Source organism: Cetorhinus maximus, chromosome 3 (genome assembly GCF_964194155.1).
Source record: "Cetorhinus maximus chromosome 3, sCetMax3.hap1.1, whole genome shotgun sequence".
NCBI lineage: Eukaryota > Metazoa > Chordata > Chondrichthyes > Lamniformes > Cetorhinidae > Cetorhinus > Cetorhinus maximus.
In genome coordinates, this window is record NC_135881.1 from 2,455,266 (window position 1) to 2,586,169 (window position 130,904).

Here is a 130,904-nt window from a genome sequence, read left to right on the forward strand (position 1 = left end):
CAGGTAGAATCCACTGGAGACGGAGATACAGTTACCAGGTAGAATCCACTGGAGACAGAGATACAGCTACAGGGTAGAGTTCCACTGGAGACAGAGGTACAGTTACCAGGTAGAATCCACTGGAAACAGAGATACAGCTACAGGGTAGAGTTCCACTGGAGACAGAGGTACAGTTACCAGGTAGAATCCACTGGAAACAGAGATACAGCTACAGGGTAGAGTTCCACTGGAGACAGAGATACAGTTACCAGGTAGAATCCACTGGAGACAGAGATACAGCTACAGGGTAGAGCTCCACTGGAGACGGAGGTAGAGTTACCAGGTAGAATCCACTGGAGACGAGGTAGAGTTACGCAGTAGAATCCACTGGAGACAGAGGTAGAGTTACGCAGTAGAATCCACTGGAGACAGAGGTAGAGTTACCCAGTAGAATCCACTGGAGACAGAGGTACAGTTACCAGGTAGATTTCACTGGAGACGGAGGTAGAGTTACCAGGTAGAATCCACTGGAGACAGGTGTACAGTTACCAGGTAGAATCCACTGGAGACAGAGATGGAGTTTACTGAGTAGAATCCACTGGAGACACAGGCAGAGTTACCAGGTAGAATCCACTGGAGACAGAGGTACAGTTTACCAGGTAGAATCCACTGGAGACAGAGGTACAGTTACCAGGTAGAATCCACTGGAGACACAGGTACAGTTACCAGGTAGAATCCACTGGAGACACAGGTACAGTTACCAGGTAGAATCCACTGGAGACACAGGTACAGTTACCAGGTAGAATCCACTGGAGACACAGGTACAGTTACCAGGTAGAATCCACTGGAGACACAGGTACAGTTACCAGGTAGAATCCACCGGAGACAGAGGTAGAGTTTACCCAGTAGAATTCACTCGAGACACAGGTACAGTTACCAGGTAGAATCCACCGGAGGCAGGGGTACAGTTACCAGGTAGAATCCACTGGAGACAGAGGTTCAGTCACCAGACAGTCAGGGTCATGTTGCGTCTCTCTAGCTGTTACCAGGCCATTGACATCCTATAGTGTGCATTGCCCCATCCATTGCACAGACTGGCACCATCATCATCGGTCACTGGATGATTACCATGGCAACTGGCAGGAACGCTAACGTCCCAGCCCAACCCACCAAGGGGTTCAGGCTCTCCTGGTGCAGGGTGCTGGAGGGGAGGCCGGAGAGAGTTCAGTAAATCCGCATTTTTTGTCTTTTGATTCTCGTTGTCCAATCTCCTCAGTGGTGGGAGATTTTCGTGCTTTTGTAAAAGGGAAATCATGTTTAACCAATTTATTGGGGTTTTTTGAAGGAGTCACGTGTGCTGTGGATAAAGGGGAACTGGTAGATGTACTGTACTTAGATTTCCAGAAGGCATTTGATAAAGTGCCACATCAAAGATTATGGCAGAAAGTAAAAGCTCATGGTGTAGAAGGTAACATATTGGCAAGGATAGAAGATTGGCCAGCTAACAGGAAACAGAGACTTGGCATATATGGGCCATTTTCTGGTTGGCAGGATGTGAAGAGTGGAGTGCCACAGGGATCAGCGCTGGGCCTCAAATTTTTACAATTTATATAAATGACTTGGATGAAGGAGCTGAAGGAATGGTGGCTAAATTTGCGGACATTTTACAGGATAGGTGATGTGTTGCTGCTGCAGCATGTGGGAGCTGCTGGACATCAGGGTGATCCAGAGTGAACACATCTGTAGTAAGTGTTTGCAGCTTGAGAAACTTCGGATCCCCAGTTAAGGAGCTGGAGTCCAAGCTGCAGACATTGCGCCACATCAGGGAGGGGGAAGGTTACCTGGACACTTTGCTCTAGGAGTTGCCTCACCCCTCAGGTTAGGTAATTCAAATTTGGTCAGTGATCAGGGACAGGAGGGGGTGACTGTAGGTGAGGCAGGTTTGGGGATCCAGGGGGTAGCGTTTGAGGAGCCGAGGCTCCTACAATTCCCCAACAGGTAAGAGGTTCTTGCGAGCTGTGTGGATGAGAGTGGGGACTGCAGGGAGGATGAGCAAACTGACCACAGCACCCTGGTACAGGGAGACATTCAAGTGGGGGAGGAAATAGGAATGTGGTAGTGGGAGGGGACAGTATAATTAGGGGGATAGATACTGTTCTCTGCAGCCGTGAGCGGGAGTCCCGAAGGCTGTGTTGCCTGCCCGGTGCCAGGGTTAAGGACATCTCCTCAGGGCTGGAGAGGGACTTGGAATGGGAGGGGAGGGATCCAGTTGTCTTTGTCCATGTTGGTACCAACAACATTGATAGGACTAGAAAGGAGGCTCTGCTGAAAGAATGTGAACAGTTAGGCGCTAAATTAAAAAGCAGAACCTCCAAGGTAATAATCTCAGGATTGCAACCTGAGCCACAGGAAAACTGGCTTAGGGTAAATTATGTCAAGAAGTTACATGTGTGTAAGATTGTTGTGGGAGGAATGGGTTTCAGTTCATGGGGCACCGGCACCAGTACTGGGGTAGAAGGGAGCTGTTCCGGTGGCCGGGCTTCACTTGAACCAGTGTCCTGGTGAATCGAATAACTAGGGCTGTAGAGAGGGCTTTAAACTAAATAGAGGGGGAGAGGGTTCTGGAGAGGGGATACGTAGGCTCACAAAGCAAAAGGACATGGCAGCATTGCAGAGCAGCTATTTAGGTAATTAAACTCAGAGTGTGACAGGAAGGGACAGAGTGTACAAACATAAAAAACAGAAACAAATAGGGTCAAAGGGGGAAAAAAATGGTTAAAAGGCAAAATTAATGGCTCTTTACTTAAATGCTCTTAGTATTCAGAACAAAATAAATGAATTAACGGCACAAATAGGGGTTTATGGGTATGATCTTATAGCCATTACAGAGACATGGTTACAAGGAGAACAAAACTGGGAACTAAATATTCAGGGGTATGTGACTTTGTGAAAGACACACTGGAAGGAAAGGGTGGTGGGGTAGCTTTGTTAGTATGAGATGGAACAAGTACGATCGCAAGAAATGATCTTGGATTGGAAAATGTAGAATCCATCTGGGTGGAGATAAGAAATAACAAAGGGAAGAAGACATTGATGAGAGTAGTCTATAGGCCCCGTAACAGTAGCTATACTGCAGGAAAGAGAATCAAGTTGGCAGAGGTAGACACAAGCAAGAACTCATAGTGCATTCGGAACAGTTTCTTAGAACAATGTGTTGTGAATCCAACCAGGGGTCAGGCTATTTTGGATCTGGTAATGCGTAATGAGGCAGGTTTAATAAACGATCTCAGAATAAAGGATCCCCAAGGAAACAGTGACCATAACATGGTATAATTTAACATTCAGTGTAAGTGAGAGAAACTTGGGTTGGAAACAACTGTGCTAAACTTAAATAAGGGTCATTACAATGGAATGAGGGCAGAGTTGGCTGGAGTGGACTGGGAAAGGAGTTTAGCAGAAAAGATGGTTGATGAACAATGGTAGACGTTTAAGAAAATAGTTCACGACTCACAACAAAGATTTATCCCAGTGAGAAAGGAGGATTCTAGGAAGGGGATAAACCAGCCATAGTTAACCAAGGAAGTTAAGGACAATATCAAATTGAAAGAAAAAACATACAATGTGGTAAAGATTAATGGTAAGTCAGAGAATTGGGAAAGTTTTAAAAACCAACAAAAGATGACCAAAAATAAATAAAGAGGGAGAAAATAAACTTTGAGGATAAACCGGCAAAATAATATAAAAACAGACAGTAATAGCTTCTTTAAATATATAAAAAGGAAGAGAGAGACCAAAGTGAACATAGGCCCCTTACAGAATGAGGCTGGGGAAATAATAATGGGGAACCAGGAAATGGCAGAGGAGTTGAATAAATACTTTGCTTCACTCCTCACAGTAGAAAACACTAATAGCATTCCAAAAATACTAAATGTGCATGAATCCCAAAAAGCTAACATACAAGTTCAACAGGTAATAGGGAAGGCAAATGGAATGTTGGCCTTTATTTCAAAGGGAATGGAGTATAAAAATAGGGACATCTTGCTAAAACTATACAAGGCACTAGTTAGACCACACCTAGAATATTGTGAACAGTTTTGGCTCCCTTATCTAAGGAAAGATATACTGGCATTTACTGCAGAGGGCTGTAGAGGCTGGGTTGTTAAGTATATTCAAGGCTGAGATAGATTTTTAATCAGTAAGGGAATCAAGGGTTATGGGGAAAAGGCAGGAAAGTGGAGTTGAGGATTATCAGATCATCCACGATCTCATTGAATGGCAGAGCAGACTCGATGGGCCGAATGGGCTACTTCTGCTCCTATGTCTTATGGTCTTACAATACAAAGATAGGTAGGAAAGTAAATTGTGAAGAGGATATAAGGAGGCTACAAAGAGATTTAGATAGGTTAAGTGAGTGAGCAAAGTTCTGGCAAATGGAGTATAATGTGGGCAAGTGTGAAATTGTCCATTTTGGCAGGAAGAATGGAAAAGAAGCTTATTATCTAAATGGTGAGAGATTGCAGAGCTCTGAGATTCAGAGGGATCTGGGTGTCCTAGAGCATGAATCACAAAAGGTTAGTATGCAGGTACAGCAGGTAATTAGGAAATCTAATAGAACATTATCATTTATTGTGAGGGGAATTTATTACAACAGGAGGGAGGTTATGCTTCAGTTGTACAGGGCACTGGTGAGACCACATCTGGAGTATTGTGTACAGTACTGGTCTCCTTATTTAAAGAAAGATGTAAATGCGTTGGAAGCAGTTCAGAGAAGGTTTACCAGACTAATACCTGGAATGGGTGGATTGTCTTATGAGGAAAGGCTGGACAGGTTAGGCTTGTATCCACTGGAATTTAGAAGAGTAAGAGGTGACTCGATCGAAACCTTTAAGATCCTGAGGGGTCTGGACAGGGTGGATGTGGAGAGGATGTTTCCTCTTGTGGGAGAATCTAGAACTAGAGGTCACTGTTTAAAAATAAGGGGGCTCTCATTTAGGACAGAGATGAGAAATGTTTTCTCTCGGACGGTAGTGAGTCTTTCAGTGGAAGCAGAGTCTTTGAATATTTTTAAGGCAGAGCTAGGTAGATTCTTGATAAATGGCGGCGGGGGTGAAATGTTATCGGGGGTAGGCAGGAATGTGGGGTTGAGGTTACAGTCAGATCAGCCATGATCTTATTGAATGGCAGAGCAGGCTCGAGGGGCCGAGTGGCCTCCTCCTGCTCCTAATTCAGATGTTCAATGTTTTAGTAACCCTAAAATGTTTTCCTATGATCCAGGATGGCTGCGTTTTGACTCATCTTAATCTTTCCAGAAACTCATTGACAGATGATTCGATCGGAGACTTTGCCAGGTAAATCCTATTGATCGTCATTAATTTGGCATAAGTGCATTTTTGTAAAATTGCTCTAACAGTGAAGCCATTTCCTTCATGCACTTTTGCACTGACCCAAACAACCATACTGACAGACTATATCATCCTGTACTCCCACACTGTCCAGCGAGATACCTGTACACTGACTGAGGTCTCTCAGTCCCCCTCTCTCTCAGGGAGATATCTGTACACTGACTGGTGTCTCTCAGTCCCCTCTCTCTCAGGGAGATATCTACACACTGACTGGTGTCTCTCAGTCCCCTCTCTCTCAGGGAGATATCTGCACACTGACTGGTGTCTCTCAGTCCCCTCTCTCTCAGGGAGATATCTGTACACTGACTGGTGTCTCTCAGTCCCCTCTCTCTCAGGGAGATATCTGTACACTGACTGGTGTCTCTCTGTCCCCTCTCTCCCTGGGAGATATCTGTACACTGACTGGTGTCTCTCAGTCCCCTCTCTCTCAGGGAGATATCTGTACACTGACTGGTGTCTCTCAGTCCCTCTCTCTCTCTCAGGGAGATATCTGTACACTGACTGGTGTCTCTCAGTCCCCTCTTACTCAGGGAGATATCTGTACACTGACTGGTGTCTCTCAGTCCCTCTCTCTCAGGGAGATATCTGCACACTGACTGGTGTCTCTCAGTCCCCTCTCTCTCTCTCAGGGAGATATCTGCACACTGACTGGTGTCTCTCAGTCCCCTCTCTCTCTCTCTCAAGGAGATATCTGCACACTGACTGGTGTCTCTCAGTCCCCTCTCTCTCTCAGGGAGATATCTGTACACTGACTGGGGTCTCTCAGTCCCCTCTCTCTCAGGGAGATATCTGTACACTGACTGGTGTCTCTCAGTCCCCTCTCTCTCAGGGAGAAATCTGTACACTGACTGGTGTCTCTCAGTCTTCTCTCTCAGGGAGATATCTGTACACTGACTGGTGTCTCTCAGTCCCCTCTCTCTCTCAGGGAGATATCTGTACACTGACTAGTGTCTCTCAGTCCCCTCTCTCTCAGGGAGATATCTGCACACTGACTGGTGTCGCTCAGTCCCCTCTCACTCAGGGAGATATCTGTACAGACTGGTGTCTCTCAGTCCCTCTCTCTCTCAGGGAGATATCTGTACACTGACTGGTGTCTCTCTGTCCCCTCTCTCCCTGGGAGATATCTGTACACTGACTGGTGTCTCTCAGTCCCCTCTCTCTCAGGGCGATATCTGTACACTGACTGGTGTCTCTCAGTCCCTCTCTCACTCTCAGGGAGATATCTGTACACTGACTGGTGTCTCTCAGTCCCCTCTCTCAGGGAGATATCTGTACACTGACTGGTGTATCTCAGTCCCCTCTCACTCAGGGAGATATCTGTACACTGACTGGTATTTCTCAGTCCCCTCTCTCTCTCAGGTAGATATCTGTACCCTGACTGGGGTCTCTCAGTCCCCTATCATTCTCAGGGAATTTTCTTTGTCAATGATTGGGTTCTTTCTATAGCCAATGAAGTACTTTTGAAAGATAATAACTGTTGTCCTGTGGAAAAGGCCGGGGCCATTTTGATGGTAGCAAGCTCCCACAGTTTTTGTCCACTTGTCCAAATATCTCCTCTCTGGCCAACTTTCCTTGCTAACCCTTTCTGTGAAGTGGCTCAAGGGGCGTTTTAACAGCTGCTAGAAAAATACAAGTTGTTGTCGTTGTTGTTGATATTGGGTGTTGCTGGATCTACCCGGGATGTTGTTCACTATCTCGGGGAGAAACCCACATCCTTGGAACCGTACGCGGCAGCTCGTGTGGTCATCCCGTCACCCGGCGAGGAAGGGAAATATTCCTACCCACACAGGTTGTTGGATGTCCAGGGACTGAGCTGAACCGAGGAACTCACGGCGCGTATCCCCCTCTCTCCCTGTAGGTGTTTGGCCTCAGCCCCATCGCTGATGTCCCTTGACCTGTCGGAGAACTCAGGAATCAGTTCCAGTGGGCTGGAGATGCTTCTGACAGCACTTGCCGAGAGGGATTCTTGGATGGAAGTCCTTGATTTAACAGGTCAGTGGGCAGTGCCAGTCCGTTAGTCTCGGGCAGTTTTAAATCAAGAGAAGGGATGGGTGCCAGGCAGGCTGAGGGCGCCTAACCCTGACTGGATGTAACTCTGGAGGTTCCCTCACATGACCTCCCATCCCGGCCATTGGTCACCTGACATGCCCGCCCTCGACTTCCTGAGCCAATTGGAAAGTGACAAACTGATTGGTACCAGATTAAAATTAAAATGTATTCATTTTCTTTGTTCCAAACACATTCAGAAGTGAAGGGGATGGTGTCGCTCCCTCTCCTACCGCTGCTGTGTCATTCTCAAAGGGCTGCAAGCAGAGCCTAGAATATCTTTGGGGAAATCCTGCCCATTTTGAGTAGTGTATGAAGGTTTCCACACTGCCCAGGGGATTAGTGCCAAACCAGGCAAGAATTCCTGTCTCCATAGCAATCCTCTGGGCTGCCGGTGAGACATAGGCAGTGGCATATACCTTTTTAAAATTCATTCACGGGATGTGGGCATCGCTGGCTGGGCCAGCATTTTATGCCTGTCCCTAATTGCCCTTGTTCAGAGGGCATTTAAGAGTGAACCACATGTAGGCCAGACCAGGTAAGGACGACAGATTTCCTTCCCTAAAGGACGTTAGTGAACCAGGTGGGTTTTTACAACAATCGACAATGGTTTCATGGTCATCATCAGACTCTTAATTCCAGATTTTTCTTTTCTTTGAATTTTTATTGAATTCAAACTCCACCATCTGCCCTGGCAGGATTCGAACCCAGGGCATTACCCTGGGTCTCCGGAATACCTTCCCAGTGACCATACCACCACCTCCCCATATACCTGTAGCTTCCTCAACTCTAAAACTGGGGACTCTTGGTAAAATCAAGCCTAAAGAGGTCTGTGAAAATGCAGGAATTCTCAAAAATGCAGCTAAGATTAAAATGACATGATCTTTCTTGTCACAATAAGGGAAGGGAGGTAAAGCAAGAGGAGTTTGATTCCTCCATGAGGCTTCTCCATCAGGTGCAGAGCAGGAATTCACCAAGGCTCCTTAGGCAGCACCTTCCAAACCCACGACCACTACCATCTAGAAGGACAAGGGCAGCAGATAGATGGGGACACCACCACCTGGAAGTTCCCCTCCAAGTCACTCACCGTCCTGACTTGGAAATATATCGGCCGTTCCTTCACTGTCGCTGGGTCAAAATCCTGGAACTCCCTCCCTAACAGCACTGTGGGTGTACCTACACCACATGGACTGCAGCGGTTCAAGAAGGCAGCTCACCACCACCTTCTCAAGGGGCAATTAGGGGTGGGCAATAAACTTGCCAGCAATGCCCCAATTCCTTGAAAGAATACATCTTTAAAAAAGATGCTCAGGCTGCAGAGAGGCTGCAGAGAGTTGGAGGGGCTGGTTTGGGTGATGGGTTAGGCTCTGGTTGCTTTGGAAACCGGTCTTGACGCCGGCTGAGACACATTGACTGGTCTTGGTGCCACCCGGGGCCACACTGCCCAGTTGAGCTGGACACACATCCCAACCCTGGCGTTGATTGGCAGTCTAACTCCATTGGGCTTGTGTGGGGAACGCCTGTGGGGAGAAGAGGTTGAATGTTTTCAAAGGGTTTTTGTGAAGCGTTTCCAGAAGGCAAGGATAAGAGTTCTTGTCAGAGATTAAACAAATCACCAAGTGAGGTCTATAAACCAACTGCCAATCGAGATTGATTTATGTTTGAAAAACTATAGCAACTCAGGATTTTCATGTCAAACCTCTTAATCTTTAAGAGTTTACCTCCATTTGCAGCTGTGGTTTTGGAGCCAGTGTTCAGTTGACTTTATTTAGGGGCTGAATAGAGACGAATAGAAAAAGGTAGAGAGAGATGGGGCGGAGAGCAGGAAGAGGAGAGTGGGGGGAGAATGTGGAGTGGGGGGAGCAGAGAGGAAGGGTGGAGAGAGAGGAACGAGAGGGGCGAGGGAAAAGAGAGAGACAGCGTAGAGGTGGACAGCTAGAGACAGAGGAAAGAGAGAAAAGGGGGAAAGAATTGCATGGAGTTAGTGTGGAAGGGAGCAGAGAGAGAGGAAAAGGAGGGAGAGTAGGGGTTGAGAGAGCTATAGCGAGAGTGACTGACTTTATATATGTTACAGGCTGCTCTGTACATCATAACAATATCGAACCTGAGACTGCGAGGTGGAACTTGGGAGATCTGCGTCTGTGAGTCCCGATGGAATAGGACAGGAAAAGCGTCGAATTCCGAAGAACTCTCCAGAATGTAACGCCAGCAGGATGGCCAGAAACCGGGACTAACGTGGAATCATTTAATCATCAGGAAGGAGGGTTGACATTTTACTCCACAATCCATTCGCGACTCCCGGACTTAAAAGGTGTCACAGGAGCAGGAGGAGGCCCTTCAGCCCCTCGAGCCTGTTTCACCAACCAGCTAGACGATAGCAGATCTGCATCTTAACTCTGCTCACCCGCCTTCCCTCTGTACTCTCTTACATTTCCACCTAGTTTGACTTATCATGACATCTAGAGAGAATTAACGTGCAGAGGTCAAGAGAACAAAACGTCTCTGTGTATTTAAAGGGTCTGATGGGTCAAGGGTGACCACCACTGCCCTCTCTGCCCACCTGTAGTATGGTTCTGCTGTTAATCCTCCTCACCTCCGCCCTTTTCCAGTGGAGAAGGGATCCCTGAGCACTGGCTGCCCTCCCGATGCCGCAGTCTCCATCCAGACCATGAGTGCCAACTGGAGAGGGGTTGTTCTTGAAATCTTACCCTGTTCTCACCCAGTGTGCACAGCCATTGTCCTACAGACAGTGATCACTGAGGAAGCTCAGGCTGTCTATCGTCTGACTAAACCCAGGGGCGCTGGGGCTGGCTGTAGCATCTCGGTGTCATTGGCTGTGGTTCCGTAGTGGTGCTCTCATTACTGAATCAAAAGATCATGGGTTCAATCTTCACTCTAGTGTCTGGAACGCAAAATCCTAGCTGACACTCCCATTGGGAGCCCATCTATTTATTACTGCTGAACCTTCCGACTCTCTGGCTGTGTTCCCAGCCTTGACTCCTCCTTAGATAAGTCTACAGTGTCTCTGTTGGCGTCTTCCAAAGGGCTTAGTGAGGAACTTGTCACTACTTCATGAGCAGCAACCCCAACTGTCTGATCCTACTCTCTGTCTGACCAAGTTTCTAACCAGTGTATCTGCTGAAGGATATTTCCCTCCAAAATGGCCAAACGAGACACTCAGTTCAGGGGCAATTAGGGGAGGTCAACAAATGCCAGGCTTGCCAGCAACGCCCACATCCTAGAAAGAATAAAGAAAAAAACATTGTCTTCATCTTGCTAATCTCCTTCCTGTCTAACTCACCTCTCTTGGTGCTGACCCTGTGCATTCTGCCTGTGGATCAGCTCTCCTCACTTGGTATCTCCCACCAAGTGTCTGTTCACTGTGAATGAAGCTCTTGTCACCCATTACCTTATTGTGAAGGATTGTATTGACATCATGACCCTGACAGAAACCTGGCTGAGGGGTGATGACACCTTCCCTGCCTGTCTGTACCTTTCACCACTTGCCCCGTCAAGACTGTCCCGTTTGTGGTATAGGGCTTATCACGAGACCACACCTTGGCTTGAACCCCTATTCCTCTGGCACTTTCCCTCCTCTGATCCTTTCACCTTGTTCCATTCCTCTCACCTCCCAGTAAAATACTTACTCTCCGCCATCCTGCCAAGTACCAACTTTCTCACTGCTTTCCATAAGACCATAAGATGTAGGAGCAGAAGTAGGCCATTCAGCCCATCAAGTCTGCTCTGCCATTCAATGAGATCATGGCTGATCTGATAATCCTTAATTCCACTTTCCTGCCTTTTCTCCATAACCCTTGATTCCCTTACTGATTAAAAATCTGTCTATCTCAGTCTTGAACATACTTAATGACCCAGCCTCTACAGCCCTCTGCAGTAAAGAATTCCACAGATTGACTACCCTCTGAGAGAAGAAATTCCTCCTCATCTCGGTCTTAAATGGGTGACCACTTACTCTGAGATTATGTCCTCTGGTCCTAGACTCTCCCACAAGGGAAAACAAACTCTCAGCATCTAACCTGTCAAGCCCCCTAAGAATCTTGTATGTTTCAATAAGGTCACCTCTTATTCTTCTAAACTCCAATGAGTACAGGCCCAACCTACTCAACCTCTCCTCATAAAATCCCTCCATACCCAGGATCAACCTAGTGAACCTTCTCTGGACTGCCTCCAATGCCAGTATATCTTTCCTTAGATAAGGGGACCAAAACTGTTCACAGTATTCTAGGTGTGGCCTAACTAGTGCCTTGTATAGTTTTAGCAAGACTTCCCTTTCTTTATACTCCATTCCCTTTGAAATAAAGGCCAACATTCCATTTGCCTTCCCTATTACCTGTTGAACTTGTTTGTATCCTCGACATTGGAGAGACTAAACGCAGACTGGGCGACCGCTTTGCAGAACACCTTCGGTCTGTCCGCAAGCATGACCCAAACCTCCCTGTCGCTTGCCATTTCAACACTCCACCCTGCTCTCATGCCCACATGTCCATCCTTGGCTTGCTGCATTGTTCCAGTGAAGCTCAACGCAAACTGGAGGAACAGCACCTCATCTTCCGACTAGGCACTTTACAGCCTTCCGGACTGAATATTGAATTCAACAATTTTAAATCGTGAACTCTCTCCTCCAACCCCACCCCCTTTCCGATCCCCTCCTTTTTTTTCCAATAATTAATATAGATTTTTCTTTCCCCACCTATTTCCATTATTTTTAAATGTATTTCCATCCATTGTTTTATCTCTACCTTTTAGCCTATTTCGATTCCTTCACCCCACCCCCACTAGGGCTATCTGTACCTTGCTTGTCCTGCTTTCTACCCTTAATTAGCACATTCCTTAGATAATATCACCACCTTCAACACCTCTTTGTCCTTTTGTCTGTGACATCTTTTGGTTATCTCCACCTATCACTGGCCCAAACACTCCTTTGAGTACTGAGGGAGTGCCGCACTGTCAGAGGGTCAGTACTGAGGGAGCGCTGCACTGGTCAGAGGGTCAGTACTGAGGGAGTGCCGCACTGTCAGAGGGTCAGTACTGAGGGAGCGCCGCACTGTCAGAGGGTCAGTACTGAGGGAGTGCTGCACTGTCAGAGGGTCAGTGCTGAGGCAGTGCCGCACTGTCAGAGGGTCAGTACTGAGGGAGTGCCGCACTGTCAGAGGGTCAGTGCTGAGGGAGTGCTGCACTGGCCAGTGAGATTCCCACTACGCCACCTCTCCCCAATATTGTCACATGTGGTTTGTGCAATTTTCCTATGTACAAATTAGTTGAAGCATTTCCTACACTGCAAGAGTATTCTGATCGAAATGTTAAAGACTGACATTTGTTTCACACTCCATATATAATTCACCTGGAAGGGATGATTCAACACAGAACTTACAAGTCCCAGATAATTTCAATATTCATTGCTTGTCCATTTTACAGACATTAAAAGTTACATGGCGAATGGTCCTTTTCATCCAGACATGTTCTATTAGTTTTGTTATATTGCATAGTTTTTATCAGAATTTATAAATGGCACCTGTGTGCATGTTTTTAAATAAAGAGCTAAAGTCACCAGTAAAGCCTGTTGTCTAAAGTTTCAAATTGCCTATCCTCTACATCACACATATGTGTACACAAATGTGTACATAAAGAAGTGTGCAAACACACACACACTCACTCACACAAACACACACACACACACACACAGACCCAGGATAATGCTCTGGGACCCGTGTTCAAATCCCACTGCGGCATACTTAATAAAAACCTGGAATGACTGTGAAACCATTGTCGATTGTCATAAAAACCCATCTGGTTCACTAATGCCCTTTAGGGAAGGAAATCTACCGTGTGACTCCAGACCCACAGCAATGTGGTTGACTCTTAAGTGCCCTCTGAACTGAAAGGTCAATTAGGGATGGGCAATAAATACTGGCCTAGCCAGCGACACCCACATCCCTTCAACGAATAAAAAACACACATTAACATACACATTGAGTGACTCAGTTCCATGTGGAGCCAGCATGGGCTGAATGGCCTCCTTCTGTTTGTAAATGACTTTAATGTAGGTGAATGGGGAATGGCCTGTTCACTGCTGGGTAGGGCGATGCTTGCTCAGGGTTTTGGAGGAGGGATTTGGGAGTGAGGAGTTGGGTATGCAGGCAATTTCAGAGGAAATGAGTTGGGGGTTTCAGGGTGAGGTATAGACTTGTCCCAGAGGGGATGGGGGATGCTGGGTTGGGGGCGAGGGATGCCATCCCAATTGGAGGAGTTCAGGGGTCATGGAGTTGGGGGGGGGGGGGGTCATGGGGGAGTGATATTGAGGTTTTTGTTTTATTTGTTCATGGGATGTGGGCTTCGCTGGCTGGGCCAGCATTTATTGCCCATCCCTAATTGCCCTTGAGAAGGTGGTGGTGAACTGGGTGGGGCAGGGCTACTGAAGAAGGTATTCCCTCCAATCCTGCGACTACCACATAGGCCAGTTGAAGAGGAGAAATTACAATCCCCGATCACACAGCGAACACAGAGACTCAGGCTTCCTTTCACCGGTTTTATTCCAGCATGTGCAAGGGAGCCACAATCATTCCTAAGAACAAAGACCTGGCTCCCAGACTGATTACATTTCATCACTCTCGTACTTTTTCTTATCACAATACATTTGAGTACATTTGAAGACATCCAATCGGTAACCGACACACAGGTACCACGTTAAAACTATCCTATTGAGTACATAAATATGTGATTTTGCTAACCAATTATTCTAAAGGATGTATACATAATTATATTATCCAATCAAAATTCAAACACGTACGCAAAGACCTTGGTTCTCACAGCTCAAGACTGTGTGTGTTTCATCAAAGCCCCCTCTTTGTCCATTGTATGTCTTCCCATATCCAAGCTAACAGTGCCCCCTTTTGGCCCTTGGCAAAGCCCAAGTTGGCCACACCTTAAGTTGAGAATTCCTCTTCTGGTCCTTCGGGTGGCCAGTCGTCCAGACCGCCAGAGGAATCCTAAACCACCTGGTGGTACAACCTAACTTCCCCCTCGGAGTATGCACAGGTTGGGGAATTGATGCGCACCTTTGGTGTGTTGCTGTCTGTGCCTGGAGAGCCCCTTTCCCAGGGTTTATGTTGGTAGCACAGAGTAAGTCCCCAGAAAGGAACTCAGCCGTTGAGTTGAGGAAGCACCATTGCCTTAAATGCTTCCTGTGTCGGTAAAGCGGTGAATATAACTTTGCTGGTGTTTGTAAATACCTCCAGTGTTTGACATGAGCACACAATGTAATTTCTTGATTCTGAACAACCGTCTCTAGTACTTATCAGTACGTCTTTTACACAGGATATATATCCACATAGCCCCACGCGGAATACCATCCCCCCCTTTAGCTACTCCTAGGGACTCGAACCTAGAGCTGTTCAGGAACGCCCCATTTGGATGATGTTCTTAGGGAATGGCCATGATGAATTTTATCACTCCATCCTCTCCTCCACCTTGAGGTTGTGGTAATTACCAATTCCTGCCGCTCCCTGTGTAAATTTGTGAGGTTTAATTGAGGTAAACTGACTCGAACATGTGTTTGGGAATTTTTCTGAACCTGATATCTTCAATGTCAGTTTTTACCCCATCAATTAGATCTCGTGCTGGCATATCGCACGCCCTCCCTGTGGTTTGTGATTCGGCTGTGTCTATTATTCCGTCTGCGGTCTGCCTAAGGATCCGTAGCAGACCCTCTCCTTGTAGCTCCCCGGATGTCAGGGTATATCCTGTCCCGCGCTCACCGTAGTGTAACCCTCGGGCAGTCTCAGCAGCCACCCAGGAGGCATCATCATTTAACACATAGATCTAACCGGAATCAAGCCTGGAATTGGCACTCCCACATCGCCCTCCAATGTCTCCCAGTATACTTCTTTTTAACTACAGCTTTTGCTCTAATTCCCGGAACGATTTGAAATTTATAGCCATTGACTATCCTCTTCAGTTGGTTTCTAGCCCATTTTATGGAATCCTGGTGGCTGTGACACTGACAGGAGTCCCGAGATATTGTATGTCACTTCCAGAGAGACCATAGGTACATCATGTAATAGTGGTTTTGACTTCCCTATCCTGACTATCCCATCCTGGGGGTTGGGGGGGCGGGGAACTTACTACATCTGGACATTGAGTGGGTCTTTGATATCCACACATGGTCAAATTGTAACATCGAACATCTCTACATCCATGTCTTTCAATAACATACATACAAGATTCTTGGCAATACCGTCTGTCCAGCCTTGGCTCCCATACAAACGGGGGCAGGTCCCACCAGCCGGCGATCAAATAAACACTTGATGCATCCAAATGGCTTGTTGATGAAAAACTGGTACCTTCTCCACCCCCCATACCACCAACCCCAGTCCAGTTCTCGTCGTTACACTCCAGTGGTGTTAGCTGGACCGGCAGCCCTGGTGCTGTTAAAGGTTAAGTACTCTTACAACTCTTTGTGTGATCACACGTGGGGGTTCCTGTTCCCAATTGTTCGTTTGATGTGTCCGCGCGGTGACTTGATCCGTAATCCGGGTGTTGGGATTTCTTATCCGTTCCCCACTTCCTCCCTGGGGGAGTTTGGACATGCTGCCCAGGGTGAAGGCAGGTGTCATTATTCACTTTGACCGTTGGTGGTTCCTGTGCCAGCGCTGTCAGGCCCAAGGCCAGGATCACGGACCTGTGGAAACATTAACATCGGCTCCCGGTGTTCGGGTAACCGCTCGGTGATTCGTCATATATCTGTAACTATGTGGAATGCCTCCGTTTATTCCCATTTTCATATCTACAAGGACACATGTATCACCTGTCATACTTACCTCATATGGTCCATGCCCAACTGGGGTTGGGGGAGAGGGAGACTGGCGGGGGAGAGAGAAGGGGACTGGGGGGGGAGAGAGAGAGGGACTGCGGGGGGAGAGAGAGAGGGACTGGCGGGGAGAGAGAGGGACTGTGGAGGAGAGAGAGGGGGACTGCGGGGGGAGAGAGGGGGACTTGGTGGGGAGAGAGGGGGACTGCGGGGGAGAGAGGGGGACTGCGGGGGGAGAGAGGGGGACTGCGGGGGAGAGAGGGGGACTGGGGGGGAGAGAGGGGGACTGCGGGGGGAGAGAGGGGGACTGGGGGGGGGAGAGAGAGGGACTGGCGGGGGAGAGAGAGGGACTGCGGGGGGAGAGAGGGGGACTGCGGGGGGAGAGAGGGGACTGGGGGGGGAGAGAGAGGGACTGTGGGAGGAGAGAGAGGGGGACTGCGGGGGGAGAGAGGGGGACTGCGGGGGAGAGAGAGGGGGACTGCGAGGGGAGAGAGGGGGACTGCGGGGGAGAGAGGGGGACTGGGGGGGAGAGAGAGGGACTGTGGGAGGAGAGAGAGGGGACTGCGGGGGGAGAGAGGGGGACTTGGGGGGAGAGAGGGGGACTGCGGGGGGAGAGAGGGGGACTTGGGGGGAGAGAGGGGGACTGCGGGGGGAAGAGAGGGGGACTGCGGGGGGAGAGAGGGAGACTGGCGGGGGAGAGAGAGGGGGACTGGGGTGGGAGAGAGAGGGGGACTGGCGGGGGAGAGAGAGGGACTGTGGGAGGAGAGAGAGGGGGACTGCGGGGGGAGAGAGGGGGACTTGGGGGGGAGAGAGGGGGACTGCGGGGGGAGAGAGGGGGACTGGGGGGGGGAGAGAGAGGGGGACTTGGGGGGGAGAGAGGGGGACTGCGGGGGGAGAGAGGGGGACTGGGGGGGGGAGAGAGAGGGACTTGGGAGAGAGAGAGGGGGACTGCGGGGGGAGAGAGGGGGACTGCGGGGGGAGAGAGGGGACTTGGGGGGAGAGAGGGGGACTTGGGGGGGGGAGAGAGGGGGACTGAGGGGGGAGAGAGGGGGACTGGCGGGGGAGAGAGGGGGACTGGGGGGAGAGAGGGGGACTCGGTGGGGTGGAGAGGGGGGACTGAGGGGGAGAGAGAGGGGGACTGCGGGGGGAGAGAGGGGGACTGCGGGGGGAGAGAGGGGGACTGGGGGGGAGAGAGGGGGACTGGGGGGAGAGAGAGGGGGACTGGGGGGGGGAGAGAGGGGGACTGGGGGTGGGAGGGTCTGCAGGGTGGGGGAGGGGACTAGGGGGGAGAGGGGGACTAGTGGGGGAGAGGGGGTGCAGGGTGGGGAGAGAGGGATTGGGGGGTGCAGAGGGCGACTTGGGGGGAGTGCAACTGGGGGGGAGGGGAACTGGGGGAGGGAGGGGAGGGGGACTGGGGGGAGGGGGACTGGGGAGGGGAGGGGGACTGGGGGGGCAGAGGGGGACTGGGGGGGCAGAGGGGGACCGGGGCACTTGGGGAGATAGTGGGAGGGAGACCAGGTGTGGGTGGGGGAGGGGGTGCAGGGTGGGAGCTGGGATTTTGGGGAAGGATTGCAGGGTGAGGGAGGGGGTTTTGGGGGAGGGGTGCAGGGCGGGGGTTGGGGTTTTGGGGGAGGGGTACAGGGTGGGGGAGGGGGTGTAGAGTGGGGGAGGAGTACAGGGTGGGGTTTGGGCCAGGGTTTTGGGGGAGGGGCACAGGGTGGGCGAAGGGGATTTTGGGGGTGGGGGTACAGGGTGGGATAGGGGGTTTTGGGGGAGGGGATGCAGAGTGGGCGAGGGGGTTTTGGAGGTGGGTTGCAGGGTGGGGGAGCAGGTGCAGGGTGGGGGAAATGGTTTTGGGGAGGGGGTGCAGAGTGGGGAGGGGGTTTTGGAGGTGGGTTGCAGGGTGGGGGAGCAGGTGCAGGGTGGGGGAAATGGTTTGGGGGAGGGGGTGCAGAGTGGGGGAGGGGGTTATGGTGTGGGGTGGAGGAAGGGTTTTTGATAGAGCGGGTGCAGTTTGGGGAGGGGGATTTGGGGGAGGGGTGCAGGTTGGGGGAGGGGGATTTGGGGGAGGGGGTGCAGGTGAGAGAGGGGTTTTGGGAGTGGGGGAGAGGGTTTTGGGGGTGGACGATTTGGGGAGGGGGTGCAGGGTGAGAGAGGGGGTTTTGGGAGTGGGGGAGAGGGTTTTGGGGGTGGACGATTTGGGGGAGGGGGTGCAAGGTGGGGAGGGGATTTGGGGGAGGGGGTGCAGAATGGGGGAGGGGGTTTGGGAGTGGGGGAGGGGTTTTGGGGGTGGGGAGGGGGATATGTGGGAGGGGGTACAAGGTGGGGGAGGGGGATTTGGGGGAGGGGGTGCAGGGTGGAGGTGGGGGATTTGGGGGAGGGGGTGCAAGGTGGGGGAAGGGGTTTTGGGAGTGGGGGAGGGGGTTTTGGGGGTGGGGGGAGGGGATTTTGGGGGAGGGAGTGCAGGGTGGGGGAGGGGAATTTGGGGGAGGGGGTGCAGGGTGGGGGAGGAGGATTTGGGGGAGGGGGTGCAAGGTGGGGGAAGGGGTTTGGGAGTGGGGGAGGGGGTTTTGGGGGTGGGGGAGGGGATTTTGGGGGAGGGAGTGCAGGGTGGGGGAGGGGAATTTGGGGGAGGGGGTGCAGGGCGGGGGAGGGGGTTTGGGGGAGGGGGTGCAGGGTGGGGGAGGGGGATTTGGGGAGGGGGTGCAGGGTGGGGAGGGGGATTGGGGGAGGGGGTGCAGGGTGGGGGAGGGGGATTTGGGGGAGGGGGGTTTGGGGGAGGGGTGTACTGTGGGGGAGGGGGTGCGGGGTGGGGGAGGTGGATTTTGGGGAGGGGGTGCAGGGGGGAGGGGGATTTGGGGGATGGGTGCAGGGTGGGGGAGGGGTGCAGGGTGGGGGAGGTGGTGGGGTAGGAGATGTGGGGTGGGTGAGGGGGTGCAGGGTGGGGGAGGGGGATTTTGGGGAGGGGGTGCAGGGTGGAGGAGGGGGATTTTGGGGAGGGGGTGCAGGGTGGAGGAGGGGGATTTTGGGGAGGGGGTGCAGGGTGGGGGAGGGGGATTTTGGGGAGGGGTGCAAGGTGGGGGAGGGGGATTTGGGGGAGGGGGTGCAGAGTGCAGGTGGGGGATTGGGGGAGGGATGCAGGGTGGGGGAGGGGGATTTTGGGGAGGGGGTGCAGGGTGGGGAGGGGGTTTTGGGGGAAGGGTAGCAGGGTGGGGGAGGGGGTTTTGGGGGTGCATGAGGGGGTTTTGGGGGAGGGGTGCAGGGTGGGGGAGGGGTGCACGGTGGGGGAGGGGGTTTTGGGGGTGGAGGAGGGGGTTTTGGCGGAGGGAGTGCATGGTAGGGGAGGGGGATTTGGGGGAGGGGGTGCAGGGTGGGGGAAGGGGATTTGGGGGAGGGGTTGCAGGGTGGGGGAGGGGATTTGGGGGAGGGGGTGCAGGGTGGGGGAGTGGGATTTGGGGGAAGGGGTGCAGGGTGGGAGAGGGGGATTTGTGGGAGGGGGTGCAGTGTGGGGAAGGGAGATTTGGGGGAGGGGTGCAGGGTAGGGGAGAGGTATTTGGGGGAGGGGTGTAGGGTGGAGGAGGGGGATTTTGGGGAGGGGTGCACTGTGGGTGATGGGGTGCAGGGTGGGGGAAGGGGATTTTGGGGAGGGGTGCAGGGGGAGGGGATTTGGAGAGATGGGTGTAGGGTGGGGGAGGGGGGATTTGGGGGAGGGGTGTAGGGAAGGGGAGGGGAAGGGGGTGGGGAGAGGGTGCAGGGTGGGAGAGAGGGTGCAGGGTGGGGGGAGGGGGATTTCGGGGAGTGGATGCAGGGTGGGGGAGGGGGATTTTGGGGAGGGGGTGCAGGGTGGGGGAGGGGGATTTTGGGGAGGGGGTGCAAGGTGGGGGAGGAGGATTTGAGGGCGGGGGTGCAAGATGGAGGTGTGGGATTTGGGGGAGGGGGTGCAGGGTGGGGGAGGGGTGCAGGGTGGGGGAGGGGGTTTTGTGGAGGGTGTGCAGGCTGAGGGAGTAGGTGCAGGGTGGGGAAGGGGCTTTTGGGGCAGGGGGTGCAGGGAGGGGGTTTGGGGAAGGGGGTGCAGGGAGGGGGTTTTGGGGAGGGGGTGCAGGGGAGGGGGTTTTGGGGAGGGGGTGCAGGGAGGGGGTTTTTGGGGCGAGGGTGCAGGGAGGGGGTTTTGGGGAGGGGGTGCAGGGAGGGGGTTTTGGGGCGAGGGTGCAGGGAGGGGGTTTTGGGGAGGGGGTGCAGGGAGGGGGTTTTGGGGCGAGGGTGCAGGGAGGGGGTTTTGGGGAGGGGGTGCAGGGAGGGGGTTTTGGGGCGAGGGTGCAGGGAGGGGGTTTTGGGGAGGGGGTGCAGGGAGGGGGTTTTGGGGCGAGGGTGCAGGGAGGGGGTTTTGGGGAGGGGGTGCAGGGAGGGGGTTTTGGGGCGAGGGTGCAGGGAGGGGGTTTTGGGGAGGGGGTGCAGGGAGGGGGTTTTGGGGAGGGGGTGCAGGGAGGGGGTTTTGGGGAGGGGGTGCAGGGAGGGGGTTTTGGGGCGAGGGTGCAGGGAGGGGGTTTTGGGGAGGGGTGCAGGAGGGGGTTTTGGGGAGGGGGTGCAGGGAGGGGGTTTGGGGAGGGGTGCAGGGAGGGGGTTTTGGGGAGGGGGTGCAGGGAGGGGGTTTTGGGGCGAGGGTGCAGGGAGGGGGTTTTGGGGCGAGGGTGCAGGGAGGGAGTTTTGGGGAAGGGGTGCAGGGAGGGGGTTTTGGGGAGGGGGTGCAGGGAGGGGGTTTTGGGGAGGGGGTGCAGGGAGGGGGTTTTGGGGCGAGGGTGCAGGGAGGGGGTTTTGGGGAGGGGGTGCAGGGAGGGGGTTTTGGGGAGGGGTGCAGGGAGGGGGTTTTGGGGAGGGGGTGCAGGGAGGGGGTTTTGGGGAGGGGGTGCAGGGAGGGGGTTTTGGGGAGGGGGTGCAGGGAGGGGGTTTTGGGGAGGGGGTGCAGGGAGGGGGTTTTGGGGAGGGGGTGCAGGGAGGGGGTTTTGGGGAGGGGGTGCAGGGAGGGGGTTTTGGGGAGGGGGTGCAGGTTGGGGGAGAGGGTTTTGGGGAGGGGGTGCAGGGTGGGGGAGAGGGTTTTGGGGAGGGGGTGCAGGTTGGGGGAGAGGGTTTTGGGGAGGGGGTGCAGGTTGGGGGAGAGGGTTTTGGGGAGGGGGTGCAGGGTGGGGGAGAGGGTTTTGGGGAGGGGGTGCAGGTTGGGGGAGAGGGTTTTGGGGAGGGGGTGCAGGGTGGGAGAGGGGCACAAGGTAAGGGAGGGGGTTTTGGGGAGGGGTCACAGGATGGGGGGGGTCGCCGGGTGGGGGAGGGGTCGCCGGGTGGGAGGAGGGGCCGCAGGGTGGCGGAGGGGCCGCAGGGTGGGGGGAGGGGCGGCAGGGTGGGGGGAGGGGCCGCAGGATGGGGGGAGGGGCCGCAGGGTGGGGGGAGGGGCCGCAGGGTGGGGGGAGGGGCCACAGGGTGGGGGGAGGGGGAGCAGGGTGGGGGGAGGGGCCGCAGGGTGGGGGGAGGGGGAGCAGCGCCGTCCCGCCGGTTTCTGTCTCCGGGACCCGCCCAAACCGTCACCAAGATGGCGGCAGAGTCCCGCCTCCCATGCTCCAGTAGCCAATCGGAACCGCGCATCCATAATAACCAATGGGAACGGAGTAAATGCGAGAACACCAGCCAATCGGAAAGGGGAAGCTGTCATCCTCAAACCAATCGGAATCTCAGCCAATAAAAAGACCGGGATTGGCCGGGCGCCGCTAGGCGCCACGCCGACCAATGGAAGCGCGCGTCCGCTGACACAGAAGCCAATGGGAGGAGGCGCTGGGTGAGGCGGCGACCAATGGGAGCGGAGCGGACGGTAGAGCGCGGGGTTTGGGCCGGAGACCGAGACGGAGAATGAGCGGCACTCGGGAGGCGAAATGTGAGTGAGGGATGAGGGTGTGAGGGGGAGCGATGGGGGAGGGATGAGGGGGGAATGGAGGTTGAGTGAGGGGGGGGAGGGGGGAATGGGGGTTGAGTGAGGGGGGGGAGGGGGGAATGGGGGTTGAGTGAGGGGGGTGAGGGGGGGGAGGGGGGAATGGGGGTTGAGTGAGGGGGGGGAGGGGGGAATGGGGGTTGAGTGAGGGGGGGGAGGGGGGAATGGGGGTTGAGTGAGGGGGGGAGGGGGGAATGGGGGTTGAGTGAGGGGGGGAGGGGGGAATGGGGGTTGAGTGAGGGGGGGGAGGGGGAATGGGGGTTGAGTGAGGGGGGGAGGGGGGAATGGGGGTTGAGTGAGGGGGGGGAGGGGGGAATGGGGGTTGAGTGAGGGGGGGGAGGGGGGAATGGGGGTTGAGTGAGGGGGGGGAGGGGGGAATGGGGGTTGAGTGAGGGGGGGGAGGGGGGAATGGGGGTTGAGTGAGGGGGGGAGGGGGGAATGGGGGTTGAGTGAAGGGGGAGGAGGGGGGAATGGGGGTTGAGTGAAGGGGGAGGAGGGGGGAATGGGGGTTGAGTGAGGGGGGGGAGGGGGGGGAGGGGGCAATGGGGGTTGAGTGAGGGGGGGAATGGGGGTTGAGTGAGGGGGGGAATGGGGGTTGAGTGAGGGGGGGAATGGGGGTTGAGTGAGGGGGGGAATGGGGGTTGAGTGAGGGGGGGAGGGGGGAATGGGGGTTGAGTGAGGGGGGGGAGGGGGGAATGGGGTTGAGTGAGGGGGGGAATGGGGGTTGAGTGAGGGGGGGAATGGGGGTTGAGTGAGGGGGGGAATGGGGGTTGAGTGAGGGGGGGAATGGGGGTTGAGTGAGGGGGTCAAAATCCTGGAAGATGAGTTTGACGTAGATGATCAGCCATAATTCGGTTAAATAGTGGAGCAGGCTCGGAGGGGCTGAATGGCCTACTTCTGTTCCTATGTTTCTTCCTAAGTCAGGATGGTGAGTGACTTGGAGGGAAAGTTCCAGGTGCTGGCGTCCCATGCATCTGCTACCCTTGTCTTTCAAGGTGTTGAGGCCATGGGTTTGGGCAGTGCTGTCAAAGGAGCCTGGGTGAATTCCTGCAGTGCATCTTGTAGAAGGTACACACACTGCTACTGTGCGTCTGGTGGAGGGAGTGAATGTTTGTGGATGGGGTACCAATCAAGCGGCTGCTTTGTCCTGGACGGTGTTGAGCTTCTTGAGTGTTGTGGGAGCTGCACTCACCCAGGCAAGTGGGGAGTATTCCATCACATTCCTGACTTGTGCCTTGTAGATGTTGGACAGGCTTTGGGGAGTCAAGAGGTGAGTTACTCATCGCAGGATCCCCAGCCTCTGACCTGCTCTTGTAGCCACAGTATTTATATGGCTAGTCCAGTTCAGTTTCTGGTCAATGGTAACCCCCAGGATGTTGATGGTGGGGGATTCAGTGATGGTAATGCCATTGAATGTCAAGGGGCGGTGGTTAGATTCTCTCTTGTTGGAGATGGTCATTGCCTGACACTTGTGTGGCGTGAATGTTACTTGTCAACCCAAGCCTGGATATCGTCCAGGCCTTGCTTCATAGGGACACGGACTTGATGGTTGGGCCGAGGGCACTACCCAGAGGAACTCCTGCAGCGATGTCCTGAAGCTGAGATGATTGACCTCCGACAACCACCAGCAAACAGTTAGATTAGGAGTGAAGTATGTTCAGAATTGGATGTGGAGGACTCGGACACGAAAAAGGGATTGACCCTCCTATTACAGTGTTTGGATAAGTATATAAAAAAACAGGATGATTTGTTGGAAGCATATGGAGTGTGGTCAACTTTTGATAGTTTTAAGAAAACCGATGATCAGGCCACGGAGGAGTACGTAATGGACTTTGATAAGTGATATAAGGGACTGAAAAAATTTAACCTTGAAACCCCGGAGTCTGAATTGGCTTTCAGATTACTGGACGGTGTGCGCGTTTCACCTTGATAGACTTTTGGTTTTGACGGGTGTTCGTTTTCCTGGAAAAGACTTGCTACTGGACCAAATAGCTGCGGTGTTCTGGGTGTTCTAGTGCATGTGTCATAAAAAAATTAATTTTCAGGTACAGCAAGTAATTAAGGCTAATAGAATGCTATCCTTAATTATGAGAAGAATTCAGCATAAAAGTAAGGATGTTATGTTTCAGTTATACAGGGTATTGGTGAGACCGCATCTCGAATACTGTGTGCAGCTTTGGTCTCCTTATTTAAGGAAGAATATAAATGCATTGGAGGTGGTTCAGAGGAGCTTTACTAGATTGATATCTGGAATCAGTGGGTTGCCTTGTGAGGAAAGGTTGGACAGACTGGGCTTGTTTCCACTGGAGTTTAGAAGAGTGAGGGGTGATTTGATTGAAGTTTACAAGATCCCGAATGGCCTTGACAAGGTGGATGTGGAAAGGATGTTGCCTCTTGTGGGCGAGTCCAGAACTAGGGGGCATTGTTTTAAAATTAGGACAGGGATGAGGAGAAATATTGTCTCTGCGGGTTTTGAGACTTTGGAACTCTCTGCCTCAGAAGGTGGTGGAGACAGGGTCATTGAGTACTTTTAAGGCAGAGGTAGATAGGTTCTTGTTAGGCAAGGGAATCAAAGGTTATTGGGGTCAGATGGGAATGTGGAAATCAGAACATGAGAAGATCAGCCATGATCTTATTGAATGGCGGAGCAGGCTCGAGGGGCCGAATGGTCGTTTCCTCTTCCTATTTCATATGTTCTTGTGTTGAATCCGGCAAGTATCGTTACGCAATGACTTGACCGCAGTGAAAGATAGTTCCCCTGAGAGCCTGGAACTAAAAGGCTGATGACCATGAAACCATTGTCGATTGTTGTAAAAACCCACCTGGTTCACTAATGTCCTTTAGGGAAGGAAATCTGCCGTCCTTACCCGGTCTGGCCTACATGTGACTCCAGACCCACAGCAATGCGGTTGACTCTTAAATGCCCTCTGAACAAGGGCGATTTAGAGATGGGCAATAAATGCTGGCCCAGCCAGCGATGCCCGCATCCCATGAAAGAATAATAAGAAGAAATGGAGGAGAATTTGCAAGTGATGAATTGTGGAATGTGTGGAAATCTGAATATCACAGTCATGAATGCTACGGCTGAGGGGCTGTTCAGCAATGGTTTGTGTGAGAGGAACTGTTCGGTAATTGGTGAAATGTTGCAAAAGATACCGACCAACTGAACCATAGAACACTACAGCACAGAAAACAGGCCATTCGGCCCTTCTAGTCTGTGCTGAAATATTATTCCTCTAGACCCATTGACCTGCACCTAGTCCATAACCCTCAAGACCTCTCCCATCCATGTATCTATCTAATTTATTCTTAAACCTTAAGAGTGAGCCCGCATTTACCACGTCAGATGGTAGCTCGTTCCACACTCTCACCACTCTCTGAGTGAAGAAGTTCCCCCTAAACCTTTCCCCTTTCACCCTAAAGCCATGTCCTCTTGTGTTTATTTCTCCTAATCTAAGTGGAAAGAGCCTACTCACATTTACTCTGTCTATACCCCTCACAATTTTGTAAACTTCTATCAAATCTCTCCTCATTCTTCTACGCTCCAAGGAATAAAGTCCTAACCTGTTTAATCTTTCCCTGTAACTCAACTCCTTAAGACTCGGCAACATCCTAGTAAATCTTCTCTGCACTCTCTCAATCTTACTGATATCCTTAACTGGATTGCAAGTTGCAAATGGGACTGGCATGGGCAGGGCATGCAAAAAAAAAACCTTTGCAAGTGGTTGGTGGGGACATAGTCGGTACCAGTTGGTATACGGTAGGAATCCAAAGTTGCCTCCAGTGCTATTAGGTGCTCCCCCTGCTCTTGAAGGAACTGCCATTGGCTCTGTTTTTTCTGCTGTCATAAATGCCTTGCGTGCAGGCAGGAAAACCTTCATCAAGGTGGAGGTTTCAGGAAGAATTAGGAGGACATTGCAACTCTGCATAAGACCGTGTGAGGTCGAATTTATTATGAGAGAGAGAGAGAAGAAGGGAATGGAAAAGCCCAGGAAAAGTTATAGGATGTGAAGGGAAAACTGTGATTATTCAACATGGGAATCGAACAATAAAAGCCCATTCCTCAACGGTCATCGGAATGAATTATGAATTTGCGAATAACGACAATGTGATAGAAAATGACGAAGCACCACGCCCCTGCCATACCCCTATATCTGGCAGGCTAGAGCCAGAGGAGCAAGATATGTTGGATCAGGAATTAGATATCAGTAGAAATCAGATTGCGATACACAGGAGGGGGCTATTTTGTCCAGAGGTCAGCTGCCCAAAGTGGGTTCCCAGGTATCGGATCGTCCAGAAGGATCGGATGACGGGAGGAATGCAAGACTAGTGGCGTGGACAGGAAAATCTACTGGAAAATAAAAGAATTGGCTAAATGCCCAGGATGATGGCCAAGCAATGGAGGCCGTGGAGTGGGAAAACGGAGTATGAGAATGGAAAATAAGGAAGCGCAGTTCAAGTTACAGTGTTGGGTGAGGTGATGAGTCCCGGGTGAGGGAGTGTTCCCGTACAGTGGATAGGGCCTCTGACGGGGTAAGCAGGGGGTCTGAGAGTAAAAGTCCAGAAAGACTTCAAAAGACAAGTAGGGGTCACAGCGTGTCTCGATGACAGGAGAATGGAGAATGCTGAACCCTTATGATAACATAGCAGAACCAGGAGCCCTCATGACCGAGAGGATTTTGTAACAGCTAACTAGCTAGGGGGTAAAGCTATACGGCAAGCTAAACACAGGAAGTTGGAGGGTGTGCGATGTGTATTCAAAAGCCCCAAGTAGAGGTCAGCCAGTGTTCTTACATAAGTGGGTCTGCACGGAAGATGTCCGACTCGTAAGGCCAAGGTGAAGTTAGTGGCCTGGAGATTTGCAGCGATTGAAGAAAGCAGCTCATTGCCACCTTCCCAAGGGCAATTAGGGATGGGCAATAAATGCTGGCCCAGCCAGTGATGCCCACATCCCGTAAATGAAATTAAAAAATAGCCACCTGCCGCAGACCCAGTCTAGCAGCTATGTCCTTTAGGGCTTGGTCAGTAGTGGTGCTACCGAGCCACTCTTGGTGATGGACATTGAAGTCCCCCACTCAGAGTACATTCTGCACCCTTACCACCCTCAGTGCTTCCTCCAAGTGATGTTCAATATGGAGGAGCACTGATTCCTCAGCTGAGGGAGGGCGGTATGTGGTAATCAGCAGGAGGTTTCCTTGCCCGTGTTTGACCTGATACCATGAGACTTCATGGGATTTGGAGTCGATGTTGAGGACCCCCAGGACAACTCCATCCCGACTGTATACCACTGTGTCGCCACCTCTGCTGGGTCTGTCCTGCCTGTGGGACAGGACATACCCAGGAATAGTGATGGTGGAGTATGGGACATTATCTGTAAGGTATGATTCTGTGAGGATGACTATGTCAGGCTGTTGCTGGACTAGTCTATGAGACAGCTCTCCCAATTTTGGCACAAGCCCCAGATGTTAGTAAGGAGGACTTTGCAGGTTTGACAGGGCTGAGTTTGCTGTTGTCGTTTCCAGTGCCTCGGTCAATGCTGATGGTCTTAACACATCTTCCCTTCACCCCCCCTGACGGCATTCCATAGGGATCGTTCCCTCCGGGACACCCTGGTCCACTCCTCCATCACCCCCTACTCCTCAACCCCCACTTATGGCACCTCCCCATGCCCACGCAGAAGATGCAACACCTGCCCCTTCACTTCCTCTCTCCTCACTGTCCAAGGGCCCAAACACTCCTCTCAAGTGAAGCAGCATTTCACTTGCATTTCCCCTAACTTAGTCTACTGCATTCGTTGCTCCCAATGCGGTCTCCTCTACATTGGAGAGACCAAACGCAAACTGGGCGACCGTTTTGCGGAACACCTGCGGTCTGTCCGCAAGAAAGACCCAAACCTCCCTGTCGCTTGCCATTTTAACACTCCACCCTGTTCTCTTGCCCACATGTCTGTCCTTGGCTTGCTGCATTGTTCCAGTGAAGCCCAACGCAAACTGGAGGAACAGCACCTCATCTTCCGACTAGGCACTTTACAACCTTCTGGGCTGAATATTGAATTCAACAACTTTAGATCTTAAACTCCCCCTCCCCCCATCCCCACCCCGTTTCTTTCCCCTCCCCCTTTTTTCAATAATTTATATAGATTCTTCTTTCCCCACCTATTTCCATTATTTTTAAAGCTAAACTAAAACCTTGTTAGTCTTTCCACCCCACCCCCACTAGAGCTGTACTTTGAATATCCTGTCTTCCATTCTTAATTAGCACTTTTCTCAGACAAATGTCACCACCTTCGACACCTCTTTGACCCTTTTGTCTGTGACATCTTTTGATTATCTGCTCATCTCCACAATCACCACACCCTCAATGTGTCTCTCTCCCCCCACCCACCCCCACCCACCTTAAACCAGTTTATATTTCTCCCTTCTCCTAACTATGCTTCAGTTCTGCCGAAGGGCCATGAAGGCTCGAAACGTTAACTGATTTCTTCTCCGCCGATGCTGCCAGACCTGCTGAGTTTTTCCAGGTAATTCTGTTTTTGTTTTGGATTTCCAGCATCCGCAGTAGCTTTTAGCTTTTTGTTTTTATATTAATGCTGATGGTCTGTCTGGTTTCATTCCGTTTAGACTTCATAGCAGTTTGATTTCAGGCCATTTAGTGGGCAGTTAAGAGTCAGCCACATTGCTGTGCATCTGGAGCTGCATGTAGGCCAGACCAGGTAAGGACGGCAGATTTCCTTCCCTAAAGGACATTAGTGAACCAGATGGGTTTTCACAACAATCGACAATGGCTTCATGGTCACCATTACTGAGACTAACTGCTTTTTTAAATTCCAGATTTGTTAATTGAATTTAAATTCATCCCGTGTCTGCCAGAGCATTAGCCTGGGACTTCTGCATTACTGGTCCAGTGACCTTACCACGCCACCACCGACTGCTGCTCCTGTGTGTCGGTGGTGGAGGGAGTGAATGTTTGTGGATGTGGTGCTAATCAAGCGGGGCTGCTTTGTCCTGGACAGTGTCAAGCTTCTTGAGTGTTGTGGGAGCTGCACTCATCCAGGCAAGTGGAGAGTATTCCATCACACTCCTGACTTGTGCCTTGTGGATGGTGGGCAGGCTTTGGGGAGTCAGGAGGTGAGTTACTCATCGCAGGATTCCCGGCCTCTGACCTGATGGTTGATTCTCTCTAGCTGGTGATGGTCACTGCCCGGCACTTGCGCGGTGCGAACGTTACTTCAGCTCGACAATTTTGGCACAAGACCCCAGACGATAGTCAAGAGCATTTTGCAGGGTGGACTGGGCAGGATTTGCCATTGTGGTTTCTGGTGCCTCACTCGATGTCAAGTGGTCTGTTGGTTGTTTCTTATTTGTCTTTTCTGTAGTGGTCTTGCTAGGCCATTGTCCAGGGCAGTGAATTGGGTTTTCCAGGCTGCACACACACAGAGACAAGTTGGGTTGCATGGGGGTGTTGGGTTGGAGGGCGGGGTGTGTGGAGGAGAGTGATGGAAGGAAGTGATCAGAGAGAGCCTTTCCCAGTGAGGTCAACGGAGAGAGAGAGAGAGGTCCCGATGAATCGAGATGACGGTTGAATGCTGAATCTAACTCCCTGGCTCCTCTGTTTTTAATGGTTTTTTTTTAGGAATTGATATTTAATTTTTCTTATGTCTGCAGACCTGGAGAAAGCCAAATTAAAGGCTCAGAAAAGTCATGACCTGAGGCAGGAGGCGAGTCTCTGTAACCAGCTTGGAGAGGTCCTGGCGAAACATGGTAAGTCAGGCTGAGCCCTCACTCCCAGCCTAGGGATGGATTCATTGACTCGGTAACATGGGCACTGTGTAAACCTTTTGTTGATTTACTTTCTCTCCTCACAGTAAAAGCCCCCAGCGCCAGAGCACATTTAAACCTCAGAGCTGTAAAAACCCTCAAAGTCAGTGCACTGCCACATGACCTAGTGATGACCTGGGATGGTAGTGGCTCAGTCTCGAGAGGGATATTGATGGAAAGGTTAGGAGTGTTAGTAATAATGCCTGACGCTCAAAGGGTCTGTACAATCTGCTGCCTGTGTTTGCTGTGTGACCATACGGTTTGTGTGGAGGAGAGAGAGAGAAAGCATCACTGGTACACGGTCAAAACTCTCAGCTTTTTCCTAACCTGTGGAGCGTACAGTTAATAAACTGGCTTTTGCAATGTTTTATCAATAACTGATTCCTAAAGTGAAATTAAAACCAATGTGTTTGTTGACTGAATTAATTCCTCTACTCCTCATTCCTTTTCCCTGTCTCTCTCCCTCTTCCCTCTGTGTGTGTGTGTGTGTGTGTGTGTGTGTGTGTGTGTGTGTGTGTGTGTGTGTGTGTGTGTGTGTGTGTGTGTCTCTCTCTCTCTCTCTCTCCCTCTTCCCTCTCTGTGTGTGTCTCTCTCTCCCTCTTTCCCCCTGTGTCTCTTTCTCTCCCTCTTCCCTCTCTGTCTGTCTCTCTACCCCAGGTCAGTTTCAGGAGGCCATCAGAGAGCACAGGCTGGAGCTGCAGTTGTCGGAGGTGCTCGGTGACGTGATTGGCAGTGCTGTTGCTAACCGCAAGATTGGGGAATGCCTGGCTGAGATTGGGAACTACACAGGTGCTCTGGAGGTAAGGGAGCAGTGCGGCCAGTTATAGGAAGTTCTCAGAGACCTCGCTCTGAAATGGGGCTCTGGCTATGGGGATGGAGTGTTTGAACCCAGCTCGTGTCAAGGTGCTGAGCCCCGCTATTTATCCGGTATCGGTTGTCCTGCAGTCACCCACGCCAGTGATCAGTCTCCTAGACTGTTTGTACCCAGTATCGGAGCTTGGCCAAATAGGCAGGATTCACACAAGGAGCGGTTGAGAGGAAGAGAGAGAGAGAGGCTTAGGGAGATGAGCACTTCTTGCTCGCCCCCTCTCCTTGCTGACAGCACCCCTAACCGGCCTGGCTCTATTTGTAAGATTGTGCCCCCTTAGAACCACAGAAAAGTTCCGGTGCAGAATGAGGCCATTCAGTCCATTGTGTCTGCTAGCCGAAAAAAGAAACTAGCCGCTCATTTTAATCCCACTTCCCTGCACCTGGTCCGTAGCCTTGCAGGTTACGGCACCTCAGATTCAGATCTAGGTACCTTCTAAATGAGCATTTCGGGCTCAACCACCAACTTGGCTGTGAATTCCAGATGCCCACCACCCTCTGGGTGAAAAAGTTTTTCCTCATGTCCCCTCTAACCCTTGTACCAATCACCTTAAATCTATGCCCCCCATAACTGACCCCTCAACTGTCTACCCCATAATACCCCTCATAATTTTGTACACCTCAATTAGGTCACCCTTTAACCCCCTCTGTTCTAAGGAAAACAACCCTAGCCTATCCAGTCTCTCCTCAAGGTTGCAATTTTCAAGCCCTGGCAACATTCTTGTAAATCTCCTCCGCATTCTCTCCAGAGCAATTATGTCCTTGCTGTAATGCGGTGACCAGAGCTGTGCACAAAATTCCAGCTGTGGCCTAACCAGTGTTTTATACAGTTCCAGCATTACATCCCTGCTTTTGTATTCAACACCTCACCCAATAAAGGAAAGCATTCCATACGCTTTCCTGACCACCTTATCCAGCTGCCCTGCCACCTTCAGGGACCTGTGGTCCAAGGTCTCTTCACTTCCTCAACCCTTCTCCGTATCTTCCCGTTTATTGAGTTGCTTTGTTTGCCCTCCCCAAATTCGTCACCTCGGACTTTTCCGGATTGAGTCCCATTTGCCACTTCTCCACCCGCTCAACCAAACCTTGTTCTGGGCTCCCCCACCACCCCCCCCCCCGACCAGAGGGAATGGAGTAGATGGAGGGAAATGATCAATGCACTGAGTAATTTTGAACACCTTGATGGGATCGCCCATCAGTCTCCTCGGCTCTAGGGAAGCAGGATCATGTGATTTGATATCATCACAATCCTCATGGGGACAGGTTTGCCGTTGTCGGTGATGCTGCTACGGGCTCCCTGGCCTTATAGAAGAAAGCTGCGTTTGCTGCCAGCAGTGCACAGGCGCAGCCGCCATCTTTATAGGGGACAGTGGACAGCAGGGCACAGGCATGGTCATCACTGGGCCTGGAACTGGCATCAGGCCATCGCTTTTAACCGTCCCCTCCGTCCACCGCTCACCCCCAATCTCACCGGCAGGGCTGGAAAGAGCAAGTGGGACACCACAACACATTGGTGCCTTTTCAGAAATGTATTAAAAGGTGAAATATCGAAAGGAATGGCTGCTGAGATAGAGAGAGGAAGCAGGAGGGACAGGCAGGGAAATGGCTGTGCCCTTACTGCCTGCCCGCGGGGCCCAGGAAGTGTGGAATTGGTTGAAATTTCAGACCAGCCCTTTAATTAGTTCAGAGATGGTCCACCCGGTTGCGTTTTTTTTTGTGTGTGGGGTATAAATTAATTTAGGGATACATGGGCGACGAGATAAGATTATTATTGACAGTTTGAAGACTGCGGAAACACACGTTTGTGAGGATGGATTTTGTGTGTCCTGTAAATGGCGTTACTGGATTCTGCGCCTGGGCAGGCGGGGATTGGTGGCCCTCTTGCATTGACGGGAGATAATGTGGGAGAAAATGGGGTCTGTGTTTCCTCTGCAGCACCAGCGCAGACACCTGCAACTGGCCCGTTCAGTGGCCAATGACATCGAGGAGCAGCGCGCCTGGGCTACCATCGGTCGGACGTACCTGTACATCTTCGAAACAGACCAGTCGTGTGAGTCGTTGAAGGAAGCGGAGAACGCGTTCAGGAAGAGCCTGAACGTTGTGGATGAGAGGCTGGAAGGTAGGGGTGCAATGGGTTGCCGATTCTCTTGCCGCTCATTCTCTCTCACACACGCTTCTTCTGCACTTCAGGAGATACAAACTCCCATTCCGTCAGCACCATTCACTCCCTCGGGACAGCCCAAAACACGTCCCAGCCAATGAAGCATCGTCACTGCTGTAGTAAAAGGAACACGGCAGATAAGTTGTGCATGGTCAGATCCCACAAACAGCAGTGTGGTAATGACCAAAAGGTCTATTTTAGTGATGTTGGTTGAGGAAGCAATATTGACCAGGATATTGGGGCAAAGAACTTATAACATTAAATCAAGTGGGCCATTCAGCCCAACCAGTTCATGCTGGTATTTACGCTCCATTTGAGCCTACTCCCATCGCTCATCACCTAAATCAACCATCGCAACCACCTTTTCCCTCATACTCTTGTCTAGCTTCCCCTTAACTGCATCTATACTATTTGCTTCAACCACTCCCTGTGGTAACTCATTGGCAAATGGGTAAAGAGGTTTCTTCGGAATTCCCTATTGGGTTTCTTGGTGACTATATTATATTGACGGCCTCTAGTTACGCTCTTCCCTGCAAGAGGAAACATTCTCTTTGTATCTGTGCACCCTCAGCACCGGCGCTCCGAGGGGGCGGCGCTCCCCGGCGCTCTGAGGGGGCGGCGCTCCCCGGGTGCTGTACTGTGACTGTCCGTCTGAATTCGGACTCAATGGGCTAATTGAGCCACAGCAAGATGGCAGCCGGACCTCTGCTCTGCTTCCCTGGTGGCCCTGTTTCCTTTACACAGTCTAACCCACTCCTGGGATTGCTGCATGGCCACACTTTGCATTTGGAGTCGCTGGACAGTGATCACGAGGAGACACCCCTCCCCTCCCTGCAAAACCATCAGGACAATCCCAGACAGCAAACATTGGATCAACTTGGCATTGCCCTGGCCTGTGTAGCTCATTCCAACACACACAGAGGAGGGAAGAGCTTCATAGAATAATACAGCACAGGTGCAGGCCATTCAGCCAGTTGTGCCCGTGCTGGCTCTTTGAAAGAGTTATTGCGTCAGGCCCACTCTGCGATTCTTTCCCCATAGACCTGCAGTTTTTCTCGGTTAAAGGGATTGTCTCTGGAATCTGTCAGTTTCTGTCTTTTCTATCTCCCAGGTAAGGTTTTCCGGCATGAGTTAAGTGAGATGCGAGCCAGACTGTATCTCAACCTGGGCTTCCTGTATGACAGCCTGAAAGATCCGGTCAGATGCAACCACTACATTCGCAAGAGCGTCTTTATTGCTGAGTAAGTATTAACCGCGATGTTGCCTGGCACCCCCGCGCAGACCCCAAAGCTGCCCAGACCCCCACGCAGACCATGATGCTGTTTTCCCCCCACCCCCTGCGTGGACTGCAATGTCACCCAGGTCCCCCTCCACCCCCAGTGGCCTGCGATGCCGCAGATCAGGAGCGTGGGGCTGAAATACAAACAAAACAAAAGCGAAAGGTTTTTTTCAAGTAACTAAGAAGGGAGTGCAGCCTAGAACGATTAACGTGTACATGGTCCACGGACCCCACAAGGCCGCAAAAAACGCAGGCGTCTTGGGAGTCCGTGAACCGACACATCCTGCGGTTGTAGGGGACTGCTGCATACAACACCCTCCACCCCCCAGGCCCCGATGGAAAGGGGGAGGACTCCCGTGTCGAGGGCCCCCCCTCCCCCAACGGGGACGTCCGCCGCCAGACGGCAACAAGGCACCGGGCAGCAGCGCTAAAAGGTACGGATGGCATTTCCGTGAGGTGACTCAGGTTGCGGGGGCTCCGGCTGCCGAGGGAGGGTTTGGGGCTTGGGGCCAATGTGGAATTCCGTCCGAGCAGGGGAACGTTCAGAGGGAAGACCACCGCGCACCTGGGCCACCTCGAGTCCCAGTATAACGTCGGGTCCAAGCACGACCGTCCTTAGGTCTCGGATGGCATCGGCCGCGAGCCGGACACTCAGATGCACGATGCACCAACTCCTGCGGGAGCATCCAGCCCACCGCACCACCACCCAGCACGTCCCCGATCCTGGTCACCCCAGCAGCCACAGCCCTCCTCTCCGCCAGCCACTGAAAAGAGCGGATTCCTGAGCAGCGGCTCTCTGACCATAGCCGCTACTCCTGACGGGGGGAGAGCTGCGTCGCGAGGCGACCATGGTCCAGACTTTGATCAGGTCCTGGTAAAAGATGGGCAACGCCTGCAAGGAGCCACAAAGGCCCCTCAGGTCTACAAACAGGAGCTGCACATCATAATTCGGGCTATGCACCTGGCGGAAGAAATACATCGCCAGGGCAGCCAGTGTTGTAGCTGCACTGGAACAGCTTGGCTCGGGGCTCTGCAAGTTCTGGAGCACAAGTCTTCAGCACTATTGCTGGGATATTGTCAGGGCCCATAGCCTTTGCAGTATCCAGTGCCTTCATCCATTCCTTGATATCATGTGGAGTGAATCGAATTGGCTGAAGACTGGCATCTGTGATGCTGGGGACCTCCAGAGGAGGCCAAGATGGATCATCCACTCGGCACTTATGGCTGAAGATTGTTGCAAATGCTTCACCCTTATCTTTTCTTTATTTGTATATGGATGATACAAAATTTTGCAACATAGTAAATAGCGAGGAGGAAGAACACAGAAATGGGCAGAGATATGGCAGATGCTGTTTAATGTGGATAAGTGTGAAGTGATGCACTTGGGAGAAACAACATGGAGAGGCAGTATAATGTAAATGGTACTATTTTAAGGACATAGGACTTGAGAGCAGGAGTAGACCATTCAGCCCATCAAGCCTGCTTCACCCTTGAATAAGATCATGGCTGATCTGGTTCTGACTCAACTCCACTTTCCTGTCTGCCCCCAGGAACCCTTGAGTCCCTTGTCTATCAAAAATCCATCTAACTGAGCCTTGAATAAATTCAGGGACCCAGCCTCCACTGCTCTCTGGGCAAGAGAATTCCACAGACTATCAACCCTTTGAGAGAAAAAAAATTCTCCTCATCTCCATCTTAAACGGGTAGACCACTTGTCCTCAAACTATCTCTCCTGGTTCCAGTCTCTCCCACAGGAGGAAGCACCCTCTCAGTATCCACCCTATCAAGTCCCCTCAGGATCTTATATATTTCAGTAAGATCACCTCTCAATCTTCTAAACTCCAATGGATATAGGCCCAACCTGTTCAACCTTTCTCCTTATGATAAGCCCCTCATCCTAGGAATGAGTTGAGTGAGCTTCCTCTAACTGCTTCTAACACCGTTCTATCTTTTTTCAAATGAGGAGACCAAAGCTCTATTCCAGATGTGGTCTCACCGAGGCCCTGTACAGCTGCAGTGAAACCTCCCTGCTTTTATCTTCCTTTCCCCTTGCAATAAATGGCAACTTTCCATTTGCTTTCCTAATCACTTGCTGTGCCTACATACTAAATTTTTGAGATTCGTGGACTGCAGCGGTTCAAGAAGGCAGCTCACCACCACCTTCTTCTTGGGCAATTAGGGATGGGCAATAAATGCTGATCCAGCCAGCGACGCCCGCATCCCGTGAATGAATAAAAAATAAATTTACCAGGACACCCAGATCCCTCCGTACCACTGGGGGTAGACAGGAAAGTTGAGTTCTGCAATCTCTCTCCATTTAAATAGTGTACTGTTTCTCTATTCTTCCTGCCAAAGTGGACCAGTTCACATTTTCTCACATTATGTTCCATCTGCCAAATTTTTCCCCACCCACTTAACCTGCCTTTGCAGACACTCTTCCTCCTCTTAACAACTTATTTTCCAATCTATTTTGATGTCATTGGGAAAATTAGCTCCCAAACATTTGGTCCCTTCATCAAATCATTGATATAGATTGTAAGTAGTTGAGGCCCCAGCACTGACCCCTGTGGCACTCCACTTGTCACAGCTTGCCAATCTGAAAAAGACCCATTTATCCCTACTCCCTGCTTCCTGGTAGCTAACCAATCCTCTATCCGTGCTAATATGTTACTCCCTACACCATGTAATCTTATCTTGTGTAGTAACCTTTGATTTGGCACCTTATCAAATTCCTTCTGGAAACCTAAGTACACCACATCGACAGGTTCCCCTTTGTCCACCTTGCTTGTTACTTCCTCAAAAAACTCTCTAATAAATTAGTTAAACGCGATTTCCCTTTGACAAAGCCATGTTGGCTCTGCCTGATCACGTTTGATTTTCTAGGTGTCCTGCTATAACCTCCTCAATAATGGATTCTGGCAATTTCCCTATGACGGACGTTAGACTAACTGGCTTTAGTTTTCTGCAAAAAGAAGAGGACCTAGGGATGCATGTTTAAAAATCCTTGAAGGTGGCAGGTCAAGTTGATAAGGTTGTTTACAAAACGTATATGATGCGTGGCTTTGTAAATAGGGACATCGAATACAAAAACAAGGAAGTCACGCGAAACCTTTATAGGTCACTGGGTTAGTCCCCAGCTGGGGCGTTCTCTTCAATTCTAGAAGGATGTCGAGGCCTGGGGAAGGTACTGGGAGGTTTACCGGGATAATACCAGAGATGAGGGAGTTCAGTGGAGAGATTTGAGAAGCTGGGATCATTGTTTGAGCAAGCAGGGCTACAGGGAGAGCTGATAGAGGGGTTTACATTATATTGAGTTTTGATAGAGCAAGCAGGGAGAAGCTGCTCAGTACGTTGATCAGTAAGCTAGGGCCATAGATTTAAAATAATTGGCCAAAGAGCTACAGTGGAATTAGAAACTTAGAATGGTTACAGCAGAGACAGAGGCCATTCAGCCCATTTTTCTGTGCTGACTCTCTACAAGGATGATTTAGTCAGTCCCATTCCCGTGGCCTTTTCCTGTAGCCCTGCAATTTTTTTCCCTTCTGGTGTTTATCCAATTCCCTTTCGAAAGCCATGATTGACCCTGCCTCCATCACCGTCACAGGCAGTGCATTCCAGATCCTCGCTCTGTGAAAAAGTTTTTCCTTGTGTCACCTTCGGTTCTTTTGTCATTGACTTCAAACCTTCCACCAATGGGAGCAGTTTCTCCTGTCTACTCTGTACAGACCCCTCACGATTTTGAATATCTCTGTCAAATCTCCCTCAGCCTTCTCTGCAAGGAGAACAGTCCCCACTTCCCCAATATGTCTATGAACCATTCTCGTGAATCTTCTCTGGCCACGATATTCCATGAAGCCAAACCAGTGCCTGTAAACTTCTTAATAAAATAAATAATGAGGAGAGATGCTTTCATATGGAGTGTTGTTAAAATCTGAAGGGGAGGTGAAACCAGTTTCCATGGGACAGTATGAAAGACAATTGGGTTTAGACTTGGAAGAATCAATTTGCAAGGTTATGGGGAGAAAGCTGAAGGGTAGGACTAATTGGACAGCTCTTTGAAAGAGCCAGTACAGGTACAATGGGCTGAAAGGTATTTTATTTTATTAGTTCTTTCATGGGAGCCAGGTGTCACTGGCTGGGCCAGCATTTTTTTATTGCCCATCCCTAATTGCCCTTGAGAAGGTGGTGGTGAGCTGCCATCTTGAACCGCTGCAGTTCATGTGGTGTAGGTACACCCACAGTGCTGTAAGGGAGGGAGTTCCAGGATTTTGACCTGGCAATGTAGTTCTAAGGCAGGATGGTGAGTGGCTTGGAGGGGAACTTGCAGGGGGTGATGTTCCCATCTATCTGCTGCCCTTGCCCTTCTAGATGGTAGAGCTCTTGGGTTTGGAAGGTGCTGTCTAAGGAGCCTTGGTGAGTTCCCGCAATGCATCTTGTAGATGGTGTACACACTGCTGCTACTGTGTGTCGGTGGTGGAGGGAGTGAATGTTTGTGGATGTGGTGTCAATCAAGCGGGGCTGCTTTGTCCTGGACGGTGTCAAGCTTCTTGAGTGTTGTGGGAGCTGCACTCATCCAGGCAAGTGGGGAGTATTCCATCACAATCCTGACTTGTGCCTTGTAGATGGTAGACAGGCTTTGGGGAGTCGGGAGGTGAGTTGCTCGCCGCACGATTCCTAGCCTCTAACCTGCTCTTGTAGCCACAGTATTTATATGGCTGGTCCAGTTCAGTTTCTGGTCAATGGCAACCCCCAGGATGTTGGTGGGGATTCAGTGATGGTAATGGCATTGAACGTCAAGGGGCGATGGTTAGATTCTCTCTTGTTGGAGATGGTCACTGTAGAAACATGTTCTGGGAGGCTTCTTAGTCAAATAAAATATTTACACGAGCGCTTCCATGGCTGCTTGAGAGCCAGCCCCTCCTAACCCATTTTTTCATAGGAAGCCCCTCCCTAGAATTTATTCCCCCCGTTCTAGCCACACGTTGGTTGAACAAATAACATGACTTCTACTCAGTTGAACTGATCTTAAAGTGACAGTCATCACAGTCGGTGCCTGGCACTTGTGTGGTACCAATGTCACTTGTCAGCCCAAGCCTGGATATTATCCAGGTCTTGTTACACATTGCATTCTGTGAGATAAGATTCTATGATTCAAACACAATCCCAATTTTCAAGCCTCTTTCTGTTTTTCTCAAATGACCGTGCATCTATGCTGTAGCTTGTCTTAAATTTCAGCAATAAATACAGAAAATGCTGGAAAAACTCAGCAGGTCTGTCAGTCTCTGTGGAGAGGGAAACCGAGTTAATGCTTCAGTAACCTCCCAGGAGTGTGGAGCCCAGAATTGCACAGATTCTCAGCTGGTTGTAACTCCTCACGAGGGGAGATTGAGTTATGGCTAAACCCTGTTCATCCTGCCCCTCAGAATGACCATCATTAAAGACGTGTCCTGCTCTCTCTCTCTCAGGCAGAACCATCTGTACGAGGATCTGTACCGAGCTAACTTCAACCTGGGGAGTATCCACTGGCGCAATGGCGAGCACTCCAAGGCTGTCCGCTGTTTGGAAGCTGCCAAGGAGTGTGCCAAGAAGATGAAGGAGAAGTACATGGAGAGCGAGTGCTTCAGCAGCATCGGGCAGGTGGGTCACAGGAGGGGGGAGGAGAACGTGAGGGAAGAGCGCAGCAGCGCTTCAGCATTAAGCAGGTGGCTGAGCGATGTGGGAAGCGGGGAGAGACAGCGTGAGTGCCTGAACAGAATGGGGGGCAGCTTAGGTAGGGGGGGTGGTGGGGAGGGAAAAGGTGGGAGAGTCCGTGATCAAGACGGTGCACGTGAGTACCCCCACAGCGTAGGGCAGGTGGGTGGAGGCGAGCGAGAGACTGGCGGTGAGGAAGCACATTGGAGAATTTGAATTCAGTCTAAATCTTAATGAAACAAAAAGCTGAGATCAGTAAAAAGAATCGCGAAGCTGTTGGATTTTTATAAAAACCCAACATGTTCGCTGCTGTCCCACAGGAAAGGAAACCAGCTCTCTCCCCTCACCTGACCCACATGCGACTCCAGCCTTACACCAACTAGGTTGACTTTTAACTCTGAGCCAGCCATTCAGTTATCGAACCTATAAATACCAACCTTGCCAATGGCACCCACATCCCAGGGATCTCCATCACCAAGTTTACTAGCAACTTGGACTCCCTCATGTATAGAAGACTGGGGCGGAGGGGGGTGGAGGTGGTGATTAAAGGATTCCCTGTGTGTGAGAGAGAGAGAGAAACAATTTCCTCCAGTTGACGGGGAGTCGAGGACAAGGAGGCATCATCTTCAAAATTTGAGCCAGGCCACTCAGGGTTCAATCCAGGTAGCTCAGCTCATCTTCAGGCAAGTAGCAAATCCCCATCCCTCGGGCTGAGAATCAGGTTAAATATTCAAAACTGAGAATGATGGAGTTCTGTTGGGTAAGAGGATTAAGGATTACAGAAACAAGGCAGGTAGGTGGAATTAAAATACATGTCAGCCATGACCTAAGTGAACGATGGAACGTGCTGGTGGAGCTGAAGGTTCTCCCCGTTAACGCGTGTTAAGAGGGAGTGAATTATGTGCTTGGATATCAGTGCAAAGTGTGAAAGGCACAGATGTTCCCCAGTTGCTACAGCATGTAGCAGCTGAATGCTCATGAGTTTTAACCTCACCCCCACTCCCGCTTTGTGCCCCTCTCAGGTCTTCCTCAACCTCGGAGATTTCGTGGCTGCCAAGCGATCACTGAAGAAGGCGTTTACACTGGGCTCACTGCAGCAATCAGAGCACGACTCAGTGAGGAAGAACCTCAAGAACGGTGAGTGTCTCCTACACTCTGTAACAGCAAAGTACACAGGGAAATTGGGAAGGCTTTCGAGGGCCAGACAGTATCTGAGCTCTGGTGAAAGATGCTCAAGGATTCAAACACTAAACACCATGTTTCGCTTTCTATAGATGTTGCCTGACCAGCTGACTGCTTCCAGCACCTCCTATCGTCAGTTTTGTAATGTGAGAGGTTTCTTGTCCAGGTGTTAGCACTGTCTTAATAGATAGGACTTTCCAGACTGAGTCAGTAGATTATAGATTTGACCTCCACTTCAGGATTCAAACTCTTAATCCAGGCTGATGTTCCAGCGCAGCCCTGAGGGAGCGCCGCACTGTCGGAGGGTCAGCCCTGAGGGAGCGCCGCACTGTCGGAGGGTCAGCCCTGAGGGAGCGCCGCACTGTCGGAGGGTCAGCCCTGAGGGAGCGCCGCACTGTCGGAGGGTCAGCCCTGAGGGAGCGCCGCACTGTCGGAGGGTCAGCCCTGAGGGAGCGCCGCACTGTCGGAGGGTCAGCCCTGAGGGAGCGCCGCACTGTCGGAGGGTCAGCCCTGAGGGAGCGCCGCACTGTCGCAGGGTCAGCCCTGAGGGAGCGCCGCACTGTCGCAGGGTCAGCCCTGAGGGAGCGCCGCACTGTCGCAGGGTCAGCCCTGAGGGAGCGCCGCACTGTCGCAGGGTCAGCCCTGAGGGAGCGCCGCACTGTCGCAGGGTCAGCCCTGAGGGAGCGCCGCACTGTCGCAGGGTCAGCCCTGAGGGAGCGCCGCACTGTCGCAGGGTCAGCCCTGAGGGAGCGCCGCACTGTCGCAGGGTCAGCCCTGAGGGAGCGCCGCACTGTCGCAGGGTCAGCCCTGAGGGAGCGCCGCACTGTCGCAGGGTCAGCCCTGAGGGAGCGCCGCACTGTCGCAGGGTCAGCCCTGAGGGAGCGCCGCACTGTCGCAGGGTCAGCCCTGAGGGAGCGCCGCACTGTCGCAGGGTCAGCCCTGAGGGAGCGCCGCACTGTCGCAGGGTCAGCCCTGAGGGAGCGCCGCACTGTCGCAGGGTCAGCCCTGAGGGAGCGCCGCACTGTCGCAGGGTCAGCCCTGAGGGAGCGCCGCACTGTCGCAGGGTCAGCCCTGAGGGAGCGCCGCACTGTCGCAGGGTCAGCCCTGAGGGAGCGCCGCACTGTCGCAGGGTCAGCCCTGAGGAAGTACTACATTTTTTTAAAATTCCTTCACGGAATGTGGGCTTCACTGGCTGGGCCAGCATTTATTGCCCATCCCTAATTGCCCTTGAGAAGGTGGTGGTGATCTGCCTTCTTGAACCACTGCAGTCCATGTGGTGTAGGTACTCCCACAGTGCTGTTAGGGAGGGATTTTGACCCAGTGACAGTGAAGGAGTGGTGATATATTTCCAAGTCAGGACGGTGAGTGACTTAGAGGGGAACTTCCAGGTGGTGGTGTTCCCATCTATCTGCTGCCCTTGTCTTTCCAGAGGGTAGTGGTCATAGGTTTGGAAGGTGCTGCCTAAGGAGCCTTGGTGAGATGCTGCAATGCATCTTGTAAACAGTACACTGCTGCCACTCTCCGTCGGTGGTGGAGAGAGTGAATGTTTGTGGATGGGGTGCCAGTCCAGTGGGCTGCTTTGTCCTGGATGGTGTCAAGCTTCTTGAGTGTTGTGGGAGCTGCACTCATCCAGGCAAGTGGGAAGTATTCCATCACACTCCTGACTTGTGCCTTGTATATGGTAGACAGGCTGTGGGGTGTCAGGAGGTGAGTTACTCGCTGCAGGATTCCTAGCCTCTGACTTGCTCTTGTAGCCACAGTATTTATATGGCTAGTCCAGTTCAGTTTCTGGTCAAAGGAAGATGGTTGTGATTGTTGGAGATGAGTCTTCTCAGTTCTAGGACATCATTTTGGAGTTCCTCAGGGTAGTGTCCTCGGCCCAACCATCTTCAGCTGTTTCATCAATGACCTTCCTTCCATCATAAGGTCAGAAGTGAGGATGTTCGCTGATGATTGCACAATGTTCAGCACCATTCGCGACTCCTCAGATACTGAAGCAGTCCATGTCTAAATGCAGCAAGACCTGGACAATATCCAGGCTTGGGCTGACAAATGGCAAGTAACATTCGCACCACACAAGTGTCAGAAAATGACCATCTCCAACAAGAGAGAATCTAACCATCGTCCCTTGATGTTCAGTGTCATTATCATCACTGAATCCCCCACTCTCAACATCCTGGGGGTGACCAGAAACTGAACTGGACTCGCCACATAAATACTGTGGCTACAAGAGCAGGTCAGAGGAGTATTCAAGACCATGAGGGGTCCAAACCCCTCATGATCTTGAAATCCTCCACCAAATCTCCCTCAGCCTTCTCTTCTCCAAGGAAAACAGTCCCAACTTCTCCAATCTTTCCTCATAATTGAAATTCCTCATCCCTGGAACCATTCTTGTGAATCTTTGCTGTGCACTCTCTAGTGCCCTCACAGGTGTTAGAGAAAGGCAGGTCTTTAAGAACGGAAAGGGATGTTGGTGTATGCGAAGGATAGGTCTTGTTCATTCGTTTAACTTTTATTCCAAATCTGCTGGTGTGTGTTTTAATTTATTCAGCCCAAAGCTATCATATCTGAGCTTTGGCAACAGAACCCCTGACTGGTCTTGATGCTATTAAATCTGATGGTGCCTGTTAATCAGTGTTGTGTTTGAGACTCTTCACTAGCCGGTATGTTAACAAGGAGGGTACACTGTGCTCTGCATTCTTTCTACGCAGTACTGTTAAGTGACTGCAAACAGGAGTTGCAATAATAACTTCAACTGATTCCAACTAGAGAGAACGTAACTGTCACTGTATTCCTCAGCATCAACATCCTGGGGTGGGGGTTACCATTGACCAGGAACATAACTGGACCAGCTATATAAATACTGTGGCTACAAAAGCAGGTCAGAGGCACATAGGAACAAGAGTAGGCCATTTGGCCCCTTGAGCCTGCTCTACCATTCAATTAGAATGCCTGAAAGGGTGAGAGAGGCAGAAACCCTCACAACATTTAAGAAGTATTTGGATGTGCACTTGTGATGCCATGGCAAACAAGGCTATGGGCCTAGTGCTGGAAAATGGGATTAGAATAGTTAGGTACTTGCTTGACCGGCACAGACTCGATGGGCCGAAGGGCCTTTTTCTGTGCTGTAGACCTCTATGGCTCTAGATCATGGCTGATCATCTACTTCATTGTCATTTTCCTACTCTACTCACATGTCCCTTGATGTCATTATCGAGAAATCTGTCGATTTCTGCTTTGAGCGTACTCGATGACTGAGCTTCCACAGCCCTTTGGGGTAGAGAATTTCAAAGATTCACCACCCTTTGAGTGAAGAAAGCCCTCCTCATCTCAGTCTTAATGGCCTGCCCCTTTATTCTGAGGTTGTGACCCCTGGTTCTAGACCCGCTCCAGCCAGGGAACATTCTTTCTGCATCTACCCTGTCACGTCCCTTAAGTATTTTTAAGTTTCAGTGAGATCACCCCTCACTCTTTGAAACTCTAGCGAATACAGGCCCAGTTTCCTCAGTCTCTTCTCAGGACAACGTCACCATCCCAAGGATCAGTCTGGTGAGCCTCCATTGCACTCCCTCAATGGCAAGTATATCCTTCCTTCAATAGGTGGACCAAAACTCTACACAATTCTACCGGTAAGACCCCAGGTCAGGAGCTGGGAATTCTGTGATGAGTAACAGTTCATCGCTGAGAAGGTCGAGGGCATCAAGCGTCTGGGCAATATCACCTCCTCCAAGATTGACATCGTTCGCTGGTATGAACTGAAGGCCCATCTGCCCTCCTGAGGAGGGTGTAAAAGATCTCATGGTCACTATTTGAAAAGCAGCAGGTATTCACCCTGGAGACCCGGAAAATATTTAACACTCAGATCAACATCACAAAAACACATCATTGGGTCATCTCTCACGTTGCTGTTTGTGGGAGCTTACTGTGCACAGATCGACTGCCATTTTCCTACATTGAAATAGTGACTGCACTTTACAGTACCGCCTTGTCCCCTGACAGTCTCTGACTCTCTCTCTCTCTCTCTCTCTCTCTCTCCCTCTCCCCTCTCCCTCTCCTCTCTCTCTCTCTCTCTCTCTCTCTCCCCTCTCCTCCCTCTCTCTCCTCTCCTCCCTCTCTCTCCTCTCCTCCCGCTCTCTCTCTCTCTCTCCCTCTCCCTCTCCTCTCTCCTCTCTCCTCTCTCTGTCCCTCACCCCTCTCTCTCTCCCTCTCCTCCCTCTCTCTCTCCCTCTCCTCCCTCTCTCTCCCTCTCTCTCTCTCTGTCCCTCTCCTCTCTCTCTCCCTCTCCTCTCCTCTCTCTCTCTCCCTCTCTCTCCCTCTTCTCTCTCCCTCTCCTCTCTCTCTCTCCCTCTCCTCTCTCTCCCTCTCCTCTCTCTCTCTCCCTCTCCTCTCTCCCTCTCTCTGTTCCTCTCCCCCCTCTCTCTCTCTCCCTTTTTCTCTCTCTCTCTCTGCCTGTCTCTCTCTCTCCCTCTCCTCTCTCTCTCCCTGCCTGCCCTCGCATGCTGCCCCACCCCTCTTTTCGCTCCTTCCTTTCTGCATGTAGTGGAGGGATGGGGGTTGATTTTTGCCTCGCACTGGGTACTCAAGGTTCCTCTATGCATGTCCTCATTAGCAATTAATGTTCCTTTCCACCCCTCCCAGCTGTGAAAGGGTCTCGATTGGAGGAGGCCTTATCCGAACTACCTGAGAAGGAGCAACAGCAAGATGCGTTGGGACTTTGCGAGCAGTTAGGGGATCTCTGCTGTAAGGTGGGATCCTACCGGAAAGCCATCGATTACTACAAGATGCAGGTGAGCAGGCGACAGTGAGAGATACTGCTCCCCACACAGGCCGGGATCCAGGCCGGTCAAAACCCCTTAACACTGAATCTCTCCGCACCAAATGCTCAGAGATTCACTAAGTGCAGAAGGAGGCCATTCAGCCCATTGTGCCTGTGACAGCTCTTTTGAAAGTGCTATCCAATTAATTCCACTCCCTTGCTCTTTATCCATGGCCCCGTGAGTGTTTCCTCCTTAGAATATTGATGCAATTGTTGGATCATTATGAGCGACAGATGCAGAATCAATTCCGGTCCATGGGACAGGAGGGGAATCGGGATTGAGACATTATTTATTTGTCAGTGTGATGACGGTAAATCGAGTGGTTCTGTCACCAGACTAATAATCCAGAGATTGAGCGTTCATGTCCCACTATTTTGAGAATCTGATCGTCTGAAAATAAAAAGTAAAAGTGATCATGCGGTTGTCAGATTGTTGTCCAACTCCAAGCAGTTCACTCATGTCCATTAAGGAGGGAAATTAGCTGTTTTTAGGCAGACCTGGCGTGTAGGTGACTCCACGCCCACAGTGTGGTTGATCCTGAGCCGCCCTCTGCAGATGTATGGCCAGTAACTGCCGGCCTTTCAGGCAGCGCCACATCCCTGGAATGCAGGCTTCCCGGTTTAGAAAACCAGGATTGTGAGAACTGGCATTCTGTTAGCTAAAGTTATCTCGAACCAAGCTTTGGAGCGGGTTTTTTTTCAATTTTGCAGCTATCCTTCGAGAAGTTTGAATTTCACTCCCTCCGTCTCCGGTCCATTCCCACCAGAATGTAGGGATGTGGTTCTATTCTTTTTTTTAATATTCATTGGAGGTGGGTGTCGGTGGCTAGGTCAGCATTTGTTGTCCAGGAGGCATTTAAGAGTCAACATGTAGGCCAGACCAGGTAAGGACAGCAGATTTCCTTCCCTAAAGGACATTAGTGAACCAGATCGGTTTTTACAACAATCGACAATGGTTTCATGGTCATCATCAGGCTTTTAATTCCAGATTTTTACTGAATTCATATTTCACCATTTGCCGTGGTGGCATTCGAACCCAGGTCCCCAGAGCCGGGTCCCTGGATTACTAGTCCAGTGACAATACCACTACCCTATGCATTCTCTGCATTAAGAAGCACCAACTATACTGGGTGGAGCACATGCTATCCAAGTCGCTCAGTGGGTAACACTGTTGCCTCTGAGGAAGCGATTGTGGGTTCAAATCTTTAACCCAAGCAGACACTCCCTGTGCATTGGTCAGCGAGTCAGTCCCGAGGGAGCGCCGCACTGTCGGAGGGTCCGCCCCGAGGGAGCGCCGCACTGTCGGAGGGTCCGCGCTGAGGGGGCGCCGCACTGTCGGAGGGTCAGCACCAAGGGGGCGCTGCACTGTCGGAGGGTCGGCGCTGAGGGAGCGCCGCACTGTCGGAGGGTCAGCGCTGAGGGAGCGCCGCGCTGTCGGAGGGTCAGCGCTGAGGGAGCGCCGCGCTGTCGGAGGGTCCGTGCCGAGGGGGCGCCGCGCTGTTAGAGGGTCCGCGCCGAGGGGGCGCCGCACTGTCGGAGGGTCAGCACCAAGGGGGCGCTGCACTGTCGGAGGGTCAGCGCTGAGGGAGCGCCGCACTGTCGGAGGGTCAGCGCTGAGGGAGCGCCGCGCTGTCGGAGGGTCAGCGCTGAGGGAGCGCCGCGCTGTCGGAGGGTCAGCGCTGAGGGAGCGCCGCGCTGTCGGAGGGTCCGTGCCGAGGGAGCGCCGCACTGTCGGAGGGTCAGCGCTGAGGGAGTGCTGCACTGTCAGAGGGTCAGTGCCGAGGGAGCGCTGCACTGTCGGAGGGTCGGTGCTGAGGGAGCGCTGAGGGAGTGCCGCACTGTCGGAGGTGTTGTCTTTCAGGCGAGATTTTGAACCGAGGCCCCCGACCTGTTGAACTCATTCCTTCCTTAAATAGCCCCAAGCAGATCACATGATGATTTATGTTGCTAGTAGTTGTGGGATGCTCCTGTGCAGTCCTATTGTCTGCTGCATTTCTCTAGAGTGACTCCACTTCAAATACTAATCATTGGATTTGAGGAGTTATGGTGCGAAAGGCTCGAGATCTTCCCTGGATTGTGTAACTGAATCCAAACTGGGCCTGTCCCTGATTCCATACATTTCCAAGATTCCAGGGGGTGGGGGTGGGGGGTGGGGAGGGGGAAGCACAGGTATCACTTCCTTCAAAATTCTCTGTCTCAATCAGTGTTTGTCTCCCTCCCCCCACCCACACTCACTCTCCCCTCCCCCTGCCCCCACGTTCCCTCTCTCCCCCTCCCCACCGCCCCCACTCTCAGTTGAAGTATGCGGAGGTGTTGAGGAAGCCTGACCGAGAGCTGGCCGTTATTCACGTTTCACTGGCCACCACGTTCGCTGACCTGAAGGATTATGAACATTCTATCGAGCACTATGAAGCTGAGCTGACTCTGCGCAAGGGAAACCCCAAGGAGGTGAGATCATAGACCCTCTCAGCGCTGTCTCTACACTCTTAGTACTTCCAGTCAGAAAGGCAGCAACAACTTGTATTTACATCGAGTTTGAACACAATGGAATGTCCCGGAGGGCTTCACGGCCGCGTTAGAAATCAAAATTTAAAATCAAACCAAATGAGGCCATTAGGGCAGGCGACCCAAAGCTTGGCCAAAGAAGTAGGTTTTAAGGAGCATCTCAAAAAACAAAAATAGTGGGGGGGTGGGGTGGGTGCGTGGTTAGGGAGGGAATTCAAGGGTTTGGCACAGAGGCAGCTGAAGGCACAGCTGCTAAAAGTGGAGTGAATAAAATCGCGGATACTCAAGAAGCCAGCTATGGAGTAGTGCAGTTATCTCGGACTGGAGGAGATGACAGAGTTAGAGAGGAACGAGGGTGCAGAGGCATTGGAGAATAAGGATGAGACTTTTATAATCGAGGCATTGCTTAACCGGGAGCCAGTGTAGGACAACGTAGTCTACTTGGACTTCAGCAAGGCTTTTGATAAGGTCCCGCATGGGAGACTGATAATGAAGGTAAGAGCCCATGGGATCCAAGGCAATTTGGCAAATTGGATCCAGAATTGGCTGAGTGGCAGGAAGCAGAGGGTGATGATCGCGGGATGTTTTTGTGACTGGATGCCTGTGTCCAGTGGGGTTCCACAGGGATCGGTGTTGGGTCCCTTGCTGTTTGTGGTATATATAAACGATTTAGACTTGAATGTAGGATGGTTGATCAGTAAGTTTGCGGATGACATGAAAATTGGTGACGGGTGGTAAATAGTGAGGAGGATAGCCTTAGATTACAGGAAGATATAGATGGGCTGGTCAGATGGGCTGATCAGTGGCAAATGGAATTTAATCCAGATAAGTGTGAGGTGATGCACTTGGGCAGGACAAACAAGGCACGGGAATACACAATGAATGGTAGGACCCTGGGAAGTACCGAGGATCAGAGGGACCTTGGTGTGCATGTCTACCGGACCCTTAAGGTAGCGGGACAGATTTATAAGGTGGTTAAGAAGGCATATGGGATACTTGCCTTTATTAGCCGAGGCATAGAATATAAGAGCAAGGAGGTTATGCTGGAACTGTATAAAACACTGGTTAGGCCACAGCTAGAGTATTGAGTGCAGTTCTGGAATCCGCATTATCGGAAGGATGTGATTGCACTAGAGAGAGTGCAGAGGAGATTTACCAGGATGTTGCCTGGGCTGGAGAGTTTTAGTTATGAGGAGAGATTGGATAGACTGGGGTTATTTTCCCTGGAGCAGAGGAGATTGAGGGGGGACATGATTGAGGTGTATAAAATTATGAGGGGCACAGATAGGACAGACAGGAAGAAACTTTTCCCCTTGGTGGAGGGATCAATAACCAGGGGACATAGATTTATGGTAAGGGGCAGGAGGTTTAGAGGGGACGTGAGGAAGAATTATTTCACCCAGAGGGTGGTGGGAATCTGGAACTCACTGCCTGAAAGGGTGGTAGAGGCAGAAACCCGCATAACATTTAAGAAGTATTTGGATGTGCACTTGCGATGCCATGGCATACAAGGCTATGGGCCTAGTGCTGGAAAATGGGATTAGAATAGTTAGGTACTCGTTTGACTGGCGCAGACTCGATGGGCCGAAGGGCCTTTTTTTGTGCTGTAGACCTCTATGACAATGAGCAGAGGGGAGATGGGGGAATGGGATTTGGTGTTGGTCAGGGCACAGACAGCAGAATTTCAGGCAAGCTGATGTTAACGGAGAGACGGATATGGGAGGTTGGTCAGGAGCGCATTGCAATGGTTAAGTATCGGGGTAACCAAGACACCAACGAGGGTTTCGGGTGCAGTAGGATGAAGTTGAGCGGTGTAACAGAGATAGAAATCGGCTGTCTTAGTGATACGAATGTGTGGTCGGAAGTTCACCTCAGGATCAAATGTAACACTGAAGTTATGAATGGTTTGGTTCAGCCTCTCAGTTGCCAGGGAGAGGGATGAGTACCTACTTTTTTACCTAAAAGGGGAACAGAGTTTGGACTGGGGACTGGAAACAATGGCTTCGGGCTTCTCTTTATTTAATTGGAAGAAATTTCTGCTCATCTACTACTCGATGTCCGATAAACTGTTTGATAATTTTGAGACAGCGGAGGGATGGTTAACCTTTGTTACAGCGAGACAGGATGCCATTTGTGACTGTGATAAGAGTTGCTTCAGTACTGTGGCAGGGGTAGAAACCTGACTGGAGGGGCTCAAACATGGAGTTTGCTGTCGGGCAGTATGTAGATGAGAAAGAGGAGGGGGCCAAGGTAATGGTGTGGGCACAGGACCAGTGATTCTCTGGCTATGATTAGACCAGGTGGGAGCAGCCCCATCAGCTGGATGACAGCAGAGAGGCATTGGAGAAGGACGGTGTGGTCAAAACCATGTCAAAGGCTGCAGACAGGATGAGGAGGGAAAGTTTACTCCTGTCAAAGTCATAGAGGATGTTCCAGGATTTTGACCCAGCGACAGTAAAGGAACGGTGATATAATTCCAAGTCAGGATGGTGTGTGGCTTGGAGGGGAACTTCCAGATGGTGGTGTTCCCATCAATCTGCTACCATTCTAGATGGTAATGGTCGAGGGTTTGGAAGGTGCTGTCTAAGGAGCCTTGGTGAGTTGCTGCATTGCATCTTGTAAATGGTACTGTATATATAATTTGAGGATGATAGCCTCAGCATCCTGAGGCTGGGCTTATTCCAAGATGCTACTTCATTGAATAAAACTGCACAGAGGAGGTCATTTGGCCCATTGTGCTATCCAGTGAGTCCCACTCCTTACTCTTTCCCCACAGGCCTGCAGATGTTTCCCCCATCAAGTGTTTATCTAATTCAGTTTACATCATGTGTGAACGCAATTATTTATCAGCAACCCAAACTGGTGTTCCCTCACAGACAGAGGGGTCGTGCTTCCCAAACCCCATTCGTGAGGAGCTGCTACTGGGGCGATTGGTGGGGGCGGGGTTGGGGGGTGGATAGGGTGGTGGTTCAGGCAGAGGGACCGAGCTTCAGCTGGCCACTAGCAGCTACTGAATACTGTCTGTTTATTACAGGAGTGCAAGACCTGGCTAAACATGGCATTGGCCAAAGAAGAGGGCGGACAAACCTATGGTGAGCTGGAGGAGTGTTACCGGAACGCACTGCGGTGTGCTCAACAGGCTCAGCTACCCAGACTGCAGGTAAATCCCAACACTGATCTATCGGGGGTTTGTTCTATATAGGAGGGAGGAGAGAACCCCTCCAACACCCTCACTGTATTTCCCCTCTATCCCTTACCCAAGCGATTCTTGAGAGTTATACACTGCAGCGGCTCACCATCACCTTCTCGAGGGCAATTAGGCATAGGGGATAAAAGTGCTGGCCCAGCCAGCGATGCCCACTTCCCATGAAAGAATAAATGAAACAAAAAAAGGGATTAGTGGGGGTAGTTAGGGAGAGGCTGTTTCTCCAGGCTGGAGAATCTAGAACTAAATAAAGTCTTGGAATAAGATAATAATTTAGGACTGAGATGAGGAGAAATTTCTTCAATTAGAGGGTTGTGAATCTTTGAATTTCTCTAACCCAGAGAGCTGTGGATGCTCATTCGCTGAGTATATTCGCAACAGAGATCGATAAATCTTTTGGCACTAAGCGAATTAAGGAATATGAGGAGAGTGTGGGAAGGTGGAGTTGAGATGGAAGTTCAAAGCCGTGGTGTGCTCCTCGTGCTCCATGTGGGAAGCCGGGGACAATTCCAGTGCCCGGGACCAGCATGTGTGCAGGAAGTGTGTCCAGCTACAGCTCCTGGAAGCTCGGGTTTCAGAGCTGGAACGGCGGCTGGGGACACTGTGGAGCATCCATGAATCTGAGAGCATCGTGGATAGCACGTTTAGAGAGGTGGTCACTCCGCAGATACAGGGACTTGAGGAAGGAAGAGAATGGGTGACCACCAGGCAGTCTGAGCGAAACAGGCAGGTAGTTCAGGAGTCCCCTGGGGTCCCGCTCTCAAATCGGTATTCCATTTTGGAGGCTGATGAGGGCGCTGGTTCCTCCAGGGAGTGCGGACAGAGCCAAGCTTCTGGCACCATAAACAGCCTGTCTGTACAGGAGGGGAGGAAGGGAGGAAGAGCAATAGTAATAGGGGATTCTGTAGTCAGGGGAACAGATAGGCGCTACTGTGGCCATCAATGTGACTCCAGGATAGTGTGTTGCCTCCCTGGTGCCAAGGTCCGGGATGTCACTGAATGGCTGCAGGGCATCCTGAAGGGGGAGGGTGATAAGGCAGAGGTCATGGTACATGTTGGTACCAATGACATAGGTAGAAAGAGGGATGAGGTCTTGCATCAAGAATTCAGGGAGTTTGGCAGTAGACTGAAAAGCAAGACCTCTCAGGTTGTAATCTCTGGATTACTCCCAATGCCACGTGCTAGCGAGCTCAGAAACAAGAGAATAGCGTGGATAAATACGTGGCTTAAGAGTTGGTGCAGGAGGGAGGGTTTTAGATTCCTGGATCATTGGGATCTGGGGAAGGTGGGACCTGTACAAGCGGGACGGTCTACATCTGAACCAGAGCGGGACTAACATCCTTTCAGGCGGGTTTGCTAGTGCTGTTGGGAGGAGTTTAAACTAATTCGGCAGGGGGAGGGGACACAGAAGGTTAGCAGAATAGGGACACATCATAATACAGTAAAACAATCAAGTCAGAGGGAGTACAGCTACAATAAGCTTCAAGGGAGTAAGGCAAGGCTGGATGGCCTCTACTTTAATGCCAGGGGTGTTACAGGAAAAACGGATGAGTTAAGGGTAAGAATTGACACCTGGAATTGTGATATAGTAGCCATCACTGAGGCGTGGTTGAGGGAAGGGCAGGATTGGCAGCTCAACATTCCGGGATATAGAATCTTCGGGCGAGACAGGGGAGGGGGTAAAAGAGGAGGAGGTGTTGTATTTTTAGTTAAGGAGACAGTTACTGCAGTAAGGAGAGATGATATCTTGGAGGGGGCCTCGAATGAAGCTTTGTGGGTAGATCTTAGGAATAAAAAAGGGGCAGCCACATTGTTAGGTATTTATTATAGACCCCCAGATAGTCAGCAGGAAATTGAGGAGCAAATATGTGCACAATTTGTGGAGGTGTGTAAAAACAATAACAATAGGGTAATTATATTAGGTGATTTCAACTTTCCCAACATTAATTGGGATAGACATAGTTTTAAGGGCTTGGATGGAGTGGATTTCTTGAAATGTGTACAGGAGAACTTTTTAGGTCAATATGTAGAGGGTCCAACAAGGGACGGTACATTGCTGGACCTAATTCTGGGGAATGAAGCCGGACAGGTGGCTGAGGTGGTGGTGGGGGAGCATTTTTGCGATAGCGACCACGACATGGTACAGTTTAAGTTTGTTATGGACAAAGAAATAGACAAGTTGCAAAAAAATGTTTTGGATTAGGGGAGAGTGGATTTTAGTAAAATAAGGCAGGATCTGGCCAAGTTAGACTGAGAACAGTTACTTGTGGGGAAATCTACAGAGGAGCAGTGGGGGATGTTCAAAAAGGAAATGGGGAGGGTACAAGCTCAACACGTTCACTCTAGGGTGATAGGAAGGAGTAACAAGCCCAGAGAACCATGGATGACCAGAGATATTCAGGTTACGATGAGAAGGAAAAGAGAGGCTTTTAGCAGGTACAAGGGAAGCAAATCAGCAGAGGCATTAGTGGACTACAGACAATGCAGGGTGGAGCTTAAGAAAGCAATTAGGAGAGCAAAGAGGGGATATGAGAAAGCTCTGGCTGGTAAAAGTAGGGGAAATGCCAAGATATTCTATAAGTATACCAATGGGAAGAGGATAACCAGGGAAAGAATAGGGCCCAAAAGGGACCAAGGGGGCAATCTATGGGTGGAGCCATAGGACATCACTAGAATGTTGAATGAGTACATCACGTCCGTCTTCACCCAAGAGAATGAGGATGAAGGTATTGAACTCGTGGAGAGAGACTGCGAGGTTCTTAAGCAAATTGATATAGGGAGTGACAAGGTATTGGAGGTGTTGGCAGGCTTAAAAGTGGACAAATCTCCAGGTTCCGATGATGTGTGTCCCAGACTGCTGAGGGAGGCAAGGGAGGAGATCGCAGGGGCTCTGACCCAAATTTTTAATTCCTCTCTGGCCACGGGGGAGGTGCCAGAGGACTGGAGAACAGCTAATGTGGTTCCGCTATTTAAGAAGGGTTGTAGAGATAAGCCAGGGAACTACAGGCCAGTGAGTCTCACGTCAGTGGTAGGGAAACTATTGGAGAAATTTCTGAAGGAGAGTATCTATCTCCGCTTGGAGAGGCAAGGTTTGATCAGGGATAATCAGCATGGCTTTGTCAGAGGGAGGTCATGTCTAACAAATTTGATTGAATTTTTTGAGGAGGTGACCAGGTGTGTAGATGAGGGTAGTGCAGGTGTGTAGATGAGGGTAGTGCAGGTGTGTAGATGAGGGTAGTGTAGTTGATGTAGTTTATATGGATTTCAGCAAAGCCTTTGACAAGGTCCCACATGGGAGACTTATAAAGAAGGCAAATGCACATGGGATACAGGGTCATTTGATAATGTGGATTCAAAATTGACTTAGTTGTAGGAGGCAGAGGGTGATGACAGAAGGATGCTTTAGTCACTGGAAGCCAGTGTCCAGTGGCGTACCACAGGGATCTGTGCTGGGTCCCCTATTATTCGTCATTTATATAAACGACATAGATGACTGTGGGGGGTAGGATTAGTAAGTTTGCGGATGACACAAAGATTGGCCGGGTGGTTAACACTGAGGTTGTGTGTCTTGGGCTACAGGAAGATATAGACGGGATAGTCAAATGGGCAGATAAGTGGCAGATGGAATTTAACCCTGAAAAGTGTGAGGTGATACACTTTGGAAGGAGTAATTTGACAAGGAAGTATTCAATGAACGGCATGACACTAGGAAGTTCTGAGGAACAAAGGGACCTTGGCGTGTGTGTCCATAGATCTCTGAAGGTGGAGACATAGATTACAAAAGTAGGGAGGTCATGTTGGAGTTGTATTGAACCTTGGTGATATCACAGCTGGAGTACTGTGTGCAGTTCTGGTCGCCACATTATAGGAAGGATGTGATTGCACTGGAGGGGGTGCAGAGGAGATTCACCAGGATGTTGCCTGGGATGAAACATTTAAGTTATGAAGAGAGGTTGGATAGACTTGGGTTGTTTTTGTTGGAGCAGGGAAGACTGAGGGGTGACCTGATCGAGGTGTACAAGATTGAGGGGCATGGACAGGGTGGATAGGGAGCAGCTGTTCCCCTTAGTTGAAGGGTCACTCACAAGGGGGCATAAGTTCAAGGTGAGGGGCAGGAGGTTATGGGGTGATGTGAGGAAAACCTTTTTATCCAGAGGGTGGTGACGGTCTGGAATGCGCTGCCTGGGAGGGTGGTGGAGGCGGGTTGCCTCACATCCTTTAAAAAGTACCTGGATGAGCACTTGGCACGTCATAACATTAAAGGTTATGGGCCAAGTAAATGGGATTAGGTAGGCAGGTCAGGTGTTTCTCACGTGTCGGTGCAGACTCGATGGGCTGAAGGGCCTCTTCTGCACTGTGATTCAGCCGAATGACCTCCTCCTGTTCTATTGCTTATGTTCCTGTATTGTGTCGATAGTTAGGAAGGCAAATGCAATGTTGGCATTATTTCGAGAGGACTAGAATATAAAAGGAGGGATGTGCTGCTGAGGCTTAATAAGGCTCTGGTCAGACCACATTTAGAATATTGTGAGCAATTTTGGGCCCTGTATCTCAGGAAGGATGTTCTGACCCTGGAGAGGGTCCAGAGGAGGTTCACGAGAATGATCCCAGGAATGAAAGGCTTAACATATGAGGAACATTTGAGGACTCTGGGTCTATACTCGATGGAGTTTAGAAGGATGAGGGGGGATCTGATTGAAACTTACAGAATACTGAAAGGCCTGGATAGAGTGGACATGGGGAAGATGTTTCCATTAGTAGGAGAGACTAGGACCCAAGGACACAGCCTCAGAGTAAAGGGAAGACTTTTTAGAACAGAGATGAGGAGAAACTTCTTTAGCCAGAGAGTGGTGAATCTATGGAATTCATTGCCACAGAAGGCTGTGGAGGCCAGGTCATTGAGTGTATTTAAGACCGAGATAGATAGGTTCTTGACTGCTAAGGGGATCAAAGGTTACAGGGAGAAGACGGGAGAATGGGGTTGAGAAACTTATCAGCCATGATTGAATGGCGGAGCAGACTCGATGGGCCAAATGGCCTAATTTCTGCTCCTATGTCTTATGGTCTTATGGTATTCCCTCTGGCAATGTTACTGAGGGATTGGCTGCTACAATTTACACAATTAGGACTGTGTGGTCTCCCTGCTGCCCTGGGTTTAATTTTAGGTGGCATGTGGTGCCGCTGTAAGTCGCTCACCCCACCCCTTATAAACTGACACAGTCGTGCCTCGCTTTAGTTATTTTATGCTAGAATTAGTTCTCTTTTATAAGGCTGGGTGACTAAATCTGGTTTTCCCTCAGCACCAGGGTGGGGCATTGACCAAGAGGCCCAAGGGTTAGCTTATTGCCCTCCTCCCACAGCTATTTCTCTCCCCTTGGGTCTATGTTTTTTTCCCTCTGTTTCCAGTCTAAGCCATTTTTGACTGTTGCTGAAGCCATTCACAGGAACAGGGAAAGAGGAGGCCATTCAGCCCATCAATCCTGTTCTGCTCAGCCAGATCATTGCTGACCTGTGACTTCGCTCCCATTTGCCTGTCTTTGTTTGGTATTCCTTGGTAACTCACCTCAGTGAAAATCTATTGATGTCAGCCTTGATAGCTCAGCCCCAGCATCCACACCTTTCTCAAGGGGCCGACTGTTACTGATCCTCATTACACTGTAACCTGTAATGAAGCATGACATATGCTTTGCCGGTCCATTGCCCTGTCTTGTCTTATCCCAGACCAGCAGTTAACAGGAAATCCCAGCTTTCTGCCCCATCCACAACTTGGGAGGATTTTTCTCCTGGGGGGGCCAAGCTTGAAAACGAAGATTTTCCTTCTTGTTCTGGATTCCTGATTATCTTCCCCACATCCACCCACTCCTGTCCTGTCCAGTAAGGAGATATATGGCCCTCATTGTAATGTACAACTATGATGTTATGGTCATCAGGCAATTCTGTGGCACAGTATCATCAAAAGTCATCACACTGTGTCCTAACAACTGTCAGTACACAACAGACTGTCAATGTCTGGCAAGGTCGTTAAACCAGAGACTACGAACAGAAGATATGATCCTTATAACCACTATTCCGTCAGCAAGAGGTGGCAGGATAACTCTTTCCCTTTGTCCTCACCTCTTGGTTGTTTGCAACAAAATGTATGTTTTAGAGGAGGGGGGCGTTTAAACCTTTTGAGTATTGTAACTTCAAAGAATAGACACAAAACAGGCTCTCTGATAAGTTCAAATCAGAAGAAAAGATAAATGTTTATTCACACAACTCTCTCTCTCTCGCACACACACTCGTGTGCGCAAGGAAAGATGAATCCTAGAGATGAAGCATGCATTTAGGCTAATAACTGAATAACAATAAGCAAATCAAGTATTTAAAGTGGTCCTTTAAGATGCAAGCATTGAAGACCTCTCGTGTTCTCTCGTGGCTCTTGAAGATAAATGGAGGTTGAAAGTCTCTGGGTTTATCCTGTGAAGTTATAGCCGAGCATCTGTAAAGACGAATCTTTCCAGGTGAAGACAAATTAGACCCTCTCTCTCTCTCTCTCTCTTTCACACTTTGCCTGGGTCATCTAGCTGTATTGGGCAGGGTTGCTTTCTACTTGCTGGAGGATGGTTCCCTCTTGTGTCTTGTTGGCCTCCAGACTGACTTGCCCCTGGCTGGTCCTCCAAATAATGAGATGCTATCTCTAGTCAGTTTCAATCATGTGACCACATGATCAATACTTCTATTATCCACACAGATGTTACGACGTTAGAAGCCATTGCCACACAATGTGGCTGTTCAGACCTGCTCGTGATAAACTGGTTTCTCCCCACCCCTCTTCGTTAGGTTTTAAGCTTGAAGATATGGAGTCTGGGGCAGACACTGAATTTGAGTTTCTATAAATATCCAGACAATAGGAATTGTAAAGTCACAAATGGTTTTGTATCCAGAATGCCTTTCAAGGGTGGATACTCCACTCAAGGACATAAGAAATGGGAGCAGGAGTAGGCCATTCGGCCCCTCGAGCCCGCTCTGCCATTCAATGAGAACATAGCTGATCTGTTTGTGTTTCGAGTTCCACATTCCCATCTATCTCCGATTAGCCTTTGGTTCATTTGCCTAACAAGAATCTATCTACCTCTGCCTTAAAAATATTCAATGACCCCGCCTCCACCGCCTTCTGAGGCAGAGAGTTCCAAAGTCGAACAACCTTCTGAGAGAACGTTTACATCTTGATGACTTTCCAAAGACATGAGTGAGTTTTTTGTGCAGAAATCACAAAACTCACCTGACCCAATGGACTGCATCTTGGGTCAAGGTAAATTGTCCATATGCCAGATTCTTTTTGTAAAAGTGATAATGTCCATCATCTTCGTGTGCTCGCTGTCATATAATGCAAGCGTGACACGACAGGAGCTCTGAAAGCTCATCAGCTTGAAACGTTAACTCTGTTTCTCTCCACAGATGCTGCCTGAGTATTTCACAGAATCACAGCGCAGAAGGAGATTATTCGGCCCATCGCCTGTACTAGCTCTCTGAATGAGCATTTCACCAAATGCCATTCCTCTGCCTTCTCCTGTACCCCTGCTCGTTGTTCCTTTTCAAATAATCGGCTGAACCTGCTTCCATCACACTCTCAGGCTGTGCATTCCAGACCTTAATCACTCCCTGTGTGAAAACATTTTTTCTCATATCGCTTTTGCTTCATTTGCCAATGAAACCTGTACCCTCTCGTTTTCAAACTTTCCACCAATGGGAACAGTTTCTCCCCATCTACTCTGTGCAAACCCCCACCATGATTTTAAACACTTCTTTCAAATCTCCTCTCACCCTTCTCTTCAAGGAGGACAGTCCCAACTTCTCCAATCTATCTTCATAACTGAAGTTCCTTGACCCTGGAACTATTCTCGTAACTATCTTCTCCACTCTCTCCAATCCTTTCATGTTCTTCTAAAATGTGGCACCCAGAACTGGGCATAATACTCCAGCTGAGGTCTAACTAATGCCTTATACAAGTTCAACATAACCTCGTTGCTCTTGTACTCTATGCCCCTAATAGAACAGGACCCCATGAAGTCTCATGGCATCAGGTCAAACATGGGCAAGTAAACCTCCTGCTGATTACCACGTACTGCCCTCCCTCAGCTGATGAATCAGTGCTCCTCCATGTTGAACACCACTTGGAGGAAGCACTAAGGGTGGCAAGGATGCAGAACGTACTCTGGGTGGGGGACTTCAATATCCACCACCAGGAGTGGCTTGGAGCACCCATCTGACAAAGCTGGCCAAGTCCTAAAGGACAAAGCTGCTAGACTGGGCCTGGGGCAGGTGGTGAGGGAACCAACAAGAGGGAAAAACATACTTGACCTTGTCCTCACCAATCTACCTATCGCAGATGCATCTGCCCATGACAGTATCAGTAGGAGTGACCACCGCACAGTCATTGTGGAGACGAAGTCCTGCCTTCACATTGAAGATGCTCTCCATCGTGTTGTGTGGTACTACCACCGTGCTAAATGGGATAGATTTCGAACAAATCTAGCAATACAAGACTGGGCACCCATGAGGCGCTGTGAGCCATCAGCAGCAGCAGAATTGTACTCAAACACAATCTGTAACCTCATGGCCCAGCATATCCCCCACTCTACCATTACCATCAAGCCAGGGGATCAACCCTGGTTCAATGAAGAGGCCATGCCAGGAGCAGCACCAGGCACACTAAAAATGAGGTGTCAGCCTGGTGAAGCTACAACACAGGACTACTTGCGTGCCAAACAGCATAAGGAACAAGTGATAGACTGAGCTAAGCGATCCCACAACCAACGGATCAGATCTAAGATAAAAGCAAAATACTGCGGATGTTTGAAATATGAAATAAAAACAGAAAATGCTGGAAAAACTCAGCAGGTTTGACAGCATTTCTGGAGAGAGAAATAGAGGTAACGTTTTGAGTCGGTATGACCCTTCTTCAGAGCTAAACAGCAGTAGAAATGTGATGAAATTTGTACTGTTTAAGGGCGGGATGGTGGAGCAGGTGAAGCTGGATAGAAGGCCAGCGATAGGTTTGAGCTAAGGAGAGACTGGCAAAGATGTCATGGACAAAAAGACAAAGGGAGTGTTAATTGGTCAGACTTGCTGAGTTTTTCCAACATATTCTGTTTTTATTTTGGATCAGATCTAAGCTCTGAAGTCTAGCCACATCCAGTCGTGAATGGTGGTGGACAATTCAACAACTCGTTTGAGGAGGACACTCCACAAATATCCCCATCCTCAACGATGGAAGAGCCCAGCTCCTCAATGCAAAAGATAAGGCTGAAGCATTTACAACAATCTTTAGCCAATGTGCCAAGTGGATGATCCATCTCGGCCTCCTCCGGAGATCCCCAGCATCACAGGTCCCAGTCTTCAGCCTATTCGATTACCTCAGTGATATCAAGAACCGGCTGAAGGCACTGGATACTGCAAAGGCTATAGGCCCTGACAATATTCCGGCAATAGTACTGAAGCTCTAGCACTTGCTGCGCCCCTAGCTAAGCTGTCCCAGTACAGCTACAACACTGGCTTCTACCTGGCAAAGTGGAAAATTGTACACAAAAAGCAGGACAAATCCAACCTGGCCAATTACCGCCCCATCAGTCTACTCTCGATCATCAGTAAAGTAATGGAAGGGGTCATCAACAGTGCTGTCAAGTGGCACTTGCTTAGCAATAGCCTGCTCACTGATGCCGAGTTTGGGTTCTGCCAGGGCCACTCAGCTCCTGACCTCGTTACAGCCTTGGTTCAAACATGGACAAAAGAGCTGATCTCCAGGGGTGAGGAGAGCGACTGCCCTTGACATTAAGGCAGCATTTGACTGAGTGTGGCATCAAGGAGCCCTAGCAAAACTGGAGTCAATGGAAATCGGGGAAAACTCTCTGCTGGTTGCTGAGGATAATAGTCCTCGGCCCAACCATCTTCAGCTGCTTCATCGATGATCTTTCTTCCATCATAAGGTCAGAAGCAGGGATGTTCACTGATGATTGCACAATGTTCACCATTCGCAATTCTTCAGATAATGAAGCAGTCCATTTCCAACTGCAGCAAGATCTGGACTACATTCAGGCTTGGGCTGACAAGTGGCAAGTAACATTAGCGCCACACAAGTATCAGGCCAATGACCAACTCCAACAAGAGAGAATCAAACCATCGCCCCTTAAATTCAATGGCATTACCATCACTGAATCCCCTACTATCAACACCCTGGGGGTTACCATTGACCAGAAACTGAACCGACAAGCCATATAAATACTGTTGCTACAAGAGCAGGTCAGAGGCTGGGAATCCTACGACGAGTAACTCGCCTCCTGACTCCCCAAAGTCTGTCCAACATCTACAAAGCACAAGTCAGGAGTGTTTTTGGTGTGCAGCTCCACAACACTCAAGAAGCTTGACACCATTCAGGGCAAAGCAGCCCACTTGATTGGCAACACATCCACAAACATTCACTCCCTCCACCACAGAGGAACAGTGGAGCAGTGTGTACCATCTACAAGATGCACTGCAGCAACTCACCAAGGCTCCTTCAACAGCACCTTCCAAACCCTCTGCCACTAGAAGGACAAGGGCAGCAGATAGGTGGGAACAGCACCACCTGGAAGTTCCCCTCCAAGCCAGTCACCATCTTGACTTGGAAATATATCGCCGTTCCTTCACTGTCGCTGGGTCAAAATCCTGGAACTCCTTCCCTAACAGCGCTGTGGGTGTACCTACACCACATGGACTGCAGCGGTTCAAGAAGGCAGCTCACCACCACCTTCTCAAGGGCAACAAGGGGTGGACAATAAAAATGTTGGCCAAGGCAGCAACGCCCACATCCCATTAATAAATGTTTTAAAAGGCCCAGGATACTCGAGAACACAAGTATTGTATGCTTTATTGATTGCTCTCTCAACCTGCCCTGCCACCTTAATGATTTATGCGCATGTACACTCAGGTCTTCTGCTCCTGCATTCCCTTTAGAGCTGTACCCTTTATTTTATATTGTCTCTTGTGTTGTTCTTACCAAAATGAATCACCTCTCATTTCTCTACATTGAACTTCATCTGCCGCCTATCTGCCCATTCCACCAACTTGTCTATGCCGTTTTGAAGTTAAGCACGGTCCTCACAGTTTACAATGCTTCCAAGTTTTGTATCATTTGTAAATTTTGAAATTGTTCCCTATGTACCAAGGTCTAGATCATTGACATATATCAGGAAAAACAAGGGTCACAACACTGATCCCTGCGGAGCTCCATTACAAACCTTCCTCCAGCCACGAAACGCATCAATTAACCACTGTTCACTGTTCCCTGTCACTCAGTCATTTCTGTATCCGTGTTGTTACTGTCCCTCTTATTCCACGCTCTGTGACTTTGCTCACAATCTGTTGTGCAGCACTGTATCAATAGGAAGTCCGTGTACCTCACATCCACAGCGTTTCCCTCGTTAATCCCCTCTGTTACCTCTTAGAAAAACTCCCAAGCTAGTCGAAAAAGATTTTCCCTTAAGAAATCCATGCTGACTCTCCTTAATTAATCCACATTTGTCTATGTGACTATTAATTCTGTCCCGAATTATAGTTTCTAGCAGTTTCCCCACCACTGAAATTAAACTGACTGGTCTGTTAATTGCTGGGCTTATCCCCGCCCCTTATTTTGAACAAGGGAATAATGTTTCCAAACCTTCAGTCCTCTGGCACCTCCCCTGAGTCCAAGGAAAACGGAAAAATTATGACTTTGCCGCTGCAATTTCTACTCTCACTTCCCACAGTAGCATTGGATGCATCTCATCTGGTCCCAGTGCCTTGTCAGATAGCCTATCCAATAACACAACCTTATCAATTTTGAACCCTTCTAGTGACAAGAGTTTCGTCTTCTGTCACCATGGCCTGAGCAGCATCTTCTTCCTTGGTAAAGACAGATGCAAAGTATCCATTTAACACCTCAGCCATGCCTCCTGCCTCCATGTGTAAATCCCCTTTCTGATCCTGAATCAGCCCTACTCCTCCTCTTACCACCCTTTTTTATGCATTCACGGGATGTGGCCTTCACAGGCTGGGTCAGCATTTATTGCCCATCCCTAATTGCCCTTGAGAAGGTGGTGGTGAGCTGCCTCCTTGAACCGCTGCAGTCCATGTGGTGTTGGTACACCCACAGTGCTGTTAGGGAGGGAGTTCCAGGATTTTGACCCAGCGACAGTGAAGGAACGGCCGATATATTTCCAAGTCAGGATAGTGAGTGACTTGGAGGGGAACTTCCAGGTGGTGGTGTTCACATCTATCTGCTGCCCTTGTCCTTCTAGATGATAGTGGACGTGGGTTTGGAAGGTGCTGTCTAAGGAGCCTTGGTGAATTCCTGCAGTGCATCTTGTAGATGGTACACACACTGCTGCTACTGTGCGTTGGTGGTGGAGGGAGTGAATGTTTGTGGATGGGGGGCCGATCAAGCGGGATGCTTTGTTCTGGATGGTGTCCAGCTTCTTCCCTGTTGTAGGAGCTGCACTCATCCAGGCAAGTGGGGAGTATTCCATCACACTCCTGACTTATGTCTTGCAGATGGTGGACAGGCTTTGGGGAGTCAGGAGGCAAGTTACTCGTTGCAGGATTCCTAACCTCTGACCTGCTCTTATAGCCACAGTATTTGTATGGCTGGTCCAGTTCAGCTTCTGGTCATTGGTAGCCCCCAGGATGTTGACAGTGGGAGATTCAGTGATGGTAATGCCATTGAACATCAAGGGGCAATGGTTGGATTCTCTCTTGTTGGAGATGGTCATTGCCTGGCACTTGTGTGGCGCGAATGTTATTTGCCAATTGTCAGCCCAAGCCTGGATATTGAATATTGTCCAGGTTCTTGCTGCATTTGGACATGGACTGCTTCAGTATCTGAGGAGTCACGAATGGTGCTGAACGTTGTGCAATCATCAGCGAACATCCCCACTTCTGACCTTATGATGGAAGGAAGGTCATTGATGAAGCAGCTGAAGATGGTTGGGCCGAGGACACAACCCTGAGGAACTCCTGAGTGATGTCCTGGAGCTGAGATGATTGACCTCCAGCAACCACAACCATCTTCCTTTGTGCTAGATATGACTCCACCCAGCGGAGAGTTTTTCCCCCGATTCCCATTGACTCCAGTTTTGCCAGGGTTCCTTGATGCCACACTCTGTCAAATGCTGCCTTGATGTCAAGGGCAGTCACTCTCACCTCACTTCAGGAGCTCAGCTCTTTTGTCCATGTTTGTACCAAAGCTGTAATGAGGTCAGGAGCTGAGTGGCCCTGGCGGAACCCAAACTGGGCATCAGTGAGCAGGTTATTGCTAAGCAAGTGCTGCTTGATAGCACTGTTGATGACCCCTTCCATTACTTTACTGATGATCGAAAGTAGACTGATGGGGCGGTAATTGGCCGGGTTGAATTTGTCCTGCTTTTTTGTGTACAGAGCATACCTGGGCAAGTTTCCACATAGCCGGGTAGATGCCAGTGTTGTAGCTGTACTGGAACAGCTTGGTTAGGGGCGCGGCAATTTCTGGAGCACAAGTCATCAGTATTATTGCCGGAATATTGTCAGGGCCTATAGTCTTTGCAGTATCCAGTGCCTTCAGCTGTTTCTTGATATCACATGGAGTGAATCGAATTGGCTGAAGACTGGCATCTGTGATGCTGGGGACCTCTGGAGGAGGCAGAGTTGGATCATCCACTCGGCACTTCTGGCTGAAGATTGTTGCAAATGCGTCAGCCTTATCTGTTACACTGATATGCTGGGCTCCTCCATCATTGAGGATAGGGATTTTTGTGGGTCCTCCTCCTCCTCCAGTGAGTTGTTTAATTGTTCACCACCATTCACGACTGGATGTGGCAGGACTGCAGAACTTAGATCTGATCCGTTGGTTGTGGGATCACTTAGCTCTGTCTATCCCTTGCTGCTTATGCTGTTTGGCATGCAAGTAGTCCTGTGTGATAGCTTCACCAGGTTGACACCTCATTTTTAGATATGCCTGGTGCTGCTCCTGGCATGCCCTCCTGCACTCTTCATTGAACCAGGATTGATCCCCTGGCTTGATGGTAATGGTGGAGCGGGGGATATGTCGGGCCATGAGGTTACAGATTGTGTTTGAGTACAATTCTGCTGCTGCTGATGGCCCACAGCACCTCATTGATGCCCAGTTTTGATCTAGATCTGTTTGAAATCTATCCCATTTAGCATGGTGGTAGTGCCACACAACACGATGGAGGGTATCCTCAATGTGAAGGCGGGACTTCGTCTCCACAACAATTGTGCGGTGGTCACTCCTACCGATACTGTCATGAACAGATGCATCTGTGGCAGACAGGTTGGTGAGGATGAGGTCAAGTATGTTTTTCCCTCTTGGTTCCCTAACCACCTGCCGCAGACCCAGTCTAGCAGCTATGTCATTTAGGACTCGGCCAGCTTGGTCAGTAGTGGTGCTACTGAGCCACTCTTGGTGGCGGACATTGAAGTCCCCCACCCAGGGAACATTCTGCGTCCTTGCCACCCTCAGTGCTTCCTCTAAGTGGTGTTCAACATGGAGGAGCACTGATCCATCAGCTAAGGGAGGGCGGTACGTGGTCATCAGCAGGAGGTTTCCTTGCCCATGTTTGACCTGATGCCATGAGACTTCCTGGGGTCCGGAGTCGATGTTGAGGACTCCCAGGGCAACTCCCTCCTGAATGTATACCACTGTGTCGCCACCTCTGCTGGGTCTGTCCTGCTGGTGGGACAGGACATACCCAGGGATGGTGATGGTGGTGCCTGGGACATTATCTGTAAGGTATGATTCTATGAGGATGACTGTGTCAGGCTGTTGCTTGACTAGTCTGTGAGACAGCTCTCCCAATTTTGGCACTAGCCCCCAGATGTTAGTAAGGAGGACTTTGCAGGGTCGACAGGGCTGAGATTGCCGTTGTCGTTTCCGGTGCCTCGGTCGATGCCGGGTGGTCCATCCGGTTTCATTTTTTTTGTGTCTTTGTAGCAGCTTGTTACAACTGAGCGGCTTGCTAGGCCATTTCAGAGGGCATTTAAGAGTTAAACACATTGCTGTGGGTCTGGAGTCACATGTACGCCAGACCAGGGGAGGAGGACAGATTTCCTTCCCTAAAGGACAAACTATTTATATGCCCATAGAAGACTTTGGGATTCCCTTTTATGTTAGCTGTCGGTCTCTTTTATGAACATACGAATTAGGAGCAGGAGTAGGACACTTGGCCCCTCGAGCCTGCTCTGCCATTCAGTAAGATCATGGCCTGATCTGAATGTAACCTCACGCCCATGTTCCTGCCTTTCACCCCCTTGTTAATCAAGAATCTATCCAGCTCTGCCTTAAAAATATTCAAAGACTCTGCTTCCACCGCCTTTTGAGGAAGAGAGTTCCAAAGACTCACTACCCTCTGAGAGAAAAAATTAGGAGAGACAAAGAATAGAACTTAACCACTTACCAGATACTCACCAAACAGCTAGCTCCTTCCCCTGTTATAAAGCAAGAACCAATTTCTACGGTGTTAGGAAGATGAAACGAACAACTCCTTCCCCCCTTCACTAGCTGGGCAGCTATTTAGGTAAATGATTCCCAGAGTGCGACAGGAAGGGACAGAGTGTGCAAACATTTAAAAAAAGCAGCAAATGGGGTCAAAGGGGGAAAAATGGTAAAAAGACAAAGTTAATGGCTCTTTACTTAAATGCACATAGTATTTGGGAAAAAAAACAAATAAATTAACAGCACAAATAGAGGTTAATGGGTATGATCTTATAGCCATTACGGAGAAATGGTTACAAGGAGATCAAAGCTGGGAACTAAATATTCAGGGGTATGTGACTTTTCAAAAGGACTGGCAGGAAGGAAAGGGTAGTGGGGTAGCTTTGTTAGTACGAGATGGAATAAGTACAATAGCAAGAAAGGATCTTGGATCGGAAGATGTAGAATCCGTATGGATGGAGGTAAGAAATAACAAGGGGAAGGACACTGGTGGGAGTAGTCTGTAGGCCCCCGAACAGTAGCTATACTGTACGACAGAGAATAAATAAGGAGATAATGGGGGCATGTAAAAAAGCAGTACATGAATCATGGGTGACTTTAATCTTCATGTAGATTGGGAAAATCAAATTGGCAGAGGTAGCCACAAGCAAGAATTCGTAGTGTATTTGGGACAGTTTCCTAGAACAATATGTTGCGAGTCCAACCTGGGATCAGGCTATTTTGGATCGAGTAATATGTAATGAGGCAGGTTTGATAAGTGATCTCAGAGTAAAAGACCCCCGAGGAAACAGTGACCATAACATGGTAGAATTTAGCATTCAGTTTGAGTGAGAAACTTGGGTTTGAAACATCTGTGCTAAACTTAAATAAGGGTCATTACAATGGAATGAGGGCAGAGTTGGCTGGAGTGGACTGGGATAGGAGTTTAGCAGAAAAGACAGTTGATGAACAATGGCAGACATTTAGGAAAATAGTTCATGACTCTCAACAAAGATTTATCCCAGTGAGGAAGAAGGATTCTAGGAAGGGGATAAACCAACCATGGTTAACCAAGGAAGTTAAGGATAGTATCAAATTGAAAGAAAAAACATACAATGTGGCAAAGATTAATGGTAAGCCAGAGGATTGGGAAAGTTTTAAAAGCCAACAAAAGATGACCAAAAGACATTGAGGGAGAAAACAAATTTTGAGGGTAAACTTGTGTTGTAATATAAGAACGGACAGTACGAGCTCCTTTAAATATATAAAAAGGAACAGCGAGAGGCTAAAGTGAACATAGGCCCCTTAGAGAATGAGGCTGGGGAAATAATAATGGGGAACCAGGAAATGGCAGAGGAGTTGAATAAATACTTTGCTTCAGTCTTCATGCTAAAAGACACTAATAGCATTCCAATACCAAATAATCAAGGGGCAAAAGAGAGGGAGGAAATAAATACAATGACTATCACCAGAGAAAAGTACTTTGGAAACTAATGGGGCTATAGGCCAATAAGACCTGATGGGTTGCACCCTAGGATATTAAAGGAAGTAGCTACAGAAAGTGGATGCACTGGTAGTAATCTCCCAAGAATCCTTAGATTCTGGAAAAGTCCCAGAGGATTGGAAAACTGCCGATGTAACACCCTTATTCAAAAAGGGAGGGAGACAAAAAACAGGTAACTATAGGCCAGTTAGCTTAACATCTGTCATTGGGAAAATGTTAGAGTCTATTATAAAGGATGTAATAGCACAGCATTTAGAAATGCATAATATAATCAAGCAGAGTTAGCATGGCTTCATGAAGGGGAAATCATGCCTGACAAATTGATTAGAATTCTTTGAGAAGGTAACAGGCAGGATAGATAAAGGGGAACCAGTAGATGTAATATATTTGGATTTCCAAAAGGCGCTCGATAAGGTACCGCAAGTAAGGCTACTTAATAAGAGCCCATGGTGTTGGGGGTAGTATATTAACATGGATAGAGGATTGGCTAACTAATAGACGACAGTTGGGATAAGGGGGGCATTTTCAGAATGGCAACCTGTAACTAACGGAGTGTCACAGGGATCAATGCTGGGGCCTCAATTATTTACAATATATATATTAATAACTTGGATCAGGGAAGTGAATGTACTATCACCAAGTTTGCAGATGATACAAAAAAAGATGGGAAGGCAAGTGGTGAGAATGACACACCTACAGTGTCTACAGAGGGATATAGATAGGTTCAGTGAGTGGGCAGAAACGTGGCAGATGGAATCTAATGTGGGAAAATGTGAGGTTATGCACTTTGGCAGGAAGAATAGAGGAGCTGAATATTATTTCAATGGAGAAAGACTGCAGAAAGCTGCAGCACAGAGGGATTTGGGAGTCCTTGTGTATGAATCCCAAAAAGCTAACATACAAGTTCAACAGGTAATAGGGAAGGCAAATGGGATGTTGGCCTTTATTTCAAAGGGAATGAAGTATAAAAATAGGGAAGTCCTGCTAAAACTATATGAGGCACTAGTTAGACCACAGCTAGAATACTGAGAACAGCCTTGGTCCCCTTATTTAAGGAAAGATATACTGGCATTGGAAGCAGTCCATAGAAGGTTCACTAGGTTGATTCTGGATATGGAGGGATTTTCTTATGAGGAGAGGTTGAGTAGTTTGGGCCTGTACTCATTGGAGTTTAGAAGAGTGAGAATATGTTTATTGAAACATATAAAATTCTTAGGGGGCTTGACAGGGTAGATGCTGAGAGGTTGTTTCCCTTTATGGGAGAGTCTAGGACCAGAGGGCATAATCTCAGAATAAGGGGTTGCTCATTTAAACCAGAGATAAGGAGGAATTTCTTCTCAGAGGGTAGTAAATCTGTGGAATTCTTTACCGCAGAGGGCTGTAGAGGCTGGGTCATTAGGTATATTCAAGGTGGCAATGGACAGATTTTTAATCAGTAAGGGAATCGAGGGCTTTGGGGAAATGACAGGAAGGAAAGTGGAGTTGAGGATTATCAGATCAGCCATGACCTCATTGAATGGCAGAGCAGACTGGATGGGCTAAGTGACCTACTTCTGCTCCTATACCTTATGGTCCCCTCTCCAAACTTCAAGTCTTCACTCAGTTTGTCAGCTGCACTCTGTTTCATGCTACCTCTTTGCATCTCTTATTTGCTTTTTCACCTCCCCTCTGAACTTCTGTGTTCAGCCTGGTTCCCAATCGTATTTTCTACCTGACCCCTGTCATAAGCACATTTTTTCTTCTTGATCTTAAATTCCACCTTCATGATCCAGGGAGCTCTGGGTTTGTTTGCCCTACCTTCACCTTTTAAGGGAATATACCTTGACTGTGCCCGAACCATTTCTTCTTTGAAGGTAGCCCATTAATCAGCTACTGTTTTTCCCGCACCCTTTGACTCCAATTTGTTCGGCCCCAATTCATTCTTACCCCATTGAAGTTGGCTTTCCCCCATTTAATTACCCTTACTCTGGATTGCCCTTTGCCCTTTTCGATAGACAGCCTAAACCTTATGATATAACAATCACTGTCCCCTAAATGTTCTCCACTGGCACTTGATCCACTTGGACCACCTCACTCCCAAGAACCAGATCTAGCAGTGCCTCCATCCTCATCGGACTGGGAACATGCTGCTCTGGAAACTTCTCCTGAACGCACTCTATTATCCCTTGCCCTTCTCTGCCCTTTACACTACTACTGTCCCAGTCTACATTCGGATAATTAAAGTCCCCCATTATAAGTACTCCATAATTTTTGCACCTCTCTGTAATTTCATTGCAGATTTGTACCTCTACATCCTTCCCACTAGTTGGTGACCCATAGACTACACCAAGTAATGTAATTGCACCTTTTTTGTTCCTTAGCTGTAGCCAAGGAGATTCTGTGCTTGACCCTTCAGGGACATCCTCTTTCTCCAGCACTGCAATGCTCTCCTTAACCAACACTATCACCCCCTCTCACTTTCCTTCCTTTCCTGCCTTTCCCGAGCACCTTATATCCAGGAATATTTGACACCCAGCCCTGTCCTTCCTTGAGCCAGGTCTCTGTTATAGCCCCAGCATCATGTTTCCACATTGGCAATCTGCACCTATAGTTCACCACTCCCTGTGCATTTACATACATGCGCTGCGACCTTAATTTATACTCTATTAAAGTCTTCCTTACTCTGACCCCACCTATTAATTTAAATGCCTTTCCAGCAATTTCTGTTTTTGTTTGATTTCCAGCATCCGCAGTATTTTGCTTTTAGATGGTGTCTACCTGCTGTATGGTGACGGAGAATTACTTTAAGTGCCTGGTGATTGCTCTGCCGATCCAACACACTTGCACCCCCCACTTCTACATGAGGTCAGGGATTCCTTGACTGCCGTTAGATCCCTTGGTCCCTGACCTGTCACTGTATTAGGCCAGGATTAACCGTGTTGTCTTCCTTCCTGCAGCTCCGAGCAGCAAAGCTTCTTCACACGGCACAAGAGAAGATGGGTCACCCCGAGGCTAATGTCACCCTTGCCCAGCTTGAGGACCTTTCGGAGGCACTGGGCAGTGAGAGCGGCGATGAGAGCGAGGCAGATGAAATGGAAAACAGTGAACCTCTGGAAGATAGTGAGCTGGAGCTCTCTGAGAGTGGTATGTGGAGCAGGTGGCACAGTTCTGACACTGGGAAAGGCTTATGCAGATGATACACTCCACCACTGGAGGTATTAAAGCATGAGTGAATGTTTGTGGGTGGGGTGCTAATCCAGGGCAAAGCAGCCCACTTGATTGGGACCCCATCCACAAATACTCACTCTCTCCACCACCGACTCACTGTAGCAGCAGTGTGTACCATCTACAAGATGCACTGCAGCAATTCACCAAGGCTCCTTAGGTAGCACCTTCCAAATCCATGACCTCTACCATCTAGAAGAACAAGGGCCCCAGACACATGGGAACACCACCACCTGGAAGTTCACCCCCAAGCCATTCACCATCCTGACTTGGAAATATATCGCCGTTCCTTCACTGTCACTGGGTCAAAATCCTGGAACTCCTTCCCTAACACCACTGTGGGTGTACCTACACCACATGGACTGCAGCGGTTCAAGAAGGCAGCTCACCACCACCTTCTCAAGGGCAACAAGAGATGGGTGATGCCCACACCCCATCAATAAATGAACAGAAAGGTTTCTTATGGATGGAGTGTCTATGTATGCAGTATGCTCCCTATTGAAGAAGTGTTTTGTACACACTATATTTTCTATAGTAGCTGTGCATGTGTGTAAAAGAGGGAGGGGTAGGGGAGCTAGTACCTGAGAGTGGGACAGGTTTTGTGTGCGTTATAGAGTACATTTCCCATGGGCGGCCACATAAAGCATTTCCCTATGGAGGCCGCATGTATACCCAATGGAGGTAGGTTTATATATATCCAGTGCTGGAGAGCTGTAGAGAGGCTCCAATAGTGAGTAACACCTATATGTTTCCCACTGTGCAGCCTCTGCCCCCCTCACTAAGACTCAGTGATGATGAGCTATATGATAACTATACTAACACTATACTAACACTAAAGATTCTTTGTTTCCCTCCGGCATGTGCTGTATTTGGCTACCCAGCCTCTAGAGAGCCTGAGTTGATGTCTTAACTATTATTCTGTTTTTTAGATGATGATGATGGCATAGAAGGTTATGAGAAATCTGTCCATGGGCGGAGAAAGATTAACCAGGTAAGTCATTATATAGCTGCTCTGTGCCCACTCTGTCTCCCTATTGGAGGCAGGTTACTGTTACATATGAAATAGGAACAGGAGTCGGCCATTCAACGCTTCAAGCCTACTCCATCACTCAAAAGATTCTTCTATGTCGACTTCACTTTATTGCACTATGCCCCTTAATTCCCTTAGTGTCCAAAAATCTATCCGTCTCCATCTTGAGTACATTCAACTACTGAGCATCCATTTGCTTTCTAAGATTCAAAGATTCATAATCATTTGAGTGAAGAAATTTCTCCTCATCTCGGTGATATATTTCCAGTCCAGGATGATGAGTGGCTTGGAGGGGATCTTTCAGATGGTGGTGTTCCCATGTGTCTGCAGCCCTAATCCTTCTGGATGGTAGTGGTTGTGGGTTTCAAAGGTGCTGTCGAAGGAGCCCTGGTGAGTTGCTGCATTGCATCTTGTCGATGGTACACACTGCTGCTACTGTGCATCAGTGGTGGAGGGAGTGAATGTTTATGGAAGGGGTGCCAATTCAAGCTTGCTGCTTTGTCCTGGATGGTGTTGAGCTTCTTGAGTGTTGTTGGAGCTGCACTCATCCAGGCAAGTGGAGAGTATTCCATCACACTCAATGAATAACTCACCTCTTGACTCCTCAAAGCCTGTCCACCATCTACAAAGGCACAAGTCAGGAGTGTGATGGAATACTCTCCACTTGCCTGGATGAGTGCAGCTCCCACAACGTTCAAGAAGCTGGACACCATCCAGGACAAAGCAGCTGCTTGATCAGCACCACATCCACAAACATTCACTCCCTCCACCACCAACGCACAGTAGCAACAGTGTGTACAATCTACAAGATGCACTGCAGGAATTCACCAAGGCTCCTGAGATAGCACCTTCTAAACCCATGACCACTACCATCTAGAAGGACAAGAGCAGCAGATAGATGGGAACACCACCACCTGGAAGTTCCCCTCCAAGTCACTCACTATCCTGACTTGGAAATATATCACCGTTCCTTCACCGTTGCTGGGTCAAAATCCTGGAACTCCCTCCCTGTCAGCACTGTGGGTGTACCTACACCACATGGACTGCAGCGGCTCAAGAAGGCAGCTCACCAACACCTTCTCAAGGGCAATAAATGCTGGCCCAGCCAGCAAAGCCCACATCCTGTGGATGAATTTTTTAAAAAACTCCTGACTTGTGGTTTGTAGATGGTGGACAGGCTTTGGGGAGTCAGGGGGTGAGTTACTCGCTGCAGGATTCCTAGCCTCTGACCTGCTCTTGTAGCCACAGTATTTATATGGCTGGTCCAGTTCAGTTTCTGGTCAATATTCCCCTGAGGCTGCTTTACTGCAAGATGATTGAGTAACCATTTCACATTACACAATGCTAGATCTAAATGGACAGTTGCCTAGTTGATTCCTCAACATACTGATCTAGTAAAGTATGCATTCTTGTATGTATTCCATTAATTCATCCTCTACATGATGACCACAAATTTGTTTCTGAGCTTACGTAAAGTTCCCCAGAATTACTGTATTACCCTTACCTTACCTCACCTACTACTTAACTTCCTGTTATCCTGCACATACTAGCAATGTTGTGACTGCCCATTATCTCCTTACAGCCTGTAGAAGGCATTCAACCTGGGTTCGATTCCTACCTGAGATCCAATGTATGACCCACAGCACCACCCAGTCTCCAGAATGTGTATATTTTATATCATGTATATATAAAACAGTCAATATTATATATAATGTGTTGCGTATATAGATAATGTATGGTTTTCATTCTTGTTTTCAAATCCCTCCATGGCCTCACCCCTCCCTATCTCTATTGTAATCCCCTCCAGCCCTACCACCTGTCGAGATAGCTATGTTCCTCTAATGCTGAGCTCTTACCCATCCCTGATTTTAATCACTGCACCATTGGCGGCTGTGCCTTCAGCTGCCTGGGTTCTAAGCTCTGGAATTCCCCCTCTAAACATCTCTGTGCCTCTTTCCTACCCCACCCACCCCCAAACCCCCTCCCTCCATCTCTCTTTCTTTCTCTCTTTCTCTCTCTTTCTTTCTCTCTTTCTCTCTCTTTCTTTCTCTCTCTCTCTTTCTTTCTTTTTCTCTCTTTTTCTCTCTCTTTCTCTCTCTCTCTTTCTCTTTCTCTCTCTCTCTTCCTTTCTCTCTCTCTTTCTCTCTCTCTCTTTCTTTCTTTCTCTCTTTCTTTCTCTCTTTCTTTCTCTCTTTCTTTCTCTCTCTCTCTCTCTTTCTCTCTCTTTCTTTCTCTCTCTCTTCCTCTCTTTCTCTTTCTCTCTCTTTCTCCCTTTCTCTCTTTCTTTCTCTCTTTCTTTCTCTCTCTCTTTCTTTCTCTCTCTCTCCTTTTTCTTTCTCTCTCTTTCTTTCTCTCTCTCTCTCTCTCTATTAAGACGCCTCTTAAAATATTCCTCTTTGACCAAACTTTTTTTCACCTGACCTAATAATGGCTTATATGGCTTCATTGTGTCCAATGATTACTCCTGTGTGGCACCTAGGGATGTTTACGATGTTGTAATGATGTTGAATGTATATGACACCAGCAAGTGTGTATGCTTGATCTAAACCAATGGTGAGAGTGTATGAAGGATTCGTTGCTGCTGTGACTGGCAGGATGGGTATATCACTGTTTGTGTGTCTACAGTGGAACCGCAGGAATGAGAAGGGGGAGACAGTGTTACACCGAGCGTGCATCGAGGGCAATCTGAAACACGTCCAGTGTCTGGTGGAGAAGGTAAAGTGCTCATCTCCTGAGGGCGAGAGTTTAGTCCGCTTATCTGATTTCCTTTTCCTCTGTACTAGACTGTCATTATACAGGTGCTAGCTTCTGTTGCCCAGTGTTGACGCAGTTGATACTCTGTCCCACATTCCTTCCAACCCCCGATAGCCTTTCACCCCCTTGTTAATCAGGAATCTTTCTAGCTCTGTCTTAAAAATATTCAAAGGCTCTGCTTCCACCGCCTTTTGAGGAAGAGAGTTCCAAAGACTTACACAACCCTCTGAGAGAGAATTTTTCTCCTCATTTCTGTCTTAAATGAGCAACCCCTTATTTTTAAACAGTGACCCTTGGTTCTAGATTCTCCCACAAGAGGAAACACCCTCTCCACATCCACCCTGTCCAGACCCCTCAGGATCTTAAAAGTTTCAATTAAGCCACCCCTTACTCTTCTAAATTCCAGCAGATACAAGCCTAACCTGTCCAACCTTTCCTCATAAGACAACCCACCCATTCCTGATATTAGTCTGGTAAACCTTCCCTGAACTGTTTCTAATGCATTTACATATCTCTTTAAATAAGGAGACCAGTCCTGTACAGAGTACTCCAGGTGTGGTCTCACCAGTGCCCTGTACAACTGAAGCATAACCTCCCTCCTGTTGTAATCAATTCCCCTCACAATAAATGATAACGTTCTATTAGATTTCCTAATTACCTGCTGTGCCTGCATACTAACCTTTTGTTATTCATGCACTCGGACACCCAGATCCCTCTGAATCTCAGAGCTCTGCAACCTCTCACCATTTAGATAATGAGCTTTTTTATTCTTCCTGCCAAAATGAACGATTTCACATTTTCCCACATTATAATCCATTTGCCAGATCTTTGCCCACTCACTATCTATGTCACTTTGTAGCCTCCTAACTTCCTCTTCACAATTTACTTTCCTACCTATCTTTGTGTCGTCAACGAATTCCACTTGTTCCACTGGCTCCAGCCATTGACTGCAGGACAGGTACCCAAAGTGTCACCTCCCTCCCTCCCTCCCTCCCTCCCCTGCCCACCCTCGTGCATCACTTCAGCTCCAGGTGATCTTTTAGTTTCCCTCACACTGGGAGCTACTTGTCAGCCTTTACTGGACGCTTGTATAGATAAGAGGGGACAAGACACCGTCCTATTGACTGTCAACGTGGAAGCCTGAACCAGGAGACTCCGACATTTCTAGGGTTGTCCAAAGAGAGAAGAAACGACCTTTCTGCCTGGTGGTGTGATGCTATACCTACTAACGTTTCTTACGATAGCCCCTTAGATCTTTGTGCTGTCAGCAAACGAGATGTGTTCCTAAACAGTCTCTTATTTCTGAGTGACTTTGAGCCAGTTTCAAATTACCGGTTGACTTCCTGTTGTTTCAGGGCCACCCCCTGAATCCCAGAGATTACTGTGGCTGGACACCATTACACGAAGCCTGCAACCATGGCCATCTGGGTGAGTCCTCCTTCCCGTTGGAAACTGTCCGAGAGTGGAGAGCACCGACCACAGCAAAGTCGGAGCTCTGCTGGAAGTTCACCTGACTCTTGCTTGCTGGGGGAGAGAGACGGGAGGTCTTAGCCTTTCACAGAAACACAGATTGGAGTGTCTGACCAGCAGCAGCAGGATAGGTGAAGGGAAAGGTTCATCATCACAACCAGCAACAGGATAGTTACAGGGAAAGTCCCACAACAGAAAAGGAGATTACCTGAAGCCAGAGTCTGAAGCAGCAGTGAAACCGAGAGGAGGCAGGAGCAGTTGGGAGGGGGGTAAATTGTAGCCCAGGCTCCTGGAGAGAGCACGTGAGCTGAGCGGACCCAGGGAAAAGAGTCGGGAGCTGCAGTGGGTAGAGGGGAGAGAGTCGGGAGCTGGAGAGGACGGGGAAAGAATCGGGAGCTGGAGAGGACGGGGAAAGAATCGGGAGCTGGAGAGGACAGGGACGGCGGGGGAGTCGGGAGCTGGAGTGGATGGGCGGAGAATCAGGAGCTGGAGAGGGCGGAGGGGAGAAAGTCGGGAGTTGGGGCGCACGAGGAGAGAGTCGGGAGCTGGAGCGGTCAGGGGAGGGGAACCGGGAGCTGGAGCAGTCAGGGGAGGGGAATCGGGAGCTGGAGAGGACGGGGGCAGAGAATCGGGAGCTGGAGGGGACGGGGGCGGAGAATCGGGAGCTGGAGCGGACGGGGGCGGAGAATCGGGAGCTGGAGAGGACGGGGGGGTAGAATCGGGAGCTGGAGAGGACGGGGGCGGAGAATCGGGAGCTGGAGAGGACGGGGGGGTAGAATCGGGAGCTGGAGAGGACGGGGGAGGGGAATCGGGAGCTGGAGAGGACGGGGGAGGGGAATCGGGAGCTGGAGAGGACGGGGGGGTAGAATCGGGAGCTGGAGAGGACGGGGGAGGGGAATCGGGAGCTGGAGAGGACGGGGGAGGGGAATCGGGAGCTGGAGAGGACGGGGGAGGGGAATCGGGAGCTGGAGAGGACGGGGGCGAAGAATCGGGAGCTGGAGAGGACGGGGGAGGGGAATCGGGAGCTGGAGAGGACGGGGGAGGGGAATCGGAAGCTGGAGAGGACGAGGGAGGGGAATCGGGAGGTGGAGAGGACGGGGGCGGAGAGGCCGGGGGTGGGGAATCGGGAGCTGGAGAGGACGGGGGAGGGGAATCGGGAGCTGGAGAGGACGGGGCTGGGGAATCGGGAGTTAGAGAGGACGGGGGAGGGGAATCGGGAGCTGGAGAGGACGGGGGAGGGGAATCGGGAACTGGAGAGGACGGGGCTGGGGAATCGGGAGCTGGAGAGGACGGGGGAGGGGAATCGGGAGCTGGAGAGGACGGGGGAGGGGAATCGGGAACTGGAGAGGACGGGGCTGGGGAATCGGGAGCTGGAGAGGACGGGGGAGGGGAATCGGGAGCTGGAGAGGACGGGGGAGGAGAATCGGGAGCTGGAGAGGACGAGGGAGGAGAATCGGGAGCTGGAGAGGACGGGGGAGGGGAATCGGGAGCTGGAGGGGACGGGGGAGGGGAATCGGGAGCTGGAGAGGACGGGGGAGGGGAATCAGGAGCTGGAGAGGACGGGGGAGGGGAATCGGGAGCTGGAGAGGACGGGGGAGGAGAATCGGGAGCTGGAGAGGACGGGGCTGGGGAATCAGGAGCTGGAGAGGACGGGGGAGGGGAATCGGGAGCTGGAGGGGACGGGGGAGGGGAATCGGGAGCTGGAGAGGACGGGGGAGGGGAATCGGGAGCTGGAGGGGACGGGGGAGGGGAATCGGGAGCTGGAGAGGACGGGGAGGGGTATCGGGAGCTCGAGAGGACGGGGGAGGGGAATCGGGAGCTGGAGAGGACGGGGCTGGGGAATCGGGAGCTGGAGGGGACGGGGGAGGGGAATCGGGAGTTAGAGAGGACGGGGTAGGGGAATCGGGAGCTGGAGAGGACGGGTAGGGGAATCGGGAGCTGGAGAGGACGGGGCTGGGGAATCGGGAGCTGGAGGGGACGGGGGAGGGGAATCGGGAGTTAGAGAGGACGAGGGAGGAGAATCGGGAGCTGGAGAGGACGAGGGAGGAGAATCGGGAGCTGGAGAGGACGGGGGAGGGGAATCGGGAGCTGGAGAGGACGGGGAGGGGTATCGGGAGCTCGAGAGGACGGGGGAAGGGAATCGGGAGCTGGAGAGGACGGGGAGGGGTATCGGGAGCTCGAGAGGACGGGGGAAGGGAATCGGGAGCTGGAGAGGACGGGGCTGGGGAATCGGGAGCTGGAGAGGACGGGGGAGGGGAATCGGGAGCTGGAGAGGACGGGGCTGGGGAATCGGGAGCTGGAGGGGACGGGGGAGGGGAATCGGGAGTTAGAGAGGACGGGTCTGGGGGTGTGCGCTGGAATCTGAAAAAGTGAAAGGAAACATATCAAACTGTAACATCTCAGGAACACTATGAGTTGATTGACTGCTGAGTATGTAGCTTTGTTTCATAAGAGCATAAGAAATAGGAGCAGGAATTAGGCCATTTGGCCCCTCAAGCCTGCCCCGCCATTCAATAAGATCATGGCTGCTCTGCCCCAGGCCTCAACTCCTCTTTCGTGCCAGCTCCTCATAGCCCTCAACTCCCCGATATTTCAAACATTTATATACCTCCTCTTTAAATACTTTCAGTGATCTAGCCTCCACAACTCTCTGGGGTAGAGAATTCCAGACATTAACTACCCTCTGGGAGAAGAAATTCCTTCACATCTCAGTTTTAAATGAGTGTCCCCCTGTCCTGTAACTACGTCCCCTAGTTCGAGATTCCCCCACGAGTGGAAACATCTCAACATCTTCTCAACATCAACCCCGTCAAACCCCCTCAGAATCACCCCTCATTCTTCTAAACTCGAATAAATAAAGGCCTAACCTGTTTAGTGGTTATTGATAAGTCAACCCCTTCATCCCAGGAATCAGCCTAGTGAACCTCTTTTGAACTGCCTCCAATGCCAGTATATCCTTTCTTAAATACGGGGACCAAAACTGTACACAGTACTCCAGGTGCGGCCTCACCAACACCCAGTACAGTTGTAACAAGACGTCCCTATTTTTAAACTCCAACCCCCTAGTGAAACAGGCCAAAATTCCATTTGCCTTCTTAATTACTTGCTGCACCTGCATGTTAACTGTTTGTGTTTCATGCACAAGAACACCCAGATCCCTCTCTGCTGCACTTTTGGAATCTCTCGCCATTTAAATAATAGCCTGCCTTTTGATTCTTCCTACCAAAATGCATGACCTCACACTTTCCTACATTAAACTCCATCTGTCAAGTTTTTGCCCACTCACTCAACCTGTCAATACCCCCTTGCAGATTCATTATGTCTCCATCACAACATGCCCTCCCACCTATTTTTGTATCATCAGCAAATTTGGATATATTACACTCTGCCCCCTCCTCCAAGTCATTAATAGAGATAGTAAATAATTGAGGCCCTAGGACCGATTCTTTTGGCAATCCACTAGTTACATCTTTCCAACCTGAAAAAGACCCATTCATCCTGACTCTGTCTTCTGTGTGTTAACCAATCCTCAATCCACCCTGATACATTGCCCCCAATACTGTGAGCTCTTATCTTGTGCAATAACCTTTTATGTGGCGCCTTATCGAATGCCTCTGGAAATCCAAATACACTACATCTACCGGTTCCTAGACCTTGGTGCACAAGGCACAATTTCAAAATTTGTGGGCAATGCTGCTATGACCGGGATGGGAGGAGGACGTGAATTATCAAGCCCCACTACTCCACAGGCCATACCATTAATTCAAATGTTTAATCTTCTCACTGAAATGGCTAATTGTGTACCTGTACCTCGAGTACCCAGAAGGAAAGAGACTCTGACCAGGCTTCTTTCAAAACACTCAATGATTAATTTATTTTAAAACAAAACTCCTTTTAAACGAGTTTCAAGAACTGATTAACATGCAGTTGTAGTCAGGAAGTATAAGTATCTATCTCTTCCTAAAGAATTCGCCCAGCACACACACAGACAAACATAGGACAAACAGATAGAGAGTCTCTCTGCAGAGATGGGCTTCGGAGGATGAGCGTTATAAAATAAAGGATAAAGTCCGCAGGGTCTCAACGCTGTTGACCTGGAGTTCCCTCGTGTGAAGGTCCCGGTGGATGTCTGGAAGTTCTCACCACTGATCTCAGCTTTGCCGCTCCAAATGCAGACTGGTCACACTCACGAGGGTTCTCTGGCCGCAGGTTGATAGCCACCCACAATTTGAGGCAAGGTAGAGAGAGGGACCCAGCCAGGGTAGCCTTCTTTTCTCAGCTTGTTCTCCAACAAGACTGCCTTCAAAACAAGCAGGTTCACAACCTCCGTGTTTTCCCTCTCTTCATGTGATTTCCAGCGATTTACCAACCTTCCTTTTCAGTTTTATTTTTCTCCGTTAATTAAAGTGATTGCAGATGGAAACAAACAACCCAGACCTTCAAGTACCATAAAAGTCAGGTGATTGCTTGGAAGAGGCTGACTTATTAACAGTTCCAAGTCGAGCTTATGACCTTGTTTTTTAAAAAAAATCCTAGGTTAAAATCCAGAGTCCGGATCACGCCAAATCCTCCCATTTAGTAAAGGAAACATTTAGCCTTGAGAGATATGGTTCTAACAATACAAAACTTGGAAACATTGTGAACTGTCAGGAGGACAGTGTCGAACTTTAAAAGGACACTGACAAGTTGGCGAAACGATCAGACAACTGGCAGATGAAGCTCAATGTGAAGCGATTCATTTTGGTGGGAAGAACCTGGAGAGACAGTATAAAATGAAGGGTACAACTCTAAAGTGGGTGCAGGAGCAGAGGGACCTGGGTGTATATGTACATAAGTCATTGAAGGTGACAGGACAGATTGAGAGAGCAGTTAATAAAGCATACAGCATCCTAGGCTTTATTAATAGGGACACAGAGTACAGGAGTGGGGAGGTTAAGTTAAACTTGTATAGAACTGGTTTGGAGTCTGCTGGAGCGCTGCATCCAATTCTGAGCACCACACTCCAGGAAGGATGTGAAGGTATTGGAGAGAGTGCAGAAAAGATTCACAAGAATGATTCCAGGGATGAGGGACTTCAGTTATGAAGATTAGATTTGAGAAGTTGGGACTGAGGGAGATTTGACAGAGGTGTTCAAAATCATGAGGGGTCTGGACAGAGTAGATAGGGAGAAACTGTTCCCATTGATGGAAGGATTGAGAACCAGAGGGCACAGCTTTAAAGTAATTGGCCAAAGAAGCAATGGAGACATGGGGGGGAAAACTTATACACACAGCGAATGATTAGGGTTTGGAATGCACTGCCTGAAAGTGTGGTGGAGGCAGGTTCAATCGAGGCATTCAAAAGGGAATTAGACTGTTATCTGAAAAGGAAGAATGTGCAGGGTTACAGGGAAGAAGGTGGGGGAATGGCACTAGGTGAATTGCTGATTGTGGGCTGGCACAGGCATGATGCGCTGGAACAATCCTATGAAATCACAGGCATCTGACAGATTGGACACAGGCGAGCTGGTTGGAATATGATATTAATTTTGATTTTTACAGAGAATGTGGGCAGAGGAAGAGTGCATAGAACAGGATCTCAGGGCAAATGAGAGGGAAGTTCAGAGCAGTGCTGACCGTGAGGATATGAAGAGAGGCTACCATGGGGAGAGGAGAGAGATTAGACAGCTGGCAGTGACCGAGGGCTCACTGGACAAATGATGACTCTTCCTTGTTTAGGAGTGAGCCAGGGGTTTAAGCAGCTGTCCCTAAGTCACGTGGTCTGCTGTTAACATGGCTGAACTCAGTCCGCTGGAGCCCAGTATAAAGGAGAGTTAGCAAAATGGTAACAAGAGCCAGGCACTGACCCATGCCTCCGGGATTTTAAATCACAGCCGTTGTCTTCCCCAGAAATTGTCGGTTTGCTCTTGGATCACCAGGTGAATGTGAATGACCCCGGTGGACCGCACTGTGAGGGGATCACACCTCTTCATGATGCCATCAACTGTGGACATTTCGATGTCGCTGAATTACTGATTCAAAAAGGAGCATCTGTGACAGTCAGGAATGCCATGGTAAGAAAGTGACGGTCAGGAACACCGGGGTCGGGAACAGTGACCGCCGGGAGCACTGGGGTCGGGAGAAGGGCCGGCCAGGAACGCCGGGGTCGGGAGCTGTGACGGCCGGGAATGCGGGGCCGGTTGGGAACGAGGGGGCTGGGAGCAGTGACAGTCTGGAGCAGGGCCGGCCAGGAACACCAGGGTCGGGAGCAGGGCCAACCGGGAACGCCAGGGTCGGGATCAGCGACGGCCAGGAATGCGGGGCCGGTTGGGAATGAAGGGGTTGGGAGCGATGTTAGTCTGGAGCAGGGCCGGCCTGGAACGCCAGGGTCGGGAGCAGTGATGACTGGGAATGTGGGGCCGGCCGGGAACGCCAGGGTCGGGAGCAGCGATGACTGGGAATGTGGGGCCAGCCGGGAACGCCAGGGTCGGGAGCAGCGATGACTGGGAATGTGGGGCCGGCCGGGAACGCCAGGGTCGGGAGCAGCGATGGCTGGGAATGGTTGGGAACACGGGGGCTGGGAGCAGAGACAGTTGCGGATGCACGGGTCGGTGACAGTTGGGAATTCCTGATCCACAGGGTTTGGATAGGTTTGGTTATGGGGCTCTCTTACTGACCATGGCTTCACTCCTATCTTCCTTCCCTTGTTAGCTCCAATTGCTGATTTATGGGAATTTTGTCTGGGAATTATTGCCAAATTCCGTCTCTTGATTAGGTCTAGCCGTATAAATTTTGTGGCTACAAGAGCAGGTCAGAGGCTGGGAATCCTGCGAAGAGTAACTCACCTCCTGACTCCCCAAAGCCTGTCCACCATCTACAAGGCACAAGTCAGGAGTGTGATGGAATACTCCCCACTTGCCTGGATGAGTGCAGCTCCCACAACACTCAAGAAGCTGGACACCGTCCAGGACAAAGCAGCTGTTTGACTGGAACCACATCTACAAACATTCACTCCCTCCACCACCGACGCACAGTAGCAGCAGTGTGTGTACCATCTACAAGATGCACTGCAGGAACTCACCAAGGCTCCTTAGACAGCACCTTCTAAACCCACGACCACTCCCACCTAGAAGGATAAGGGCAGCAGATAGTTGGGAACACCACCACCTGGAAGTTCCCCTCCAAGTCACTCACCGTCCTGACTTGGAAATATATCGCCGTTCCTTCATTGTCGCTGGGTCATAATCCTGGAACTCCCTCCCTAACAGCGCTGTGGGTGTACCTACACCACATGGACTGCAGTGGTTCAAGAAGGCAGCTCACCGCCACCTTCTCAAGGGCAATTAGGGGTGGGCAATAAATGCTGATCCAGCCAGCGATGCCCACATCTCGTGATTGATTTTTTTTTTAAATTAAAGATTAAGTGGATAATAAGAAATATAATTGTGTGTTAATTGATCCCAATCAAACTCCACTCTTCTGAATCTTGCCTGATGTTCAGCTGTGTTCCACAGGATGTGAGTCCATCTCTCACCGAATATTTTGTTTCTTCTGTTTGATCCTCAGGGACAGACCCCCCTGGATAGTCTGCACAAGTGGCGTCAGACTTACTTCAAGCACCTTGACCAGGACACCAAGCAGCAGTGTAAACACGTGGAGAGACTGCTGAAGGGCAGCTCCAACAGAGGTGAGGAGTGACCCAGAGCTCAATACCTGTTTCATAGCCAATTGCTACTTGACCAGTGAGGTGGGGTGCAACATATTCCCCATCCCACTGAGCTTGGTTCAGCTCCACACCGACAGGATACACGGCACAGAAGCAGACCACTCGGCCCAACCAGTCCCAAGAACAAAGAAAAGTACAGCACAGGAACAGGCCCTTCGGCCCTCCAAGCCTGCGCCGATCATATTGCCCGTCAACTAAAACATTTTGCACTTCCAGGGTCCGTATCCCTCTATTCCCATCCTATTCATGTATTTGTCAAGCTGCCTCTTAAACACCACTATCGTACCTGCTTCCACCACCTCCTCTGGCAGCGAATTCCAGACACTCACTACCCTCTGCGTAAAAAACTTGCTCTGCACATCTCCTTTATAGTTTTCTCCTCTCACCTTAAATCTATGTCCCCTAGTAATTAACTCTTCCACCCTGGGAAAAAGCTTCTGACTATCTACTCTGTCCACGCCACTCATAATTTTGTAAACTTCTATCAAGTCGCCCTCAATCTCCGTCACTCTAGTGAGAACAATCTGAGTTTCTCCAACCTCTCCTCATAGCTAATAACCTCCAGACCAGGCAGCATCCTGCTAAACCTCCTCTGCACCCTCTCCAACGCCTCCATATCTTTCTGGTAATGTGGTGACCAGAATTGCACGCAATATTCCAAGTGTGGCCTCACCAAGGTTCTATACAGCTGCAGCATGACTTCCCAGCTTTTATACTCAATACCCCTGCCGATGAAGGCAAGCATGCCATATGCCTTCCTGACTACCTTATCCACCTGCGTTGCCACTTTCAGTGACCTGTGGACCTGTACACCCAGATCCCTCTGCCCTTCGATGCACTTAAGGGTTCTGCCATTTACTGTATAATTCCTACCTGTATTAGACCTTCCAAAATGCATTACCTCGCATTTGTCCGGATTAAACTCCATCTGCCATTTCTCTGCCCAAGTCTCCAAACGATCTATATCCCGTTGTACCCATGCTGTTATTTATAATCCACTCGAGCCTCCTCCTATCCTCATTCTTCTAAACCTACCATCTTAACCCTATATCCCCTTCTCCCTCATACTCGTCTAGCTTCCGCCCCTCCTCATCTGACCCCATCAACATGTCCTTTTATTGCGTTCTCCCCTCTTGTGTTTATCCAGTTTCCTCTAAAATGTATCTATTCTATTCACCTTAACCACTCTCTGTGGGAGCGAGTTCCACATTCTCACCACTCTGGGTAAAGACGCTTCTCCTGAATTCCCCATTGGATTTATTAGAGTCACTGAATTGTTACAGAGCAGAAGGAGGCCATTCAACCCATCATGTCTGCACCAGCTCTCCGAATGAGGTATTGGTGACTGTCTTATATTGACGGCCTCGAGTTCTGCCCTTCCCCACAAGAGGAACCATTCTCTCTGTATCCACTCGATCAAAACCTTTTACAATTCTCAAGAGCTCTATGAAGTAGCCCCTCAGCTGCCCTTTTTTCCAGAGAAAAGAGCCCCAGCCTGTCGCTCCCTTCCTGGTTCTTGGTGACTGCGCTGACCTATCTCCCAAATCGGTTTCTCATTCTGGGTGGTGGGAGGGCGTCATGAGGATAAGGAAATGAAAAACCAGGGGCTTCTCTTAGCAACCAGCACTACAGGACTGGAAACATGTTGAAGGAAGTTTAAGTTTAACCTTGTGCAGTACCTGCCCTGGGAGTGTTTGATGGGGACAGTGTAGAGGGAGCTTTACTCTGTATCTAACCCCGTGCTGTACCTGCCCTGGGAGTGTTTGATGGGGACAGTGTAGAGGGAGCTTTACTCTGTATCTAACGCTGTGCTGTACCTGTCCTGGGAGTGTTTGATGGGGACAGTGTAGAGGGAGCTTTACTCTGTATCTAACGCTGTGCTGTACCTGTCTTGGGAGTGTTTGATGGGGACAGTGTAGAGGGAGCTTTATTCTCGTTCCTATTTGTGAAAGGTTATCATGTGCTTTTATTCCTCTCCTCAGAAGTGCCGCCTGTTCAGGATTTTCGAGAGAGCGATCTGTTTGATTCTGAAAGTTCACAGTCGCTTGAACCAATCGAATCACGTGTCCCCCCTTCTAGCACTTGTCCTGTGGAAGTGGAGAGCAGAAATTACCAGAGGGACTCGGGAGGCTCATGTGGAAAGAGGCAGAATTTAGGCACAGCTCCTCTGACCCAGGGGAGGGTGATCCACAGACTGTCCCACAGCTGTGCTGCTGGCTTGACCAGTGGCCCTAGGATCCCTCTGATGTCCAGTACACAGAGGACCGCTCAGAACCAGCTGGATTGTTCCGCTCTAGCTGAGGAGGAGTCTTCTGAAGAGGATGTCCCTGTTGAGGTATTCCGACCAGCGAAGATACGGCACGGGGTCATAGGGCAGAGGTTACCCGCTGACCCCGGAAGTGCGAAAACTGATGGTGGTCAGTTGGCAGGCTTTACCGATGATGAGAGTTCGAGTCAGGAAGAGGCGAGTGAGTGGCATTCTCCCAGGACAGGGCAGGAAGGCGACTTGGATATTCCCAGTGCCGGGACGTCTGCCTATCTGCGGGCTATCCGGAATTTAGGGAGCGCAAAGTCCAGGATTTTATCCCAAGCTTTAGCAGAGCCATCGCTTAACACTGAGCCACCGGCAAGAAAATCGGCGTTGATCCCCGAAAGCGAGTATGTGGAGGACAGCTGGCTGGAGGATGACCTAGGCAGCAACCGGCCCAAGAAGAGACCGCGGGAACACTGCTGGCTGGGTGGCACCACTGGGCCAGAGGAGCCAAGCCACAGCAGCGAAGACCAGCTCTGCCTGAGTTCAGGGGTCCCTGAACCCACTGAGAGGCTCACCCTGCAGAGAAAGCGATCGAGGCAGATGCGCATGACCCAGATAGTGGACAGGGCTGTCGTCGGGCGGACTAGAAACCAAAGGGGCAACGCGAGGACCATCGCCAATACATTTGTTCCTCGTACATCTGAGATCATCTGCACAACTCGTGTACCGACAGCACCTTCCAATTCATCGGTAACATGTGAAACTCTTCCTTCTTTATTTCACAGCCCCTCGCCTCCACATACTGACCCTTACCGGAGACACGTTCCATACAGCAACCTTCCCCTCCAGTAATCCCTCAATTCGCTCTCTCTAGTTACTCGATAGTTCACCATTCAGTAAGCCTTCGTTCCTATCTAGTGCCATGGTAGTTAACAGGTCATAGTCATTAATCCTTCAATCCAGTCACTCAGTATTTAACAGGTCTCTGCTCAGTAACCAATCGATCCTCTCTGGTTCACAGAATCACTGAATGTTTACAGTGCAGAAGGAGGCCATTCAGCCCATTGAGTCTGCACTGGTTCACTGAAGGAGCATTCTGCCTAATCCCACTCCCCTGCCTATCCCCTTAACCCTGCACATTCTTTTCAGGAAGCAATCCAACTCCCCCTTTGAATACCTCGATTGAACCTGCCCCCACCGCTCTCTCAGGAAGTTCATTTCAGACTCCAACCGCCCTCTGGGTGAAACAATTTTTCCTTGCATCATTTTTACTCCTTTTGCCAATTATTTTGAATTTGTATCCTCTAGTTCTTGATGCTCTCTTGAGTGGGGACCGTTTCTCACTATTTACCCTGTCCACACCCCTCATAGAATCACAGAATCACACAGTGCAGGAGAGGCCCTTCGGCCTATCGAGTCTGCACCGACACGTGAGAAACACCTGACCTACCTACCTAATCCCATTTACCAGCACCTGGCCCATAGCCTTGAGTGTTATGATGTGCCAAGTGCTCATCCAGGTACTTTTTAAAGGATGTGAGGCAACCCGCCTCCACCACCCTCCCAGGCAGTGCATTCCAGACCGTCACCACCCTCTGGGTAAAAAAGTTTTTCCTCACATCCCCCCTAAACCTCCTGCCCCTCACCTTGAACTTATGTCCCCTCATGACTGACCCTTCAACTAAGGGCAACAGCTGCTCCCTATCCACCCTGTCCATGCCCCTCATAATCTTGGACACCTCGATCAGGTCGCCCCTCAGTCTTCTCTGCTCCAATGAAAACAACCCAAGTCTATCCAACCTCTCTTCATAACTTAAATGTTTCATCCCAGGCAACATCCTGGTGAATCTCCTCTGCACCCCTCCAGTGCAATCACATCCTTCCTATAATGTGGCGACCAGAACTGCACACAGTACTCCAGCTGTGGCCTCACCAAGGTTCTATACAACTCCAACATAACCTCCCTACTTTTGTAATCTATGCCTCGATTGATAAAGGCAAGTGTCCCATATGCCTTTTTCACCACCCCACTAACATGCCCCTCTGCCTTCAGAGATCTATGGACACACATGCCAAAGTCCCTTTGTTCCTCAGACCTTCTAGTGTCATGCCGTTCATTGAATACTTCCTTGTCAAATTACTCCTTCCAAAGTGTATCACCCCTCACTTTTCAGGTTTAAATTCCATCTGCCACTTATCTGCCCATTTGACCATTCCATCTATATCTTCCTGTAGCCCAAGACACACAACCTCACTGTTAACCACTCGGCCAATCTTTGTGTCATCCGCAAACTTACTAAACCTACCCCCCACATAGTCATCTATGTCGTTTATATAAATGACAAATAATAGGGGACCCAGTACAGATCCCTGTGGTACGCCACTGGACACTGGCTTCCAGTCACTAAAGCAGCCTTCTGTCATCACCCTCTGCCCCTCCTACAACTAAGCCAATTTTGAACCCACCTTATCAAATTACCCTGTATTCCATGTGCCTTTGCCTTTTTAAGTCTCCCATGTGGGACCTTGTCAAAGGCTTTGCTGAAATCCATATAAACTACATCAGCTCACTACCCTCATCTACACACCTGGTCACCTCCTCAAAAAATTCAATCAAATTTGTTATGTATGACCTCCCTCTGACAAAGCCATGCTGACTATCCCTGATCAAACCTTGCCTCTTCAAGTGGAGATAGATTCTTTCCTTCAGATCTTTCTCCAATAGTTTCCCTACCACTGATGTGAGACTCACTGGCCTGTAGTTCCCTGGCTTATCTCTACAACCCTTCTTAAATAGTGGAACCACATTAGCTGCTCTCCAGTCCTCTGGCACCTCCCCCGTGGCCAGAGAGGAATTAAAAATTTGGGTCAGAGCCCCTGCGATCTCCTCCCTTGCCTCGCTCAGCAGTCTGGGACACAAATCATCTGGACCTGGAGATTTGTCCACTTTTAAGCCTGCCAACACCTCCAACACCTTGTCACTCCCTATATCAATTTGATTCAGAATCTCGAAGTCTCTCTCCCCGAGTTCGATACCTTCATCCTCATTCTCTTGGGTGAAGACGGATGTGATCTTGAATACCTCCAAGTCTCCTCTCAGCCTTCTCTTCTCCAAGGAAAACAGACCTAACCTCTCCAATCTATCCTATTAGTTACAGTTCTTCATCCCCAGGATCATTCTTGTGAATCTCCTCTGTACTCTCTCTCCAATGCCTTCACATCCTTCCTCAAGTATGGTACCCAGAACTGGATGCAGTACTCCAGATGAGGCCTAACTAGTGTCTTATGCAAGCTCAACATGACCTCCTTACTCTGGTTCTCAATGCCCCTATTACTAAAGCCTAAGATACTATATGTTTTATTAACTGCTCTCTCAACATGCCCTGCCATCTACAATGACCTATGTACATATACACCGAGGTCCCTCTGTTCCTGCACCTTCTTTAGAGTTTCTCCCTTTATTTTATATTGACCCTTCATATTCCTCCTGCCAACATGAGTCACCTCACACTTCTCTGCATTGAACTTCATCTGCCACTTGTCTGCCCAATCCACCACCATGTCTATGCTCTCTTGAAGTTCACGGCTATCCTCATCACAGTTGACAACGTTTCCAGTTCCTGTATTATCTGCAAATTTTGAAATCATGCCCTGCACACCACAGTCTAGGTCATCAATATATATCAAGAAGAGCAAGAGTCCCAACACTGACCCCTGGGGAACTCCACTACAAACCTTCCTCTAATCTGAAAAACAACCATTTATCCCTACTCTCTATTTCCTGTCAATCAGCCAATTTCTTATCCAAGTGCCTACTTTCCCTTTTATTCCATGAGCTAGAATTTTGCTCACAAGTTTGTTGTGTGGCACTGTATCAAATGTCTTTTGAAGATCCATATACACAGCAACAGCATTGCCCTTATCAACTTTCTCTGTTACCTCCTCAAAAAAACTCCAAGTTAGTTAAACCTGATTTTTCCTTAATGAAAGCCAGCATGGATTCCTTAATTATCCTGCACTTGTCTAAGTGACAATTGATTTTGTCCCGAACTATAGTTTCTAGAAGCTTCCCTACCACTGAGCATTATCCTTACACCCCTTCTTCAATAAGGGTGTAACATTCACAATTCTCCAGTCCTCTGGCCCCTGTGTCCAAGGAAGACTGGAAGATTATCACTAGTGCCTCGGCAATTTCCACTCTCGCTTTCCTCAGTCCCCTTGGATGCATCCCATCTGGTCCTATTACCTTATCTATTTTAAGTAAAGATAGCCTTTCCAACACCATCTTACTCTCGATTGTAAATTCTTCGCGTGTACCAGTTACCTCCTCTCACCTCGGACTGGATAGCGCCTTCTTCCTTTGTAAAGACAGATGCAGAGAACCCATTTAACACCTCCCATTATTTCTCCTGCCTCCACATGCAAGTCCCCCTTTTTTATCCCTAATCGGCCCTACTCTTTCTTTTACCGGCCTTTTATTATTTACTTATAGACGACCTTGGGGGTTCCCTTTTATGTTCGCTGCCAGACTCTTTATGCTCTCTCTTTGCTTTTCTTATTAGTTTCTTCACTTCACTTCCCCTCTGGTCCTTCTATATTCAGCCTGATTCTCCATTGTGTTTTGCTACCTAACGTCTGTTGTATGCGCAGTTCTTCCTTTTCATCTTTACCTCTATCTCTCTCGTCACCCAGGGTGCTCTGGATTTATTTGTCCTACCTCTCCCCTTCAAGAGATTATACGCTGACATTGTCTGCAACACTTTTTCTTTGAAGGTGGCCCATTGTTCAGCCACTGTCTTTTCTGCCAACATTTGATTCCAACTCACTCGACTGAGATGGATTCTCATCCCATCAAAGTTGGCTTTCCCCCAATTAATTGTCCCTGCTCTGGATAGTTCCTTGTCCTTCTCCATAGCCAACCTAAACCTTATGATACAATGGTCACTGTCCCCCAGAGGCTCTCCCACTGATATTTGATCCACTTGGGCCAACTCATTCCCCAGAACCAGGTCCAACAGTGCCTGTCCTCTCATTGGACTGGAAACATACTGAAGAAAATTATCTTGAACACACTCCAGGAACTCTCACCCTTCTTGTCCCTTGTCACTAATCCTACCCCAGCCTATATTTGGATAATTGAAGTCCCCCATTATAATTGTTCTATAATTCTTGTACCTCTCTGTAATTTCTTTGCAGATTTGTTTCTCTACATTCCTTCCACTAGTTGGTGGTCTATATACTACACCGATCAACGTTATTGCACATATTTCATTCCTTACCTCTAGCCGGAGAGATTCTGGCCTTGACTCCTCTGGAACATCCTCTCTCTCCAGTACTGTAATGCCACCTTTAATCAATGCTGCCACTCTCCGCCCTTTTCTTCCTTTCCTGTCTCTCCTAAATACTGTGTACCCAGGAATATTTAATGCCAACGCCTGCCCTTCTTTGAGCCAGGTCTCTGTTATAGCAATCATATTATAGTTCCATTCGTCAACCTGTGCCTGTAGTTCACCAATCTTACTAACCACACTCCATGCATTCATGTACATGCACATTAATCCTGATTTAGGCTTTTTAACTTTCCCCTATGCTCTGACCCCATCTAATGATTTACTGTTGCCTACTATAGTTCTGTCAAACTCTCCAAGTATTCTATTTACCTTGATACTACTCTCTGGTATATGCCCCTTATCAGTTAATACTTCTCTACTTCCCACTGCCAGTTTTTCTCCTCTGCACTCTGAATTTCCCGTCAGGTTCCCATCCCCTTGCCAATCTAGTTTAAACCCTCCTTACAGCACTAGCAAACCTCCCCACGTGGACATTAGTCCCAGTCCTGTTAAGGTGTAAATTATCCTTCATGTACAGGCCCCAGAACTGGTCCCAATGCCTCAGATCTAGAGCCCTCCCTCCTACTCCATTTCTCCAGCCGCGTGTTGAACTGCTCAATCTTCCTATTCATGTGCTCACCAGCATGTGGCACTGGGAGTAATCCTGAGATTACTGCTCTTGAGGCCCTGCTTTTTGATTCCCTTCCTAACTCCCTAAAACCTGCTTTCAGGACCTCATCCCTTTTTCTACCTTTGCCAATGTGGGCCACAATCTCTGGCTGCTCGCCCTTCCCCTAAAGAATGTCCTGCATGCAGCGTCCCTGTGACATCCTTGACCCTGGCATCAGGGAGGCAACACACCATCCCGGAGACATGTCCGCAGAAACGCCTGTCTGCTCCCCTAACTGTGGAATCCCCTACCACAATAGTACTTCCACTCTTCCTCCTCCTCTCCTGTACAGCTGAGCCACCTGTGATACCACGAACTTGGCTCTTGCTACAGCGGTTAGAGAGTGAGAGTGCCTCAGGGCACACTACCTGCCTGTTCCTCTTAGATACTCTGGCGATCACCCATTCCCTCTCTGCCTGTTGTACTTCTTGGCTGCAGTGTGACCTCTCTGAATGTGCTATCCATGTAATCCTCAGCCTTGCGAATCCACCCCAGTGATCCCGGCCACTGCTTGAGTTCCGCAACTCGGAGCTCAGGTTTCTGCAGTTGGTGACACTTCTAGTGACAGTTACTCGGTAGTTAATAAGTTTCTGCTCAGTAATCCATCAACCCTCTCCAATTATTTGGTGGTTAACAGGCCTAATTCATTATCCTCCCTACTTACCTGGTAGTTAACAGCTCTCTGCTCAGTAATCTATTGACCCTCTCTAGGCACTCGGTAGTAAACAGCTCTGCTCAGTAATCTATCGACCCTCTCTAGGCACTCGGTAGTTAACAGCTCTCTGCTCAGTAATCTATCGACCCTCTCTAGGCACTCGGTAGTTAACAGCTCTCTGCTCAGTAATCTATCGAACCTCTCTAGTTACTCAGTATTTAACAGCTCTGCTCAGTAATCTATCGACCCTCTCTAGGCACTCGGTAGTTAACAGCTCTGCTCAGTAATCTATCGACCCTCTCTAGGCACTCGGTAGTTAACAGCTCTCTGCTCAGTAATCTATCGACCCTCGCTAGTTACTCAGTAGTTAACAGCTCTCTGCTCAGTAATCTATCGACCCTCTCTAGTTACTCAGTAGTTAACAGCTCTCTGCTCAGTAATCTATTGACCCTCTCTAGTTACTCGGTAGTAAACAGCTCTGCTCAGTAATCTATCGACCCTCTCTAGTTACTCAGTAGTTAACAGCTCTCTGCTCAGTAATCTATTGACCCTCTCTAGTTACTCGGTAGTAAACAGCTCTGCTCAGTAATCTATCGACCCTCCCTAGTTACTCGGTAGTTAACAGCTCTGCTCAGTAATCTATCGACCCTCCCTAGTTACTCGGTAGTAAACAGCTCTGCTCAGTAATCTATCGACCCTCTCTAGTTACTCGGTAGTTAACAGCTCTGCTCAGTAATCTATCGACCCTCTCTAGTTACTCGGTAGTAAACAGCTCTGCTCAGTAATCTATCGACCCTCTCTAGTTACTCGGTAGTTAACAGCTCTCTGCGCAGTAATCTTTCAATCACTGTCTCTCGCCAGATATCAGCTCAACCATTTACACCACCTGTCAACTCAGCGGCGCCCCCATCAATCAGAGTGAAGGTCAAAGTTCAGGAAGACATCTTCCTGATTCCGATACTACACAGGTGAGTGGTACGTTCCAGGTGTTTTTATTGTGGGGGTGAGGAGGTGGTTGTAATTCCAGCCACCCAAATAACCAGTGGACTTTGATGATGGAGCAACTCCCTTTGACCAGTAGACATGGAATCTCCTGGGGGAGACATGAAAGATGGGGAAACAGAGGGGAATTAATCTGGAGAATTCCTCAGAGAAGCCTTTGCCACCTTGTGGGGGAAATGTTTTTGTGCAGATGAAGCTCTACAGAATCCTCCTCCCACCCCCTCTTCATCTCACCCCTATCACCATATCCTTCTATTTCTTTCTCCCTCGTGTTTATCCAGTTTCCCCCTTAGATGTATCTACACGATTCACCTCAACCACTCCCTGTGGAAGCGAGTTCCACATTCTCCCCACTGGGTGAAGAAATTTCCCCTGAGTTCCCCATTGGCTTTATCAGTGACTATCTTACATTGATAGCCCCTAATTCTGGCCTCCACACAAGTGGGACCATCTTCTCTACATCTACCCTGTCAAACCCTTTAGAAATTTTAAACTCTTTAGAAATGTTTCAGACACTCAGCATTTTTCTATAGGAAAGAGTCCCAGCCTGTTCAACCTTCCCTGATAGTTGGCATCTCTCGGTTCTGGTATCCATAGAACCATAGAACACTACAGCACAGAAAACAGGCCATTCGGCCCTTCTAGTCTGTGCCGAAATATTATTCCGCTAGTTCCATTGATCTGCCCCTAGTCCATAACCCTCTAGACCTCTCCCATCCATGTATCTATCTAATTTATTCTTAAAACTTAAGAGTGAGCCCGCATTTACCACGTCAGATGGTAGCTCGTTCCACACTCTCACCACTCTACGAGTGAAGAAGTTCCCCCTAATGTTCCCCCTAAACCTTTCCCCTTTCACCCTAAAGCCATGTCCTCTTGCGTTTATCTCTCCTAATCTAAGTGGAAAGAGCCTACTCGCATTTACTCTGTCTATACCCCTCATAATTTTGTAAACTTCTATCAAATCTCCCCTCATTCTTCTACGCTCCAAGGAATAAAGTCCTAACCTGTTAAATCTTTCCCTGTAACTCAACTCCTTAAGACCCGGCAACATCCTAGTAAATCTTCTCTGCACTCTCTCAATCTTACTGATATCCTTCCTGTAGTTAGGTGACCAGAACTGCACACAATCCTCCAAAGTTGGCCTCACCAATGTCTTATACAACCTCACCATAACATCCCAACTCCTATACTCAATACTTTGATTTATGTAGGCCAGTATGCCAAAAGCTTTCTTTACAACCTTGTCTACCTGTGACACCACTTTCAGGGAATTATGTATCTGAACTCCCAGATCCCTTTGTTCCTCCGCACTCCTCAGTGCCCAACCATTTATCGTTCCAGTAAACCTTTTTTACACCTTCTCCAGTGCATCTATATTCTTTCCATAATACAGAGACTTGAACTGTGCACAGTCTGGTCTAAGCAAGGTATTGTTCCCTTTTTGTGGTATGTTGTGGGTCTGGGCTGGTGCTGGTCTGGTGACCCACAGAACAGGAATGCGAACCTGTCCTGGGAAGGTGGAAAGGTGACTTCATCAACAGCCTGGCTAGCGTCAAAACAACATTGCTGAACCGGTTGTTTTTTGAAACAATGTCCTTCCGGAGTGGGCAGTCTGCCATTCTTCCCCTAGGGCCTGGCCTACACCTTATGCCGGTCCCATACTCTAATGGCTCCTAAAACCCTCTGAAATGGTCCAGCAAGGCCTTAATTGTAAATCATCGACAGTGATTACAACCACGCCAGCGTGGCACACACGCCAATGACCAATGGCATAAACAGGGCACGGGTGTGCGGCTTCCTTTAGCCAAATGGTTAGCCAATGATATTGGCCCAGCTAGGAAGAGCGACCCCATGATAGGAGATAGGGGAGGGGTCTCTGTGGATGCTTCTGGACATAGAGCCAGTGGGTTGAGGGGGGTGCTGAGCTGTGGGATATGAGCACCTAGCTGAAGCTTTACATTCAGTCAGTAGGAGCTGTTTGGCCATTGGATCTCTGTTTCCAGTTCCAGCTGTGAGTTTAACCTCCCCTCCTCCCCACAGTGACAGTGAGGTGCGCACTGTGTCCTGGCTGGCTGAACAGGCCACCCAGCGATATTACCAGACCTGTGGACTGCGGCCCAAACTCTCCCTGAAGAAGGAAGGAGCACTGCTCGCCCCGCAGGACCCCATCATGCACGTCTTACAGAACGATGAGGAGGTAAGACCTGATACCACTGCCTTAACACAGGGGCAGATACAGAACAAAGCTCCTGCTACACCGTCCCCATCAAACTCTCCCAGGACAGGTACAGCACGGAGTTAGATACAGAGTAAAGCTCCCTTTACACTGTCCCCATCAAACACTCCCAGGGCAGGTACAACACGGGGTTAGATACAGAATAAAGCTCCCTCTACACTGTCCCCATCAAACACTCCTAGGACAGGTACAGCACGGGGTTAGATACAGAGTAAAGCTCCCTCTACACTGTCCCCATCAAACACTCCCAGGGCAGGTACAACACGGGGTTAGATACAGAGTAAAGCTCCCTCTACACTGTCCCCATCAAACACTCCCAGAACAGGTACAGCACGGGGTTAGATACAGAGTAAAGCTCCCTCTACACTGTCCCCATCAAACACTCCCAGGACAGGTACAGCACGGGGTTAGATACAGAGTAAAGCTCCCTCTACACTGTCCCCATCAAACACTCCCAGGGCAGGTACAGCACGGGGTTAGATACAGAGTAAAGCTCCCTCTACACTGTCCCCATCAAACACTCCCAGGACAGGTACAGCACGGGGTTAGATACAGAGTAAAGCTCCTTCAACACCGTCCCCATCAAACACTCCCAGGACAGGTACAGCACGAGGTTAGATACAGAGTAAAGCTCCCTCTACACTGTCCCCATCAAACACTCCCAGGACAGGTACAGCACGGGGTTAGATACAGAACAAAGCTCCTGCTACACCGTCCCCATCAAACACTCCCAGGGCAGGTACAGCACGGGGTTAGATACAGAGTAAAGCTCCCTCTACACTGTCCCCATCAAACACTCCCAGGACAGGTACAGCACGGGGTTAGATACAGAGTAAAGCTCCCTCGACACTGTCCCCATCAAACACTCCCAGGACAGGTACAGCACGGGGTTAGATACAGAGTAAAGCTCCCTCTACACTGTCCCCATCAAACACTCCCAGGACAGGTACAGCACGGGGTTAGATACAGAGTAAAGCTCCCTCTACACTGTCCCCATCAAACACTCCCAGGGCAGGTACAGCACGGGGTTAGATACAGAGTAAAGCTCCCTCTACGCTGTCCCCATCAAACACTCCCAGGACAGGTACAGCACGGGGTTAGATACAGAGTAAAGCTCCCTCTACACTGTCCACATCAAACACTCCCAGGACAGGTACAGCACGGGGTTAGATACAGGGTAAAGCTCCCTCTACACTGTCTCCATCAAACACTCCCAGCACAGGCATAGGGTGGGTGCAGGTTGTGAGCAGTGAGGGTGCTGGTTTGGGTGGGTGCAGGGTGTGGGCAGTGAGGGTGCTGGTTTGGGTGGGTGCAGGGTGTGGGCAGTGAGGGTGCTGGTTTGGGTGGGTGCAGTGAGGGTGCTGGTTTGGGTGTGGGCAGTGAGGGTGCTGGTTTGGGTGGGGGCAGTGAGGGTGCTGGTTTGGGTGTGGACAGTGAGGGTGCTGGTTTGGGTGGGGCCAGTGACAGTGCTGGTTTGGGTGGGGGCAGTGAGGGTGCTGGTTTGGGTGGGGGCAGTGAGGGTGCTGGTTTAGGTGGGGGCAGTGAGGGTGCTGGTTTGGGTGGGGACAGTGAGAGTGCTGGTTTGGGTGGGGGCAGTGAGGGTACTGGTTTAGGTGGGGGCACTGAGGGTGCTGGTTTAGGTGGGGGCACTGAGGGTGCTGGTTTGCGTGGGTGCAGGGGGTGGGCAGTGGGGGTGTTGGTTTGGGTGTGGGCAGGGGGTGGGGACAGTGAGGGTGCTGGTTTGAGTGGGGACAGTGAGGGTGCTGGTTTGGGTGGGGACAGTGAGGGCGCAGGGTGTGGGGCGGGGCGCAGGGTGTGGGGCGGGGCGCAGGGTGTGGGGCGGGGCGCAGGGTGTGGGGCGGGGGGCAGGGTGTGGGGCGGGGGGCAGGGTGTGGGGCGGGGCGCAGGGTGTGGGGCGGGGGGCAGGGTGTGGGCGGGTGCCGGGTGTGGGCGGGTGCCGTGTGTGGGGCAGGGCGCCGTGAGTGGGGCAGGGCGCCGTGTGTGGGGCAGGGCGCCGTGAGTGGGGCAGGGCGCCGTGAGTGGGGCAGGGCGCCGTGAGTGGGGCAGGGCGCCGTGTGTGGGGCAGGGCGCCGTGTGTGGGGCAGGGCGCCGTGTGTGGGGCAGGGCGCCGTGTGTGGGGCAGGGCGCCGGGTGTGGGGCAGGGCGCCGGGTGTGGGGCGGGGCTTGTTTGGGTGGGCGCCGGGTGTGGGCGGGTGCTGGGTGTGGGCGGGAGCTGTGTTTGGGTGGGTGCTGTGTGGGGGTCGGAGCTGTGTTTGGGTGGGTGCTTGGTGTAGGCGGGAGCTGTGTTTGGGTGGGTGCTGTGTGTGGGTCGGAGCTGTGTTTGGGTGGGTGCTGTGTGGGTCGGAGCTGGTTTGGGTGGGTGCTGTGTGTGGGTCGGAGCTGTGTTTGGGTGGGTGCTGTGTGGGTCGGAGCTGGTTTGGGTGGGTGCTGTGTGTGGGTCGGAGCTGTGTTTGGGTGGGTGCTGTGTGGGTCGGAGCTGGTTTGGGTGGGTGCTGTGTGTGGGTCGGAGCTGTGTTTGGGTGGGTGCTGTGTGGGTCGGAGCTGGTTTGGGTGGGTGCTGTGTGGGGGTCGGAGCTGTGTTTGGGTGGGTGCTTGGTGTGGGCGGGAGCTGTGTTTGGGTGGGTGCTGTGTGTGGGTCCGAGCTGTGTTTGGGTGGGTGCAGGGTGCGGGTCCGAGCTGTGTTTGGGTGGGTGCTGGGTGCGGGCAGTGTGGGTGCTGGGTGCGGGCAGTGTGGGTGCTGGGTCCGGGCAGTGTGGGTGCTGGGTGTGGGCGGGTGCTGGTTTGGCTGGGAGCTGGTTTGGGTGGGTGCTGGGTGTGGGTCGGAGCTGTGTTTGGGTGGGTGCAGGGTGCGGGCAGTGTGGGTGCTGGGTGTGGGCGGGTGCTGGTTTGGGTGGGTGCTGGGTGTGGGTCGGAGCTGTGTTTGGGTGGGTGCAGGGTGCGGGTCCGAGCTGTGTTTGGGTGGGTGCAGGGTGCGGGCAGTGTGGGTGCTGGGTGTGGGCGGGTGCTGGGTGTGGGCGGGTGCTGGGTGTGGGCGGGTGCTGGGTGTGGGCGGGTGCTGGGTGTGGGCGGGTGCTGGGTGTGGGTCGGAGCTGTGTTTGGGTGGGTGCTGAGTGCGGGCAGTGTGGGTGCTGGGTGTGGGCGGGTGCTGGGTGTGGGTCGGAGCTGTGTTTGGGTGGGTGCAGGGTGCGGGCAGTGTGGGTGCTGGGTGTGGGCGGGTGCTGGTTTGGGTGGGTGCTGGGTGTGGGTCGGTGCTGGGTGTGGGTCGGTGCTGGGTGTGGGTGGGAGCTGGGTGTGGGCGGGTGCTGGGTGTGGGCGGGTGCTGGGTGTGGGCGGGTGCTGGGAGTGGGCGGGTGCTGGTTTGGGTGGGTGCTGGGTGTGGGCGGGTGCTGGGTGTGGGCGGGTGCTGGGTGTGAGCGGGTGCTGGGTGTGGGCGGGTGCTGGGTGTGGGCGGGTGCTGGGTGTGGGCGGGTGCTGGGTGTGGGCGGGTGCTGGGTGTGGGCGGGTGCTGGGTGTGGGTCGGAGCTGTGTTTGGGTGGGTGCTGGGTGCGGGCAGTGTGGGTGCTGGGTGTGGGCGGGTGCTGGGTGTGGGCGGGTGCTGGGTGTGGGCGGGTGCTGGGTGTGGGCGGGTGCTGGGTGTGGGCGGGTGCTGGGTGTGGGCGGGTGCTGGGTGTGGGCGGGTGCTGGGTGTGGGTCGGAGCTGGGTGTGGGTCGGAGCTGGGTGTGGGTCGGAGCTGGGTGTGGGTCGGAGCTGGGTGTGGGCGGGTGCTGGGTGGTGGGTCAGAGCTGGGTGTGGGCGGGTGCTGGGTGTGGGTCGGAGCTGGGTGTGGGCGGGTGCTGGTGTGGGCGGGTGCTGGGTGTGGGCGGGTGCTGGGTGTGGGCGGGTGCTGGGTGTGGGCGGGTGCTGGGTGTGGGCGGGTGCTGGGTGTGGGTCGGAGCTGGGTGTGGGTCGGAGCTGGGTGTGGGCGGGTGCTGGGTGTGGGTCGGAGCTGGGTGTGGGCGGGTGCTGGGTGTGGGTCGGAGCTGGGTGTGGGCGGGTGCTGGGTGTGGGCGGGTGCTGGGTGTGGGCCGGAGCTGGGTGTGGGCCGGTGCTGGGTGTGGGCGGGTGCTGGGTGTGGGCGGGTGCTGGTTTGGGTGGGTGCTGGGTGTGGGCCGGAGCTGGGTGTGGGCCGGAGCTGGGTGTGGGCCGGAGCTGGGTGTGGGCCGGTGCTGGGTGTGGGCGGGTGCTGGGTGTGGGCGGGTGCTGGGTGTGGGCCGGAGCTGGGTGTGGGCCGGAGCTGGGTGTGGGCCGGTGCTGGGTGTGGGCCGGTGCTGGGTGTGGGCGGGTGCTGGGTGTGGGCGGGTGCTGGGTGTGGGTCGGAGCTGGGTGTGGGCGGGTGCTGGGTGTGGGCGGGTGCTGGGTGTGGGCGGGTGCTGGGTGTGGGCGGGTGCTGGGTGTGGGCGGGTGCTGGGTGTGGGCGGGTGCTGGGTGTGGGCGGGTGCTGGGTGTGGGCGGGTGCTGGGTGTGGGCGGGTGCTGGGTGTGGGTCGGAGCTGGGTGTGGGCGGGTGCTGGGTGTGGGTCGGAGCTGTGTTTGGGTGGGTGCTGGGTGCGGGCAGTGTGGGTGCTGGGTGTGGGGGGTGCTGGGTGTGGGTGGGTGCTGGGTGTGGGCGGGTGCTGGGTGTGGGCGGGTGCTGGGTGTGGGCGGGTGCTGGGTGTGGGCGGGTGCTGGGTGTGGGCGGGTGCTGGGTGTGGGCGGGTGCTGGGTGTGGGCGGGTGCTGGGTGTGGGCGGGTGCTGGGTGTGGGCGGGTGCTGGGTGTGGGTCGGAGCTGACGGTAGCTGCTCCGTGTCCTGTTTGTTTACTGCGCTCTGCTTGTTACACTGAGCTGTGAACGGAGGGAAGGACGATTCACCCTCTCTCATTTCTCCTCTTCAGGTCCTGGCTGAGGTCCTGTCCTGGGATCTGCCTCCTCTGACCGATCGATACAAGAGGGCCTGTGACAGTCTGGCACTGGGTAAGGGAAGGAATAGAAAACCGTCTCTAATACAGACTGGGTGTTAACACTTACTGAGAATCTCTGTAACCTACTCCAGCTAAACCGCTTTCACAGCTCCCTCCCTCCCTCTCTGTCTGTCTGTCTCTCTGTCTGTCTGTCTGTCTCTCTGTCTGTCTCTCTGTCTGTCTGTCTGCTCCTCTGGCTTCTCACTCATTTCCATTGCTGCATCATTGACAGCCGGGCCTTAAACTCTGGAATTCCCTCCCTAAACCCCTCAGCCTCCCCCCTCCTCACTCCCTCCTCGGGGCCCCCCCCCCCTCCTCGCCACCCCCCCCCCCCCCCCTTCCTCCTCGCCCCCCCCCCCCCCCCCCCCCCAACTTCCTCCTTGGTCCCCCTCCTCCTTGGTCCCCCCAGCTCCCCCCTCCTCTCAGCTGCCTATTAAAACCACCCTATCTTTTGGCTACCTGCTCTAAATCTCCTTTTGCCACTCGGTGTCAGGTTTACCTGTTTACCGTTCCTCTGAGGCTCTTTACGATGGTTTACCTGTCGTTGTGGCTGTGTAATATTCTGTTGCTGGTGTCCTTCTGCAGTGGGTTTTCTGTCATTCCTGACTTGAGCTTCTCCCCTTTCTCAAGCTGTCAACGGCCTGGTGCTGAGGGTGTGTGATACCCAGGAGAACAGTACCTGCTTCCGATTGTCCAACCTGTCCCTGAACAAGGAGCACCTGACCCCCATCCTGCGGGCACTCAAGCTACAGACCACCACCCGCCAACTCTGCCTGTCCGGCAACCGCCTTGGCGACGATGCCATGGATGAGCTGCTGGCCAGCCTGGTGACCATGCCCAACCTGACCCTGCTGGACCTCTCATCCAATCAGATCACACATGAAGGCCTGAGGAAGCTGAGTGAGCCCAGCACCCTCTCCAGGGAATCCCCCTTTCAGGTGGGTGTCTAAACTCTATCTGTTCTGAGCTGCTCGGTTGGTGCTGAGTGTACAGGTACACATGAACGGAAAGGCTTTAGCTTGTGTCTTGTAAGTTTGAAGATTACAGATTGAGTTCGATGGCAATGGGTGAAAGATGGAACTTTGACACGGAATCCGAGGCACAGACATAGGCCATTCGGCCCACACTGTCTATGCTGGTGTTTATACTCTACACGAGCCTCTTCCCACTCTGATTACACCTTCCCACCTTGCCTATCCCGCATCCATTCCCTTCACCATCACATATGCATTGAGCTGCTTAAACTCTGTGCTTCAGCCAATCCAACAGCAAGTTCCACATTCTCACCATTGATAACGTGAAGAAATTCGCCCTAAATTCTCAAGTTGGTCTGTCGGTGCCTGTCTTGTATTGATATCCTCTTGTTCTGGACTCACCCACACATGGAAACAGCCTCTCCTTGTAGAATCCGATAGACACTGAGGTCCTCCAGACTCTGACCAGACCAGACTCTGCTCTCATCTGCTCTGTTCTTGCACTTTAGGGAGGATGTGAAGCCATTGGAAAGGGTGCAGAGGAGATTCACGGGAATAGTCTCAGGGATGAGGAACTTCAGTTACGTGGCTAAATTGGAGAGGATTGGGACTGTTTACCTTGGAAAAGAGATGGTTGAGAGGAGATTTGACAGAGGTGTTCAAAATCATGGGGGGTCTGGACAGAGTAGATAGAAAGAAACTGTTCCCATTGGTGGAAGGATCGAGAACCAGAGGGCACAGATTTAAAGTAATTGGCAAAAGATGCAATGGAAACATGGGAAAACTTTTTCACACAGCAAGTGGCTGGGATCTGGAATGTGCTGCCTGAGAGTCTGGTGGAGGCAGATTTGATAAGGGAGCTTAAGGTGAAGGAACCCTTAGGAGGAAGTGACCATAATATGATAGAATGTACCCTGCAATTTGAGAGGAAAAAGCTGGAATCAGATGTAACGGTATTACAGTTGAATAAAGGCAACTACAGAGGCATGAGGGAGGAGCTCGCCAGAATTGACTGGGAGATGAGCCTAGCAGGAAAGACAGTGGAACAGCAATGGCAGGAGTTTCTGGGAGTAATTTGGGAGACACAGCAAAAATTCATCCCTAGGAAGAAGAAGCATACTTAAAGGGAGGACGAGGCAACCATGGCTGACAAGGGAAGTCAGGGACAGCATAAAAGCTAAAGAGAAAGCATACAATGCAGCGAAGAGCAGTGGGAAACCAGGGGATTGGGAAGCCTACAAAGACCAACAGAGGACAACTAAAAAAGAAATAAGGAGGGAGAAGATTAAATATGAGGGTAAACTAGTCAGTAATATAAAAGAAGATTGCAAGAGGTTTTTTAGATATATAAAGGGTAAGAGAGACAAAAGTGGACATTGGGCCGCTGGAAAATGACGCTGGAGAAGTAGTAGTGGGGAACAAAGAAATGGCGGAGGAACTGAATAGGTACTTTGCGTCAGTCTTCACAGTGGAAGACACGAGTAACATCCTCAAAGTTCAAGAGAGTCGGGGGACAGAGGTGAGTATGGTGGCCATTACCAAGGAGAAGGTGCTAGGAAAACTGAAAGGTCTGAAGGTGGATAAATCACCTGGACCAGATGGTACACCCCAGAGTTCTGAAGGAGATAGCTGAAGAGATAGTGGAGGCGTTTGTGGTGATCTTTCAGGAATCACTGGAGTCAGGGAGGGTCCCAGAGGACTGGAAAATCGCTAATGTAACCCCCCTGTTTAAGAAGGGAGTGAGGCAAAACACGGGAAATTACAGGCCTATTAGCCTGACGTCGGTCGTTGGTAAGATTTTAGAGTCCATTATTAAGGATGAGATTTCAGAATACTTGAAAGTGCATGGTAAAATAGGGCAAAGTCAGCATGGTTTCATCAAGGGGAGGTCATGCCTGACAAATCTGTTAGAATTCTTTGAGGAGGTAACGAGCAGGTTAGACAAAGGAGAGCCAATGGATGTTATCTACTTGGACTTCCAGAAGGCCTTTGACAAGGTGCCGCACAGGAGGCTGCTCAGTAAGATAAGAGCCCATGGTGTTAGAGGCAAGGTACTAGCATGGATAGAAGATTGGCTGTTTGGCAGGAGGCAGAGAGTGGGGATAAGAGGGTCCTTCTCAGGATGGCAGCCAGTGACCAGTGGAGTTCCGCAGGGGTCAGTGTTGGGACTACAACTTTTCACTTTATACATTAATGATCTGGATGAAGGAACTGAGGGCATCCTGGCTAAGTTTGCAGATGATACAAAGATAGGTGGAGGGACAGGTAGTATTGAGGAGGCAGGGAGGCTGCAGAAGGATTTGGACAGGTTAGGAGAATGGGCAAAGAAGTGGCAGATGGAATACGACGTGGGGAAGTGTGAGGTCATGCACTTTGGTAGGAAGAATAGAGGCATAGACTATTTTCTAAATGGGGAGAGAATTCAGAAATCTGGAGTGCAAAGGGACTTGGGAGTCCTAGTCCAGGATTCTCTTAAGGTTAACTTGCAGGTTGAGTCGGTAGTTAGGAAGGCAAATGCAATGTTGGTATTTATTTCGAGAGGACTAGAAAATAAAAGCAGGGATGTGCTGCTGAGGCTTTATAAGGCTCTGGTCAGACCACATTTAGAATATTGTGAGCAATTTTGGGCCCCATATCTCAGGAAGGATGTTCTGGCCCTGGAGAGGGTCCAGAGGAGGTTCACGAGAACGATCCCAGGAATGAAAGGCTTAACATATGAGGAACGTTTGAGGACTCTGGGTCTATACTCGATGGAGTTTAGAGGGATGAGGGGGGATCTGATTGAAACTTACAGAATACTGAAAGACCTGGATAGAGTGGACGCGGGGAAGATGTTTCCATTAGTAGAAGAGACTAGGACCCGAGGGCATAGCCTCAGAGTAAAGGGAAGACCTTTTAGAACAGAGATGAGGAGAAACTTCTTTAGCCAGAGAGTGGTGAATCTATGGAATTCATTGCCACAGAAGGCTGTGGAGGCCAGGTCATTGAGTGTATTTAAGCCGAGATAGATAGGTTCTTGACTGGTAAGGGGATCAAAGGTTATGGGGAGAATGCGGGAGAATGGGGTTGAGAAACTTATCAGCCATGATTGAATGGCGGAGCAGACTCGATGGGCCGAATGGCCTAATTTCTGCTCCTATGTCTTATGGTCCAATTGAGGCTTTCAAGAGGGAATTGGAGAATTATCTGAAGAAAGCAAATTAGCAGGGTTACAGGGAAAAGGCTGGGTGAGTAGTACTAGGTGAGCTAACACAGATGCAGCAGGCTGAGCGGTCTCCCCTTGTCCTTTTCTGCCTTAAAGAGGACTCCAATTTACCTTGGTAAACTTCCCTGTACGCTCCCTAGACATTGACATCATTCTGAAAGGAGTGTCTAGAATTGTAACCTAACCAATCGCCTATAAAGGTGTAATGACTTTGAGTTATGGCTATAGAGCCATTTAAGGCACAGAAGGGGGCAATTCATCCCATCTCGTCCTTGCCAGCTCCCCGCTGAGCATTCCACTACCCCCCTCGATCCCCATCGCCCCTCCAGTTTATTCCCTTCGAGAGCCTATCCTTTTGAAATCATTGATTGTTTTCCGCTTCCACCATCCTTGCGGGCACCGAGTTCCAGGTCATGACCGCTCGCTGTGTAAAAAAGATTTTGCCCACTTTCCCCCTGTATCTCCCACCCAAAATCTTGTGTCTCCTCTAGTCATTGTACTAACAGCTAATGGGAACCTTATCTAAACCTGTCATAGTCCTGTACACCTCTGTCAAATCTCCCCTCAATCTCCTTTGCTCCAAGGAGAACAACCAAACAGCCCCAGCCTTTCCAACTTAACCTTGTAACAACCGCCCCCCCCAACCACCACAGGATCCCTGGGACCATTCTGGTAAATCTCCACACCCTCTCAGGGACCCTCGCATCCTTCCTAACGTGTGCTGACCAGAACTGGACACAATACTTTAACTGTGGCCTAACCAGAGCTTTATAAAGATTCAGCATAACTTCCCCACTTTTGTACTCCACAATTCTATTCCTTCCTTGTTTTTGTATTCGATGTCCCTATTTACAAAGCCACGCATCATATACGCTTTTTAAACAACCGTATCAACTTGACCTGCCACCTTCAAGGATTTTTAAATATGCATCCTGAGGGACTCTTCTTTTGCACTGTCCTTAAAATAGTGCCATTTGCATTATACTGCCTCTCCATGTTGCTTCTCCCAAAGTGCACCGTTCACACTTATCCACTTTAAACTGCATCTGCCGTATCTCTGCCCATTTCATCAGCTTCTCTGTGTCCTCTTGAAGTCTGCTGCTGTCTTCCCTATTTACCATGTTGCAAAATTTTGCATCATCCACAGACTTCAGAATTGTACTCCCTCTGTGCAGGATTTGGGGTGTAACTGTTGAATAATAGTAGGTAGAGTGTGCATGTAGCAGGGCGAAAGAGACACTTCTCACACCGTGCTTTTTGTGTGGCTCCCTGCTTCTGAGGCTACAGAACCTTAACAGCCCTTCGTGTCTGCACCAACTCTCCAAATGAGCATGCTAGTGCCATTGCCCTGCCTTTTCCCCATACCCCTGCACATTGTTTCTATTCAAATAATCATCTAATGCTCTCGAGTGCCTCTATTGAACCTGCCTCCACCACACTTCCAGACAGCGCATTCCAGACACAAACCACTCATTGTGTGAAAAAGTTTTTTCTCACGTCAGACTTGCTCCTTTTGCAAATCACTTTAAATCTGTGCCCTCTCTTCCTTGATCCTTTTACGAGTGGGAACAGCTTCTCCCTATCTACTTTGTCCAGCCCCCTCATGATTTTGAACATCTCTATCAAATCTCCTCTTAGCCGCCTTCTCTCCAAAGAGAGCAGTCCCAACCTCTCCAATCTATCCTCATAGCTGAAGCTTCTCATCCCTGGAACCATTCCTGTAAACCTCTTCTGCACTCTCTCCAATGTGTTCACATCCTTCCTATCATATGGTGCCCAGAACTGGACACACTACTCCAGCTGAGGTCTTCCTGGTAGGCAGGACACAGACACAGGTGAGGCTGTGACCTTCCCACCAATTGAGTAAACTCCAGGTTGCTGATATAACCTTACACCCCCCAGCACTGAGCCCTGTGTTTGACAGGTGCAATATGACCAGGTGAGAAGGGGTGAACTGACTCCCTTGTATTCAACCTCCTTGATTGGTCGCAACAAAGGTTTTACGTTTCTTTTTCAATGAGGATATGCCTTTTCCAAATCAGAATGCATTTAAGCTGTGAGCAAAGAGGAGCCAATCAAACCAGGTTTTCTTAAGTCAGAGAGAGAGCAAATTTATTAACCACTAAACCCAAGAAAAATAATGAAACGCAACGTCAAGCATTCAGCTCCTGTCAGAAGGCAGATGAGCTTAGGGCGTAGATTGGCACGTGGGATTACGACATTATTGCTATTAGTGAGACTTGGTTGCAGGAGGGGCAGGACTGGTAGCTTAATGTTCCGGGGTTCCGTTGTTTCAGACGTGATGGAGGGGGAGGGATGAAAGGGGGAGGAGTGGCATTACTAGTCAGGGAAAATATCACAGCTGTGCGTAGACAGGACAACTCGGAGGGCTCGTCTACAGAGGTCATATGTGTGGAGCTGATGAACGGAAAAGGTGTGACCACACTAATAGCGTTGTATTATAGACCGCCCAATAGTCAGAGAGAATTGGAGGAGCAAATGTGTAGAGAGATAGCAGACCGATGTAAGAAACAGAAAGTTGTGATAATGGGAGATTTTAACTTTCCACATATTGACTGGGACTCCCATACTGTAAAAGGGCTGGATGGCTTGGAGTTTGTCAAATGTGTTCAGGAAAGTTTTCTAAATCAATATATAGAGGTACCAACGAGAGAGGATGCAATACTTGATCTCCTATTAGGGAACCAGACAGGTCAGGTGACAGAAGTATGTGTAGGTGAACATTTTGGGTCCAGTGACCACAATGTCATTAGTTTTAAGTTAATTATGGATAAGGATAGGTCTGGTCCTCGAGTTGAGATTCTAAATTGGAGAAAGGCCAATTTTGTGGAAATGAGAAAGGATCTAGAAAGAGTGGATTGGGATAAGTTGTTTTCTGGCAAGGATGTGTTCAGTAAGTCGAAGGCATTCAAAGGCGAAATTTTGAGAGTGCAGAGTTTGCATGTTCCTGTCAGGATTAAAGGCAAAGTTAACAGGCCAAGGGAACCTTGGTTTTCAAGGGATATTGGCGATCTGGTTAAGAAGAAGAGAGAGGTGTATTGCAGGTATAGGCAACAAGGAGCAAATGAGGTACTTGTAGAGTATAGAAAATGTAAGAAAATACTAAAGAAGGAAATCAGGAAGGCAAAAAGAAGACATGAGGTTGCTTTGGCAGATAATGTGAAGGTAAACCCGAAGGGTTTCTACAAGTATATTAAGAGTAAAAGGATAGTAAGGGACACAATTGGTCCCCTTAAAGATCAGAGTGGTCGTCTATGTGTGGAGCCTCACGAGATGGGGGAGATCTTAAACAGTTTTTTTGCATCAGTATTTACTCAGGAAACTGGCATAGTGTATAAAGAAGGAAGGGAAACAAGCAGTAGTGTCATGGAACATATAGAGATTAAAGAGGAGGAGGTGCTTGCTGCCTTACAGTGAATAAAGGTAGATAAATCCCCCAGGCCTGACATGATATTCCCTCGTACCTTGAGGGAGACTAGTGTAGAAATTGCAGGGGCCCTGGCAGAAATATTTAAAATGTCCTTAGCCACGGGTGAGGTGCCGGAGGATTGGAGGGTAGCTCATGTTGTTCCGTTGTTTAAAAAAGGCTCCAAAAGTAAACCAGGTAATTACAGGCCAGTGAACCTGACGTCAGTAGTAGGTAAATTATTGGAAGGTGTTCTGAGAGATCGGATATATAATTATTTGGACAGCCAAGGGCTAATTAAGGATAGTCAGCATGGCTTTGTGCGTGGTAGGTCGTGTTTAACGAACCTTGTAGAGTTTTTTGAGGAGGTTACCAAGAAAGTAGATGAAGGAAAGGCTGTGGATGTTGTCTACATGGACTTTAGTAAGGCCTTTGACAAGGTCCCACATGGGAGGTTAGTTCAGAAGGTTCAGACACTTGGTATCCATGGAGAGGTTGTAAACTGGATTCGAAATTGGTTGTGTGGGGGAAGACAGAGCGTGGTAGTGGATGATTGCTTCTCAGACTGGAGGTCTGTGACTAGTGGTGTGCCTCAGGGATCTGTGCTGGGACCATTGTTGTTTGTTGTCTATATCAATGATTTGGGTGATAATGTGGTAAATTGGATCAGCAAGTTTGCTGATGACACTAAGATTGGAGGCGTTGTGGACAGCGAGGAAGGCTTTCAAAGCTTGCAGAGAGATCTGGACCAACTGGAAAAATGGGCCAGAAAATGGCAGATGGAATTTAATGCGGAAAAGTGTGAGTTGTTGCATTTTGGAAGGACAAACCAAGGTAGGACATACACAGTAAATGGTAGGGCACTGAGGAGTGCGGAGGAACAAATGGATCTGGGAGTTCAGATACGTAATTCCCTGAAAGTGGTGTCACAGGTAGACAAGGTTGTAAAGAAAGCTTTTGGCATACTGGCCCTCATAAATCAAAGTATTGAGTATAGGAGTTGGGATGTTATGGTGAGGTTGTATAAGACATTGGTGAGGCCAACTTTGGAGTATTGTGTGCAGTTCTGGTCGCCTAACTACAGGAAGGATATCAGTAAGATTGAGAGAGTGCAGAGAAGATTTACTAGGATGTTGCCGGGTCTTAAGGAGTTGAGTTACAGGGAAAGATTAAACAGGTTAGGACTTTATTCCTTGGAGCGTAGAAGAATGAGGGGAGAATTGATAGAAGCTTACAAAATTGTGAGGGGTATAGACAGAGTAAATGCGAGTAGGCTCTTTCCACTTAGATTAGGAGAAATAAACATGAGAGGACATGGCTTTAGGGTGAAAGGGGAAAGGTTTAGGGGGTACATTAGGGGGAACTTCTTCACTCAGAGAGTGGTGAGAGTGTGGAACGAGCTACCATCTGACGTGGTAAATGAGGGCTCACTCTTAAGTTTTAAGAATAAATTAGATAGATACATGGATGGGAGAGGTCTGGAGGGTTATGGATTATGTGCAGGTCAATGGGACTAGCGGAATAATATTTCGGCACAGACTAGAAGGGCCGAATGGCCTGTTTTTCTGTGCTGTAGTGTTCTATGGTTCTAGGTGCGTGCAGACACACACACACACACACGAACAGGAGAAGGCCATTCAGCCCGTCGAACCTGCTCCGCCATTCAATACGATCATGGCTGATCGAACACTTCAATGCCTTTTACCCACACTATCCCCATAACCCTTTACATTATTGTTAATCAGAATCTATCAATCTCTACCTTAAACACACTCAATGACTGAGCTTCCACAGCCTCTGGGGTGGAGAATTCCAAAGATTCACAACCCTCTGAGTGAAGAAATTTCTCCTCATCTCGGTCCTAAGTGGCTTCCCCCTTATTTTGAAATTGTGTCCCCTGGTTCTAGACCCCCCCAACCAGAGGAAACATCTTACCTTGCATCTACCCTATCTAATCCATAGAACCATGGAACACTACAGCACAGAAAACAGGCCATTCGGCCCTTCTAGTCTGTGCCGAAATATTATTCCGCTAGTCCCATTGACCTGCACCTAGTCCATAACCCTCCTGACCTCTCCCATCCATGTATCTATCCAATTTATTCTTAAAACTTAAGAGTGAGCCCGCATTTACCACGTCAGATGGTAGCTCGTTCCACACTCTCACCACTCTCTGAGTGAAGAAGTTCCCCCTAATGTTCCTTTAAGTATTTTGTAGGTTTCAATGAGATCACCTCTCATTCTTTGAAACTCTAGAGAATTCAGGCCCAGTTTCCCCAATATCTCTTCATAGGACAGTCCCACCATCCCCAGAGCAAGTCTGGTGAGCCTTCGTTGCACTCCCTCTATGGCGATAACATCCTTCCTGAGGTAAGGGGACCGAAACTGCACATAGTACTCCAGGTGCGGTCTAACCAAGCTTCTATACAATTGAAGCAAGACTTCGCTACTCCTGGACTCAAATCCTCTTGTGATAAAGGCTAACATTCCAATAGCTTCTGAATTTCCTGCTGCACCTTCGTGTTAAGCTTTCAGTGACTTGAGGACAAGGACACCCAGGTCCCTTTGTACCATCTACACTTTCCAATCTCTTACCATTTAAAAAATACCCTGTACATCTGTTCTTCTACCAAAGTGGATAACCTCACATTTTTCCACACCATATTCCACCTGCCGTCGTCTTGCCCACTCACTAAGTCTGTCCAAATCCTCCTGTAGCTGCTTTACATCTTTCTCCTCTTTGTATTTCAGAGTTTGGAGGAGTTAAACCTCAGCCTCAATCCTTTGGGTGACGGCAGCTCCCCGTTCATAGCCTCGCTCATCAGATCCTGCCCTCTGCTGAGCACCCTCAAACTCCAGGCCTGTGGCCTCACAGCCAAGTTCCTGCAGCATTACCGCCTCCTGCTGGCAGACGCCATGAAAAGTAAGAGCTGGATCCATTTAAAGTCAGCTCCCTGCTGAGGTTTGGCCGTCTACGCCGCGCTCTCTACGCGCCTTGGACACTCTCTCCCTCGCTCTCTCTACCCGCCTCCGTCTCTCTCTCTCTATGCGCCTCCGTCTCTCCCTCTCTCCCTCGCTCTCTCTACGCGCCTCCGTCTCTCTCTTTCTCCCTCGCTCTCTCTACCCGCCTCCGTCTCTCTCTCTCTATGCGCCTCCGTCTCTCCCTCTCTCCCTCGCTCTCTCTACGCGCCTCCATCTCTCTCTCTCTCCCTCGCTCTCTCTACGCGCCTCCGTCTCTCTCTCTCTCCCTCGCTCTCTCTACGCGCCTCCATCTCTCTCACCCTCACTCCCTCTCCGCGCCTCCGTCTCTCTCTCTACACGCCTCCGTCTCTCTCTTTCTCCCTCGCTCTCTCTACCCGCCTCCGTCTCTCTCTCTCTACGCGCCTCCGTCTCTCTCTCTCTCCCTCGCTCTCTCTACGCGCCTCCATCTCTCTCTCTCTCCCTCGCTCTCTCTACGCGCCTCCGTCTCTCTCTCTCTACGCGCCTCCGTCTCTCTCTCTCTCTCTCCCTCGCTGTCTCTCCGCACCTCGGACTCTCTCACCCTCGCTCTCTCTCCGCGCCTCCGTGTCTCTCTTTCTCCCTCGCTCTCTCTACGCGCCTCCATCTCTCTCCCTCGCTCTCTCTACGCGCCTCCATCTCTCTCTCTCTCCCTCGCTCTCTCTCCGCACCTCGTACACTCTCACCCTCGCTCTCTCTACGCGCCTCCGTCTCTTTCTCCCTCGCTCTCTCTACGCGCCTCCATCTCTCTCTCTCCCTCGCTCTCTCTACGCACCTCCATCTCTCTCTCTTTCTCCCTCGCTCTCTCTCCGCACCTCCGTCTCTCTCTCTCCCTCGCTCTCTCTACACGCCTCCTCTCTCTCTCTCTCCCTCACTCTCTCTACGCGCCTCCGTCTCTCTCTCTCCCTCACTCTCTCTACGCGCCTCCGTCTCTCTCTCTCCCTCACTCCCTCTACGCGCCTCCGTCTCTCTCTCTCTCTCCCTCGCTCTCTCTACGCGCCTCCGTCTCTCTCTCTCTCTCTCTCCCTCGCTCTCTCTACGCGCCTCCGTATCTCTCTCCCTCGCTCTCTCTGCGCGCCCCCGCTCTCTGGCTCTCTCTGCATGCCCCGCTCACTGGCTCTCTCTGCATGCCCTGCTCTCTGGCTCTCTCTTAGTGCCCCACTCTCTGGCTGTCTCTGCGCGCCCCCGCTCTCTGGCTCTCTTTTCGCGCCCCGCTCACTGGCTCTCTCTGCATGCCCCGCTCTCTGGTTCTCTCTGCATGCCCCGCTCACTGGCTCTCTCTGCATGCCCCGCTCTCTGGCTCTCTCTGCGCGCCCCCGCTCTCTGGCTCTCTCTTCGCGCCCCGCTCTCTGGCTCTCTCTTCGCGCTCCCGCTCTCTGGCTCTCTCTGCGTGCCCCCGCTCTCTGGCTCTCTCTGCGTGCCCCCGCTCTCTGGCTCTCTCTGCGCGCCCCCGCTCTCTGGCTCTCTCTGCGCGCCCCCGCTCTCTGGCTCTCTCTGCGCGCCCCCGCTCTCTGGCTCTCTCTGCGTGCCCCCGCTCTCTGGCTCTCTCTGCGCGCCCCCGCTCTCTGGCTCTCTCTGCGCGCCCCGGCTCTCTGGCTCTCTCTTCGCGCCCCGCTCTCTGGCTCTCTCTGCGCGCCCCCGCTCTCTGGCTCTCTCTGCGCGCCCCCGCTCTCTGGCTCTCTCTGTGCGCCCCGCTCTCTGTCTCTCTCTGCGCGCCCCGCTCTCTGTCTCTCTCTGCGCGCCCCCGCTCTCTGTCTCTCTCTGCATGACCCGCTCTCTGTCTCTCTCTGCATGACCCGCTCTCTGTCTCTCTCTGCATGACCCGCTCTCTGGCTCTCTCTGCGCGCCCCCGCTCTCTCCGGCTCTCTCTGCGCGCCCCCGCTCTCTCCGGCTCTCTCTGCGCGCCCCCGCTCTCTCCGGCTCTCTCTGCGCGCCCCCGCTCTCTCCGGCTCTCTCTGCGCGCCCCCGCCATGCGCCTGTCCGACTTCAATTACAACAACTTATATTTATGTTGCTCCTTTAAAAATGGTGAAAAAACTCGAGCTTCACAGAAGTGATTATAGTCAAAATTTGACACTGAGTCATATGTTCACAGGTGACCAAAAGTTGGCCGAATGTTTTGAGGAATGTCCTAAGGGAGATGGGGTAGGTCGGGAATTCCAGAGCTTAAGGGCCTCAGCAAATAGTGGGAGATTTAAAATCAGGAATGTGCACGAGGCTTGAATTAGAGGAACGCAGAGATCTCAGAGGGTTGTGGGGCCGGAGGAAATTACAGAGATCGGAGGGAGAGAAGACTTGAAGGGATCTGAAAAGGATGAACATTTTTAAATTGAGGCTTGGCTTGAATGGCAGCCAATGTAGGTGAGTTAACGCAGGGAGGTGGAGGGAGTTAGGATATAGGCATTAGAATTTTGGATAAACTCTTAAGTTTACGGAGGGTGGAAGCATCTCCATATGTCTGTACAGATAGGTTTGTGTTGGTATAACTATTAATTGAACAGCCAGCAGAGATCTGGGTACTAATGTAGAGATGCATTGTTTATGTAGCAGTGGGGTTGGTGTGTGTTAAATGTACAGCTTTCCTGAATCCTGATCGATTTCCCTACAGGCAATAACTGGTGCTTCTGATATTTCGCCTGGCAACCCACAGCTTGTGAGTTCCATGTGAAACGTTTCAATGTGAAATTAAATAGACTGGCAGCAGAAAGGAAGATCAGGGAAATCTCGTGTACAAATGCTGTTGGTTCGCTTGTCCCCACCGGGCGGCTGGAGAAATGGTTAAGGCTAATACTATTAACCAGGGTTGTTGCTCCCCCAGCACTCGCTCCGCAGGGGTTATCATATGATCTCTGCCCACTGTCAGATGGTGTGTGTGTGTGTGTGTATAGCCCAGGGAGGGAGGTGCTGTAGAATCAGCCCCTTAGTGTGGTTGTTGGGGAGGGGGAGTGGAGACATGTTAAATGCTGTACCTGTATGTGACTGTAGCCGTGGGCACAAGCACTCTTTTCCCTCCCACCAGCCCCTGGACTGGCCTCACTGATGTTCTCCATGTTTCATTGTTTCACCCAGGCGCTGTGCATCTGAAGACGCTCTGTCTGTCCCACAACGCCCTGGGTTCAGTGGGAGCAGAGCTGACCTTGCGGAATCTACCTCACCACACCATCACCCACCTGGACATCGCAGCCATAGTTGGTACCCACGGTGACACGCCACTTATGGAGCACCTCACCAGGTACCTGTCCCAGGTGAGCTCGGAGACGCAGTGCATGATAACGTTATTAGACCAGTTCACCTTTGCATGGTTTTCTTTTGTTAAAACTCCTATAATTAAAAAGTTCTGACGTGCAGAAACGTATTGATTATTGTTCAGTGGTTGTTTAATGGAATATGTTTCACTCTCTTTGCTCTCTCTTTTTCTCTCTCTCTCTCTCTCTGATACCTGTGTCCAGAATGATTGCTGCCTGACCCACCTTAACCTCTCCAGGAACCGCTTGACTGATGATTCTGTCAGAGATCTCTCCAGGTAACTTGTCTTGGTATTCCATGACGTTTTCCTTCCCAGTTGGAGTGTCTTCATGCCTATGAACAAATATTGATGATGATTCCCTCCGAGCTGTGCTAGTGCAGTGGTTTTGTCCTCACTCCTTTCATGGAACAGCTTCATATCTGAGATGACTGATGGGCAGCTGAGGAGGCAGGTCCCAAAAACAAGGATTGAACCCGTGCTGTGCTGTTGCTGTTATCCTGCACCAGACTCTAGCCATCTAGCCAACTGAGTTATCTAACATGCAATGGTTCTTCATTGGGCTAATAATCCAGAGATTGAGAATTGTAATTTTTTTTTCATTCATTCATGGGATGAGGGTGTCACTGGCAAGACCCGCATTTGTTGCCCATCCCTAATTGTCCTTGAACTGAGTGGCTTGCTCGGCCCTTTAAGAGGGAAGTAAAGAGTCAACCACATGGCTGTGGGTCTGGAGTCACACGTAGGCCCAGACCAGGTAAGGACGGCAGATTTCCTTCCCTAAAGGGCATTAGTGAACCAGATGGGTTTTTACGACAACCGATGGTAGTTTCATGGTCACCGTTACTGAGACTAGCTTTCAATTCCAGATTTATTAGTTAAATTTAAATTCCACCAGCTGCCATGGTGGGATTTGAACCCATGTCCCCAGAGCATTAGCCTGGGCCTCTGGATTACTCGTCCAGTAACATTATCACCACGTCATCATCTCCCCCAATTTAGTTTATTACGAACCTGGAAATAAAAAGCCAACCTCATTAATCATGTCACATTGTCGTTAAAAACCCATCTGGTTCACTAATGCCCTTTAGGGAAGGAAATCTGCCGTCCTTACCTGGTCTGACCTACATGTGACTCCAGACCCACAGCAATGTAGTTGATTCTTAACTGCCCTCATAGACGTTTACGGCACAGAAGGAGGCCATTCGGCCCATCGTGTCTGCGCCAGTCAACAAAGATCTGACTACACTAATCTCATTTTCCAGCGCTTGGCCCTTAGCCCTGGAGGCTATGGCAACGCAAGTGAATATCCAGATACTTCTTAAATGTGACGAGAGTTTCGAACGGATGCCAGTTTGTTGGTGTCTCCCCATCCCAAGGATTCATTAAATCTGTAATTGGGGGCAGGTACAGCACGGGGTTAGACCCAGAGTAAAGCTCCCTCTACACTTTAGGGGGAGGTGGTGGTGTAGTGGTATTGTCACTGGGCTGGTAATCCAGAGACCCAGGGTAACGCTCTTGAGGACCCAGGTTTGAATCCCAGCACAGCAGATGGTGGAATTTGAATTCAATAAAAATTTGGAATTAAAAGTCTGATGATGACCATGAAACCATTGTCAATTGTTGTAAAAACCCATCTGGTTCACTAATGTCCTTTAGGGAAGGAAATCTGCCACCCTTACCTTTCTGGCCTACATGTGACTCCAGACCCACAGCAATGTAATTGACTTTTTTTTTTTAAAAAAATGCCCTCTGAGCAAGGGCAATTATGAGCAATAAATGCTGGTCTAGCCAGCGATGCCCACATCTCATGAATGAATTCAAAAAAACTAGCCCTATCAAACACTCTCAGGACAGTTACAGCACGGGGTTAGGTACAGAGTAAAGCTCCCTCTACACGGTCCCCATCAAACACTCCCAGGACAGGTACAGCACGGGGTTAGATACAGAGTAAAGCTCCCTCTACACCGTCCCCATCAAACACTCCCAGGGCAGGTACAGCACGGGGTTAGATACAGAGTAAAGCTCCCTCTACACGGTCCCCATCAAACACCCCCAGGACAGGTACAGCACGGGGTTAGATACCGAGTAAAACTCCCTCTACACTGTTCCCATCAAACACTCCCAGGACAACTATAGCACGGGGTTATATACAGAGTAAAGCTCCCTCTACCCTGTCCCCATCAAACACTCCCAGGACAGGTACAGCACGGGGTTAGATACAGAGTAAAGCTCCCTCTACACTGTTCCCATCAAACACTCCCAGGGCAGGTATAGCACGGGGTTAGATACAGAGTAAAGCTCCCTCTACCCTGTCCCCATCAAACACTCCCAGGACAGGTACAGCATGGGGTTAGATACAGAGTAAAGCTCCCTCTAAACTGTCCCCGTCACAGATACAGCATGGGGTTAGCTAGAGAGTGAAGAATGGTAACATTGTGCATCCCTATTTGATCTTCTACAGGTGCCTGTTACTGTGTCCATCCCTGGTATCACTGGATGTGTCAGCCAATCCCGGGATAACCACAGTGGGATTGGAAATGCTGCTTGTCGCTGTGAGAGAGAGGACTTGTGGGATTCAGTATCTCAATGTTTCAGGTGGGTTAAAGGGACACTGTCTGGTTGCAGAACCTCATTGTGTTATGGTCATGAAGGCTGAGCGTGTATTGCTGAACCTGAGCTCTATGACCCACAGGCACTCGGGCTCCTCTTTCACTACCTGTAGGTGTCAATGCAACCTGAGCGAATGGAGTTGTTACAAGAGTGTATCCCAGCACCCACGCCGCTGTGGGAATTGGGCACCATCAGACAGAGTGTTCACACTATCTCCACGTCTCTTGCTGCTGGCCACTGCTTCAGGCAGAACCAGATCATTGTCAACCTCTGTTACTGAAAAGCGAGACATGTTGCTGAAGCATTTCATCTTACACCTATCAGGACAAACGCCAGAATGCCAAATTTCAAACAGCCTGCCATTTATATTGCAGGAGAAAAGGGTGCTGATTGGTTGGGAAGTTGACTCTGGCTGATGTGTTGCTATAGAGAAAGCGATGGGGGAACTATAGGCTCCCCAAGCTCCTGGGTAATTCAAGGCTTGAACATATTCCTTTTGTTTGCAAAGAACAGGTCCCTGCGTATGAATGTATGTCACTTGTAGCAAGCATAAATGAGCCACATTACAAGCTCGGCTGATTATCTATTGGTTGTTACTGTAACTATTAGCGCAATCAGATTGGACAGCGAGTGCTGCCCAATTGCAGAATCTTTGTCCTATGTGACCCTGAGCTGAATATTTCAACCTCATTTCTTCTCCAACACCCAGACTGCCAGTTTCCACCTCAGTAACTTCTCCTTCTCATCTGCCTTTGCTGATCTACTACTGAAAGCCTCGTCCATGCCTTTGTGACCTTCAGATTTGACAAATTCCAAGATCTCCTGGCTGGCCCATCTATCCTTCGCCCTTCCTAACATTCAGCTCATCCAAAACTCTTGCTGCCCGTGTCTAAACTCACAGATCCCATTCCCCTATCGCCCCCTGTCCTACATTGGCTCCCCAGTCAATCAACACATCTTTTAAAATTCTCATCCTTGTTTTCCAATCCCGCTATGGCCTTTCCCCTCGCTATCTCTCTATAATCTGCTGCAGCTCCACGACCCTCCGACATCTCTGCACTCCTCCGGTTGGTAAGGGGATCAAAGGTTACGGGGAGAAGGCGGGAGAATGGGGTTGAGAAACTTATCGGCCATGATTGAATGGCGGAGCAGACTCGATGGGCCGAATGGCCTAATTTCTGCTCCTATGTCTTATGGTCTAATTTTGGCCTCTTGAGCATCCCCGATTTTAATCACTCCACCATTGGCGGCTGTCTCTTCAATTGCCTGGGCATTGAGCTCTGGAACTCTTTCCCCCCACCCCCCCTAAACCTCTCCATCTCTAACTCTCTCTCTCTCTCTCTCTCTCTCCTCCTTGAAGACACACCTTAAAACATAACCTGTTTACCAAACTTTGGGTTCACTACCCTAATATCTTCTGTGAATTGGTGTGGTATTTTGTTTTATTGCTGAGAAGAAGCAGACGTGCTGTCAAAGCTTTTTTGTCTTGCACTGATTGGTTGGCAAGCGATCTCTGGTAGAGCTGTTGCCATGGGGAATGCACCAGGGAACAATTAACTGCCGGGCTTTTGTTAAATTCAAACCAGGCAGGTCGACTCTGGTCAAGAGTCCACTTGACAACCAATAAGCACTCTCTCCACATGCTGTATAAATTGTTGTTCCCCTTTTAAAATTGGTATTCTTGTGAATTGTCCTGATGAGTGCAAGATGAAAAGCTTTGACAGAATGTCCCATTCTTTCAGAACTACTCAAGTTCTGTACTGCCAAACGACTATGTTGTTTTATAATGCTCTGGTGAAGCACCTTGGGACATTTAGAATATTAAAGGTGCTATATTAATGCAGATTTTTTGTTAGCTGGTATAATTACTTTGGGTGGCACTGGTTGCCAGTGCACAGTGTCCAATTGGGATCGATGATAATGATGCTCGGACCACCACGGGAAACGTTCCCTGAGTCATTCGCTTGGCAGCTGAGGAACACCCACTGCCCGTGTGTACCCGGTCTGTCAGCACAAGCCCCATGCGGACTGAGACCTCGGCACTGGTCAAACTCTTAGCCGAGGAATGGGTAACAAAAAAGAGAATCTTTGACTGAGAAAGACCAGGGCTGACAGGAACACCAAGTTGCCCACAGTAGACACTGAACCAGAGAGGCCAGGCTTGAGTTCTGTCAGCATTCAGATCTCAGCATGGGCAGCAGCAAGGAACCTGAATAGTCCTCAATGCCTGAGATGGCCGATGTGCCTCGGTTTAAAAGATATACATCAGACAGTGCGGCACTCTGTCAGCACTGACCCTCCGACAGTGCGGCGCTCCCTCAGCGCCGGCCCTCCGACAGTGCAGCGCTCTCTCGGTACCGACCCTCCGGCGCTCCGTCGGTGCTGCCTTGCATCTGGAGGCCTGAATTATGTGCTTATTTCTGACCTGTGGTTTGAATCCACAACCTCAGGGACCATTGTAAATGGGTGATTAAATAGCAGCCTTGCCAGCAACACCCTCATCCTGTTTTATATGTTCATTCATTCAGCAGGGTAATGAAAATTTCAAAATGGAATGAGCTGGTGTCGGTACCTGGGAGGATGCACTAATCTGGGATTTGTTCTGTCCTGTCTTTCAGGCTCCTCAGTCCACGGGCCATCAAACACGGAGACCATCGGCGTTAAACTACGGGAGCTGAGGCTCTGCAGCAGCCGACTCAACAAGTACGACAAGGAGAGCCTGCTGAGCCGCTGGCAGGAGGAGGCAGGGTGTGAGCTCCACACTGTGTCCTCTCTCCGCAAGTGTATGATCAAAGCAGTGCCCAGCAGCCACTGCTAGAACAGCGTGATCCTTTCACACGTGTGTGTGTGTGTGTCTCAGTGTTTATATGTAACTAGTATGTATTTTTAATTGTGCATTTTGTATTTGATTGTATATTATGTATTAAATCAGAGATATCCATGAGTGGTTCTTGTGCCATGTTTCATGCCTGGCGTTGTAGACATCGTGAAATAACGCTCCTTATCGGCCTCCTTTCTTTCACTCTCTGTTAAACTGATTCCCTTCGACCCTCTGCAGCCTGTACTTTAATAACCAATATGCTAACCATTCTGGTTATGTTACTAGACTAACGCTCCAGAGGCATGGTTCAAACCCCACCATGCCAGCTGGTGGGATTTAAACTCAATTAATAAAATCTGGAATGAAAAGCTAGCTTCAGTAATGGTGACAATGAAACTATCATCGATTGTTGTAAAAACCCATCTGGTTCTCTCATGTCCTTTAGGGAAGGAAATCTGCTGTCCTTATTCTGCCTGGCCTGTAATTGACTCCAGACCCACAGCAAGTCATTCAGTTGCATCCAAACTGCAAAGAAACAACTTCTAATACAAAACGGATGGACCACCCGACATCGACCTAGTTTTGAATGGCATTCCACTCTCTGATTACTAGCGAGGTAGCGATGAGGAAAGTGTACTAATTAAGGTTTGGTTTATATCACCTGATAATTGTGAGTTAAGGCACCAGTCACAAAAAATGCACACTCTGCTCACTCACTCTGTCCAGTCCACCTAACTAACATCTGGGAACTAAAATTGGGAGAGCTATCCCACAGACTAATCAAGCAACAGCCTGACATAGTCATCCTCACAGAATCATACCTTACGGATAATGTCCCAGACACCACCGTCAACATTCCTGTGTCAGGACAGGATATACCACAGGAGGTAGCAGCACAGATTATACAGTTAGAAAGGATGGTCCTGAAAGTCTACAACATCGACTCCACACCCCATGAACTCTCATGATCAGTCAATGCTCATCCATGTTGAACACCAATGGAAGAAGCACTGAGGGTGTCAAGGGCACAAAATTCCCCACCTCTGGGTGGGGGATTTCAATGTCTATCAGCAAGAATAGCTCAACAGCACCAATACTGGCTGAGCTCTTGGAGCGATGAAGTCAACAGATGGAGCAGCTCAAGATTGGGTATCCATGAGGCGCTGTGGTCCACCAGCAGCAGAATTGTATTCAACCACAATCTAACCTCATGGCCTGGCATATTCCCCCACTCTACCATTACCATCAAGCCAGGGGAACAACCCTGGTTCAATGAAGAGTGCAGGAGGGCATGCCAGGAGCAGCACCAGCCATACCTAAAAATGAGGTGTCAACCTGGTGAAGCTACAACACAGGACTACTTGTGCGCCAAACAGCATAAGCAGCAAGTGATAGAGCTAAGCGATCCCACAACCAATGGATCAGATCTAAGCTCTGCAGTCCTGCCACATCCAGTCCTGAATGTGGTGGTGGACAATTAACCAACTCACTAGGGGAGGAGACTCCACAAATAGACCCATCCTCAATGATGGGGGAGCCCAGCACATCAGTGCAAAAGATAAGGCTGAAGCCAGAGTGCCAAATGGATGATCCATCTCGGCCTCCTCTGGAGGTTCCCAGCATCACAGATGCCAGTCTTCAGCCAATTCAATTCACTCTACGTGATTTCAAGAAACGGCTAAAGTCACTGGATTATGCAAAGGGCCCTGTCAACATTCTAGCAGAAGTATTGAAGATTTGTGCTCCAGAACTAATCGTACCCCTGACCAAGCTGTTCCAGTACAGCTACAACACTGGCTTCAACCTGACAATGTGGAAAATTGCCTGGATATATCCTGTTCACAAAAAGTAGAACAAATCCAACCCAGCCAATTACCGCCCCTTAAGTCCACTCTTGGTTATCGAGGGCAATGTCGCAACACCTTATATTACTTCGCTATCAAGCGGCACTTACACTCAGCAATAAACTGCTCACCAATCTCAGTTTGGGTTCTGCCAGAGCCACTCAGCAACTGTTTAACAGGAACGAGGTTCTTGCAGCCTGTGTGAACGAGACAAGGGACCACAGGGAGGATGAGCAAACTGATCATGGCACTGTGGTGTAGGGAGACACTCAGTGGCAGGAGTAAAAGGGAATGTAGTGGGACAGTGTAGTCAGGGGGGTTGACATGGTTCTCTGCGGCTGAGAGTGGGAGTCCAGAAGGCTGTGTTGCCTGCCTGGTGCCTGGTTTTAAGAACGTCTCCTGAGGGCTGTAGAGGAAGTTGAATTGGGAGGGGGAAGGATACAGTTGTTGTTTGCTCCGGTTTCCTCCCACCCTCCAAAGACATGGTTAGATGGATTGGCTACGCTAAATTGTCCCCTAGTGTGTGTGTGTGTGCGCCCTGTAATGGACTGGCATCCCATCCTGTACCCTCCCTGGTGCCCATTGCCTGTCAGGAAAGGCTCCAACTCCCCAGGACCCTGAATTGAATGAAACGGTTCTGGAAAAGTGAGTGGGTGAGGGTACAGTTGTTATGGTCCATGTGGGTACCAACGAAAATACAGGAAGAACCAAAAAGGAGGTTCTGCTGAGAGAGTATGAGCAGCTGGGGCCTAAATTAAAAAGCAGAACCTGAAAGGTAATAATCTCCGGTTTACTACCTGGGCCAAAAATGAATTGGCGTCGGGTAAATAAGATGAGAGCTGAATGTGTGGCTCAAAGATTGGTGTGGGAGAAATGGGTTTCATTTCATGGGGCCAGTACTGGCAATGTGGGTAATGATAACCAGATTGCAACAGGAAGGGGCAGAGCATACAAACATAAGAGTGCACCAGCAAATAAGGTCAGATTAGGGGAAATGGTACAAAAGAATTAAAGAGTCTTTATTTAAATGGTACGTAGCATTTGTACCAAGATGGATGAATTGATAGCGCAAATAGAATTAAATGAGTGTGGTATCCATTACAGAGATGTGGTTACAAGGTGACCAAGACTAAGACCTGAATATTCATGGGTATTTGACAGTTCAGAAGGACAACAAGAAAGGAAAATAATGAGGTCAGTAATGAGAAATGATCTTGGTTCAGAAGATCAAGATGTAGAATTAGTTTGGGTGGAGATAAGAAATAGCAAAGGAAATGAGTCACCGATGGGAGTAGTTTAGAGGCCCCCTAACAACAGGGGAAATAGTGGGACAGAGTATAAATCAAGAAATAATGTGGGCTTGTAAGAAAGGTACTGTAATAATCGTGGGTGATGGTAAAGATAGCCTGGAGAATGAGTTTGTAGAGTGTATATGGAATGGCTTCTGAGAACAAATATGTTCCGGAACCAACCAGGGAACAGGCTATTCTAGACCTGGTAATGTGTAATGAGACAGGATTAATTTTATGACTTCATAGTAAGGATCCTCTAGGCAAGAGTGATCACAACATTCAGTCTGAGGGTCAGAAATGTTGGTCTAAAACTAAAATATCTTAAACTTAAATAAAGGCAATTACAGAGGTATGAAGACAGAGTTGGCTGAGGTGGACTGGGAAAATAGGTTAAAAGTTAAAATGGTAGCAAAGCATTTATGGAGATATTTCTTAACTCTCAACAAAGATATATTCCATTGAGCAGGAAAGACTCTCCAAGAAGGATGCACCATCTGTGGCTAACTACGGAAGTTAAGGTTGGTGTCATGTTGAAAGAAAAGGTTACAATGATAGTAAGAGGCACGTGATCAGTGAGTGGAGACTTCGGCCTGAGTGAGTGAGACAGAGACCGAGTGAGTATATTTGGGAATTTGGTTCAAGTGGGAATTCAGTGCATAGGGGGAAGGAGGTGCTGCAGGTAAGGTTTACTGCAAAATGTGTGACTTAGCTTAGAGTGCTGGGAGTTGGGTAATTAAGGGAGTGAGGGAAGGAAGGGAAAGAAGTGCTCTTTTCACATCTGCTTTCTAAATTTCTCAGGCTTCAGGGAGTAGCTGTACTCTGCTACAGGGCAAGAAGCTAGTGAGTACCTGGTAAGTGACTAAGATTTATTCTATTCCTAAGGTTCAAAATAGTCTAGCAACTGGTGGTAAGGTTAATGAAATATAGTTTTTTTAAAAGTAAAAATAATTGAATAAAATAATTAAATAGTTAATTGGAACGCATTAAGGATGTCAGGACAGGTGATGTGTTACAGCTGCAGCATGTGGGACCTCCTGGAGGTCAGTTTGACCCAGGGCAAACACGCCTGCAGTAAGTGTTTGAACTTTGAGCAACTTTGGTTCCGAGTTTATGAGCCGGAGGTTAAACTACAGACACTGCGACGTGTGAGGGAGGGGGAAAGTTACCTGGATGCTTTGTACCAGGAGGTAGTCACACCTCTTAGGACAGGGTCTTCTGATTTGGTCAGTGGTCGGGGACAGGAGGGCGTGACTGCGAATGAGGCAGGTAATAGGGACTCGGAGGACAGGAGTGCACGAGTGTGCAATCGTACAACAGGTTTAAGGTTTTTTTCAGCTTGTTCAGGTGAGAGTGGGAGCTGCAGGATGGATGAGCTAACACCGTGTCACCATGGTACAGGAAGCCATTCAAGTAGTGGGGGAGCAGAAAGGAATGTGGTGGTAGTAGAGGATAGTATAGCCAGAGGGATTGACACTGTTCTCTGCAGCAGAGAGCATGAGTCCAGACGGTTGTGTTACCTGCCCGGTGCCAGGTTTTGGGACATATACTCGGGGCTGGACAGTGGAAGGGGGGAGGACACAGTCATCATGGTTCATGGGGCACTGGAACCAATACTGGGGAAAATGGGATCTGCACTGTTGGGATGGTCTACACCTAAACCGTGCTGGAACCCGGTGTTCTTGCAAGCCGCATAACTAGGGAAGTAGAGAGGGTTTTAAATAAAATAATGGGGGCAAGGGATCAAATTTGGGAAGATATGGGAAACCAAAGAGTAGAGACAAGGCAAGAGAGAAAGGCATTATTACAGGAAATGATAAACAGACTGACAGGAAGGGATAGAGAGTACAAATCTAACAGTAAATCAACAGATGAGACTAGAGGTTATAAAAACAATAAAAGGATAAAACTAAACGCTCTGTATCTGAATGCCAGTAGCATTATTCACGCGTTCTAGGCCTGGACTTTGAGGTTGTGGCTTACGTTCGATCTCTCTAAACAGGTATGAGAGTTCATCATGAGTTCACTGCATCTACATTCAGCCCTGTTTGGAAGCGATTGTGCTGTGTGTGTGTGTGTGTGTGAGTGAGTGATTCTGTTGTTGCGATAGGTGTCTCTGCTGATGAAGAGCTGCAGTGATGTTTTTCCTCATTGATTGTACCATTCCACTCCAGCTTCCCATTTCATAGTTTAATCCTTGCTTTTCATTGTAACTTATCAAAGCTGTTTGAGGTTTTCACTAAGTTTATTGTAACAGGGGGAACTTTAATGGTTGGACCTATTGTTCAGGTAGAACAGAAGATTCTCTGGCTCAGAGGGATATGGCACAGGTGGAGGCCATTCAGCCCATCGTACCTGTGACGTTTCCTTTGAAAATTATTATTGGATTTGCTTCCACTGCCCTTTCAGGCAGCGCGTTCCAGGTCACAACTCACTTCCCATCTTGTCAAGTATAAAAGCAGGGAAGATGTGCTGAACCTTTGTAAATCTCTGGCTCCGACACAGCTAGAGTATTGCATCCAGTTCTGGTCACCACACTTTATGAAGGATGTGAGGGTCCTGGAGAGGATGCTCCACCATTCAATACAATCATGGCTGATCTGGGTATATCTCGACTCCACTTTCCTGTCTGCCTCCCATAACCTTTGACTCCTTTGTCTATCAAAAATCTGTCTAACTCAACCTCCACTGCTCTCTGGGGAAGAGAATTCCACAGACTAACAACCCTTTGAGAGAAAAAAATTCTGCTCATCTCCGTCTTAAAACAGTAGACCTCTTATTGTTAAACCCTGTCCCCCTCGTTCTGGTCTCTCCCACAAGTGGAAACGCATCCTCTCCGCACCCACCCTGTCAAGTCCCTTCAGGATCTTATATGCCATAAGACCAACCTTAAGACAACCCCTTCATCCCAGGAATCAGCCAAGTAAACTTTCTCTGAACTGCTTCTAATGTAATTATATCCTTATTTGGAGATCAAAACAGTACACAATATTCCAGATGTGGTCTGCCCAAGGCCCTGTACAGCTGCAGTAAAACATCCCGACTTTTATATTCCACTCCTCTTGCAATAAATGGCACCATTCCATTGGCTGTAGCTGCATCTAATGTTTGAAAATCTTTGTCCTCTGATTACTGATCACTGTGCACTGGAAACAGATTGGACACAGATCCTGATTTTGAACACCTTTATTAAATCTCCCCCCTAACCTTCTCTGCTGTAAGGGTATCAATCCCAGCTTCTCCAATCTCTCTTACCATTCCAGTAAATCTCCTCTCCACCACTCTCTCTCTCTCTCTCTCTCTCAGAACTTAACACCTTTCCTAAAGTTTGGCAGCTAGAATTGGACCACAATTCTCTGCCTGGGGCTTAACCAGGGTTTTGTAAACGTTTAATATGATTTCCATGTTTCTGTACTCTAGCCTCTTGCTAAGGATCAAGCCAAGGATCTGGATGTATCTTTTAACAGCTTTGTCAACTTGTTTTGACACCTTTACTGATTTGTGTACACACCCTCATGGTCTGCACCCTCTTTCAAATGGTTCCATTGAGTTTATCTCCCCATTCTTGCTGCTGTGTGAATAAGCAGTTAGTGTTGTTACTCAGTATTGCACTGTTCAATGTCTCCATCAGTCTGTTACACCCTATCTCACTTCATAGTATCTGTTACTTTATTAATTTGTGTATTACTGTTTCCATCTCTTGCTGTGTCTGTTTACATTTGTATCTCCATTTCTCACTTTCTATCTCTCTTGCTCTCTGTCTCCCACTCTTATGTTCATCTCTGTCCCTCTCCCCCCACCCCCACGCATTTGTTTAGCAACACTATCCCCCCTGCACATGTGTTTAGCACCACTGTCCTGTCTGTCTCACTCTATCTCTCCCTCTTTTTTTAAACTCACTCATGGGACATGGGCATTGCTGGCTAGGCCAGCATTTATTGCCCATCCCTAATTCCACAATGTGCCGTGGGGGGATTCGAACCCGGGTCCCCAGAGCATTACCCTGGGTCCTTGGATCACTAGTCCAGTGACAATACTATTATGCCACTGCCTCCCCTCTATCCCTATCTGTCCCCCTCTATCTCTATCCTTCTCTCGCTCTCTGTCTCCCTCTATCTCTCTCCTCTCTCTCTATCCCTGTCTGTCTCTCTCTCGATCCCTGTCTGCTCCCTCTATCTCTCCCCTCCTCTATCCCCGTTGGTCTCCCTCTATCCCTGTCTGTCTCGCTTTATCTCTCTATCCCTGTCTGTCTCCCTATATCTCCCTCCAACTCTCTCTATTCCTGTCTGTCTCCTTCTATCTCTCTCCTCTCTCTCTTTCCCTATCTTTCTCCCTCTATCTCTCCTCTCTCTATATCCCTGTATGTCTCCTTCTATCTCCCCTCTCTCTATCCCTGTATTTCTCCTTCTATCTCTCCTCTCTCTATCCCCATCTCTCTCTCTACCCCTGTCTCTCTCTCCCTGTATCTCTCTCTCTATCCCCGTCTCTCTCTCCCTGTATCTCTCTCTATCCCCGTCTCTCTCTCCCTATCTCTCTCCCTCTATCCCTCTCTCTCTATCCCTGTCTCTCTCTCTCTCTATCCCTGTCTCTCTCTCTCTCTATCCCTGTCTCTCTCTCTATCCCTGTCTCTCTCTCTATCCCTGTCTCTCTCTGTATCCCTGTCTCTCTCTCTCTCTCTCTCTATCTGTCTCCTTCTATCTCCCCTCTCTCTCTCAATCCCTTTCTCTCTCACTCTCTCTATCCCTCTCTCTCTCTCCCTTTCTATCCCTGTCTCTCTCTCTCTCTCCCTTTCTCTCTCTCTATCCCTGTCTCTCTCTCTCTCTCTATCCCTGTCTCTCTCTATCCCTCTCTCTCTCCCTTTCTATCCCTGTCTCTCTCTCTCTCTATCCCTGTCTCTCTCTCTCTCTATCCCTTTCTCTATCCGTCTCTCTCTCTCCCTCTCTCTATCCCTGTCTCTCCCTCTCTCTGTCCCTCTCTCTCTCTATATCCCTGTCTCTCTCTCTCTCTCTCTATCCCTGTCTCTCTCTCTCTCTATCCCTGTCTCTCTCTCTTTATCCCTCTCTCTCTCTATCCCTCTCTATCCCTCCCTCTCTCTATCCCTCTCTCCCTCTCTATCCCTCCCTCTCTCTATCCCTCTCTCCATCCCTCCCTCTCTCTATCCCTCTCTCCTTCTCTATCCCTCCCTCTCTCTATCCCTCTCTCCCTCTATCCCTCTCTCTCTCTATCCCTCCCTTTCTCTCTCTCTCTATCCCTCCCTCTCTCTCTCTATCCCTCTCTATCTATCCCCCTCTCTCTCTATCCCTCCCTCTCTCTCTCTCTATCCCTCTCTGTCTATCCCTCTCTCTCTCTATCCCTCCCTCCCTCTCTCTATCCCTCCCTCCCTCCCTCTCTCTCTATCCCTCCCTCCCTCCCTCTCTCTCTCTATCCCTCTCTGTCTATCCCTCTCCCTCTCTCTATCACTCTATCTCTCTCTCTCTATCCCTCCCTCTCTCTCTCTCTCTATCCCTCTCTGTCTATCCCTCTCCCTCTCTCTATCTCTCTCTCTCTATCCCTCTCCCTCCCTCTATCTCTCTTTCTCTATCCCCCCCCTCTCTCTCTCTATCCCCCCCCCCCCTTCTCTCTCTCTCTCTCTCTATCCGTCTCTCTATCCCTCTCTATCTCTATCCCCCTCTCTCCCTCTCTCTATCTCTCTCTCTATCCCTCTACCTCTCTCTATCTCTCTCTCTCTATCCCTCTCTATCCCTCCCTCTCTCTCTCTCCCTCTCTCTATCCCTGTCTCTCCCTCTCTCTGTCCCTCTCTCTCTCTATATCCCTGTCTCTCTCTCTCTCTCTCTATCCCTGTCTCTCTCTCTCTCTATCCCTGTCTCTCTCTCTTTATCCCTCTCTCTCTCTATCCCTCTCTATCCCTCCCTCTCTCTATCCCTCTCTCCCTCTCTATCCCTCCCTCTCTCTATCCCTCTCTCCATCCCTCCCTCTCTCTATCCCTCTCTCCTTCTCTATCCCTCCCTCTCTCTATCCCTCTCTCCCTCTATCCCTCTCTCTCTCTATCCCTCCCTTTCTCTCTCTCTCTATCCCTCCCTCTCTCTCTCTATCCCTCTCTATCTATCCCCCTCTCTCTCTATCCCTCCCTCTCTCTCTCTCTATCCCTCTCTGTCTATCCCTCTCTCTCTCTATCCCTCCCTCCCTCCCTCCCTCTCTCTCTATCCCTCCCTCCCTCCCTCTCTCTCTCTATCCCTCTCTGTCTATCCCTCTCCCTCTCTCTATCACTCTATCTCTCTCTCTCTATCCCTCCCCTCTCTCTCTCTCTCTCTCTATCCCTCTCTGTCTATCCCTCTCCCTCTCTCTATCTCTCTCTCTCTATCCCTCTCCCTCCCTCTATCTCTCTTTCTCTATCCCCCCCCCTCTCTCTCTATCCCCCCCCCCCCCTTCTCTCTCTCTCTCTCTCTATCCGTCTCTCTATCCC

The 130,904-nt window shown here is 50.1% G+C and overlaps 2 protein-coding genes across 3 annotated transcripts in view; both read left to right on the plus strand.

Moving 5' to 3' along the window:
- LOC144674598 (tonsoku-like protein) overlaps positions 1–13,003 on the plus strand; it is a 94,795-nt gene extending 81,792 nt beyond the window's left edge. The window contains exons 19-21 of the mRNA XM_078535875.1: positions 5,254–5,327; positions 7,240–7,373; positions 9,502–13,003. Of these exons, the coding sequence (XP_078392001.1) occupies positions 5,254–5,327; positions 7,240–7,373; positions 9,502–9,572 (279 nt within the window). The 3' untranslated portion in view covers positions 9,573–13,003. The remainder of the gene's footprint in view (positions 1–5,253; positions 5,328–7,239; positions 7,374–9,501) is intronic.
- Positions 13,004–22,120: 9,117 nt separating this feature from the next.
- Positions 22,121–121,430, plus strand: tonsl (tonsoku-like, DNA repair protein). 2 transcript variants are annotated; one of them, XM_078535850.1, is made up of 26 exons: positions 22,121–22,171; positions 29,890–29,985; positions 30,700–30,842; positions 32,845–33,028; positions 34,182–34,311; positions 39,815–39,986; positions 41,063–41,177; positions 45,861–46,009; positions 48,334–48,486; positions 51,578–51,703; positions 71,652–71,838; positions 72,849–72,910; positions 75,575–75,664; positions 77,059–77,131; positions 83,063–83,226; positions 84,719–84,839; positions 86,861–87,882; positions 94,649–94,755; positions 96,833–96,989; positions 101,962–102,040; positions 102,658–102,965; positions 112,385–112,556; positions 115,700–115,875; positions 116,080–116,153; positions 118,339–118,472; positions 121,106–121,430. In XM_078535850.1, the coding sequence occupies exons 1-26, from the start codon at positions 22,147–22,149 to the stop codon at positions 121,303–121,305; spliced, it is 4,419 nt and encodes a 1,472-aa protein (XP_078391976.1). In that variant the 5' UTR covers positions 22,121–22,146; the 3' UTR covers positions 121,306–121,430. The 2 variants fall into 2 exon arrangements, with proteins under 2 accessions (XP_078391976.1, XP_078391980.1); XM_078535854.1 differs by lacking the exon at positions 22,121–22,171 and adding an exon at positions 23,073–23,153.
- Positions 121,431–130,904: the final 9,474 nt, after the last annotated feature.

Excerpts from the sequence above, each read along its gene's own strand:
- tonsl (XM_078535850.1), top strand. The coding sequence starts at position 22,147 with ATGAGCGGCACTCGGGAGGCGAAAT. Across the intron at positions 112,557-115,699 it reads GCTGGCAGACGCCATGAAAA|GCGCTGTGCATCTGAAGACG; the intron begins GTAAGAGCTGGA and ends TGTTTCACCCAG. Across the intron at positions 115,876-116,079 it reads TCACCAGGTACCTGTCCCAG|AATGATTGCTGCCTGACCCA; the intron begins GTGAGCTCGGAG and ends ACCTGTGTCCAG.